General features: G+C 53.8%; 4 protein-coding genes across 7 annotated transcripts; 2 read left to right on the forward strand and 2 right to left on the reverse strand.

Moving 5' to 3' along the window:
* Positions 1-12649: 12649 nt before the first annotated feature.
* Positions 12650-26851, reverse strand: SLC9A5 (solute carrier family 9 member A5). Of its 3 annotated transcripts, none has more exons than XM_054269396.1 (16): positions 26718-26851; positions 21536-21838; positions 20716-20879; positions 20364-20442; positions 19482-19659; positions 19140-19360; positions 18752-18954; positions 18145-18234; positions 17946-18016; positions 17146-17275; positions 16593-16681; positions 16329-16455; positions 16048-16218; positions 15415-15484; positions 15128-15259; positions 12650-14756 (listed from the first exon to the last, which is right to left on the reverse strand). In XM_054269396.1, exons 1-16 carry the CDS (start codon positions 26848-26850, stop codon positions 14290-14292), a joined length of 2628 nt encoding a protein of 875 aa, XP_054125371.1. In that variant the 5' UTR covers position 26851; the 3' UTR covers positions 12650-14289. The 3 variants fall into 3 exon arrangements, with proteins under 3 accessions (XP_054125371.1, XP_054125370.1, XP_054125372.1); XM_054269395.1 differs by having other exon boundaries at positions 15128-15262; XM_054269397.1 differs by lacking the exon at positions 26718-26851 and having other exon boundaries at positions 15128-15262; positions 21667-21800.
* Positions 26852-28502: 1651 nt separating this feature from the next.
* On the forward strand, positions 28503-44587 carry FHOD1 (formin homology 2 domain containing 1). 2 transcript variants are annotated; one of them, XM_054296246.1, is made up of 22 exons: positions 28503-28688; positions 34635-34741; positions 34862-34926; positions 36242-36309; positions 36396-36501; positions 36870-36964; positions 37384-37495; positions 37587-37681; positions 37770-37913; positions 38021-38235; positions 38389-38499; positions 39957-40123; positions 40374-41227; positions 41484-41636; positions 41775-41957; positions 42223-42342; positions 42495-42656; positions 42757-42947; positions 43020-43212; positions 43292-43445; positions 43531-43707; positions 44203-44587. In XM_054296246.1, the coding sequence occupies exons 1-22, from the start codon at positions 28503-28505 to the stop codon at positions 44283-44285; spliced, it is 3741 nt and encodes a 1246-aa protein (XP_054152221.1). In that variant the 3' UTR covers positions 44286-44587. The 2 variants fall into 2 exon arrangements, with proteins under 2 accessions (XP_054152221.1, XP_054152222.1); XM_054296247.1 differs by lacking the exon at positions 28503-28688 and adding an exon at positions 34434-34497.
* Positions 44588-52668: 8081 nt separating this feature from the next.
* HSD11B2 (hydroxysteroid 11-beta dehydrogenase 2) lies at positions 52669-70029 on the forward strand. Its single transcript, XM_054269601.1, has 5 exons — positions 52669-52963; positions 66931-67143; positions 67404-67589; positions 68190-68327; positions 68802-70029. The coding sequence occupies exons 1-5, from the start codon at positions 52669-52671 to the stop codon at positions 69161-69163; spliced, it is 1194 nt and encodes a 397-aa protein (XP_054125576.1). The 3' UTR covers positions 69164-70029.
* Positions 70030-70247: 218 nt separating this feature from the next.
* On the reverse strand, positions 70248-103947 carry ATP6V0D1 (ATPase H+ transporting V0 subunit d1). Its single transcript, XM_054269357.1, has 8 exons — positions 103769-103947; positions 94534-94705; positions 80579-80757; positions 77591-77670; positions 73707-73784; positions 72945-73121; positions 72131-72208; positions 70248-71603 (listed from the first exon to the last, which is right to left on the reverse strand). Exons 1-8 carry the CDS (start codon positions 103896-103898, stop codon positions 71442-71444), a joined length of 1056 nt encoding a protein of 351 aa, XP_054125332.1. The 5' UTR covers positions 103899-103947; the 3' UTR covers positions 70248-71441.
* Between the last annotated feature and the right edge of the window lie 621 nt (positions 103948-104568).

Consider the following 104568-nt stretch of genomic DNA (forward strand, 5'->3'; position numbering starts at 1 on the left):
CTCATGTTTCCAGACCCAACCAGCAATGGGGAGTTTGAGCAGCCAACCAAAGCCAGCCATTCAATCCACCAGCTGCCTGCTGTGCTCCTGCATTCCCTTAAGCCAAAGAGATGTCCTGCTAAAAGGGGCTGTGACACTGACAGTGACCAGAGCTGAGCAGCTGCCTCACTGTTCAGCACTTGGCTCTCAAAAAGCCCAGGCTTTCAGAGGCTCCCCCATGGAACAGCCTGTCACCTTCACCCCACAGCAGTACTGCATCTGTAGGCAGTGCTCATGTCAGGTGACAGCAGTTGCTAATGCCAAACTGGCTGAAGGAGAGCATCCCTGCCACCTCGAGTATTAACAACCCAGCACAGGCACAACCTGATTGTTGTCATCTGCAACAACTAATTTGAGATCTTAGATCTTGTCTGTGCATGCAAGAGAACCTCTTTCCCCCTCATACCCCTATCAGGAGGATGAGGAGCCTGGCATACCTCCCCAGCAGAGCCTCTGACCACAGCTTCAGGGTCTGTACAAGGCTGCTTTTGCAGAGTAGCTTTGTCCTTCATCTGTTCCTCCAGCACCTCTCCCACGCAGTGAGCCTGGCTGCATTTGGCTGACCTTTGCAATATCCTCTTGCAGGTGCTTGCTGGAATCTCCCCAGGGACTGGCCCACTCCCAGAGAGGAGGGAGCACCAGGAGTGATGTCTCTGCAGCGTGCACATGACAAGCCCTGTGCTGTCAGAAGTACCAGGCTCTTTCTGTTGGAGGCATATCCCCATCATGGAATAAAAGGAGGTAGAAGAGATCCAACATGCCTCTCACAGCCAGGTGTTTTATGGAAAACTGTAGGAACAGTTTTATGTACTGTTTCTACAACTGCAGCATTACATGTGTGTTTCCTTTCAGGAGGCCATGGCTGCCCAGGGCAGCACAAATTGCAGAATCATAGAGAAATCCTGAGCTGGGAGGGACCCACAAGGATCAGATGCTATTCATTGTTCTGCACAGGACAACTCCAAAAATTATACCATGTGTGATTGCACCAGCCTTGCACACAACTACTTTTATCCAGCAAACAGGTCACTGCAATTACCCTGGGTTCTGCAGAGGAACAAGTCTCCAAATAGAGACCTGGAGTCTCAAAAAAGTCTGGTAATCAGCAGCCTGGGTAACAAGCCTGGGAACTTCAGGGCTATTCCAGTTGCAGGCCAAAGCTCCTGCTCCTTCAGGGGGGCTACTACAAGCCAGGAGCTACCTCAGCTTTGAAAGAGAGACGTGCTCCCCAAGCAGCACAAAGGGCAATGCAGAGCCATGGGACATCCCCACAGCCCATGGGGATGAAGGGGGTGGAGCAGAGAACCTGTTCCCATGCTGTTACTGAACTGGTCAGGTCTCCTACACTCAGACCTTTGGCAGCAGATCCAGGGTGAGGAGCAGCTTTTGGCTTTCCTGTCTCCTTCAGGTGGCTTGCACAGGGCTGGAAGCACAAGGTTGTCATCTCCTTTAGTTCTGAATTACTTGCTAAGATACTGTTAAGCCACCTAATTTCAGCTCTCTGATGGCCAGAAAGAGAAAAGTGATAATTTTCTCATAGAAAGACAAAAGTGGTATAGGAGCTTGCAGCATCCCCATAAACAGAGAAGGAAAGCAACACAGAGGTACTCAGAGCCTTGTTCCTACCCCATTTCCCATGACAAAAGAAAGTTCTCCACCAGCTCTCAAGTCAACACCACTCAGAAGGATGCAGGGAAGTTGGCAGGTGCCATTTATAGAGGCTGCCAAACACAAGAGCAGCTTAGAGCCCAATCTCACACCTCCTCCCTTTCCTACACCGCACTTAAAGCTCAGGAGCACCTTCCCCCATATGGATTTCCAGGCTGAGGAACCTGAGTGCAGCTCACCCCACCCCAGCCAAGGCAGTGACGTGATTTCCGCTGCCATGGCTGGGTGCTGAGGGGAACATCTCACTGCTGTGCACTCATGGCTGGTTCCTAATATAGTTTCCTTTTTTTTTTTTAATTGCAAAGTGGCCTTTCCCTCTGCTGCCTTGTAGACCCATTTCCCGCTCAAGCACATGGGAGACAGCTGTAGCCAGCACTTCAGTGGGTGTTAAAAAGCCCCTCTTGAAGGAGGCTGCCAACAATGCCAGGCTTGTTCCCAGCACAGTCTCACTCTGTCTCCTGGCAGGAGCAGCTCCTCACGCCTTCCTCAGGGCTGCTTCAATTGCTGCAGTCACTGCAAAAGGCTGCTGTCATCCATGCTGGCAGGGATCTGAGTGCCCCAGCTTCACATCCAGCAGATCCAGCTGCTTTGCATGGACTGAGGGGCAATTTTACTCCAAAGGGATTGCTTTGGTACCCACCTTGAGCAGCAGCTGACCATTGCTAAGCACAGCTTGTCCTAGAGGTGAATTACAGCAAAAGGCAGCAAACGCTGACATTAGGAGTTTGACACTGAAGTCTGTGGGGCCTCCCCAGATTTGAAAGAAAAAGTAGTTGAAGAGGGATCAGTACAAGTGTTCTGAAAATTTCAGAGGTTCTAATTTCAGACTCTCATCTCTTTCTTTTCTCTTCCTTTCTCCTTTCCTGGAGTTGCAGTATTTCTCAAGGGCCTAAAGCAGTACCACAACCTAGAGCTGGGAGAGAGCACAGACAGAGGTAGGAGGCAGGGAAAGGACCTCTGCCTTTGGGTCAACACTTAGCAGAGTTCTGCTTATTTTCGGTTGTGCAAATCAGGAAATGCTCAATTCTTTTATGAATAGAATTCAGCTGTGCTAGAAACAACACAAGACAGATGTTTTAGATGCCAGATAAGGACATCTCCTGACCTAGGGGAAGTTGTGCAATATGGATGTTAGCAGGATGATTACATTACTGTGGCCAAGAGCTCTTAGGAAAATACCCCCATGAGCTCCATGTTAGCTTAGAGTGGTCACTGGTGCAGTCCTCAGCACAGCACAGGGAACCTCCTGTGGCCCCAGAGACTTGTGTGGGAATGGAGATCCTGGGAATGGGCTGTGGTAGAGCACTACTCCAGGGTATATGGCTCCTGCTAACCCATTCATAAGTGGACGTCTCTGAATCCACTTCCAGGCATCTCATCACCAGACTGGGGTTCTCCACCAGCTCCCATGCCCACAGACATGGCAATGCAGATATCCCATGGATTAAGCTGTACCCTGAAAGGAAAGGTATGTTACCATCCCACCAACCTATCCACAATAGAACATCCTAACTTAGAAGGGATCCACAAGGATCATTGAAGTCCAGTTCCAAGCCTATATCCCTTCAACCTGGCAGTTGTGCTGCCACAAAATCAGAGGAAGCCTCCAAGAAGAAGCATTAAAGTCCACTCAGAACAAGCCTTAAAACCAGGGATAGATATTGCTCAAAAGAGGGTTTGTGAAAGAAAGGCAACAAGTGATGCAGCAAGTAGAAGTGCAAGCAGCCCTTTGTACCAGCTACACTTCAGGAAAGAACCAGCTCTCTCCCCCCATTAGGGAGACAAGAACAGGTTGTATGCAGTTTAATAACATTTAAACCTTTATTTCAGATCACAAGCAAAGCATGTCTTGGCTTCACAAAAGCACATCTTGGTTTAACTAATTAATTTGATAATCCGCTATTTGCAATCCTCAGGAGACATTCAGCTTCTAAAGCAAGTAATTACCACTAAGTGGCAACCTCTTTGTGAGGCCCAGTCTGATTAGGGAAAAAATTTCTTAAGCCAGAAATATAATCACAGTGTGATTTCCCAGAAGGACTGAAGGAGAGACTACATAACAACAGCTGGTCACGCTCCCCATCTGAAGGGACACAAGCAACTCAATTACCAGGCCTCCAGCTACAATTCAAGATGTTGTTCAGTGCCATGTGCAGCCATGGCCTGCAGTTAACCATCAGGAAGTCTTACAAGAGGTATTTTGTAGGGATAGAAATCAGGAAGGTGCCACCTGGGGGGCTCAAATACCCATGTGTGCCACAAGGGAAAGAAGGGAAAGGAATAAAATGTTTTGGTTTTTTTTTTTTTTTTTAAATTCACACAGCAGGCTGGCTGCAGCACATATTGAGAGAGGTGATTCTCCCCCTCTGCCCTCATGAGACCTGCCTTGGAGTGCTGCATCCAGGTCTGGGGTCCTCAGCACAGGAATGACATGGACCTGTCAGAGCAGGTCCAGAGGAGGCCACAGAGCTGATCCTGGGGCTGGAGCACCTCTTCTGTGTGGACAGTCTGAGAGAAAACTGTTCAGCCTGCAGCAGAGAAAGCTTTGGAGAGATCTTAGAGCCCCTTCCAGTACTTAAAGGAAGCTTACAAAAAAGAGAGAAATATTTATGCAGGCAGAGAGTGATAGGATAAGAGGGAGTGGTTTTAAGCTAAAAGAGGAGAAATTTAGATTTGGTGTTAGGAAGAAATTCTTTACTCAAAGGACGGTGAGGCACTGGCTCAGGTTGCCCAGAAAAACTGCCAATGGCCCATCCCTAGAAGTGTTCAAGGCACAATTGGACAGGGCTTTGAGCAGCCTGGTTCAGTGGGTGGCATTCCTGCCTGTGGCAGGGGGGTTGGAACTCTGAGGTCCCTTACAAACCAAACCATTCTATGATTCTAAGTGAAAGCTCATAGTGTGCAGTGCCAGAGAGAAGCAGTGCAAGCAGGGCAATATCAGCCTGACAGCCTCTGCCCAGATATGAAGGCACACCTTGATGACACAGTGTTTTCCCAGGCAAGCCAGCTGGACTCAGTACATGCAGAGTACTTGCTGGTTAGACCAGCTCCAGGCATCCCCAAGTGCCCAAGGTTTTGGCTCTGCTGGCATCCACCACTGCCAGGGTCCACAGGACAAAGTCCTGCTTCTGCACTCATCCAAGACACCCCTCTCAGTCTGAGCAGCTCTGGGCTCCTTTGGGCCAGGGAGGGGACACACAGAGGTGTCCCCAGGCCTTGTGAAGTGGCTGTGCTAAACACCACTCTTGGGTTACTGCTGCACACCAGTCTCCAGAGATTTCTCCTTGCAGTCATGAACGCAGCCAGCACAGGCAGGAGGAGGGCTTGGATGGAAACCTCCTGCCCAGTCAGACACCACCCCAGTGCCCCCACACCCTGAGCGTGTTTCCCCACTGCACTGGACTCCCCTCTTGGGTCTCAGCATTCTGGTGCTCTGGTTGGCAAGATGTGACTGTACTGGAGAAAATATCCCAACCCCTCACAAGAGCCTGTAGGACACAGAGCCAGGCAGGGACACACCTCTGTGAATGTGGAGTCAAGACCGCTTAAACAGTTTAAGAGGAGCTACTTTTCTGTCTCCCGAGAGTTTAGGCATTACCTCCCTTTCCTGAGAACAAAGTGCTCTTGGCTTAGAAATCCATCTGTGGTTTCAGGACTGCTGCTTCAAAACTCACCACAGTCTCTGAACAGAAGAATAGGTCAGCTTTTTCTGCAGAGCAGCCTAAAAGTGACCCATCTCTCTCCAGATCCCACATATTTAATGGCACAGAAGACTCATCTGTTTACCTTCCCTGCTGGCATGCCATTTAGCCCCACAGCACATGTTTACTGTGCTCTCTGAGACAGCAGGCTCACCTCTGAGCCAGACATGCCAGCGGGCACCCACACCCTTCCTGCCCCAGCCCCTGTCCTGCAGACAAGGGACTCGTGGGACACAGGGGCACACACTAAATTCCATCCTCAGTCACAGCTGCCAGGCCTGCTCCCCTTCCCAGGTCTGCTTGGCAGAGTTAGCATTGTGGTGACAGACAGACAGACACCTCCCACCATGGCTCCACGCCACCAGTAGCCCCCCACTTGTGTCCCTGCTCTGTGCCCAGCTCATGCCTGGGCAGCCAGCACCCATGAGACCCTGCCCAGCCCACACCAAGAGAAATGGGTACATGCCTTGGATATACCTTGGATGGGTACGTCCCTTGGAGGATGCCACTGAGCACCAGCCATTGCCAGACAAGGGCTGGGACACACTTCTGATCTGGAGATCCATCCCTTCTCTTCCCAAAGCCAACCTAAATCCAACTGTGCCCTGCTAGGAGGCAGGGCTGGCAGCTCTAACCAGGGAAGCAAGGACCCCCTCTCCAACCACTGACTCCACAGTTTGCAGAGCCAGGACCAGCTCCCAGGTCCTACCTGGGGTGACAGTCAGGGACTGATCCAGGAGCTTTGATCCCCAGAACTGCTATTCCCCTGGGTGCACACTCTGCCAAGCTCCCATCCAGCCCCTCCAACCCTCCCAAACCCCACACTTACAGCCAGCTTTTGCAGAGCTTCTACCCAGCAGATCCCGACAGACCTTGCAAACCATTCTCCCATGGCAGAATGTCTCCAGAGAGAAGGAAAGCTCTCACCTGCCTACAGCTTGCTTCTCCAGAGCAGGCAGGGAGGCAGGCAAGCAGCTGAGTTAGCTCAGCACTCCCTAGGGCAGAGCAATAGCCCCAAGATGCAGCTCCAGGTCCAGTCAGTGCCTTATAGAGCTGCATGGGCGTTCCCTGGCACCAGCTGTCATGGTCCCTGTCACAGCTGGGCTGTGTTGCCCACTGAACTCAAGCAGTCCCACTGTGAGTCCTCCAGGTGCTTCTCAAAGTACCCTTAATCCAGCTGGTATTTCCAACAGGGGAATGACAACCTGCTCAGGTCTGACAGTTTCCCCAGATACAGAAGAGATCTGCTCTGTCCCCCTCTAGCCTTGCCCAGCCGGCAGCAAAGGGGAAAGATCTCAGTCCTCCAGCAGCTCTGCAAGGCTTCAGGCTGATGTTGAAGTCACTCTGCAGTGGGCAAAGAGCAGTTTGGGGTCAGGGTCTTCTCCCCAGGGGAGTCTAGAGCCAGCTCTGCTGACTGCAGATCCAGAGCACTGGGAAGGTTCCTCGTATGCCACTGGGAAGGGCTGGTTTGGCAGGGATAGGAGCAGTCTGCCATGGAGCATCCACAGCTTGCAATTAAGAGGAGTGAACCTCAGGGAATGCCTACAGCAAGGATGCCAGGCTGGAACACAGAGCAGGTGGGACACGGAGCACAGCGAGGAGGTGGCGTGATGTGGATCATAGCGGCTGTGCCAGGCACCCTTTGTTCCCAGTTGGGCTGGAGGCAGAGGAAGCACCAGGAAGCAGCACATGACTGACATGCTGTGTTCCTGCGGGGGTGGGCACTCCCCTCCCTGGCACCAGGGCTGGAGAGCACCGGCAGGAAACCTGATTCGGTGCCATCAACAGCAATAACAATGTGCCTCCTGAAGGAGAGGAGCAGCTTCCCCTTCAGACGGGCAGGGCACAGGGCTCTTGCCTCCTGTCAGCAATCTGTCCTCTCTCCCTCTCACTTGCCCTTCTTCCATCATGTTGCTGCTCTCTTCCTCCTCCTCTCTGCTCCTAAATCGAGACAGGGTAGGATCAGCTACAGAGCAGCCCCGGGAAGGTTCGAGGAGGCTGAGACCCCTCTGGGGCTCATACAGGACTCTCAGACTGGGGCCATGAGCCTTTGGAGGAGCTTGGTGAGAGGAGGGACAAGTGGGCCAAGAGCTTCCTCCCCAACACAGAAACACTCAGGTCCAAGTCTGTGTACTTTGCTGCTTTTTTTCCTTTATAGAACCATATAATGTTAAGAATTTGGAATGGACCTTAAAGATCATTCTGTCCCAAGGCCTCTTGCCATGTGCAGGGACACCTCCCACTAGACCAGACTGCTCAAGGCTTTATCCAACCTGGCTTTAAACACTTCCAGGGCTGGGACAACTCCAACCTCCCTAGGCAACACGTTCCAGTGTCTCACCACCCTCACAGTACAAGAAGGCTTTGGGGTTGGGTCATATTTTGCAGCCCCTGCCTGTGTTTGCTGCCGGGTGAGATGAAGGTGTCTGAGAAAGAGAGTGCGTAATTGAACCTGGACATCACACCCGCCATCAGGAGAGCGGGAGGAGCTGGGCAGCCGAGGCTGGCACACCACAGGAGGCCTGAACCGCCACTCGTGTATTGTCTTTTCCCTTAAGACTGCCCCGTCACGGCATCCCCGGGGCCTTTGAGCCGCACCCGCCCCGCCGGGGGCTCCCTGAGGGGGCGCGGCGCCATCTTGGCGGGCGGGCCGGGGCGAGGCCTCGGCGCGGGGCGACATCTGCCGGCGGCGCGGGGCAGCGCGGCCCTCCCGCCGTGCCCGCGCTCCGCGCACCGAGCTCTGCGTCAGCCGAGCCCCGCGTACCGAGCGCCGAGCTCCGCATCAGCCGAGTTCCGCTTACTGAGCTCCGCCTACCGCGCTCCGCTCTAGCCGAGTTCCGCGCGCCGAACCTCGAGCTCCGCGCACCGAGCTCGGTACTCAGCCAGCGCCGGCCCCTCTTCCGACCCTCGGTGCGGCCCCCTGGCCGAGGGGAGATGCTCCCCTACACCCCCGATCCCCACCAGCCTGGGGGCGGTTTGGTTGCCTTTGGGCAAGCGACGCCCCACGTGGAGCTGTATTTATAGACAAATCCTTAGGTAGCTGCCTGACTTTTCCCCCTCTTCATTGCACTCCTCAGTCTGTAATTTCCTGTTTGCCTTTAAAGCTATTTTTACTAAGGAAAAAAAATTTAACAGTTTTATCTGTTCGCTAGAATGAAGCAAAGATCGGAGTGAACCTAGCAGGGATCATGGATTAACTCCCCGGCAGCAACCTGTCCCACCTGTTTGCTCCACAGCCCTTCCACCCCAGCACATGTGGCTGATGCTCCTTCACTGGCCAGCTCCCATCAGCCAGCCCCATACACGTGGGAAAGCTTCAAGTTGTTTCTTTTTTATTTCTTTCTCTTTATGGGTACCCTTCTGAAGCTTTTGCCAGCTTTCTCCATAAATAGAAGAGAGTAGGGATGTCTACTGAAAATAGGTGTATCTACATCACCTATGTGGTAGAGAAGAGAATATCCTGGTCCTTGAGAGACTGGGATTTCTGAGAGAGCAGGAAGGACCCAGATGTCCAGGAGAAATCTAGAGGAGAAAACTCCTGCACAAGTGATACTCCATGGTCCCAGCCATGCCTACAGGGGGGCTCTTAGGGCTCTGAGCCCACAGCTCATCCAGCTGTCTGTGAGAGCCTCAGAGACCCTAAACTGCCAGGCAGCCACACATGGTGAGGCCTCAGGTGGCTGCACAGCCAGAAGCCAACTTCACCCCAACCAGCCAAGGAGCCAAAGCAAGGCTTTAAGTGGCTCTCCAACAGCGTGGGCTTAGCTGGGCTTCAGGAGGCAAAGCCTGTGTGCAGGCAGGGATTGTCCTGCATTGCTGTGACAGAGGAAAGCACAGGTACAGCACAGCTGCTGCAGAGTTTGGTCACTACCAGTACCCTGTAGCCTTTCCAGGCCCTTCTTCCTGGGCCACCCACAAGCTCAGGATAACCCGTGGTCTGATGTAGACCAGACCAACTGGGCTGGTGGTCACGTCCCCAAAGTGTCCTCAGCACCGTCCCTGCCTCTCCAGGTAACCCACCAACACATTCCATTTACCTTCAGGACAGCCTGGATGTGTGGCCACACATGCCAGGAGATGAGGTGAGAGGAGCCCAGGTGGCTTCTTCAGGAATTCTTGCCTTCCAAGAGTCTATGAGGAGCAGCTGTGCCTGGCTGCAGGGGAGATCACAGCTCTTGGATCTGGAGTACTCATAAAATCAAAGCCCACCACGCTGGCTTCCACTCTGGCTGCTCTGCAGAAATCCCCGGGAGTAGAAACTTCATTGCACAGTCCTCAGGGATTCCTGCAGTTTTGTTTGCTCCTCCAAGGAAAAGCAAGGAAGTGTGAGCCGCGAAGGAAGGTGCGGATCACCCCGCCCAGCTCCTGCTGACCCGGGGATCGCTCTGCTCTTGCCTGTGCTCAGCCGGTCCGCGCTGCAGCGCGTTCCCTTGCCCAGCGGGGCCGTGGGGCAGGGACCCTGCAGCCCGGCGTGGCACAGCGCTGGGGACGGTGCCCAGCCCCGCGGGGCCGCTCAGGGCCGGCAGCCGGCGGGGACAGCCCGGGGAGCAGAGGGGCTGGCTCCTCTCGAGCCGGAGGGGCGCAGCGCGGAGCACGGAGGCTCTCCCATCCTGGCCGGGCTGCCCTGGAACGCAGCATGGGAACCGCTGCCCAGCGCGGGTCTGTTCCTCATTATCCGCCCCGGCTGATCCCGGCTCCGTCACCGCTCGCGGCACGGCCCCGCTCGCAGCCCGTCAGCCGAGCAACTTCTGCACACCTGGGACAGAGCAGGGTCAGGGCTGGCAGCCCCCTCCGGAGGTGATGCCAGAGGGAAAACGAATTGTTCCCTTCGCCAACAGGCAGAGGAGGCTTCCAGTGGAAGCAGGGATGGCTGCTTCAGGTGTGAAGAGCAGGAAAGCAAACACAGAATTCAGGGGAGGTGTTCAGTCTGATTGCTGGTGGGATGGATGCCTGGACAGATGGACACGAGAAGGCAGGAGCAAGGAAAAGACTGATGTGTCTCCAAAATATTTGTACCAGATACAATCAGACTGAACAGCTCTCCTGAATTCTGCATTTGCCTTCCTGCTGTTCTCCACGCAAACATGAGCATGGCCAAAGCCTCTGCCATGCTTTGTGTGAGTGAGAGGTGAGGAGCTGGCTCCTATTCACTCCCTTCCCCCTGCTCTGCCTGTGTGGAGCAGTGTGAAAACCTCCCAAGAGGGTGTCAGAAGTGCTCCAGAAACAGAGCAGGATCAGCAACTACACGTATGAGTCAACAGCACCCTTGCTGCAGCGGAGAATACAAAACTGGCAGGTTCCAGAAAATTATTATTGCTTGGACTTGGTACCTGTGAGACACAACTGGGTGCTAGTTCCTATGTGGGCCCTCCCAAAAGAAAAAATATATATATATGAATCAGCTTTAAGAAGATGAGCCAGAGGTAAGCTACCAACAAGGTGGCACACAGAAACCACAGCCCAACTCTACCCACAGAAGCACTTGGAAGAACAAGAGGTAACAGGGACCACTGGCCCAGGGGAAATAGTCACTGAGCATAAGGAGAAATTCATTCTGTGCAAGACTGGTGTAGCTGTGGTGTGGTTCTGGGACAGGGACAGTTGACACCTCCATCCTCAGGGACATTCCAAATCCAGGGGGACAGGGTCTAGCTTTGCTACCAGCCCTGCACAGAGCTGGGATTGGACCATGGGCTTCCCAAGCCCCTTCCAGTCTGAAATTTACCTGATGCTAAAATGTGCATTGTGCAAAAAAGCAATGTGGTGATTTTAAGACTCACTTGTAAGATGGCCAACACCAATCCATTGCCCACAGCTCTTCCCGCAGATGATGTCAGATCTGCCTTACATCCCCTGCTGACTTCACAAGTTTTGCTACCACAGAGGAACTGGAGGAGCTGAGTATTGGAGAAAGTAAATGTCTGTGGAAAAAATGTGTGGGTTTAATGGCAGGCTCTTAACAGAAGCTTGGGTACAAAATGATAGGTCTGTGATAGTCTGCCCTGGGATGGGGTTGCTTACAGTCACAGTTGGAGGGCTGGATGTTCTGGGTTAGAGTCTGACAAGCAGCTCCTGTGGCTGTGCCTTACTCTGTCCTGGAGAAGCAGAAGTTTGGGCACATGCATTCGTGTTTTGGCCCACTTCTCATGTTTTTCCACTGAAGTACTTTAGTATTTTTAGGCTGAAAGAGACGACTCTGCTATGCTGGAAGGATCAGGGCAGTCCTGTGCAGGCAGGACACTTGAAGGTGAAATGCAGAGAGTGAAGTACAAGACTGAAAACCAGTCAGGAGCCACCATCCCTGCTCACAACAAGGGTGGGGTTGAGGGTGGGAAGAAGGGGCTACAAGGGGCTGGCTGGTGGCATGGAGAGCCTGCACACACACGAGCTGCTAGGCTCAGATGTCTGGATGAGAGAGCAGCAACCAGCCCCAGCATTTTCTGAAGCTCAGATGTCAGCTTTCCTTCCTCTGAGGACCTGAAGGATGCAGACTCACCTCTTCCAGGAAACCACCTGGCCCACACAGCCTGCTGCACTGCCAAGGCAATTGTGGCTGCAGGCTGTGCTGGCACTGAGGTCCAGCATGCAGAGCACAGCTCAGCCAGCAGCATTGTTGGTGGGATTCAAGGCAGATGGGGAATTTCACAAGGACCAGGAGCTTCCACGGGGGCCAGTGCAAAGCTAACAGGGCTAGAAGTTACATTGACCCTGCTAAAAAGGACCAGGGGTTGATGGAAGATGCCCGGTTCAATACAAGCCAAACATCTGCCTTGTGAATCAAGTAAACCACATTTACTTTCCTTCAGGAAAAGCGGAGACCAGGAGATCAAGGGGAAGAGCAAAACCAGCACACACCAATGCAAGGAAGCTCCTGTGGCCCAGAATACCCCAAAACAGACCCCTTTAAAACATATTTTTGGCAAGGAGAGAGGACATGGGAAGACATGGGCTCCCAGCACGCTGGTGGCTGTGCAGCCACAGCTCTGGGCAGGAGGACCTGGTCTCTTGCTGGCTGCTCCCTCTGCACAGCCTAACAACGGCTGCAGGCATGCAGCGCTTTGGAAAGAATTTCACATTTTCCACAAACTTTATGGAAACCAGGAAATCCAGTCAGGCACATCAAGAGAGGGGGGCTGGGGCCTCGGGTGGAGAAGAATGGAGAGGCACAAGGACATGGTGCCTGCAAAGGAGAACCGAACCAGGATGGGCAGAGGTTCCCAGACAGACCAGACCACAACATCTGCTCCAACTCCAGTTTATTGAACATTACAAAATACTCTGCATATATTTTCACATTATAACAATATCCTTGCAAATAATATATTAAGTATTGAGTCATTTGTGGTGCCCATGGCTACAGAAAACACTGACCCAACTAGAGATTTAGTATGGCCCAATATCAGAAATCAAAACTAGAATAAGTCATACCAGAAATGCAAAACTATATAAAAACCTTTTAAAAACCTCATGCTCATCTAGTGGAACAGGTACAGAGCTGAAGGGCCTCTGCTGAGCCCTGCTGACAGGGCTGGGAGTCCCACCAGCTCACCTGCTCCACACTGGACTCACCCACCCAGTGCATCCAAGTGTCCCCTTGGCACCTGCTGTCTCAGCACACCCACAGAGCTGGAAAAGGCAGCCTTTTATCTGCTTTGGAGCATTAACAGCCCAGTCCAAGTCCCATTTTTCCCAAAGAGGAGTGACTCCCAACCCTCCTGCTCTACCAGTGCCCAGCCATTGTGCTCTTTTGTGTGCTGAGCAGTTCTTGGGGTGCAATTCTTGGCCCTTGGGGTCACACCAGCAATAAGTCATCGTGTGGGCCACCAGCTCCCACGACCCTCTGAGGAGGGAACAGGGGTGGCTGGGATGCAGCTGTTGGGGACAGACTTTTGAAGATGCACACTGGTCACACCCATCACCCCTGTTCCTGATGTACATTCATACCTGCTGCTCGCTCCACTCCTTGCACCATGACCAGTCCTCCCAGCTGATGCACCCCAGGCAACTGGGAGACTCAGACGTGGGCAGAACGAACACCAAGGATGCTGTGCAGGGCAGCTGCCTCCCAGTGAAGCCAGAAAGCTGAGCACTGCAGCTGCTGGGAACACATCCAGGTGAGAGGTGCGAGGCTGGCACAGCAGGTTGGCTGCTGGAGGAGTCCCTGTGCGTACAGGTTTGCTGGCCCAGCTCCTGCTGGAGCCAAACCCCAGGAGCACTGCTCCCAGTCCTGAGAAAGCCATGGCTTTGCCTCTGTGGTGCCTCCCAAATCCAGGGAACAAGGGGCTGTCGTGGCAAGGAGCCCATCTCTGAGCTCCACGCATGCTGTGAGGAACCAGCACTGTGGCCACCTTGCAGTCAATGGCTCGGTCACTGGGTGTGGGTGGGCTCTTGTGCACCAGCACTGCTCCCAGCCCTTTTCCCAGAGACCTCCTGCTCACAGACAGGCTGGAGACCAGCTCACACTCTTACACCTGTGAGCAGCCACAGCCCATCTTCCAGCAGCCACCACCTCAGGGCAGCACAGCCATGACAGGATCAAGTCTGTTTGGGATCCCAGCCCTGGGAGAAATATCTCCAACCTCCCAGCTGCAGAGATGTGTAGGGACCAGAGAGGACAAATGAGGTTTGGGATCTGTGCCTTCCTAGGTGGACAGGGGCTGGTACCTGCTGTCGCAGCACAAAGACCAACTATTGACCAGGTTTGCATCAGCAGGTGCATGGGCAAAGCACACCCTGGAGAACAGCTCCAGGAGGAGTACTGGGCTCTCCTGCCACTCCTGGAGTTTATGGAGACACACACAAGCTTTGCAGTGCAAGACAGAGCAGTCACCAGGTCATCACCTGTCTGCAGCTCTCAGCCCCTTCCCAATGCACAGGTGCCTCAGAGGTGGCCTGCTCTGTTGAACATCAGCCACCTGGGCTCTGCAGAGGGTGGCACCCTGCCCTGCTCCTCTGTGGCCATCAAAGGCTGCAGCTCCTGCTGCTCGGGACCGTCCGGGCTGCTGTCACTCTGTGACCGGCCGCTCTTGGAGAGGTGGCTGGGGAACTGGAAGCAGGAGCTCTGCTCTGGCATCGCCTGGCTTGCAGACTGGGGCTGCTCCTCCAGCACAGGGCAGGCAAACCTCCTGTGCTGAGGTCCGCTCTCGATGCCTGGGGGGGAGGCGATGCTCTCCAGGGAGGAGATGCTTTGGTTCCACGCCTTCTGCATATCCACTGGCACGATCTTGGTGGTCTCCGAGGAGACATAAACTGCCAGGTCAGCCTGGTCTCCTTTCCATGGCAGCTCCTTCTCTGCCAGGGTTGGCGATGGAGGGATGATGCAGGGGCTGGGGCAGACATCCAGGCTGCCTGGAGATGCAGATGGAGGGACAGTGAGAGGGAGCTTGCACAGCTCTCAGTCTCTCCTTGGACCCTGCAAACATTGCAGAACCAACCACTACCAAATGGCCAGAGAACCCTAGAATATCCTGAGTTGGAAAGGACCCACAAGGATTATGGGTTATAATCCTATGTCCTATGCAGGACAACCCCAATAATCACACCATGTGCTGGCCTGGGGATGCAGGACACAGACAGGCTCTGCCATGCCTCCAGAGGACAGTGATTCTCCCATTCATGCTCTGTGGACTTTTCCCAGGCCATGGCAGCTTTGCTCCACAGGCAGAGGAAGGATAAGCTACCCAATGTCAGCTGCCCTCTCATGGAGCACTGGTGCCTACCAGGAGTTGTCTTTCCCTGCAGGACCTCATCAGTGGCTCGAGCAACGAACACAATCCCCTCATCGTCTTCCTTCTCCGTCTCCGAGCTATCACTCTCCTCCTCCTCTGAGCTGACCATCACCAGGACAGGAGCTGCAGGCAGATGGAGGGGCTTGGTTTGGTGCTAGCACAACCCTGGTGCTGTCATCCCACCGAGCTGGCAGCGGGCAGGCACAGCAAGTGCTCCCATCCCACACCACCAGGTCCCCTTGCCAGGACCTGCCATCCTCACCTGCCACTGGCCTTACCTGCATCCTGCCAGGGGACACTTCTGTGAGTCTTCCCGTTGGCTGTCTCTTTGGTCAGAGAGATGTTCTTCTGTGAAAGAAGAGGAACTGGCTGGGACCTGCCCTGTGCAAAGCCCTAAACCCAAGAGGTGGTCCTGCAATCCAGCCAACACTGGGCATGCAGATTCCCACCCTGGCTGCATGGCAGATGGCTTCTAGTCCTTAGGCTTTGCATCTTCATGGCCCCACAAGGAACTGTTCAGCTGCAATGGCTTCAAAAGGCTCCCAAAAAAAGAAGATATCTAAGACTCAATTTGAGGAGCAGTTCCACACTTCTGAGCCTGGATCTGCACCAGCACTGAGGCTGCTTTATGCTGAGTGCTCTTCAAAACAAACCTGGGGCTCCTCCAGGCTCAGTGAAGAGCCACCTCACAGCACTGATGGCATGCTGCGGACACATGGACACACAACACCTGCACGCTCACATGCAGCATCAACAGGGCTGAGAAGAGATGAGCTGCTTTCCCCTCTGGCTGTGGAGCTGCTGATGCCCTGCAACACTTCACCCACACCCCAAAAGGACCTCTCTTACTGCATCCCGGGGTGGCCAAATCCCAGAGCTAGGAAAAGAACAGGAGCTTGGGGAGGACTTGCCTTTTTCCTGCCTTTTTCCTTCAGCCTGGCCTTGCTCTTGGAGGAGCAGACATTGTGCTTTGTGGACTTGAAGGTCTCCAGCCGCCTCTTCATGTTCTGCCGGAAGATTTCTTTATCTTGGCGCTCTTGTTTATCTGGAGAGATGAAGTGACGGCTGTAGCTGGCCTTGTACTGGCCGAGGGAGAGGCAAAGAGACACAGGGTGAGCAGCTGGCCCCGCGGAGGAGCACGGTCCATCCCTGCTCCCCTCGGGGCCAGCCCCGCCGTGCCCGGAGCGCTCACCCGCCGCCGGGGCTTGTAGAGGCTCCCCCGCAGCACGTGGTGCATGGCAGCGTCCTCCTTGTCGCGGCGGCTCCGCACCGTGTCGATCACCTGCAGGTCCAGGCACGCCCCGCTCCCGCTCTCCCTCCTGCGGGACACGGGCATGGACGGGCTGGGGTCCGGGCCAGCCCCCTGCCAGCCCTGGGGCAACCCATCCCAGGGAAAAGGGCGGCTGGGAGGTCACACGGGGTCCGTCCAGGAGCTCAGAGGGATGGCTGTACTCACAGGAGGTTTGTGACTGATGACTCTGACATGGACGTGCGGCTGGGCATGGAGGGCAGCGCCAGCTTGGCAGCCGAGTGCACGTGGCCACCCTGGGACGTGGGAGGACAAGGCAGGCATCAGGACTGTCGCTCTGATTTTTAAAGATTTTCTAAGCCTTCTGATGTTTACATTTTTGTAGCAAACTTTCTCACACGCTTTCTGTAAATAACTTATTATTTTGCATTCTTTTATGGAGGAGGAAGAATTTGATGGACTGTTGGCTTGTCCAGTGTCATTGGAGAGAGGTGGCACTGTCACCCTCCAATCCACTGTCTCTTTTGGAAAACTATAAATGTTGGAGTCAGAAAATAAACTTCCCTTTTCTTCACCTTGAGAGAAGGGGAAGAAACTTCCCTTTTCTTCACCATGAGTGGTGTGTGTGCTCGTGTTGTTTCGTGTCCTATAGTGACACAGGACAGCAAGGACCCAGCTGGGATGGACAGGTCCCCACTGCCTGGCCAGAGGCTGCACATGAGGGGAACCTCTCCTGCCAGGGCCATCCTGCTGCCTGTACCTGATCTACAAAGCTGATGGCATCGCGGATGTTCAGCTTGTAGTAAACATCCCAGATCTCATCCCGCAGCCTGTAGGCAGATTTCCGCATCAGGAGCTGGCTCAGGTATTTCTTGTCAAACTGCTCCCACCTGCCATGAGATGAAGACACAGGCAGTTCAGCTCCCATGGCGTACCAGGGATATCTACCCACACAAGGCTGAGTGTCCCAGGTACAGCAAAGGGAGGCTGGGCACGCAGGACCTGGCTGTGCACAGGGACACGCTGCCAGGGAGAGCAGGAGGGGAGGGGACATGGGGACCCTTCAGCCTGCCCAAGGGGAAGCCAGATACTGTTGGGTCTGTGAGGCAGTGGGAGTAGGACTGGGGCCACCCTGCTGGAGCACTTCCGCTGCAGGAAACAGGCTTTTTGCATCCTTTTCCTGTCACTGTGCTGCAGATAAACACTGCCCAGGCAGGAACAGGGCTGTTCCCTCCTCAGTGCCCAGAGCAGTTCCATCCATGAGGGGGCAGAGGGCCATTGCCACCAACATGGACACCCCAAGTTATGATTTTGGATAGCAATGTCAGCTCCACAGCATCCCCAGCCTGACCTCTCTCTGGGATGCTTTTGTGATCCTGGTCTGCTGCACAACAGCATCTGATGGTACCTATCCAGACTGATGGACAGACATACAGGTTTCCTGGTCCTGCTGCCCTGTCCACAGCAGAGGCGTCCCCTTGTGAGAGCCCCAAGATGTCCCTGTGGCTGGCATGCATCTCCCATTCATTAACAGCAGAGGATCCTGTCTAAGACACTCACTTGTCCCGCCAGTAGTGGTAGCCATGGTGCCCCACGATGTCCTCCACCGCTGCCAAGATGTGGTCAAAGGCCTTGAGTGAGGGGAAGAGGGTGAGTGGTGGCAAGGCTGTGGGTGCCCTGGGGATGCCAAGGTCATACATGGTCCTTGCCCAGCCCCACATGTGAGGGGAGCTGGGGAGCCTCTGGCACTGTCACTTACATGCTCATGCAGCTCCTCGTTGAGCGTGGGTTTGTGGTGGTCACTACGCTTCACCTTCAGCCACGTCACCAGGGGTTTGATGGTGAGGCCCTAGAATGGCAGGAGAAGGCAAGGGGAAGACTGGGAGGGTGAGAGGGTGCATGGCTGGGGCATGGGGAGCAGAAGCAGCACAAAGTGACTGGGGACAGTGGCTGTGCCAGCCACGCATGCCCCTATCAACCCAACCCCTGTGCCGTGGTGTGCACTCCCAATCATCCTTCCCCTAGACTCATTTTCATCCTCCCTGTGGCTTCCCTTCCCAGGGCACCGAACACCAGAGCTGGGGCCCATCAGCAGCTTTGTAAAGAGAGCAGACTGGACAGGCATGCACTCGTGGAGCTCCTGGAGCCAATCCCAGAACAAAATGCAGTGGGAAAAGAAGATGGGCATGGCCCCACCATCACAACAGTCCCCATAGTGGTCCTGCCCACCTGCTGATGGATGGGGTGCCAGAAAGCACTGAGGACCAAATGTCACTTGAAAAAAGATAATTTCCCAAAACACATGTCCCTGAGCCAGTTCTGGGCAAGAAAGCAGCACTGGAGGAGGGCACAGTGCCCATCCTCACCTGCACAATGACAGTGAAGAACACCACCACGATGGTCGTTGCCACAAAGTAGTCCTTGGCTTTCACCTTTTCCCTGTCCAGCAGGATGACCAGGGCGAAGGCCACGGCCCCACGGAGGCCACCATATGACATGACCACCTGGTCGATCCTGTCCAGGGGGATGAGGCGGAAGCGGTTGAGCACGTACGTTTGGAGAACAACACCTGGGGAAGAAGGAGGAGGAGAGCCTGGAATGCTGGGAGAACCCTGCCTGCTCCAGCAGCACAGCACAAAATCCCAGCCAGGATCCATGGCTGGCCTTGTGCCCCAACCTTTCCTGGGCAAGATCCCTTTCTGGCATGGAAAGGGCTGTGTGCTACCAGCCATATGCACAGCAGGACAGACTGACCCACGGCTCTGAAGAGCAGGATAAAGAACAGAGTGCCCAGCACCAGTGCTGTGTCCCACGTCCACTTGGAGGTGTCCACGGCCGAGATGCCCAGAAACATGAAGATGATGGTCTCTGAGCTGCTGGCCAGTGTCTTCATGGTGTACTTGACTGTGGTGCGGGATTTCTGGGAGATGTTGGCTTCCACGTACTTCTTGCAGCAGATCCCACAGAAGGTGACTCTGCAGAGGGGCAGGAGGAGATGGCATGGCCCTATGGCAGGAGGAGGAGTGGGTCTGCTCACTGCCTCTTGCTGCTCAGCACGGCAGCCCCAATTCCTGGGCTCCCCTGGGCAGTACTCACGCCAGGATGGCGGAGAGCGAGACCATCTCGGCAGCCAGGTACGCCACGTAGGCCAGCAGGAAGACGAAGAGCGGCTCGATGATGCGCACACGCTTGGTGAACCGCGTGATCAGGGCCAGCAGGAAGGCAAAGAGCAGCCCCACGGCTGTGCCCCCCAGGCTCACCAGAAAGAAGGAGGCTGGAGGGAGGAGAAGTCTTATGAGAACCATAAGGAAATGGACCCAGCTCCTGTGCCCCACAGCTGTGCCATGCTGTGCTGACCAAGCGCCATGTTCCCACCCAGGTCCCCTCCAAAGCATCCTATGGAGCACAAAGCCATGGATGATCCCAAAGCATCTCCTGGAGCACCTCTGCTGTGGGGTCAGGCTGATAGAGTTGGGGCTGTTCAGCCAGGAGAAGATCCTGGGAAGACCTCAGAAGCCCTTCTAGTAGCTGAAGAGTACTCCAAAAGAGCTGGAGAGGGACTTTTGACATGGATATGAAATAACAGGACAAGGGGGAATGGCTTCAAACTGAGAGAGGGTAGGATTAGAATTGGGTATTAGGAAGAAATTCTTCCCTGTGAGGGTGGTGAGGCCCTGGCACAGACTGGCTGTCCCATCCCTGGAAGTGTTCAAGGCCAGGCTGGGGAGCTCTGAGCAACCTGGTCTACTGGAAGGTGTCCCTGCTCATGGCAGGGGGGGCTGGAACAAGATGGTCTTTAAGGTTCCTTCCAGCCCACACAGTTCTGCAGTTCTATGCTGATGGCCAGCATGTGACACATGGAGGTGACAGAGCTGTGATGCTGAGTGCCCACGCCACAGGACAACAGGTCCTGTGCTTGTTCCCCTCCACTTCCACAACAGAGGAGGAGGTGGAGGGGCTGGTGTGGCCATTACTCACCTACCCCCTTCACGTAGTCTGTGGCGTGGATGTGCGCTGGGCCCAGCTCCACAAAAGAGTTGAAGACCTTGTACAGCACCTGCAGGCAAGGCAAATCCCTTGAGAAACACAGGGCATTGCCCTGCCTTGAGGGGGCAGGAAGGATCCTGTGGAAGAGGCATTTTCCACCCCAAACCTGTCAGGTAACAGCTCATTTCAGCAAAGCCTCCCAGGGCCAGGAGAGAGGAAAGGCCAAGAGAGCACGGCATGGGTCTGCCCCCAGCTCAGGGATGTCACCTCTGCCCATCTTGGGGAATTCCAGCACCTTGGGCATGTTTGGCTCAACCTTAGAGTCCCCCAGGCTGCAACTCACCACGGTGACAGCATCATTCAGAAGAGACTCGCCAAACACAATGATGAAGAGGGTCTCATTAACATGGACCTCCTCAAAGACAGCCAGGACTGCCACAGGGTCCACAGCTGAAATCAGGCTGCCAAAGAGCAGGAAATCCATCAGCCCAGCTTCAACACCTGGATCTGTTAGGACAGAAGGACCAAGGTCAGGCAAACCAGCCACCCCAGAGCCCCTCTCACCAGATGGAAACAAGCCTGTCCCTCATCTGATCCCAGTGACTTGGCTGCAGCATCTCAACTGGGAGTGCAATGGGATGAGCCCAAAAGTGTTCCCAGACCTCCAGGATGCCCCGGGAAAGTGGGACTCGGTGCCTTTTTGCTGCAACATGAGAGGAGCATGAGGGATGTCCCTGTTGGCACCCAGGTGCATCACTGCTCCTCCAGCAGGCACCAAAGGAGGCTCAGCACCCACACCTCGGCCCAGGCATCAAGGGGCTCCTCAGGGCTCAGGACAGCTCAAAACACTGCCCAGGCCAGGCAGGGCCAGTAGCTCCAGCCAAGGACAGGGAACATGGCAGCAAGCCAGCAACGCTAGCCAAGGTCAGCAGACAAAAATAGCAAAGACATGAGTCAGCCCAGTGCCAAGCAGGGCCCGTCTGCCCTGCACGCTTGACCGTCCTGCCAGAGCACCATGCCCAGGGTGTCAGGACCCTGCTCGTGCTGCAATTCCTAGGAATCCACAGCAGGGAGAGGCAGTGGCCTATGAAATTGGGGTTGCTGTGCACTGCCACCCTATTTTTTGGGGACGTGGTCCGAGCTGGGCGGCCCTGCAGACCCACCCATGAGCCCGGCGCGGTGCAGCCCCCAGAGTGCGGTGCCGGTGGCAAAGGAGTTCCAGAGCGTGCCCACCACTGCGTAGGTGAGGATGGCGCCAATGTTGTCAAAGAACAGCCGGCTGGGCATGAAGTACCCCGAGTCCAGGACGATGGGGGGCAGAAGGAAGAGGAAGAACATGTTGGGCTCCAGCTGGTACTCGGCTTTCTTTGCCACGGCCAACACGATGCCCCCCAGGCCCAGCCCCAGCAGGATGAGAAGGCAGCTCTCTGGGACCACGGATGTCACCTTCCTTGACAGGTGGAAAACTAGAAGAAAAAGAAGAATGAGAGCATCAGCCAAACAGGCACATGGTCAGAGCATCCCAAATCCACAGGCTTCACAGAAGGGTTGGGTGATGCAGGATGGATGGGAGGAGAACAGGGGAGCACCTATGGAAAGGCTGCTTCATGGCCACACGTGCACAAAAGACCTTCCAGCTACCTCCCAGGTCAGGATTTCAGGTCCCTGACTCTTTAGGATTTCCCTCTCCCTCTCAGCCAATAAGCCAATCAGCCAGGCATCTTACTTTTCTTGGCTTCTGGTGTCTGCACTTAAAGGTTTAAAGCAGGCAGCGAGCACGTTCACAGTGTCACGAGCACTGCTGGCTGCTGTTCAAGTGAAGAAATCCTGGTACACCGGGACATGTCACCCCACTCAGAGACAAGGATGCTCAGCCCTGGTGACAGGGTGACCTTGTTTGCATCCGTCTGAGCAAGCAGCCAGAGCAGCATGCAAACCACTGCAGCACAAGCCATGCCTGAGCACAACCTCCCCCAGCACCAGCTAACCTACCTGCATGCAAAAGCACAGGCACTTGGGAGCTGCAGATTTAGAGATGCTTGGAATAATCAGTTTATTCCATGCAAGGTTTGGGCCAAATCTTAAGCTGCCGTGGAACAGGATGTATTTTCTAAAGCAAACAGAGGATGCCCTGGTGTTCATCCAGCAGTAATGTGGCAGTGAGCCTGTGCTCAGGCACCAGCCACCAAGGTGCCATGCCAGCCAGCACAGGGAATTCATTCCTCCAGGCACCCTTGGCCCCCACATCAGTCCCCCTGTGTAATCCCAAATCAGTCCAGCTTCCAGGCAGGCAAACCCAGCCCTGGGGGTTTCTCTTTCCTTGCACAAGGTGCCCCTCTAAAAGGGCATTGCTTGGGGAAAGGCTATTGAGGGTCACAGTCATTTTGTCCCCCTGTCACCAGGTTCTGCCGTCAGTTGTGACATCCAGCCCAGCTCTGTTGCATGACTTCACCATCAGATGAAGAAATCCCCTGGGGAGTGGGTTCCTCTGGGCACTTTGAGAGCCACCTCTGTCCTTGTGCACCAGCAGGTACAAGGGGCATCAGGGTAGGCTCTGAGCCATCACTTGGCTGCAAGCCCAGCCCTGCTGCCAACCCCAAAACCCAGTCCCTAAAGCCCTTTAGCTGGACTAAAGCTGCGCATTGCTTGTGCCAAGCTGCCCCTCCAGAAGGAGAGTTGTGCTATGGTCATGCACCAACCCGGGTCACTCAGCTGCTTCCCTCCTTGGGAACCGCAATGGACAGACCATAAGGTCTGCCTAGCCCAGGGTGCTGTCTCCAGTGGCATAGACCTGGAGAGGAGCCCAGGAACAGGCAGTACTTCATCAGCAGGTTTCCATGTGTCTATGTCCTTGTCATTCTCCTCTGAACCTGTCCTGGTCCTGCTCTATCCTTCTGGGACAGGTCCCAGTGTCCCTGAGATGTGGACAGCCAGAGAACTGAGGCTGTGGCCTCCTCATGTTCTTCCTTTCTCCCTTCTCAGCACCTCTTAGGTGATTTACTTTCCTTCACCACAGCTGAGCTCTGAATTAGAGGAGATAATTGAATGACAAAGATGTGATTCACAACCAGAGACATCTTTGAACCCACCACCCAATGTGCAAGCTAAGGACCACTTTTCCTTTAGTTGAGGACCTCAAGAGGTTGCTGCTTGGCACAGCAAGCTCCATCCATGCCCCAGCACTGGCTCCCTGCCATAATACAGCAGGAGCACTGCTGCAGCCAGCAGGGGCAGAGCAGTGAGCACAGGGGCAGCGTGATCTGCAGCTCCACCTCAAGCACCTCAATAGGAAAGAGCATCCAGACCAAGCCTCTGCCACAGCTCTGCCACTGAACACCCCAGAGCCTGGGGCACCCCCTCAGCCCCAGCCACCTCTGCTCCCTGCTGTGGGCTGCAATACAGCCCCGGAGATGTGGTGACACGGACACCACAGCCCTCCAAGCAGACCCACAGCCTGAGGAAAAGCTGGCTGGGCTTCATCCAGGCCAAATTCCTGCTAAATGACCACACAAGTGACTGCAGAGCCCCGCTCACCCCGCACAAGCTGCCGGCACCGTGGATGGATGGCGCTCGCTCAGCGCCTGCCGCAGGCTGTGAAGCCGCTTCCCACCCACGGGAACAAAGCTCTGAAGTTTTCAAGAAGGGAACGAGGCGTCCAGCCCCTTTCTGCATTCTCAGGAACATTGCCAAGATCCCTGCTCTCTGCTTCGGCAACCCAGCTGCATTCCTCGTGCTGGGGAGCTGTCCTGGCTGGCTGGGGCACCCAGGAGAGCGTGCAGGGATGCTGTGGGGACATGAGTCCTGGCTGCCACCCATCCTGGAAGTGTTCAAGGCCAGGCTGGATGGGGCTTTGAGCAACTTGGTCTAACAGAAGGTGTCTCTGCCCATGGAAGAGCAGTTGGAAAAAGATAATCTCTAAAGTCCCTTCCAACTCAAGCTATTCTATGATTGATTTCACCAAGCCAGAAACTTGGTCAAATAAAGGAGAAGCATCAATGGGAAAGATCATGCTTGTCCAAAAATCTGCTGGCTGATGGGGAGAGCTGCCAGCCTCCCCAGGAAATGGCAGCACATGAGCTCCCATGTGTCACAGAGAGCAGCCAGTGGGGACAGACTGAACAAGCTCTAATTTTATACACACTAGTCAAGGATTTCAGCACTAAAGGTTCCCACAGCAACAGTAACTTAGCCACATGTGAATTAACTTCAGAGACATAATCCATACTCGGGCATAATGAAGCATTTGCCATTAAGACAACTCAGGGCCAAAACCTCCTCTGCTCCTCCAGAGCTTGGGAAATGGCAGAACACCTAAACCAAGACATGAGCAGCTGGGGGCACAGGTGATGGTGTGAGGAGAGATGGTTGCAATGGTGCTGAATAGAAAAACAACTCTCTGCTGGCAAACTCCTGCCTGTGGGGCAGCTATGTGTAAGGAGAATGTCTGGGGCAATGCTCATCACCTCTGTGCTCCCCATCCTGTGCTCTGACTGTGCATGGAAAAGGCAGCAAAGCCCAGATGATGCCTCGCTGTGCAGGAAGGCAACATCCAAGCCAGTTTTTCCCTGCCCCGGGTGTTTGCTGGCTTGGGTCACCCCAGCATCGTGACTGCCTCTGAGAACAGAGCCCACAGTGTCATTTCCCCATCACCCGGGCGTGGGGCCGCTTCCTCCCCTCCAGTCACAGGGCTGTGAGCTGGCAGCCCAGAACCGCAACCGCAGCAGATCCTCTGCACCAGCCTGCGCCCAGCGTGCACAGCTGGCACAGCTGGCACTGCCCTCTCTGCTCCCCAAAATCCTCCACCCCTGCTTCATCTCCTCTGGACTCCTGTGCACCCTGGGGACGGCAGGTGCCATCTCTGGGGACACCCATGGCAGGGTGCTGCCCCAGGTCTGGGTGTCGCTATTGGCTCCAGGCTCCGAGGATCCATTGGACCCACTGGGTACACGAAACCTGGCAGCTCAGAGCCATCAGGGCTGTGTCTCACAGACAGAGAAGGAGAGTGGCCATCAGCCTCAGGCCTGGAAGAAAGTGGGGATTTGGGAATGATCCCAACTCAGGCCCCCCTGCACAAAATCAGGGTGGCTGAGGGGAGCACATCAATGGAAAGCTGCACAGGGAGCAGCTCTGGGGAGAGGCTGGAGAGAAGAAAATAACAGCCAGGGAAAGGAATATTCTCTCTGATCTTCTGCAGGTAGGAGGGACGCACTCGGCAGCTGGAGGTGGCACAGCTACAGCAGAGTGCTGTATTTTTAAACTCATGATACCTTTCAATTCATTCCTCGCGAGGCTTTAGGTCTCTCTTGCAAGAAGGCAAGGAAGGAGAGGAACGGAAGATCCACAGTGATGCTGGGACAGGAAGAGGCCAGCTGGTGGTCACAGCTGTAGCTGTCTCCTGTGTAACGAGTGCTGCTGCACATCCCTGGCTCATCAGAGATTCCCCTGCAAACTCTGAACCCACATTTCTTGATCCAACTCAAAACTCAGAGGATGTCTGCACCCTCACCACAGGGTCTGTGCCCACAATGGGGTCTCTAAGGAGAGAACCTGGCTCAAGGTCACGATCTCATCCCCAGGGCACAGCACAGCAGGCAGGGCCACTGTGGGGGACCAGCCCTCTGGGTACCCCTGCCTGGCACCCACGCACGGGTGTCCCCTCCCCAGCACCCCGGATGCTGGTGGGGAGCCCAGCCCTGCACAGCTCACACAGATCCTCATTGTGCCTTCCCACACAGCCTTTCACAGCACAGCCTCCCCCAGCTCCGTGGTTCTGTGCTGGGGAGCACAAGGGTCCGAGGCCAGCCCAATCCGGAGTGACCCACTGGAGGAGGCTGCAGGCACCTGCCATCCCCAGGCCCACGGGGCACATCCTGCCCGCACCGGCCCCACCGAGCCTCTCCCGGGGCTGTGCGAGAACAATGGCTTCCAGACCTGCCGGCGGCAGGTGCTGTGCCAGCCCTTGGGAACACGGGACATCCTTTGGGGCTTCTCTTCTCATGAACCCTCCATCCTCTGTGCCCACCCATTTATCCATCCATCCCTCCCTCGCAGGAAAAAACAGCCCGGGCCCCCACCCTTTCCTTCGGGTGGTGCCTTAACCCCGCCGCCGCGCATCATCCCACGGCAGGGCACGGAGGATGTGGCGTGGTCCGCGACCTCCGCAATCCAGCCGGGAGCGGCGACCAGCCGGGTTTGTCCCCATGACCCGTGTCCCGGCGTGCGGTGACACCGCTCGTCCCGGGTGCCCCCGCGCCCGCCGGGGATGCCGCATCCCCCCTGCCCGCCCGGGGGTGGGCACGTCTGCTCCCGGGGGACCGGAGCTGGTGGGGACGCGGGGACACTCACCGATCTTGGCCAGGCTGGCTACCAGGATCCAGGCGGCTACCAGGCAGGGCGCCTGCACCTCCCGCCACTGCCAGCGCAGCAGCTCGGCTCCCGCCGGGGCGGCGGGGCCGGGGGAGGCCGCCGGGGGCTGCATGGCCCCGCCGCTCCCGCCGCTCCGCTCCGCCGCGGCCCCGGTCCCGGCCCCCGCCCGCGTCACGCGCACGTGGGGATGCGCCGGGACGGCCCCCGGGCCCCACGCCACGGGCCCCGCCCCGAGCGGCACCGGCCCGCCCCGCACCTCGGCGCCCCGGTACGGCCCCGGGCCTTAGCGCCCGCCCCGGAGCCCAGCACACGTCTACTCACCCCTTGCATCCCTCCCCCTCCATCCCAGCTCATCTGCACACTCCCGCAGCCCCGTGCCCCATGCGAGTCCCCTGTCAGTTCTCTCTGCAGCTGTCCCGGTGCCACCTGCACCGCCCTATCCCCCGTGCCCTCCCCCCGTGCCTCTGCTTTGTCCGAGTCTCCCCAGCCTGGCTTAGTCCTCACGCACCCACCAAATCCCCCTCCCTCCTCCCAGCCGGCCCCTTCCCAGCTGAAACCATCCACCCCTGCCCCAGGTGCTGCCTGAGCACCAGCCCGGGAACACACATGGGAGGCCCCGAAAATTTCTGTCTCCCCTTTCCCTCCTCAGCCCCTCTCAGATACTCCTAAAATCTCCTAGATGCTGATTAGGCCATCCACCTTGCCCTGGGAGGGGCCCCATCTCCCACCCCCCATCCCTGAGGCTCCCGATCCAGGAGATTCACACTCCATGTCCTGGGTGGGCAGTGAGCTGTGCCCAAGCAGCCCAGAGAGGTGGGATGCTGGGCAGGGGGCAAGAAGGGACGCTGGCAGAGTGCTCCATGGAGAGCCAGCTCTGAGCTGTGTCCCTGCAGGACAGGACAGGACACCTCAGCCAGAGTGAGACCTCTGGCTGGTAGTGCCTGTGGCATGGGCACTCTCAGGTGCTGAGTGCCAGCCTGAGCCCTCTGGCCAGGTAGGAATGGGCCACAGGACACTCCCCTGAGAGCCTCGGTGGCATCACCTTCTCTCGTCTCTCTGCCTGGGTACAAATGTGCTGCAAATGTTTGCCAGGAGAAGCCGACGGCTGGGGAACCTGGGGAACGCAGGCTGGAGGCAGGAGCAAGGGGAAAGCTCTCTGCCCACCACTCCATCACATCTGGTAATTGTCCAGGTAATCTGTCAAAAAGAAAATAAAATGGGTTTTACACAAGCTTTGCTTGGCAGTTTGAGCTCAGTATGCCCCACTTCCAGAGTGGCACCACAACACCCCTGGATCCAGGAAGCTCGTCCTGTGCTGCTTCCCCCCTACCCCAGGACGGGGAGATGGAGCCCAGCTGCCCATCTGTGCTCCTGTTCACCTGGGGTGACCCGACCCACCTGGTCCCCTGGAGCAGCCTGGAGCCTCATGGGGCCTGGAGCACCCTGGAGCATCCCAGCGGTGCTCCACAGGGCCTGGAGCACCCCTAACGCCAGAGCAACCTGGGGTCTGGAGATCCTGGATACCGGGGCCCTGACGGAGCCCCCCAGAGCCTGGAGCATCCATCCTGGAAACCTCTGGTGCCAGAGCGTTCCAGTGGAGCCCCCCAGAGCCCGGAGCATCCTTCCCGGATGGCCCGCGGGAGGGCGCGCCGAGCGCCGAGTGCCGAGCACGGAGCGGCCGCTCCCGGGACGGGGAGGGCGGAGGGGCCGGGCCGAGCCCGTGTCCGCCCCGGGTGCGCACGGGGCCGCGGCGGCGGCGGGGCCATGGCGCTGGTGGAGGCGGCGGAGGCGACGGTGCCATGCCGGGTGCAGTACCTGGAGGACGGGGATCCCTTCGCCTTCGGCAGCTTCCCGGAGCCCCGACGAGCCCCGGTTTACGCCGTGGAGGAGGCGCTGGCCCTGGGGGCGCAGCTGCCCGCGCTGCACCGCCTGGTCGGGGCCCCGCTGCCGGTGAGCGGGGACGGGGACGGCGGGGAAGGCACCGTGGGGGGCTCGGGGTGGGGATGGCTGGCTAGGGGGGACCGGGGGGCGAGGGATCGGACGGGGTGTCCCCGGCAGCGCTGCCGGTGTGAGTCACGGCGGGGTTTATGAGCTCCTGCGGGAGATGCCAGCCTCGGCCGGCCCCAATGAGTCGGCGGGAGGAAGAGGATGTGCTGCTCAGAGCATGCAGGAACCCTGGCAGGGGGAAGCAGGATGAGGGCAGGCGTCCATCCCCATGTGGGCTGAGGCAGGCAGCGTGTTCCCCGCCGGCTTCGCACTTCCACGCCGGGAAGCGGGAGCGGAGCGCACCGGCTCCGCCTGGGACCCTCCCCGTGCTGCTTCTCGCTGCGGCACCTGGAGCGTGGGGCGGTGATGGTGGGGGCAGAGAGCCGCCAGCCCCTCATTCACCGCTCCGGCGGCAGCTTTGTCAGCGGAGAGCAGTACGGAAATGCACGCTGAGCAATTTCCTTCAGCTGGGAGGAAGGCAGGAGGCCGAATGTAAAGCGAGGCACCGTGTCTTGTTTGGGTGTCCTCGAGTCTGGCTCGGGCTGGGAAGTGGAGGAGACACGGGAGACAGGGCACCCTCCCTGCCTGTCTCCTGTGGACGTGATGCTCTCGGAGCATCCTTCTCAGGATGGGGACAGGCTTGTTTTCTTCCTCAGGGACGTGGGACCCAGCAGAGTTCGACAATAGCTGAGCATCTCCGTCTTGCAGCACCACAGGAGTGCAGGGAAGGGAGGCAGGAACCCCGGCTGGCTGGGGAGAGCTCTGCTCAGAACTAGAGCGGAGAGATGGAGCAGCAGGAGAGGGAAATTCAGCTCGCTGTGCCCGACACTGAGCTTGCTGGCCTTCCAGGGGAGAGGGGATCACTTTGACACCTTTGCCTGCACCACAAAAAAACCTCCCGTTTATTCCTTTTTTCATTTTTCTTGGAGCAAAGAAGCAGCGTCTCGTGTCGCCGTCATGGGATTTTTAGGCGGTGACTAAAGGGAGTTTGTTTGGGAACAAACAGCTTGGAGACATGACGAATGGAGCAAACTCAAATTTCATGCGTGTGCTGTGCTCCCCGGGCAGGAGCTGGCTGTAACGGGATCGCCAGCCCGGAGCGCTGCCATGGTGGCAGGGGCAGTGGCAGGGGGAGGGGACACTGGACACTGCGTTCCCGAGGGCGGCAGCGCTGCAAGGTCCTGTGCCCAGCAGAAGGGTGTTGATCCTGCGATTTCAGGCTCTGCTCTCTATCTAAGCTCTGGATATTTTTTCCTGTAGTTTCCCTGTATCATCCCACGACCCTTGGTGAAATCGCAGGTAAACTGCCTGGATCTTGCTCTGGGCTTATAAACCAGATTTCTGGATTATATAGGTTATAAACCATGCTGCCTTTACCACACAGCGCTCTCTGAGGCAGCAAGGGCTGCAGAGTGTCCCACCTGACAAGCTGGGATGCTGGCTGGGGTTTGCACGAGCAAATGTGCTCATTGGGAGCCTCCTGCACCGGGATTTACAGCCTGTGGAGTGAGGTCAGTCTCCCAAGGCACCCAGCTCAGTTGAAATTCAGAGCTGGCACCCTTGGAGCCATGCAGATGTCGTTCCCCTGGCATGACCAGCCAAAGCCTCCCCTGGTGCCTTTTGTGCCAGGTAGCACTCAGCTCCATTAGTCACCACCCTAAAATTAGTAAATGAACACTCGGATTTTTCCCAAGGAATTGGCTGTAAAAAAGTTCCACTGGGAATGCCTGGTGCCAGGTTTGGGCAGCATGCCTGGACCTGCAGAGCACTGGAAGAGGGTGCAGCAGCCAGGAGGGAGCTGGGCTATGGTACCCTCATAGTTGGAGGAAGATTGAACCACAGGCACCCAGGGGATGAGCTGCCTTGGGAGAGCAGCTGAGCCCGGCTAAGCAGCTCCCTGTGCTGGGAACAGCTTAGAGATGATGAGCAAGAGGTTTCTGGTGCAAGCATCACTGCCTTGAATAGCCTGTCCTGCCCCATGACACCCTTGGTGCTTCCTCTCCCTGAACAGGACCTGTCACTGATCGCTTTTTCATGCTCTCCGGGAAGTGTGTTTGTGCTTGGAAATACCTTCCTGCTTTGTTTGCTGCTGCTGCATTGTTTGCCTCCAGGCTGATACTATCTTCTCCGATTTCCAGCATTTTTTTAGTACCCTTGGGTGATGCTTGGGCAGGGCGTGGCCATTCTCTGAACCTCTGCAGGCAGGTTTTGACAGGGCAGGTTTTTTTGGCTGTCCTTTAAGTCCCCAAATGCCCCTGCGGCTCCCTAGAGCACTATCTCACCTCTGAATCTGGGGATTTTTCCAAACAATTGCAAAACCCATCAGGCTAGAGCTTTGCATTCTCCTTCCTCCCCCGGAAATCTGGGAAGAGCAAACAGTTCGCTGGCCTCGGTGCCATAAACTTGCTGAGAGCTCTTGTACTCAATAGAGGTGCCGGTGGGGCAATCTCTGTGTGTGAAGTGAGCAATCCCCATCCCACAGCCCTGCTGCCCTCTGTTTCCTAACAGGCTGGAGGAGGGCTTTGGTGAGGGTCTGTGCCCCACTTCACCCCCGGATGGTAGGAGAGCAGTGAGGAGGGGCCAGCAGCAGCACTGAGTGTTGGGGCTCAGCAGCCCCCAGCACTCCCCAGCTCCCAACACCATCCCTGCACGGATCCCAGGAAGGGAACTGCAGCCAGGCAATCATGCCGTGGCTTTTCCAGGACACCAACTGCTGCCTGGCACTGGGCTCCTCCCACTGCCACAGGTCTGTTGGTAAGCAGCAGGAGATCTGTTAATGAGCAATGATTCCAGCTGGAGGAGCTTCCAGAGGGAAGCAAGTTGGCACTTCTGGGCCAGCTCTGGGTGACCTCCAGAGATCCCTCCTGCCCCCATGACAAGGCAGTGGCAGTGTTCTCATCCACTTGCTGCCATCCATCATGCAGGAGTGGACAAGCACCTGAGTGCCCTGGTAAAGGACACCCCTCCTAACCCTGCAGCTAAACTGTGGTGAATGTGCTTGGCTGGGGTTGGGCTTGGGCTTGAGGTTAGGGTTAGGGTTGGGGTGAGTTGGTGGCTGGTGTAACTCTATAAACCATCAGCCCCTGTGTGTTTTGGAAGGAAGAGCAGCAGCTGGTGATGCCAGTGCTTTCTGAACTGTCAGTGCCTTGTGTTTAACTGCTACTATATTTAAATAATTTATTTTTCCTGTAGTTTCCCTACAGCCTTTCTAGAAGAGCTGCAGCGATGCTGAGAAATTGTGGTTACTGCAAAAAAAAAAGTGTTAGAAAGGGGGTAAAAGTGGTAAAAGTGTTTCCTTTGCTGACAGATAAAGAGGATATTTGTTGCCTGGCCTTGGAGCGTGTGGGGATGCTGTGATAGGGGTGAGCAGGAAAATGTTATGCTGTGGTGGAGAGTGTGAGTTCGTCTGTGCATGGATGATGTCTCTGTATTGGAGGTGAGGAAGTTTCCATCACACCCCCATTGAATCCTGGAATGATTTGGATTTGAAGGGACCTTAAAGGGATCATCTTGTTCCACCCCACTGCCATGGGCAGGAACACCTTCCATCAGACCTCTTGTTCCAAGTCCTGTCCAGCCTGGCCTCGAACACTTCCAGGGATGGGGCATTCAACACAGACAGAATCTTTTTCCAGGTTGTGGGTCCTCGTTCCACATCAGGGCTGGCACGAGCATCGTGTCCTCAGCAAGACCCCAGAGCCTCCCTGCGAATGGGTGAAGGACATCCATCCTGCTGCAGGGTGGCTGGGACTCCCAGGAGTCACGGTCTGGATGTGTGAGCGTGGCACACTCTCCTCTCCCAGCTCTGCTTTGCCATCAATCCCCATTGCCCTCAAAGTCTGGCTCATTTTGTAATGGTTTACCAGGCAGGAGACAGATGAATCAGAGCCACCCTGCACTGGGAGCTGTCAGTAACCTGTGACCCCAACTTGCTGTCCCCAGCACCATGACACTGAGACCTCAGCTTGATCCTACAGGGTATAAACCCCCTGTCTGAATAACCCCTGGCCCTGGGGCAGCTGCTGCTCCCTGGTGTGGAAGTGCTGCCCAGGATTTTTGGCAGGGCTGCAGAAGCCTGGGATGGCCTCTCCCCATCCCCAGGGAGGCCCAGGGCTTGGAGCATCCCTAGTGGGAAACGTTCCCAAGCTCACACGGGAAATACACGGGGTCAGGTCCCAGGGGCTCCCCCCACAGCTGGGACATGTCAGCAGCCCCAGAGGAGCTGGGGATGTTAACTCTGGCTTGCTGGGGCTGTGGCAGCCCAGAGAAGGCAAGGCCTTTGTACTGGGGTGGTTTGCTCTTTGCTGACTTAGAGTGCCTGGGTGGATGCAGGGATGTCCAGGAGGATACAGAAATGTCTGGGAGGATGCCCGGGAGTATGCAGGAATTGGCTGGGTGGGTGCAGGGATGTCCAGGTCGATGCAGGGATGCAGGACAGCCTGTCCCAGGGGAGGAATTGAAGCATTCCCCAATGAGCAAACCCTTTGTGGGGTCAGTGTGAGGGACTCACGCTGTCAAGGCAGAGCTGGCAGCCAGGAGTGCCTGCCCAGTGCCAGGTGCTGTGTTGCCAAGCCTGTGTTTGCTGCACATTGCCATGGCTGGCTGGCGTGGCCAGCAATGTCCAACCCAACAACAGTGCCCTGCCAAATTGCCCAGTGAATGACTTCAATTCATGTGTCATTTGACTTTACCCTATGGTATTAAAGTCACACCCACCGTGAATTCATATGTGTGAGCTTGTGCCCAATGCTGGGATTGGGCACAATCAATGCAAGAAGATGGGAATGTCATGGAAAGGAATCCCAGTGAGACACAGGAGCCATACCCAGTATTGCAGTGGGATCTCCAGGGCCACAGTGGGGAAAGGCATTGATGGGAAAGGCAGAGAAGCTGTGACTGTTCCCATCTGAGCTCCTCAGCCACAGCACAGTGCTTGGAGCTTTTGCAATTTGGGGTTGAAATTGAGGTGGGGTTTTAGATGGCTGATGGATCCCCACCTCTCTCCTATTGCTGCTTGCTCTTGTTTGCACAAGAGCAGCTTTAATAATGGGGTTTTATCCCCAGTCCTCAGTTCCTGCCCTGCAGATGTGTTCCTTGGAGATGGGTTGAGCAGGGAGAGGGTGGGGCAAGGGAGTTGCAAGTGCTTTAGGAACAGATCCAGATGTGCAGGGTGCTGGCACTGCCCTCCCTTGCTTCTGTTCATGCCCTGAGGGTGAATTGCCATGTCCCAGAAGACCTGGCTGGGTGCTGTGGGGTGCTGCTGGCTCCAGGGTACCTCAAGGACTTTGTGGGTGCTGTGCACCATGGGTGCTGTGCATGGATTTTCTGGGAAGGTGCCCCTTGCCCCAGCCTTGTCTCAGGGCTGCGCTGATCCAAATTCCGATGGAAGACGCCACGTGGCTCTGGGCTGAGTCAGAGGGTGTGTCAGCCATGGCACATCCCAGGGATTTGCACTGCTTTGGGGGGTCCCTGCCTGGGCTGGGTGCCCAACAGTTCCCTCAGACCCAGTCCCTGCAGGCAGGGGCCGTTTGCCAGCCCTGGGAGGAGATGGATCCTGCCCCAGCTGAGCCCCTGCTGACTACGGGGAGCCCCAGGGAGCCAATCAGCCTCTTGCCATGGTTCCCACCCAGGGATTGCCAAGGAGCTCAGTGCTGGCAGGACCGCCCTCACTCAGCCTTTTCCTGCCTGGGGCTCCATGTTTCTCCACAATCAGCACCCGGCTGAGGCAGAAGGTGCTGGGACATCTCCCTGCAGAGCCAGTGGCTGGGGACAGGTGGGACATGCCACCCCACTGCAGGATGTGTCTGCCAACTGAGTTTGGTGTGAGTGGGAGGGTGACCTGGGAATGCTCTGGGAGCCTGTAGGGCTGTGTTGGGCGTGGGCACTCAGCCTCGCTGTCTGCATCCCCAGCTGGAGGACTGCACGCTGCAGATCTCACCCTCTGGACACTACCTGGACCTTGACTTATCCCTGCTGGAACAGAAAGATGATCTGGAGGGTTTCTATGAGGAGGTCAGGTAGGGCACATGGGGTACCTGAGCCCTGTGGTGACACAGGGACCCACAGGTGTGTGTACACCATGGGCAAGGAGCCAGGGGCTGGGGTGGTCCCTCACAGCACATTTTCCCTCACCTCAGGAAGGGGCGCCGGCCGACGCTGATCCTGCGCACGCAGCTCTCCGTCCGAGTCCACGCCATCATCGGTGAGTCGGGGCTGCTCCCTCCTCCAGCCTGCTCCAGCAGCTCCACTGCCCTGCATGGGGGAGGTCTGGCCCCTGCAGTGAGTTCTGGCCAGGGTTTTGTGATGGAGAGGGCTGCTTCCACCCCATAGCCCCTCCCAGAGATCAGGGGATGTGGTCCTCATGGGGTACCTGCTGGGTTAATCCCCTCCATCCTCAGAGATCAGGACTTTGGCCTCTTGGGCTGGGAGCCCACCACCCACTGCAGTTATTCTGGGTCACTCAGGCAAGCTCTAAATATAGCTGTGAAGACATAAACAAAGGGCTCTTGCGCAGCAGAAAGTGCTGCCATGGTTCAGGCAGCCAGCTCTGAGGTCCTGCAAAATATTCGAGAGTCTCAAGCCTTTTTTTTTGTCTTTGGCAGGAGGAAAACAAGCACTGAGCAGAGTGATGCCAGATGGGCATCAGCTGACTGTGCAGGGCTGCAGCTGAACCATGCAGGAAGGGGCAGGAAGCCCAGGGTCAGGGTCATGGTCGTGCTCTTTGCCCGCAGTTCCCAGGCTCTGTCTAAGCTCTGAGCTCTTCTGCTTTTCCTCCCAGCAGCTCTGCCTTCCCTCCCAGCTCTGACAAGCTGATAAGCAAGTGGAGGAGGCTGCCAGGACACTGTGTTTTACAGGGCATATCTGGAGGACTACTTGGACATCTTGTTTTTGGCTTGTTGCAGCTCTAAGCCTGACCCAAATAAATTGGGATGTGTGGCTAACTCAGTTTTTGCATGTGGGAAGTGCTGGCTCCCAATGGCCTTGGTGTCTTCATGGGGCTTTCCAGCTTCCCAATGCCCTGGCTGCTCCACGCTGGCTCCTGCCTGCAGGCACACCCCCATAAGCACATAGTCTCCACCCCAGTGACAGTCCTGTCCCTGAGCAACCTGTGTCACACTACTGGCTTTCCTAGCCCCATCCTGTGTTTTTTTCCAAAGCCCTGGGGCTGCTGGGAACTCTGGAACCATGGTATGGCTGTGCCCAGGGAGGGATGGCTAAAAGTAGCTCAACCTCTTGCCTGTGTTCCTGTTTAGGTTCTGCAAAGGAAACCAGAGGGGATATTTGTGTTGTTGCTGGTCAGAAAAAGAGGGCAAAAAAAAAGGAAATAGGAAAGTGGGAGGGCTGAAATATGTAGTTGTGGTAGAGCAGCTGCTCCCAGCCACTCTGTCCCACAGCCAGGGCAGTGCTGGGGTGATGGCACGGAGATCAGGATCAGGGTAAGTCAGGATGAGGGGCTTTGCCAGGAAGCCTCAGTTGAGCAGTGAGCCACTCACACCACATCTCTCCTTTCCTCCCAGAGAAGCTGTACAACTCACGGGGGCCCGAGCTGCGGAGGTCACTCTTCTCCCTGAAGCAGCTCTTCCAGGTGAGGGGATGCTGGTGTGGTGGGGGACAGGGGCTCCCCCAGGGCTGGCTGCCACACTGCAGTAACACTTGGCCTTCTCCCCACAGGAGGACAAGGACCTGGTGCCAGAGTTTGTGAACCTGGAGGGGTTGACGTGCCTGATCAAAGTGGGGACAGAGGCTGACCAGAACTACCAGAATTACATCCTCCGGGGTTGGTATTTGGGCACCTCTGGAGCAGGTTCCCTAAAGAAGCAGTGGATGCCCCATCCCTGGAAGTGTTCAAGGCCAGGTTGGATGGGTCTTTTATGCAACCTGGTCTAATGGAAGGTGTCCCTGCCTGTGGCAGGGGAGTTGGAATGGGTCTTTAAGGTCCCTTCCAACCCAAAGCATTCCAGGATTCCGTGCTTGTCCCCAGGGAGGAAGGCTGGCACTCAGGGCGGGTGAGCCACAAAGTCTGCCAGGGCTGCTCTGCCTTCCCAGCAGCCAGACATTGCCCTTGCTGCAGTGATGCTGTGCAGGGGTGGGAATTCCCAACCCCTGCCTGCTGCACCATCAGCCTGCCCACTCTCTGCCTTGCAGCCTTGAGCCAGATCATGCTCTTCGTGGATGGGATGCTGGGTGTCATCAACCACAACGAGACTGTCCAGTGGCTGTACACGCTCTCAGGATGCCCAGTGAGTGCCTGTTGCTCTTGGGGGGCTGTCTGTGCCCTCCACTGCATCCCCTTCCCTGCTTGTGGCTGTCCCCTTGAACCATCCCTCAGAGGATGTGCTTCACTCTCTGCCTCTGGGCCTGGTACCCTGGTACCTTTGCTTGTGTTGGGTCCTGCTCCCAGCCTTCTGGAAGTCACCCAGGATCTGCAGACCTCCCTATCCTGATGTGACCACATTCCCAGGCACAGAGCTGGAGTAAGACACTCCTGCTCCAGGTCCCTTCCCAGTGCCTCTCAGCCATCAGCCTCACAGCTGCAGGTCCCTGGCCCCACGCAAAGCTCCCAGTCCTGGGGCATGGGCACAGCCCCCCACAGTGCCCCAGCAGCACGCTGGCAGGCCCCTGTCACTGCTGCTGTCCCAGCTGCCATCCCTTGTCCCAGTTTCGCCTGGTGGTGAAGATGGCCCTGAAGCTGCTCCTGGTGTTTGTGGAGTACACAGAGCCCAACGCCTTGCTGCTCATCCGTGCCGTCAATGCCGTGGACCAGGCGAGAGGTGAGCGCAGCTCCAGCCTCCTGCGAGGTCCCTGCTGGGGATAGTGTCCCCTCCCAGCCTGCATGTCACCTGTTCATGCCTCTTTTCCCAGGTGCCTGTCCGTGGTCCAACTTAATGGCCATCCTGGACCAGCGCAACGGGGCTGACACGGAGCTGCTGGTGTTCACCATGACACTGATCAACAAGGTCTGTGGGGGTGTCCCCGTGGTGCCACCCTGCTGGGGCTCAGTGTGGGTCACCCCAGTGCCAGCAGCATCCCTCTGATTCTGCCCAGACACTGGCAGCCCTCCCAGACCAGGACACCTTCTATGATGTGACCGACTGCCTGGAGCAGCAGGGCATGGAGCAGGTGGTGCAGCAGTACCTGGGCAGCAAGGGCACCGACCTTGACTTGAAGCAGCAGTTCACAATCTATGAGGTGAGCAGGGCTCCAGCAGGATATGGCTGCCTCCAGCAGGGAGGGTGAGTGCATGGGGTGGCAGGGATGCTGCTGTGCCTGGTGCCATGCCCCTGGTCCCTCCACAGAGTGCTCTCAAGCTGGAGGATGATGTGGAAGAGCCGCCCTCAGGGGGACGCAAAGAGCGGAGGAGGACAGATGAGGGCCGGCGTGGGTGGCGATCCCAGGGCGGCTCCCAGGATCCCAGTGCTGATGCCCAGCCACTGCTGGGGTCTCCTGACACTCCAAAGGAGCCTCCAGCTGAGGACACCCCGCCTATCCCTGCACCAAGCAGCCCAGCAGAGTAAGTGCAGCTGGAGGTGGTCTGTGGTGGGGATGCTTCTGGGATGGTGAAGACACCGAGATACTGCATAAACAGCACTTGGACCCATTGCTGGTGCCAGGGTGGAGAGCAGTGCTGTGGGACCTGCTCTCAGTCCCTGTCAACTCCTTCCAGACCCTGTCCCACCAGCATCTACAACAGCACATCCAGCGTGCGGCTGGCCCTGGCCTCCCCCCCGGCTGAGACGGAGCAGCCCCCGGGCCCAGGAGAGCGCAGCGTCTACAAGTAAGGAGCCAGGAGGGGCTGGGGGCATGGAGGTGCCCAGGGCAGCAGGGTGGGCTCCCAGGAGCGTGAGGTGTGTCCATCCCAGGGCACACTCTGCCTTTCCCTGGGGGGAAACAGTCTGGGAGGGCACTGGAGCTGGAGAGATGTATGAGGGGGCAGCAGGTATCAAAGGGTCCAGCCAGGGGCTCCAAGGCATCCTTTGGGCATGCACAGCTCTGCTCCAGCTCCCCATTCTCCTCTCTGCCCAAGCTTGCCCTCTCCTCTGCCCACTCTTTCTGTCTTTCCTTTTGCAGGCTGCACCAAACTGCCCCTGTCTGGTAAGTGCCTGGCTCTGCACGTGCATGCTCCCTCCCAGCATGATCATAGAATCATAACATCCTGGAATAGTTTGGGTTGAAAGGGACCTTAAAAATCATCTAGTTCCAATGCTTCCACTAGATTGCTCAAAGCCTGATCTTACAGGGATGGGGCATCCACAGCTTCTCTGGGCAACCTATGCCAGTGTCTCACCACCATTTCAGGGAAGAATTTCCTCCTAAAATCCAATTTAAACCTACTCTCTTTCAGCTTAATGTCCTATTAATTCTCCCTTGCCCTATCCTCTGATGCTCTGGGGGAGCAGTCACTTGCACTCACCTTGCTGCCCCCATCCCTTGCCTCTCCCGTTCAAGTCCTACCTGTGAGACCCCAACCCCCTCCCTCATCACCTCACAGGATGTGGCACGCTCTGATCCCTGCTTTGGGGTGAGGTGTCCTTGCTGGGGGTGGCACAGCCCGCTCCAGGTGATGGACAATGTCCCATCTCTCCAGCACCCGATGCCACGTGGTGCCTGGGCCAGAGGGGATTGCCAGGGCTCTCCTGGCCCCCTGTGAACCCTGGGGCCATGGGGCAAGGGTTCCATGCTGGAGGGCTGCCAGGTGGGTGTGTGCAGGATGCACGAGCCCCAGGGGACTGCCAGCAGTGGGGGCTAACCCCTGTTTTCCCTCAGGCGGGAGGAGGCCCCCTCCTTGCATGAGGACAAGCCTATTTTGAAGAAGTTTGAGTAAGTAGAGGCATGCGTGTGTCTCCAGGCATGCGCTTCCTTGGAGTGGTACCTGGCTGGAGGTATCTGGGCTCTGGCCACACAGGGCATGAGGAGCAGGACCATGCCCTCAAGTTTCTGCCTTGGTGCCCTCCTGGGTTTTGCAGCTTTTGGATGAGGGTTGCAGTGAGCACCAGGTCTGTTGGGACCAACTGGTGACAGCAGCACCCTGTTGGCACAGCCGTGGGGCCATCACCTCTCTCTGCAGGGCTCAGAGGAGGGTGAATCCTTGGTGTCCCTAATGTGGTGTGGCCAGCACAGGGGGTTTCTGTGCTGTGGGACTGGCTGTGCAGTGTGGCATGGCGTGGTTTGCTGGTTGTCCCTATTGTCCCCATCCCTGCTTTGCTTTTGGCCAACATCCACCCCATCTTGCAGAGCTCGTTTTTTGGAGAACCTGGCTGCAGCCCAGAAGGAGAAGATCTCTTCCATGGCCAAGGGACGGCTCGATATCCTCAGTGATACTACACTGGAGCATCCTACTGCTCTTGCATGGGAAAGAGACCACGGCACCTCTGACCCCAGGGTGGAGCCACCCAGCATAAGTAGGTGCTGCCAGGGTGTGTGTTCCCAGCTCATCTGGGTCCCTGGGTGGGGATTAGTGGCCCCTCAGTCCCCATCCCATCCCTGCATCTGTGATACACAGAGCCTTGGAGGAGATGGTTGTACCTCCTTGCTCAAAAAGCTGGCATCTGAGCACACCTCACTGCAGAGCAGGACTCCAACTCTGCATTGAGCCAGCACTACCTGCCCCCTCCAAGCAGATTATTCCAGCTTCTTCCTCTCTCCCTGCAGGGTCTCATTTGCCTCGATCTGACATCACTGACTCCTGCAGCACCATCTCCTCTGACACCAAGTTTATGCTGGACATGCTCTATGCCAAGGGCTCCTCAGAGTCGGGGAGGGAGAAGGTGCTCCATGAAATGCCTTTATCCCCCCAGATCCAGGGTGAGGTGGAGATGGACACCAAGGGAAGCAGCAGCCAGGAGCAGGAGAGTGCCCGGCCCTGTGGCAGGGCTCCAGACGGGCCAGTAGCCAGTGCCCATGCCAAGCTGGTACGTGCCATGTCCAGCATAGATGATGAGACCCACACACAGAAGCTGGAGAACACTGGAATGATGCCCATCAAAAAGGACACAGAGCTGACATGGGAGCGCCTGGAGACCGTCCCCGTGCAGCTGAAGATCAAGGACATGGACTTCACTGACTTGGGGGATGAAGAAGATTTTGACATCCTGGACACGGGGCCAATGACCAACGGATCTTTCCTCCATCCTGGCATTGAAGCAATGAGTGCTGGAACATTCATGGCTCCCCCTCCACCTCCTGCCCTCCCTGGTTGCCCACCACCTCCACCTCCTGCCCTCCCTGGCTGCCCACCACCTCCGCCACCTCCACCTCCTGCCATCCCTGGCTGCCCACCCCCACCGGGGCTGCCAGGTCCCTCAACAACAGATGGCCCCTCCGAGGCCAAGAAGAAGAGGACAGTGAAGCTCTTCTGGAAGGAGCTGAAGCAGCTGGATGGGACTGTGGGAAGTGGCAGGTTTGGCCAGGGGACACTTTGGGCATCCCTGCAGAATGTCGAGGTCAATACTGCGAAACTGGAGCATCTCTTTGAGTCACGGTCAAAGGAAGCGCCAACCTCAAAGGTACCAGTGGGCACCCATTGGCCGAGGGGCACTGAGGGGTGGGAGGAAGGCTGTGAGTTCCTGTGGGGATCCTGTTACCCCTATCCTATCTCAAGGATGGGCACCAGAAGCCTGGAGGCTCAGTGGGAATGATTATCGGCAATGCACAGATTTGGTTTGGCTCACTGCCTGGTCTGTGCTTGGTTCCCTGTGTTCATAAGTTCATGAAGGTGAGGCCTTTGCCTGGCTGTCCCCACCCATCCTGTCCTCTTTGCAGAAAGCCATTGATGGGAAGAAGGTGGTGGTGGTGTTGGACCCCAAGAGGAGCAACGCCATCAACATTGGCCTCACTGTGCTGCCACCCGTCCATATAATCAAGACAGCCGTGCTCAACTTTGACGAGTTTGCAGTCAGTAAGGAAGGGATTGAGGTGAGCACAAGAGAAGCAGGCTCAGCTCCTCTGAGGTCTCAGCAGATCATTTCCCCAGGCTAGGAGACATCCATGCCATGATGCCTGGGGTGACACACCCTATGTATGTCGTCTGACATATCCCTCTCCCTGCTCCAGAAAATCCTAACCATGGTCCCAACTGAGGAGGAAAAACAGAAGATCCAGGAGGCCCAGTTGGCCAATCCTGATGTGCCTTTGGGCTCTGCAGAGCAGTTCCTGCTCTCCCTGTCTTCCATCAGTGACCTCACGGCCAGGCTCCAGCTCTGGGCCTTCAAGCTGGACTACGAGAGCCTGGAGCAGGTAGGGAGCCATGTACCCCATCTCCCCTCTGCCCTCCCACTGCTGACACCCCAGCAGTGCTAAGCACTGAGCCAAGCATGTTTCTGGTGAGGACCAGTCATATCCAAACATGGGAGGTGCCCCAGCATGGCTGGGGATGGGCTGCAGACCTCCAAGGCAAGCAAGGGCTTGGATTGATCAGGAGGTGCTTGTCCTCGTGGGTGAATGCTGAAGCTCCCAAGGGAGAGGGTGGCCAAGGGATCTCACCTGCTTCTCCCTCACCCAGGAGATCGCAGAGCCGCTCTTTGATCTGAAGGTAGGCATGGAGCAGCTGGCCAGAAATCACACATTCAAGTGCGTCTTGGCCACGCTGCTGGCGATGGGCAACTTCTTGAATGGTTCCCAGGTGAGGAGCAGGGTGAGGACCAGCCATGGTTTGTGGGCACCTAGAAGGGTCTGTGGGGAGCTGGGAGGTGCTGGTGGGGATGCAGTAGATCTGCAGACTGGAGGTCTGCTGGATTAGAGACGAGAGTCCCTGCTGAGTCCATTGGGTTTCAGAGCAGAGGCTTTGAGCTCGGCTACCTGGCAAAGGTCTCAGAAGTGAAGGACACAGTGCACCGGCAGTCCCTGCTCTACCATCTCTGCCAGATGGTGGTAGAGAAGTTCCCAGAAACCACTGACCTCTACTCAGAAATCGCCTCCATCACCCGCTCCGCCAAGGTGAGGCAAGGCAGGTGACACCCGGGCAGACGGAGGGTGTGGGTCCTGTGGCTGCCCGGCTACACCAGCATGGCCAAGGACTGACGCCTCACTCTTCCAGATTGACTTTGAAGAGCTGGCCAACAGCCTGGTGCAGCTGGAACGGAGGTGCAGGGCCTCCTGGCACAACCTGAAGGTGATTGCCAAGCATGAGACCAAGCCAGTGCTGAAGACCAAGCTGACAGAGTTCCTCAAGGACAGCACCCAGCGCATCATCGTCCTGAAGGTGGTGCACAGGCGTGTCCTCAACAGGTTGGTGGCTTGGAGACACGGCAGGAACCTTGCAGTCCTGTTGGTGGCCCTCCGTGACTGATGTTCCCGTAGGTTTCACTCCTTCCTGCTGTACCTGGGCTACCCAGCGAGCGCGGTGCGGGATGTGAAGGTGACATCCATCTGCAAACTGCTGCAGGAGTTCGCCCTGGAGTACCGCACCTGCTGGGAGCGCGTGCTGCTGCAGCAGAAGAAACGCGCCGCCCACCGCGAGCGCAACAAAACCCGGGGCCGGCTCATCACCGAGGTACGGGGACACTCGCCTGGGTGCCACCAGGAGGTGATGCCCCCCGTGTCCCCAACACCAACCTCTCCTCCCATTGCAGACTGAGAAATTCTCCGGCATTGCCGAGGCCGTTCTGCCGCCTGCCGTGGTGTCCAGCAGCCCCAGGGAGCAGATGGAAGCGGGTCACGAGTGCATGAAGATTGTGCTGACCTCCCCCACAGATATCCCTGCCCGCCGCAGCCGAGCCAGCCAGGGTAGGAGCGGGATGGCAGAGGAACTCGAGACATGCCCAGCTGGCTGGGAGCAACTGGTGCCAGCATCCTCATTGTCCCCATGCAGGAACAGGGCATGGCACCCCGACCCACGGCTCTCCAGCCCAGGAGGATGTTCCCAGCTCACCTGATGATGCTTCAGATGAAATCATGGACCAGCTGGTGAAATCAGTGACACACAATCCCAACCCCCGACCCTGCCCCAACAAGGAGCGCAGGAGGTCCCGAGGCAATAGGAAGTCTTGTAAGTCCCATCCCTGTGTCCTTATGCCCTGTTCCATCTCTGTTCCATGTTTTGTTCCTGTACACTGTCCCATCTCCATGGCCCTGTCCCATGTCTGTGTCCCTGCTCAGATGCTTTTTCCCAGCTCTGTATCCCTGTCCCCTTACCCTTTCCCATCTCTTTGTTGCCATGCCCTGTCCCATCTCTCTTCCCAGGCTCTGCCCAATCCCCATACTCCTTTTCCTCTCTGTCCCCGTCACTGTCTTGTTCCATCTCCATGTCTCTGTGCTCTGTCCCCTGTCCTTTGTGTCCTTGTTCCTATGCCCTGTCTGGCTCCTTCCCCATGGGCCACCCATGACCTGCCATGCTGAGCCCACCAGACAGGATGTACCCTGAGACCAGTCCATGCCAGTGCACCCCATTACCCTGTCCCTGCCTGAGCAGGCCCCCATGTGTGGGGACTCTGGCAGCCAGTGCTGCTCGCGCTGGCAGTGCCACACTCTGCTCTTCCCGCAGTGCGGCGGACGCTGAAGAGCGGCCTCACCGAAGAGCTGGTGCAGGCCCTGGGCCTGGGGCGGGTGCCTGGCATGGAGATTTGAGGGGGCTCTGGCTGCTCCCCACTGCCAGCAGCCCCGGGGCAGGACATGGTGGCAGCCCCTGTGGTCCTAGGAAAGGCACACTCTGCACCTTTGGCCTCGCCTCACTTTTCCCTGCTGGCCTCCAGCTCCCAGAGGCGCAGGGAGCAGAATGGCAGTGATGCCCAGAGCTGCTCCATGGCGACCGGGATGGAGGATGCTCAGCACTTGTGCTTGGAGGCTCGAGGTTCACCTTCTCCACAGTATTAGAGTGGTCAAGGGGCTGGACTCAGACCCCCTCTGGGAACTGGGTCTGGCCCACAGCTGCTGTGGTAATAAAATGATCTGATATGCTGCCAGCATCCCTTATTCCTGTACCTGAGAGGCCAGAATGATGTGGTACTCCCTCCCTGGCCAAGCCAGTATCCCTTCTCCTGCAACCCCAGCCTTGCTGCCTGGGGCAAGCACTCAGCCAGCCCTGTGGCTTGTAGGCACCACTGTCCCTCTGGGAACAGCATGATCCCCTCTGTACTGGGACAGCTGGGGGACTTTTCCAGAAGGAGCAAGGACTGCTGCCAGTCTCAAGGCTGCACGCTCAAGGACAGGAGCAGTGGCTCGAGCACAAGGCCACAGCACAGTAAAATTGTCTCACACTTTACCTCTCCTTTACAAACCTCTCCTGGGGGGTTTAGCCAGACCCACACCTGAGTCAGAGGCAGGGTGGTTGTTCCCCTCTAGGAGCAGGTCCAGAGCACAGCAGCCATGTGTCCCCCAGCTGCAAGCCTCGGAAATACCGGTGCTTGGCAAAGACAGGCTGCCTGTTCCTGTAAATGCACCAAGGACAGCATCTTCCTGTCCCCATGGGAGCCTGGGAGATGTTCCTGCCACCTCCTGTCCCAGTGTGGCTCATGCCATGCCAGACACAGATTAAACCCCACACTGGGTGTGATGCTCCTCGCAGTGGGTACTATTTCTCAGCATCCCCCTTTGCCAGTGCTCTGGGCACTCTCACCTGTGGTAGAGGCATTTGGGAATGGTGTCACATCATCCATCATGACAGCTCCACCTCGGCGCTGCCCTGGCGCTGCCTCCAGCCCTGAATCCCGCACAGCAGGTCCCTGTGGCCTTCAAGGAATGAAGAAAAACTCCACGGGGCAGGGCAGCTTTTTCCTCCTGGCTATCTCTGCCCAGGGTTGTTCCTCTCCCACGAGGCTGGACATGCCAGCCTGCCCCGGTTTGCAGTGTCTGAGATCTTCCTAAGTGGCCCTGAAAGCATCAAGATGCCACACTGAGGAGCTGCAAGTGTCCCAGAAGTGCCTCAAGATATGTTCTGGCTTTCCTGGCCTCTGGGTGCTTGACTTGGGGCTGCAAAGAGAGGACAAAGAGGTTATGTCAGGTAACAATGAGCCACAGGAGGAAGGAGAAGGGGCTGAGAAAGCATCTTCCTGACCCCCTGCACCTACTCCAGGTACCTAAAATGACATTGCATGTGTCACATCCCCAGGATTGTTACTCCTGAGGGCTTGCTGGGGAAAACTGAGGCAGGGTGCAGGGGACTGTGTTTGGGTTTTTCCACCTTTTTTTTCTTTTCAGCCTTGGTGTTATTTCCAGGATTCCCAGCCTGGCCCTGGACACACGCTGCCCTTGAGCGGCGCCTGAAGTGCTTGGCTTGGCCTCAGCACAAGTCATTTATGACAAAAATATGACCAGCAGGGGTGACCCCTGAGAAGGAGAGGGGGTGGCAGGATGCTGGAGGCACCTTTGCGAGATGAGGGGGTTTGGGGCAGTCAGACGAGGCTTGGTGAGGACCTGGGACACACGTGGCCTCAGGCAGCATCAACAGCGATGGGCTTGGGGTGCTGCACCCCCAGTGGACTTCTCGCGGTGGGATGAAGTGACCCTGCCAGGGCACCCCATGGCACCCAGCATCTCCATTCCTTCCTCCATCCCCATCCGTGCCTCCATCCCTTCGTGGCTCCTGCCCAGCCGGCCCGGGACCACGAGCTGTGCCTTGCTGCCACGAGGGGGCACGGTGGCCACACGCAGGCGAGGCCACCCTAAGGGACGCTTCCCGTCCCGAAAGGATGCCCCGTGTCCCGCCGCTCTTCAGCGGCTCGCCAACAGCAATGGGCTTCATGTCGTTGTTCTCCCCCGGCTGGCAGCCGGCGGGGCTGCACCCTGCTCCCCCGCCCAGAGACACAGCCTGCCGCTTTCATGTCTCCTGTTCAATGACAGCCGCGTCCTTGGTCCGGGCTGTTTGTCTGGCCGGCGGGGACAGGCTCCTGTCCCCTGTGATCAGCTGTGTCTCCAGGCTTGTCCCTGGCCCTCATCCTGCCCTGGCCCCGTTCCAGGCAGCGGGGAGAAGCAGGGGACAGCAGGAATGAGCCTGGCTCCCCTTTATGTTGCATTTCTGCTCTTCTGTAGCTTCCATCCTCACTGTGATAGATATTCCCTGCCTTCTCCATTCCAGCTTTTCCATGGGACTGTCCCAGCACAGGATCCTGTTTGCTGCCACACTCTGAGGTCGGCTCCAGCTTCATGCTCCATGGGCATGTCCCCAGTGCCACCCCCAAGCTCAGGGTGGGGGATTGCCCGTGGTCCTGGCCTCGTGGTTGCCATGAAGCCCCACCACCTTGTGTGGGAAGCACAATCCCCATCAGTGACAGCACAACCTTTCTCTTCCCAGGTCAGAGCCATCTCAAACACTTCTTGCAAATACTGGTGCACTCTGGCCACCTCCCAGAAGCATTGTGATCATCTACCCCCCTCACCAAAATTCCTCCACCTGCCTCAGCTGGAGGACACCTACTCCACTTCCTGGCCTCAGCCCTCTTAAGCAACTTCAGGCTGACAACATGCTCCATTCTGCAACCACCTTCCCCAGCAGGATGGAGGCGTGGAATGGGAACCAGGTCACAGCTGCTGTGACCTACTGCCACCTTCCCTAGGAGCAGAGGGAGCAGAATGTCACCTGGCCCAGTCAGCTTCCCCTGGCATCTGTCCTGTGACCAAGGGGGAGACACATTTCCCCTGTCCCCATCACTCCAGTGTTGAGATACAGACACTGAGATGGGCAGAAATGGGAGATGGGAGGCTGGTGTTGTGCTGGCAAAGGAAGCCTGGCATGGTACCACACAAGACCCAGGAGAACACTAAATAATAGAGGAGATGGAATCCCTGTTCCACAGCCACACTGAAGGAGTGAGGTCCCTGCAGCCCAAAATCAGCTCTGTTTTGGGGAACTGTGGTGCAGAAAGCCTGGCTGCCAAAGGCTGTGCAGGCACAGTGACACAAGGTCCTGGCCAGGGCAGAAGGTGGAACCACCCAAAGCCATGAATGTGTCTGGAAACTGAGCTGTGTTTTGTAAATACCTGGGGATCATGTGCAACCTGAAAAAACAAGTCAGAGGCAGGAATGTTCCAAAGACAAGGGGGTCTGGAAAGAGCCAGACCCAGGGGCAGTGCTTGGCTGGATGCTCCGTGCTGCCAGCAAGGCTCTCCTGGGGAGCAGCCCTGGTACTCTGCAAAGGAGCTGCTCCAGCCACAGCACCCCAGGAGCAAGGAGGTCCTGCCCAGCTGCTGGGGAAAGCTTTGACCTGTGCCCACCATCCAGCTCAGGTGTGTGGAAACACCCTACAGATGGAGGATCAAAGCCTGGGTCTCAGGCTGATTCCATCAACATGGCACCAAATGCAGCAGACAATGAGCACCAGTGGTCACCTGTGATTTACAGCTTCAAAATATAAGGAAAGATCAAAAAAAGTCCTTTGTCAATTAAGCTGGAAGCAAGGAATGGAAAATGCTGGGGAAGAAGAGGAAGAAGATCCCAGAACAAAGAGCTAAGGTGGCTCCATGGAGGCTGTGGCTGAGGTTGGCTGTGCCATGACAAGTGCCTCCAGGCTGGGATTTTTTAGACTCGGTTTCCCCTGCCTTAGGTTTGGGAAAGGATCACAGGGATGCTGGGTGCAGGAAAGGCTTTCCTGGAGGTGAACCTGGCTTAGCTGAATCACAGCCACCTGAGGATCTGTGCTCCCCACAGAAGAATGCCACAATAGCGAGTTAATGTGAGTATAACACAATAAGAGTTCCCACTAGAGCAGCAAAGTTCAACCACAACCAAGACAACTGCACAAAGTTCAGTAGTGGGACACAAATATTTGGTGCCAGGAGTAATTAATCACTGTTCTTTGCAAGATGCTTTGGGGCAAAATGAGAGTTAAATTCCAGGTGGTGCAACAGCCTTTGTCACCCCTGAACTGTCTCCAGCCCCAGATGCCAATGGGCTCCAGTGTCTCACGTCCTCACCATGAAGGATGAACCCCTGTCCATTCAAGGGCACTTTGAGGACATTGTGTGGGAGACAAGGAGCCCCCCTGTGCTTTAGTGCAGCATCCCCTTTCCTGTAGGCTTGACAGTCCATGGTGGGTACCCAGCCCTCAAGTGACATTGAAGGAGGCTTCAGTCCCATGGTCCCCTCTCCTGAGACAGCTGCTCCCAGGCAAGGACTGTACCTCATGGCATTTGTGAGGAAGCAAGAGCTGGCACAAATATCCATCAGCACTGAACAGGCAAAAGTGGTCTGTTAGACGCTTGCCTGGGTGGCGTTTCCTGAGGAGATAATAGCCCTGGAAGAAGGACTTGCTGTTTTGGAGAAGATTAAGTACCTGTGGCAGCAGCATGCGGATGAATCACAACCCTCATGGGCTTAGAGACCCTGGAAATGGCTTATGGCACTTTGAAAACAATGTCATGAATCTTCTGCAGATCAGATTAGGGAGTGGAACAATTATCTCAAAACCTGTTAGTCATGGGAGGCTCCAGGAGCTGGAGGAACAGCCTAGGGCAAGGGGAGCACTAGGAAGATGTGGTTTGTGTGTCCTCCCTCCCAGGGACCTGCTTGAGCAGCCCCAGGAAAGGTGTGGGAGGTGGCTGTGGTTGAACCAGCCCTGCTTCCCCTGTGAAAGGTGAGCTGTAATTAGCAGAACGGGTACGGAAGAGCTCAAGTAGGTCAAAAGGTAATGGGGCTATCACGGCATTTCCCAACAGCACGGCGCGGCTGGGAGGCACCCTCGGGGTTGGGCAATGGGCAGATGAACAAGGCCAGGCACTGTCTTCAAGGGAAGAGCCACCAGTCCCCCTGACTGCACACCAGCCTTCTGGGGGAAAGCTGAGGAGCAGCCAGAGACAGCAAATGGTGCTGCTGGTTCAGCCCCACCACATGGGGCCTGAGGTGAGAAAAACCACAGAAAGGCCTGACTGGTGTGACAAAGAGCAGCACAGTTATCTACAAACCCATCTGAGGTGTCCCACAAGATGGGCATCCTGAGACCATGTGTGAGGAGATCTGGAAGGGATGGATGGATGGATGGATGGATGGATGGATGGATGGATGGACGGACGGATGGACGGACGGATGGACATCCAATTCAGCTCTCAAGGGGTTGTGGAAATTCATGTTGCAATTTGGGAATGGCCACGTCTACCCTCTGTGAAATACAGACATGAGTACAAACTCTACATTCTGTCTGTCCCTGCAAAGCACCATATCCCTGATTTCACTCCTTTGCATGCCCCAGCACTTCCAGCTTGGCCAGCACAGTGAGGGATGGCCTCTCATGGAAAATAGCCTTTCTCCCACAGCATTTTTCAAGCCCTGGTGAAGTGATGTGTGGTGAGGTTTAACCAGGTCCTCTTCAGAGCCCAAGTTCCCTGAGGCTCTACTTTGTGGTCACCTCTTATTGTTTTCACCAGGTTCAGTAGCCCAGGGCTGCAAGCAAGCAGATTCCTGTGGGAGAGCCCGCGGCCATGCTGTTGGGAGCATCCCTCCTCCTCCTCTACCTTGCCGGCTTCCCAACATTCCCTTGAGCACTTCAAACTCAGCTGGGTGACACCACCACACCCCAGCCAAACCACCCCAGCCTGTTCCACGCTGTACTTCTGCAGCTGTTGCCATCCCCGCTGATGAAATGTGGTTTTCTGCCAGTACCAGGGAGGCTGTTTCCAATAAGGATGGCACAGGCATCCCTGGCACGTGCTGCCACCACCACAGGGCTCGGGGGTCTGGTGGGGTGGCCAGCACAGCTGGCAGGGCCTGGCTCCACCAGGGAGGGAGAGGTGTTGGTGATGGCACGCGAGAGCCCAGAGAGTGCCGAGAGTCAGGCCCACGGCAGGGACGCACGAAGGATCACCGCGTACGGAGACTTGGTGAAATATTAAAGCAGGTGCTTAATAAAGCGAGCCCAGCGGCAGCAATTACCCTGTGTAATTAACCTGGGAAGGAGAGGACTTTGTCCCCCAGCCAGGTGGTGCAGGGAGCTCCTGCCAGCAGCTGCTGGAGGTGGCACGGACCTGGCACCCAGCACTGCATGGCAGGGCTTCCCCAGGCTTTGCTGGGGCAAGCCAGGACCTGAGCTCCCAGCATGGCTCACCCTGCTGCAGCCCCAGAATCACACCAGGTACGTGAGTGGCAGAGCACTGCCTGCTTTGGGTGTGAGAAATGGTTTGGGATCCCCCTGGAGTCATTGTCCCCAAGTCACAGGGAGCAGCTGGGAGAGATTCACACCTCACCTGCCTGCTCTGGGCACTGAGGAACTGCGCATGGCTGGCCAAGGCAGCAGGAGCTGGGCAGCCACTGCTCCTCTGGTGCTCCCCAGCAGGGCCTGAGGGCACTGCCCTGTGCAGGGGGACCCGATCGAGGGCTGGCCCTGATGGTGGCCATGCCCTGTGCTCCCCTGTCCCACGGGGCGTGGGTGCTGGTGGCACTGGTTCTGGCTCGGGCAGCCCCCCTCCTGCCAAGCCTCCCTGGATGCCATGGCACTTCCTGCCAGGAAGCTCTGCCTGAGCCAAGCTGTGCCAGGCCAAACCAAGCCGAGCTGAGCTAAGTTGAACCAAGCTGAGCTGAACTGTGCTTACCTAGGTGGCAAGATGTGCTGAGCTGTGCCAAACCAAGCTGAGCTGAGCTGTGCTGTAAGTGCTGCATAACCAACCGAGTTGAACAATGCTGGACTGAGATGAGATGAGATGAGATGAGATGAGATGAGATGAGATGAGATGAGTTGAGCTGAGCTGCACTGAGCCAATCTGTGCCAAATCAAGCTGAACTATGCCTACCTAGGTACCATGATGTCCTAAGCCGTGCTGAGCTGAGTCATGCTGAGCCATGTCAAGCTCTGCTGAGTTAAGCTGTGCCTATTTAGGCAGCATGATGTCTCAAGACGTGCTGAGCCAAGCCAAGCTAAGCTGTGTCAAGCTGAGCTGTGCCTGCCTAGGTGGTGCCTTGTCCTGAGTTGTGCCAAGATGAGCTGAGCTGTCCTGTACATGGTATGACATCCCAAGCTGTGCTAAGCCAGGCTGAACTGAGCTGAGTCTACCTGAGTGTCCTGACTGTCCTGAGCTGAGATGAATTGCACCTATCTAGGTGGCAGAATGTTCTGAGTCGAACCGAGCTGTGCCAAGCTGAACCATGCCTACTGAGGTGCCACAATGTACAGGGCAGGGCTCAGCTGAGCTGAGCTGGGCCAAGCCAAGCTGCGCCAAGCTGAATTGTGCCTTAAATGGGTGGCATCACATCCCAAGCAGGACTGAGCTATGCCAAGCTGAGCTGAATTGTGCCTACTGAGGTGGCGCAATGTCATGTGCTCAGCTGGGCCAAGCCAAGCCAAGTCAAGCCAAACTGTGACTATCTGGCACATCATCATCTCCTGGTCTATGCTGAGCTGAGCTGTGCAAATTGAGGTGGCATGGTGTCCTGAGCTGTTCTGAGCTGAGCTGTGCCAAGCTGGACCAAGCTGAATTGTGCCTACTTAGGTGGCAAAATGTCCTGAGCAGGACTGAGCTGAGCTGAGCTGTGCTGACCGAGATGAGCCATGTCTACTGAGCTGGCAAAATGCCCCAAGCTGTGCTGAACTGAATCTACTTGAGTGGCATCATGGACCCTAGCTGAGCTGAGCTGAGCTGAGCCATGCCAGACTAAGCAACACTGAACACACCTACCTAGGCAGCAGAATATCCTGAGCAGCACTGAGCCAAGCCAAACCGTGCCGAGCCGAGCCGCGCCTACCCAGGCAGCACGATGTCCCAAGCCGTGCCTCGCAGTACCGCGCCGCGCCGCGCCGAGCCGCGCCGAGCCGAGCCGAGCCGAGCCGAGCCGAGCCGAGCCGAGCCGAGCCGAGCCGAGGGTACCAAAGTGCTCCGCCTTCCCCCCTCCCCGGCCGCCGCTGCCGGTGCCGGTGCCCGCGGCTGCCGGTGCCCGGCGCTCCCGGTGCCCGGCGCTCCCGTCCCGCCCGTCTCCCATTGGCGGCGGCCGGTCCCGCCCCGCCCCGCTCCCCCGCCGGGCGGCTATAAACGGGCGCGGCGGGGCGGGCGAGCGGCAGCGGCGGGGCCGTGCCGGGCCCGGGATCGGGACCGGGATGGAGCCGGGGCTGGAGCGCTGGGCGCACGGCGCGCTGTGGGCGGCTCTGGCCGGCAGCCTGGCGCTGCGGGCGGCGCGGCGGGCGCCGGGGCCGGGCCGGGGGCTGGGGCCGCCGCTGGGCCGGGGGCTGGTGCTGCCGCTGGCGCTGCTGGCCGCGCTGCAGAGCCTGTGCCGCGCCTGGCTGCCGCTGCCCCTGGGGCTGGCCCTGGCCGCCGCCGCCGCCGGGCTGCTGCTGTGGCGGGCGGCGCCCCGCGGGCTGCTGCCGGTGGCGGGCAGAGCCGTCCTTGTCACAGGTGAGTGCGGGGACACGGCCTCGACGCCCCGACGGCACCGCCTGGGCTCGGCGGGGAGCGGAGTGGGGTGTCCCGCAGGCAGCAGGACGCTGCTGTCTGTGGGGTCCCGCTGGGGACCAGCCACCGCTGCCAGCGCATCCCTCATCCTCTTCCACGTCCAAGCAGAACCGGCCAGGCTGTATCTGCCCCGCGAAGCAGGGAGTTGCAATGGCCCCTCGAGTGTTGACCACTAGTTGCAGCATGATGCTGAGAGCTGCTTCCTCTGGAAGCCCTGAGATTAGATGGGACAGAGCTGGCTTTGGACCCTGTCGGCTGGTCCAAGGGCTTCCCTCTCCTCTTCTCCCCTTCCCTTCCTCCCCTCTGCAGTTGTACTTGTTCTTGGAAAGGTTCTCATAGTATCTCTAGAGACTTCAACAGGGCTGGCTACCTAGTGCTGAGCATCACTGCTTCATCCAGAGCTCCATCCAGGGAGCTGCTGGCGACAAGGTCCTCCACTGTGTGGGTATCCTTGGGAAATGCTGCCCAGCTGCTGCCTGCCTCCTCTTTGGGCTGCCTGGTCCAAAGCTCTCTGTGGTCCTGAGCTCCTTAGAGAATGTGCTATGCTCCCAGGTTTTGCACAGCTCTGTCTTGCTGGCTGAAGCTCTTTAGGATATCTTGGTATATACATGGTTTCTCACTCCTTCCTCCTGGCAGTGGAACTGCAGGATGAGAGCCAGGGTCAGCAGTGCACTGCTGTGAGGCAATGGTAGTGGAGAGATGAGGAGGAAGTGCTGGAGCTGGGGTGGTTTTTGCTCCAGGTGTGCCTGGAAGGTGCTGCTGGCTCCTCGTGGATGCAGAGGGGAGGGAAACTTCTGGGTATGACCTTGGCAGTGCTCCCAAGGACAGGAGCCTGCATCCTGGTGGGGATGTCTGTGCGGGGTTGCAGGTGCTGAAGCTGGAGAAAGGAGTTTGCTTGTTTCCTAGAAAATTAAGGCAAGACCTGGGTCCCCCTTCCAGCTTGAAGGGTTCTGTGGCAGCAGTAGGAAGTGCAGGGAATCCTCTCTGGAGGAGGAAGATCAGAGGAGCAAGGCAGTGGATGAATGAATGATTCAACTGAGTGAAGGTCAAAGCTGCAGCAGGGTAGGGCTGCCTGGGGAGGATGTCTGACAGCCATGCGCTCCCAGGTGCCCTGTGGCACACCAGCTCTGGCAGCCCTGGCTCCCTGGCATTGCCTATATAATTAGTGAGTCAGTGACTGGAACAAGGTGTTCTTGCCCCAGTGCATTGAGGTGGCACCTCTGCAGCTCTGATGTGTTTGCTCTTGGCTGTAAATACTTTGTGGTTTTACAGGTTCGAGGCGCAGCCCGCGGTGCGGGATTGGCGTTTCCGTGCTGCTGCTCTGGCAAGTGCCTGCCAAGGGGCAGATGTGAGGGCTGTTTTGCTGGGGATGGCATCCCTCACTTGAGCATTTGCATAGTAATTAGCCTGATTCTTTTATGGATTAATTCCAGCCAACTAGATATTGAGTAGCTGCTCGTGTCTCCTGTGGGAGCAGCCTGGAAGGATCAGCTCGGGCAGAAAGGCAGCCTGACCTTCCTCCTCTTGCCAATGGGAAGCAAAGCCTGGCAGAGAGAGCAGCAAAAGCATGATGCTGGCAATGCTGGGCCTCATTGAAGGTGTGTGAGGTCAGGGACAGAACTTCTGCCATGCTGTGTGTTGTGCTGGACCTTGCAGATCAACTGAGAAATGGCTCAAAGTCCCCTCCTGATGGAGCAGTGCAGGTTTCAGCCTGAAAATCTTTGGGCATCATTTCCTTGTATACACATCTTGGCCGCTGTCTTAATCCTGCAGCAGGTTCAGTGATGCTTATCTAGGGCAAGTTAAGGTGGCTGCAGTGCTGCTCTATCTCCCAGGTGATGAGTTTCAGCTCTTCCAGCTGCCCACTCTCTCCAGGAACAACCCTAAGTTGAGCTCTGCGTGCGATGCTCCAGCCCCACATGCTGTTCGGACATCACTGGCTAAATAAAACTTAATTGTGGCAGGGATTGAAGGAAAACTAACTGTGCAGCTCAGTGGGAAAATAGCAGAGCAGCTGTAGAGCTGCTGCAGAGCAAAGCTGCTGACCCTGTGGTAGCAGCAGGGGCTGGAAAGTTGTGGCGTTTCCCATCTGCTGCAGGTTTGCATTTTGACTGTTGCACGTGGGACTGGGGTTTGGCTGGAGCAGGGATGGGCAGCCACCTGCTGCTAGAGGGGAGCAAGGGATGCTGTGCTTTCCCATGAGGCATCCCCTGGGCTAGCAAAGTGAGTGGTCACTAGTCCCTGCAGTGCTGTGTTTGTCTGGGGCTGTGACCTTGGGGCTTTTGTTCTGCATCCCTATGGTCCAGCTTCTCCAGGAGCGTGGCTCTGGTGGATGCAGCCTGGCTGGGGGCAGAGGGTGAGGAAAGTGTTAATCCTGTATTTCTAGGAGATGTAACAGCTGTTTTCAGGGAGGAGGAGAATGCCCTCCTGTGCAGCCAGGGGCTGGGAGAGGTCAGCCCCAGGAGGATGGTGGGGATGAGGAGGGGAGAGGAAATCAGCTGCTTGGCCTGGGCTGGGAGGGAGACAGCAGCTACCTCCATGCCTCCCTTGGTTTGCTGTCCTGAGCCTGCCCTTGCCTTAAAGATGAGCCCACACCTGGCACAGGCTTTAGCCAAACTCAGAAAACCACAAGGTACAAACATACCTGCAGTGTGGGCAGGGTTGGCATGGGCAGCTGCCTGCCCAGAGCCTGACCCAGCACGGGGAAGCTGCAAGGCAGCCAATACCTGGCATCCCTCACCAAGGGTGTGACAGGGCACTCCAGGGTGCTGTGCTGCTGGCTGGCACCTGTGGGCCAGTGGGGGCAGTGGCTCACTGAGAGCTGCTGGCTCCAAACACCAAACAGCTGGTCTGTGTGTGCATCCCCCTTCCCAAATGTGAAATGGCACTGCTGGGTGTTCTTAGGGCCACTGGACCTCTCAGAGCTGTGTGAACAAAGAGGAGGAGTGCTACATCCCATACTGCTTCCCACTGGGAATTGATACAAAAAGCAGTCCAGCCTCTGGAGCAGGGCAGGGCTGATGGTCTGCAAGAACAGTCTTGGAGGGAGGTGACGAGCTGCCATTTCTTGGCCTCTCCAGGTTCAGGCTGGCAGTGCTTTGTGCAAGGCTGGGCTTTGGCTGGGTCAGTTTAGACATGAACCTACAACATCCTTTGGTTCCTGTGATCTTAGCAGATGCCTGTGGAATTCAGTGCATCTGTTGAAACCATCCAACACAACTGGGTGCCTGGAGGTGGTGGAGGGATGGCCAGGAGCATCCCAGGGCTGCACTGAGCAGCTGGAGAAGCCTCTTGCTGTTGTGTAGCTCTGCCTTGTGTGACTGTGTGGGGTGGTTCTTTGGACAGTAGCCAACTGCCCGATTTACTGCAGATCCTTGAAAAGCACCAAATGCAAATCAGCCCAGAGAGTCTGCCTGCCTGCAGGGCTTTGCCAGAGCAGAGGAGGACAGGAGTTATGATATTGGTTCATATGCTTCAGCTTGGATGGAAAGTTGAAAACAGTGAATTGTTGTTCTGTCTATAATGGTGGTACCTGAATTAGCTCTCCAATAATATCAAACATCAGGATTGCTGCTTGACAGAAGTAGTCTGGGTCTCTTGTATCCTTGCTCTTCCTTGGTGCAGCTTGTGAAGGAAGCTAGGAGCACCTGCAGATTGGTCTGTCTTCCAACAAATCATCTCTGTGAGCAAAACTTGTTGTTGGTCAGGCTGCCCAGACCCAAACCTGCCCTGTCCACCTCTCTCCTCCTTCCTGGCTGCAGGGAAAGTGTGGCTTTCCTGGTGAAGTGTTCTTGTTACAATTGCATGGCCCATTAACAACTTGAAATGGGTCAGAGCTTCAGATCATGTTCAAGGTTAACAGAGGCTTTGCAACTTGCAGTGCTGCAGTGTTTCCCATGGACTCCACAGATGCTGAAGCATCTGCTGGCTGCAGCAGGACTGAGTGATTCAATCCAGATGTTGGGACTCTTGCTTTCTGCCATGAAGGTAAATCCCTTTCTGTGGTTAAAAAAAGCAGTCTGGACTTTGATGTTGTCTTAGATCTATTTTCCAGCTAAACAAGGTGACTGAGAAATGCCGGGGTCAAGGATTCAGGGCTGGCTCTGGGATGGGCACCTCTGCACCACAGCATGGCCAGAGCACCTGCAGAGCACAGTCACAGCCTGTGCTTGGGGCTGAGCCTGCCTGCAGCCTTGCTGTGAGAAATGCTTTGTGCAAAGTTGCTGCAGCTCTCCATAGGTGACTTTCACTCTGCATCTGGAGCCAGTGATCCAGCTCAGAGGTACCTGGGATCTTTCCCCAGCCTAAGTGCAGGGGGTTGGAACCAGGTGATCTTTCAGATCCCTGCCAAACCAAACCATTCTGTGATTCTATAAGTGAAAGCTGAAAATCAGCCTATTCCCTGAAATTGCTCTGATTTTTCCAGAATCTATTAAAAATTAACAACAGAGGCAGCTGCTGCCTCCAAGCTGAGGGGTGGGACAGGACCAAAATCAAACACCCGAACTCCAGCCCTGGTATACAAGCAATTCCTGGTATGCTTGAAGTTAAAAAAAAAAAAAAAAAAAAAAAGGCAACATTTAACTCTAGTTATAGGGTTTGCTGCTGGCTTTTGGGAACAGAGCAGGAAAGCTGTTTTTTCTGCCTCTATCTGCAGGGCTGAAGCTCTCCCCCCGCTTTGTCAGCAGCCCTCCATGGATTTAGGATTCTTCTTTCCCACGTGAGGTTTCTTCAGAAATAGATACCTACCCCTGCTCACCACAGGCATGTGGATAGATATGCTCGGCTTTTTCTCACTTATCTATAAAATAAGCACTTTTGAAGCCTACTAATGACACAGACCTGTTGAGGTGGGAGTTTTTAGCACCGTTAACCAAAAATGATGAGCACAGCTAATTAGGAGGAAAAACGCACTGAGGTTTCATACTGTGGGAGACTGGAGTTGGTAGAGAAACCCAAGCTGGCTTGATTAACCTCAGGGTTATGTGGGGACATGAGAGCAACAAAGCAAAGACTTCCCTGCTGAAATGAGATTGTCAGATGGGAACGGATGCTTTCGGGAGGAGAGAAGTGTAGGCAGTTGCTGCCCTCTAGTCCAATGAGCAGCACATTTTTAATGAGGTCTGGGATTGGGTTACCCACTGTTGAGTCTAGCTCCCCTCAAGCCAGGATCTGGTTACAGAAGAGCCAGTTGCTGCTTTTACTGCTGGGAGCACAGCACAGGATTGGTGGACTTTCCCAGCCAGGGTTTTGTTTGAGGGGGCACTTCAAGGTGTTTCCACCAAATCCTTGCCTTCTCCCCATAGTCTTCTTTCAGTGCTGGTCTAAAACTCCAGCTGGAGGGGATTTTTTTTTTTCTGAGGAGGAAAGGCTGCAGGGCTTTTGTACCTCTTCACCTCCTGATGTCCCTCCTGTCACCTCAGATCGGAGGTACTGCTGTGGAGCCTCCAAGGCCAGGATGGATGGGGCTTGGAGCAACCTGTGCTAGTGGAAGGTGGCCCTGCCCATGGCAGGGGTGCTGGAATTGGATGACCCTATAAGGTCCTTTCTGACCTAACTGTTCTATATTAAGGTGGAAAGTGCTCAATTTTCTATGATAAGGTGGAAAAACTGCCCTCATGCTGTCAGTATGTTGCTACAGGTACAGTTTAGGAGCTTTTCTTCTTAACAGCATGTGCCTGTTACCTCCTTTCCTGCTCCCCTCAGTGGCTGTGGTATATCCACCATCTCCCATTCTTCTGTCTCAGCCTGTATGTGCAACGTATCACTTCTGCTTCCTTTTCCCCTGGAGAGCTGCCAGCCCCTGAGCTTTATCAGCTTCCCCCTCGGGAGCTGGCTTCCCTGTCACACATGGCGCTGTCCTGGGATTTGCTGGCTCTGAGGCTGTAATCTTGAAAAGCAGTTTTTGGCTTTACAGGCTTTGCGGCAGCACTTCCTCTTGTTGGGTGGCTGACCCTGTGGAGCCAGATGGCAAGTGACTCCCAGGCAGGCTGGGAACAGAGAGAAGGGATGGGTTGGAAAGCTCAGGTACCTGCCCTGATGTCTTCTGTGGCAGCTCTGAAAGTCTGGCCTCTCAGAATCATAGAAGCTCTGAATGGTTTGGATTGGAATAAACTTTAAAGACCATCTTGTTCCAACCCCCCTGCCATGGGCAGGAACACCTACTAGACCAGGTTGCTCCAAGCCACATCCCACCTTGCCTTGAACATTTTCAGGGATGGGGCAGCTGCAGCTTCTCTGGGTTACAAGGGCCTCATCCTGTCATGAGTAACCCACTGTGACCAATGTTTGTTCCTCTCTAGGGTCCAGGTGGGGATAAGCTCCAACCCGGGGTATGCAGCCATCCCAGGATGAATTCTGTCTCCCTCTTTCAGCTGTTGTGCTGGGCTCTGCCTAAGCTGAAGGGCACGTGTGGGTGCTGCCCTGGCATTGCCTGGGTCAGAACAACTATGTCCAAGCACATCAGCCTGGAGGGCCACCTTGATGTATTTTGGGGAAAATGCACCAAAGTAGCCTTATGACACTCAAACTCTTAGTCTGAAGAGCTGGTGAGAGAGGTGAAGTGTAAGGAGGGGACAACTTGAGCTGTGTATGGAAAGGGCAGGTGGGTTGAGGATGTCATGAGGCACAGCTCTGAGCCTGGGGGCTTGAACAGCTCAGTGTATTTCAAAAGCTGTTTGGCAGAAGCTCAGTTGGTGTTTGCTCAAGTGTTTTGCTCTGTTTCTAAAAAAAAAAAAAAAAAAAAGTCCCCCGCTTCACATGGATCTGGAAGCTGCAAAAGAAAATAGTTGGTGCAGCTGTAGAGACCATCATGATGTGGGAATGGGCAGGGCTTGCACCACTTCTGCTTGCTTGGGATTGTGGCATGAGGTGGGAGTTTACTCTTGTGACAAGGAGAGTGATGAGCTGGCACCCTACAAGCAAAGAAATATCTCATCACCAAAATACCCCTAAATATCACCCCTAGTGCTCCATTAAAACTGCTGTAGCCTTATTGGGGTGCTGCAAACTCTGAGATGCTTAACATGGTGATCCCCTGGGCTTGCTCTGACAGTGCTTTGGTCAGCACTGTCCCAGCATGGCTTTGTCCCTGCTGGCATCACTTGTGACTTGCCCACAGTGCTGTGTGGGTGGCACTTCAAAGCTCTCCCACAGCTGACTTGTCCCACCGTGTGGTTAGAGGTTCTCCTGGTCATGCCATGGCTGTGGTGCTTTGCTGTCCTGGCTAAAAACACCTTCCCTGGGACGTCCCTGGGTGGTGATGGCTCATGGTGGTCCATGTAGAAGAGCTGTTCTTCCCTTCAGCTGCCTGTGGATGGATTAGCCCTGCCTGTAGCAGACCTTAGGCATGACCTAATGCCTCTCTTTGCTTGTTAGCACACAAGAGGGATGGATATGGGGCTTGGCTGCTGGTTCTCTGGCCTGCTGGGAGTCCCTGGAGAGCCCTTTTGCAGACTAGAGGTGCCCTCCAGCAGGTGCCCCAGCCATGGCTTTATTGCCACCACCTTATTCCCCAGGAGCATCTCCAGATATTACAGAGAGCCAGTGGAGCTTTCTGGCTTCCCAGCCTGTTTCCTACCCAGTCTCTCTCTCCAAGAGCCCAGGTGGATGTGTCACCAGTGCCAGCTTGCCATTGGCACTGATCTTGAGTGGCACTTGATCCTGAGTGATCTGGTCAAGTTGTCTCTGGGCCATGGGTGTCCTTCCCAGCGACAGCTTTTCCTGATGGATGGCTTTCGAGGCTTTGTCAGCTCCATGTTCCCAGTTCACCATGTTCCCTTTGAGGGTGATTATTAACCCAGCTATCACCATAGCTCTTCACAACTTCCCCTTGGAGGGCCATCCATCCATCCCAGATTAGCTCTCACGTACAGCCTGTGCAGGGTGATGGCTGTGCTGCTGACTTCTCTCGTGTATCCCTGCCTGCTGCAAGATGAAATTCTTGGCTGTGAGAGTCTCACTGCTCCCTTTGGGGAGAGGATCTCCCCTCGCTGGAGACAGCAGCTGCCGGAAGATGCCATCCAGCCCCGGTGTGCGGTGAGCGGCTGCTTCTAGGAAATTCCTGTGCTCTCTTTCTGCGAAGTGTCACAGCGGGGCTGGGGGTGGCACTTCCTCCCCCCACCTGTGCCGGCTTGTGAGCCCAGGGTCACTGCTCACCGCAGCAGCGCCACTGCCACGCCAGGGCTGGGTTCATTCCTGGGTCCCAGCCTCTCTGAGCATCCCCCCAGGCACTAGCCTTGCATTGCAGGGGGTGGCTGGGCTCGTTCCTGTCCTGCTGTCCCAGGGCATTAACAAGCTCCTGTGTTCATTAGCCCCACTGGTGGCAAGCAGCATCTGCTGCTCACAGCTTTGGTGGGGGAGAAGGCGTCTGGGTGGCTTTTAGTGACAGTGATGGGGAGGGCTGTGGCCCCTGACACTTTTCTTATTGCCCAGCTGCTTTTGTGCAATCAGTCCCCAATATGGATGCACCAGGAAAGCTCCTGAGAAATGGCTTTTAATCCAGAAGCTGTGGGTGCATTCACACTGGCCTGGGGGCTCCACGTCATCTCTGTCTGGTTGTGTTGGTTGTCTAGGCAGAAAATCACATTTCCCCCCTTCTCTTTGTTAAGTGGGAGATAACTTCCCGGGTGGAGGTGATGACTGTGAGGCCCCAGGAACACTTGGCTAATCCATTGTAATTCACACCATCTGGCTCTGTCCCCGGCACACACGGAGGGGTGGGTCACCCATGTACCCCCTGCCATGGGCATTCTGAGCTCTGCCTTCTGTCACGAGTCTCCCTGTGGGGCTGAGGGTTTGTCTGACCCCTGCTCTGACCCACAGGACCTGTTGGAGGGACGTGTCTATCCTGCCATCAGCAATGCCTGTGCCGACTGTGTCACACAGGGGGGTGGTCCCAGGGGAGCAGGGGCAGTGTGAGCCCCCCTTGGCTCAGGTCCTGCTCAGGAAGGAGGCTGAGGCTTTGCAGGGATGCACAGCCAGGCTGCTTGGGTGGGGGGCTCCTGCATTATCCACTCACTAGGGATTTGGGGATGGGATTTGGGTCATCCCTAAAGGTATCTTCTGGCTTTAATTTAATTTAATTAGGCTTGTGGCTTCCTGAACCCCAGTGCTGAGGACCAGCAGTAACATCACCGGGCCTGCTGCTACCCCAGCCCTGTCTGCCTGTGCTTGGGCACGAGGGCTGCTCCCACAGGGAATGGGGACATGGCATGCCATGCAAGCCAGTGGCTGGGGTGGTGTTTCCTGTGAACAGTGATGACTCTGCATGGGTTGGGGGCTGTGGGTGCCCCTTCCCAGCCCCACTCCCACAGAATTACCTTGGGTGTGGGCAGATGGTGGCTCATGCCTGGCTGGGGAGCCAGGGCTAGTGCGTGGCTGTGGTGGCCCAGCTGCTGTGGGGACAGGTGCTCCTGCCTTCCCCTCCCTATCCTGTGCCCTGCCAAGAATTTGTTCCCTCTTGCCCAGGGCTGACATCACCCCTTTATCACTCCTTGCTCCAAATGTGTGAGCATCCGGAAGGTGTTGGCCACTGGGCCTTGTCCTGCCCACACAAGATTTTGCTGGGCATTTTATCATGCCTGGACCTGCACTGTGCAAAGATCTCCTCCTTGGGTTCCTCTGGGGGACTGCCATCCCCTCTGATGGCACCATCCCCAGCTGGTGCCACCTTGTCCTGTGCTTCTGCACCCATGAGGTGGTCACACTCCCAGGATGGAGCTGAGACAAACAGCTGAGTTGGGATCAGTGCCTGCTCAGGCACCCAGCTGAGCCTCCCTCAGTGCTGCTAAATCCCACACTGTGCCCAGAGAATCCATGGATCCATGATGGCAGTGAATCCTGTCAGAGCCAGAAGGACACACTTAGCTTGGCATCCCAGGCAGAGTCTGAGCTTGAGCCCATGGAAACAAGTGGCTCAGCATGTTAATCATTTGGCCTTGGTGCCCCACTGATGGTGTCCTTGAGCCTGGTGACAGCTCCACCTTGGCAAGGCCTCTTGGACAGGGTGCTGGGACACACAGCTCTAAAGCTCTTTGGGGAGGGGGGACTGATGTCCTGGGATTTGAGGAGCAGCAGGGAGCACCCAGGCAAGGGGCTGCAGAGCTGATGGGGGTGGAGGGGATGATGTCCTTCTGAATGCCCAACTCAGCTGGCAAGCTCCCAGTCGGTGGAAGATGGAGCATCCTCACGGGGTGCCTGAGCTGCCTTGCTGCCAGGTGCCTGGGGCACAGCCCTAGGGCTGCTGACTGACCACACTGCTAGGATGACCATGGGGGAGCTGGTCCATCACAAGGGTGCTCAGCCCTGGGGCAACCCCTCTTCAGCTTCCACACCAGGGTCCTCAGCTGGGGTGGCTGTGGAGGCACCAGATCCAGGGAGCTGCCACTGTACCCAACGGGCTCTGGGCAGTTTTGCAGGCACATGGGAATTCTTTAGCCAAGCTGATGATTCTCACTGCTTAAGTTTTCGTTGGTCCTCACATGTTGTGCATGGTTCAGGATACAGAGGTCATAAGGATGCACAACTTCTGGTTCAGAGATGAGGGTGCTCAGTTTATGGCTCAGGGATGAGGCTGAGGATGTACACAGTTCATGGCTTGGGGATGAAGAAGGCTTGTAACTCGGCTTAAGATGCCCAGCTTGCAATTCCAAAGCTCCAGAATGAGCCTGCACAGCTCATGGCTCATGGATGGGGACTCAGCTCACAGTTGGGGAAGGAAAGTCACTCCTAGGTTGTGCTGGGGTGAGCACTGCAGACCTGTGCTGCCAGCCCTCCATCACGTACCGTGCCAGCAGTGGGGGCAGGGGCAGGCAGGTGGTTGTGGTTCATCAGCTCCCGGGTCACAGCCGTGTTACTGACCCTCTCTGCTCCAATCAGAAAACTGTAGCACTAATTTTGAGCATGTCTGTGTATGGTGGCCTTGGTGCTGGTGCAGGAGAGCAGGGTGAATACCTGAGACAGCAAAATGTCAGAGCGTGCCATGCCTGACTCACCTGAAAGAAATGTGTCCGCACCAAACCGGGACTGCAGCTCCGGCCGGCTCCTGGAGTGAGGAAGGCGAGCGGTGCAGGCTGGCTGGGAGCTGCCCAGCTGGCACAGCTCAGCCCCGGCGGTGGCTCTGCTGTCACCGTGAGGAGCAGCTCTGGACAATGATGCAAGATGCTGTGGTGTCAGTCCTCTTTCCCTCCCCGAGTGGGTGGGAGGGCACCCCTTATGATGATGCTGGAGGCCAAACCTTTTTGCTTGCTCAAGATAAGTAAAATCAGGGCTTGTCATGCCAAAATTCTAGTGGAGGCTTGCATCTCTCACTCTTTGGGGAGCCGCTGAAGTGGCTGGAGCTTTTGTAAAGTTCTCAGGAATTGCTGCTGACCTGCTGCTCTGGGAAATGTCCGGCCGGCCCCTGGTGCAGGAGTTTGTCCCGGCTTGCTGAGCCTGTGCAAGGTTGCTGGATTTTTCAACCTGGACTCGGGTTTTGCTCTGCTCCTGCTGCAGCAAAAGCCTCTGTCTGCTGGCCCAGGGTCCATGGGGATGCGATGCAGGGGGCTTCAAGGTACCTGCTCTCCTCTGCTGCGCTCCCAGTGCTGGGCTCCTGTGCTTGATCTGACCACGTCCCTCCCTCCAGCAGGACTGTGAAACCAGCTGGCAAGCTGGGAGCTGGGGCGGGGGGAACTGGCGCCGGCATCTCCTCGTGATGCAGCGTCCTGGGAGGGCAGCGAGCCCAGCGCCAGCCTTGCTGGGGCTGCACAGACTGCACGGCTCCAGCGCTCCCGGCGGGGCCGGGCCAGCGGCAATGGCTCCCGTGCCAGCTCCGGCGTGGCCAGCAGCTCATGTGCTGGTGGCCATGGGGAGTGAACATGGCCCTGGGAAAGCTGCCATGCTTTGGGGCCACGTGTTATGGGCCCAGGGGGTTCATTGTCCCTCCCTGCACTCTTGGCCATGCCTGAGCACAGCGGATGGGAAGCTGAGCAGCAGCGGAGACCTTAAATAACACCAGAGCATCCTCACCCTCCTGGCCTTGGGCCTCCGGCCAGCCTCCCAGGAGTTTTTTTATTTGGTATGTGTGTGAATAAATTAGAACTTCCGAAACAAACCCTCTGACTTCCCTGCTCCTCTAAGGCAAAACAAACCCTGCCTGACTTGGACAGCATGTGGCTGTGTTTGCTACCTCCTTGCCAGACTTGCCCATAAGAAGCCAGCAAACCTGGCTCTCAGTTTTTTGGGATGTTTCCCGGGGTTTTGAGAGTTACGTGGTGATAGGAAGCTTCATGTTTGGACTGGAAGCTTTTCTTGCCAGCTGCATGGGAGCACTGCAGGTAACCCTCCTGTCAGCTGCGTCATGGTGAGGCTGCGGCCACGAGCACTTTTATTTTTAAACCTTATCTTTATTGCAGTTTTCTCCTGCACTGCTTGGAAAGGTGAAATGCACCTTATCTGTTTGTCTGCTGGCAGTATGCACTGCTCCTAGGGAGGGGAGAGGTGGATGTGCTGTTCCTTCAGCATGCCCTGCGGACCAGGGTTCTGGGGGTGATGCTGGGGCAATGCCAGGGACAATGCTGGGGTGATGCTGAGCCAACCAGGCACACATCCATGATGAGTGTGGGGTGTTGTGTGGGAAAGGGAGGCCCCTGCAGCCCCTTCCTGCCAACTGAGCACCTCTGGGCTGTGTTATCACTCTGGCCTCTGGCCAGAGGTTTAATTACAGGTTTCTGACGCAGCAAGGGAGTAAAATTGAGCTGGGAACTGGGACAGAGACACTGAACTGATGCTTAGCTGGCACCCCAAGAGCTGTGCCTGATCCCAGCCTGGGGGTGTGGAAGAGTGAGGCAGCCAGTCCCTATGCCCACCTCTCACCCCCAAAGGCTGGTGGAGGGTTGCTGAATCTCGTGAGGTAACAGTCCCCAGGGCCACTGTTGTGTCCACTCGGGGTGGCTCCAGGTGCCACACAGGGCCGGTTTTCAGGATGTCCCCACGAGCACCCAAAGGTGCAGGGCAGGAGGGTACAGGGCCATGGGGCTGCCCCTGCAGCGCTCTCCTGTTAATGGTTAATGTGACTGGGCAGCGGTTGTGGCACAGACTCCCCGAGCTATCAGTGCTGCCATCGGCCCCGGGAACAGCCTGTACCTTGCTGCTGCTGTTTGTTTGCATCCTGGCCGCTCCACCCTGGCCACTGGCCTTGTCACCGCTCTGCAACAGCCAGCTCCAGCCCGGGCTGTCTCCCAGCCACCCCGATGGTGGCTTTGCAGGTGCCAGTGTCACCTGTGGCGCCTCTGTTTGAGCAGGGATGGAGGAAATGAGGCTGGGACCGGGCATGGAGCACCAGTACTCTCCCGAGGGGTCCATCCCATTTGGATGCTCCCTTGAAGGATGAAAGGTAACAGGAGTAGACCAGAATCCTTTTATTTTCCCTCACCCTTTTTAATTCCCTCATGCCTCAGCCAGGCGAAGAGGTCCTCTGCCTCTTGATCACTTTCTGGGAGGCGAAAGGCATTCGGCAAAAGTCTCCCACGGAGCCTTATGCCAGCTATGAATGGTGCTTGATGGAGCTTTTAGAGGCTATTTTGAGGGCTGATGGCCCCGCTTCGCTGCAGGGCTCTGCGCTGTTCTGTGGGTTTGCCTGCAGCTCTGGGGAAGATGGGGCTGCAGATAAAGGGAGCGTTTTCTTCCTCCTGCAAGGGAGAGAAAACAGAGCAGCTCCATGACCTCCAAATGCCCCAGGGCAAGGTCACATCCTAGTGAGTCAGGAGCCACAGCAGGGTGTGGAGCCGAGGTGGTGCTCAGGCAAGGAAAACTGATGCTGGGGTGGATGTTTGGTTCCTGCGGTTGGAGAGGCAGAGCTAGGGGATCTTTGGAGGCTGGAGACAGACAGAGGCTGTCACTGGCCACTGCAAGGCTCTTCCCATCTCTTTCAGGATGTGACTCGGGCTTTGGGCAGGCAACAGCCAGGCACTTGGACATCATGGGCTTTCGGGTGTTTGCCAGCGTGCTGGACCTGCAGAGTCCTGGTGCCCAGGAGCTGCGCCAGAGCTGCTCATCGAGGCTGACGCTGCTGCAGATGGACCTGACCAAGACAGAGGACATCCAGCGCGTCCTGCAGCATATCCAGGCCCACACCAACAGCACAGGTAGGAGCTGCCTTTGGCAACCTCACAGAAGCCCACAGAACTCCCTGGGACCTCAGCCTGCAGCCAGCCTGGCAGTGGCAAACCTCCATGTGTCTCCACGGGGGGCTGCGTCCCTGCGCCAACAGCCTTTGCCAAGCTCTCTTGTCCTGGGGCACCCTACAATTCCCTTGCAGGACCCCCATCAGCCTGGGGAGCAGCTGGAAATCCTGGGGTGGGGCTTCCCCATTCAGGTCACCTCTTCAAGCATCCCATTCCCACAGGACTCTGGGGCCTGGTGAACAACGCTGGGTTCAATGACACCATCGCCGACGCTGAGCTCTCGCCGCTGGGCAAGTTCCGCACCTGCATGGAGGTGAACTTCTTTGGCTCCCTGGAGCTCACCAAGGGGCTGCTGCCCCTGCTCCGCTCTGCTGGCGGCCGCATTGTCACCGTGAGCAGCCCTGCAGGTGAGCAGCCTCCCTCCAGTGTAGCACCCCCAGCACCCTCAGCCCAGGCACGGCTTGAGCATCCCCATGGTGTGGTGCAATTCCCACCCCCAGGCGCTCCTTCCTTCCAGCCAACTGGCACCAGGAATATCCAGGATGAGCTGGCAGCACTGCTGAACCCCACAGCAGCCACCAACACATGAGGAGCCAGGGGGATTGGGGACAGTCAGCCTGGTCACAGGCAGCACGGGCAACCCAAGCCCAGCTGGCATGTGCCTCCATTGGCGATGACAGCCCCAGCCAGGGTGGGAAAATCAACTTCCTTTCCCCTGCCCTATTTTTTGCCCATTAAAACACACTAATCCTCCATTGGGGATGACATTCCCAAGCTTTAGCTGGACAGGGAGCAAAATCAATTTCCTCTTCCCTCACCACTTTTTTTTCCCCCCATTAAAACATTAATTTGAAGCTATTTTCAGTTGTTTTGTCAGCAAAACAAACCCTAAGCCATTTCCTTAAGCAGGGGCCAGGAACACAGCCCCACACAAGCCCTGCCCTTTCCCCCCACTTCCCTCTGTCCCTGCTGGAGCACTGGTTCACTCATTCTTTCACTCCTGCCAGGTGACATGCCCTTCCCCTGCCTGGCAGCCTATGGGGCCTCAAAGGCAGCCCTCAGCCTGGTCATGGACACCTTCCGCAGCGAGCTCCAGCCCTGGGGCATCAAAGTCAGCCTCATCCTGCCTGGATACTACAAAACAGGTAAGAGGGTCAGTGCCTGCTCCTGCCTGTGCCTGTGGGCAAAGGACAAGTAGCCCAGGGAGGCAGAAAATGGAGCAATGGGATGAGCAGTTGGTAGTGCAAGCATGCAGCTTCTGAGTATCTCCAGCCATACAGGGACAGTGGCTATCCTGTGGCCGTTGGGCTCTTGATGGATTGAAACAGCATCAGGATCAAGTCCTTGACCAGTCCATAGCACTAGGACTGGTCAAAGCAGCTCAGTCACGTTTATGACAGTGGCATCCCCACTGCAGGCAGGGTCCAAGACCCCTGGTCCAGTCTCAAGCTAGCAAGAGCCACTATGGTGCTACTACTGTACTTCCCTCGTGGCAGTCTTTGCCAGGGTCTCAGCTAGACCTTTCTGTGAGGCTGGAGGGTGACTGGGGCTGCTGGCACCCATGGCAAGGGGGTTGAAGTGGGGGGCCCACACAGCTCACAGGGACTGTTTCCTTGTAGGGACAACGTGTGACCCTGCCTTCTGGAACCTGCACAAGCAGCAGCTGTTGGCCAGCCTGCCCCAGGAGCTGCTGCAGGCCTATGGTGAGGAGTATGTGGAGGAGATCAACCAGCAGTTCATCCAGTTCATGAAGGTGGCAGTGGAGGACCTCAGCGCGGTGGTGAACAGCATCACAGAGGGGCTTCTGGCTGCCAACCCAGCCGTGCGCTACTACCCAGGGCAGGGCCTTGGGATCATGTATTTCATACACCGCTACCTGCCCTACTTTGTCCGAGACTTGTTCTTGAAAGGATTCTTCATCAACCCCAAGCTGCCCCGAGCCCTGCGGCGAGAGCACCACAAGGATGTGAAGAAGGCCTGACCTGGGCCTGCCCAGGGCCTTCTCCAGGGCTCTGCAGGCCCCTGAGCGCGTGCAGAGCCAAAGGCACCGCCCTCCTGCACCCTGGGGGAACAATCAGCACTAGACGTTTAAAACCAAATTTCTTTCCAAAATCAGGTAGATCTATTTTCTATTGTGCAAGAATCAACATTTTCTAGAGACCTTGGTTTTGTATTTTTTCTAACCATGTACCGTCCAAGAGGCCCATCCCCGCCTGACGCAGCAGCTCTGCACCACAGGCTGGGATGTACCTCCTCAGCTACCACCACCTTCCTTACTGCTCTCAGAGCTGTTTGTCTCCATCCCCTCTTGGCTGGGTCAGGGCTGGGACCCTGTGGCCGCTGCCTCCCTGCCACTCATTACACACTCCACACGCTCCTGACGAGTGCAGGGGCCAAGAACAGGCTGCCAGTGCTGCAGAGCTCTTCATGAGATGAACTATGTGATTGTCACTTTTTAAATAAATCCATTCTTGATATTCCAGCAGGCTCTGGCTGTCTCCTTCCACAGTGCAGTGCTGCAGTGCTGCTCAGGGATGCCCAGCCTGTGGGCAGAGCTAAGCTGGTCATGGCTGGCACCGCGCTGAGCACTGTGGCAGGAGCCTCACATGCAGCAGCAGGTGCCACAGGTACTCCCAGAAAAGGGCTCAGCCTGCCAGGAGGGATTTGTGCCTGTTCCCTGCTCCTCCCCAGCCCTGTGCCAAAAGCTTTCTTTTGCTTTGCTCCGACTCTGTGGCCCTGCTGGGGCAAGGATGGCAGCGGTGACAGTGGCCCATGTGGACAGCCCCAGGCACCAGGGACAAACCATGCAGCTCCCTCACCTTATGGACCATTCCCATAAGGCTGCACCCCTTAGCTCAGCAGCCAGGCACTGTCCTGGCTTGGGCTGGAGGGAGTACTCTGGGCCTCATGGGGTGGTACCATGATTCCTGTGGTACAAACAAGTGTCCCAACTCACACAGGAACCACACGAGGCTCCACCACCACAACTACCAGATTCCCTGTGACTGATGGAGGCTCCATCTGGGGCTGTGGGAGCAGGTGCCCAAGTAAGCAGGAGAGCACAGTGCAGTAGGCAGATATTTATTGGTGTAGAGAGGAGGGGATCACAGGAAAACAAGCTGCAGAGGTGACCACAGCACAAGCTGGGACAGAGCCACTCTCCATTGATCCTTCCTCCCAGCAGCATCCAGCGTGTTTCCCTCCAGCAAGGTTTGTCTGCTGCCATTGCACATCTCCCAGAACTCAAGTGCAAGTAGGAGCTAGCCAGAACACAGTAGCAAAGAGCAGGGCTGCCACACCATGCCCAGGGTTTGGCTCCCACCCTAGACCACAGATAGGCAGGGCCTGGGACATCCCTGCCCCCACCAGGGTGACTAAGGCTGCTCTGTCCCCTGGCCAGCTGTGCCGTACAGCTCCATGGTAGTGCCAATCCACCCTCTGCAGGGGAGAAGCCTGGATGTCTACCCTGGAGGGGTGCAGGGGTCCACCACCGCCTGCAGAGCCCAGAGGAACCCCAGCTCTTGCATGGTTGTGTCAGTAAACTGCAAGCTGTGGGTCTGCACAGCTCTGAGGAAGGAGCTCAGGCAGCTTATGGAGCCCTGTCCAGGGCAGGGAGACCGATGAGAGCTGAATCTGCAGACACAGTGAGGCTGCATGAGTGCAAACACTGCCAGAGTGGGAGGACTGTGCTCCACAAGCACTCCGGCTCTGCCCTCACATTCCCACAGGCTCCATTCCAGTCCTGGCCAGGGTTGCTTGGTCTCTCCCAGGTCAGGGTTCACTACAAGGGGATGCAGGGATTGCACAGCAGCATGGGGTACGCTACAAACCACAGTCTAACTACATCTCACAGGAACAACACTGAGTAGGAGACGTGCAGAGCACTGACAGAGGGCCCCCCAGCCATGGCAGACCTGACCCGTTCCTCTGCAGCAGTGGGACTCTCTCAGAGGCAGCCCCCACAGCTCTATGAGCATAAGCACACACAGCAATTAGTACAGGAACACTGTGACTACTGCATACACAACAGGAGACCCTCCTGCTGCACAGGGCTAAGCCTGGACCACTGGTCCCTCTGGACATCTCACAGCACACACAACTCCAGCTTTTGAATAATTTAACTAGCAACTGTACAGTTTCCTCATTTGATCCAGTTCCACAGATTGGACATCCCTGGAGTCTGGGCATGGGGTAATTCAGGGAGTTAGGGGTCTGTCCAGACTCCAGGGGTGGGAGGGTTGGACAGGAGCAGAGCAGAGTTAGAAGATGGGAATGTAGTTGTCAATCTTGGTCCTGTGCCGCTGGGCGATGCACTCTGCGATCCACACGATGTTGCGGCACTCCTGCTCCTTCAGCTTCACAAAGGCGTAGAAGACTCCAAAGTGGAATTGGTTGAGGAAGGCCAGCTTGTTCAGCTTTACCTGGGGAAAGCCCAGAGGAGGACATGTCATTTGTTCACTTCAGACAGGAGGAGTTGGTCAAGGCAAGCATGCAGCTGCTTGGAAGGACCCATGACTTCCCAGCAGGCTGGAAGGCTCTGCACAGGTATCCTGCTCTGCATCTCTCTAGGTCCCTGGGACAGCTCTAACCTATAGCACATGGCTCAGGACAGAGTCTGACATCTGAAGGGGGAAATATTTATAACTCAGGTACCACAAAAAGTCCTTATTTTCCATGTAATTACACTCTGGTTTTGCTATTGATGGACCAAATATCCATTAGAAGCCCCAAACATGCCTCCTCACACTGCTGGAATCTGTCTGGGTTAGACAACAGGCCAAGCACTATGCCAGCCCCCGTTCTCATGCAGGAGCAGAGGGCAAGCATGCTTCTCCTTCCCCCAAATCCTGTTCATCCACAGCACTGCTGACAGGGCAGTAGACCAGCTTCCTGACACCTGGAGCTTTGCAAATGGCACATGTCAAGAAGCATCTCAGGGCTCACTCACCTCATGCTCAAAGAACCTGTCTTCAAGGGTTTTGTCTCCAGGGTTGCTGCCAGCCCCTTCAAATAGCAGCTTGTACTCCTGCAGGAAAACATTACATGAGGATATACCCTGTACCCAAGCTCAGCAGCACTTGTGTCACAGATACTCCAGACACCCTGTCAAGTCAGAGGACAGAGAAACCAAGAGTCCTGCCCCTTCTCCAAAATGTGCAGTTCTCATTGCTTCAAGCCACAGGAAAAGGGGCATTGGGTACAGACCCCCTCCACATACAGACTGGAGTGTTTGGGCCAGATCCCTGTGCCCACACACACAGGCTGCTCAGTAAAGGGACACTGAGCTCTCTGACTCCAAACAGGTCCACAGCCATGCACAAAGTGGCTTGAACATAGACAAATCCAAACGTGTCCTCCCAGGTCAGCAGCTCACCTTCAACTGAGCCAGAGCTCAAGGCTGGAAGTGGGACAACATCACTTCTCACTGAAGATACATTTCCATTCCAAATCAGGCAAGGAGAGCCTGTCACTGCTGCCACATCAGCACTTCAAGGGTTTGGTGGTAAAGGCAGTCCCCACACCCTTGGACAGGGAACATTGTCTCCCAGTCACCCCTAAAATGACAGCCATGACTAAGAAGCCAATGACATCTCAGGCAAGCCAAGTCCTGCCCAAGGAGAGCACAGGACCAACAGCATCAGAGAAGACTGGCACCTCTCTCCCCAGGCTGTCAAGTCACAGGTTTCCCCAGATCCTCAAGAAGCTCTGATGCAGAGCAGGTTCTTGTACCAATCCCCGTGCCCTCACCCCACAGCACTCACAGGGTAGTAGTCAGCAACATTTTTGACTTGCTCGTAGTCATCTGCCCTGGCCAGCTGAGCCAGGCCCTCGGGGTAGAGCTTGCCACAGTGTGGGAACAGCTTGGCTCGGTCCTCCTTGGACAGCTCAGTACCAAATGAGTTGATGGTGATAATGAAGGCCCTCCGGTCAGCTTCAAACTGCGGGAAGAGAGTGGCTCATGCTGGGATGCAGTATCTTTAGCAGAGGCTGGCAGCTATCAGTGCTGCTCTGCACACAGCCACATCAGGAGGGCAGCAGGAGGAGGCTCCTGGGATGTGTACAGGTCTCCAGTGCTCAGCTAGGGCAGTCTACAAGTGCAGGCTCTCCCAGTATGCCCAGTACCTGGGGAGCATTCAGGTGAGGAAATCCCCATCCCAGGAACAAGCCAAATCCTGTCCAAATCAAGGGGTGACTCTCCCCTACTCCTAAGTCCTGCACATCTCACAGTAAGCTTTGGCATGGAGACAGGCTGTGACTCCAACAGCTCTGGTAGCTCTCCTGCATGTCACCCACATGAGAGGATGAAGATGTTGCCACAGAGGCAACTAATGTATCAGTACTTGGGGAACCAAAGTCATGCTCAGGCAGTGTTCCCCAGGGATCCCAGTGAGCAGGTGAAGCAGGCATGGGGATGCTGAGCAAGAACTGCAGAATGTTTAACAACTGGCAGACAAGCTGGGCCTGAGCAGGGAGTGATGAGCATCACAGTAATACCATCCAGCTATGGAAGTTTCCAGACCTACCTCCAGGATTGGGCACATGGCATCTGCTGTGGTACCTCCCAGTGTCTTGCAGAACTTGTAGAAGGACTCCAGGTAAGCCTGGAAGAGAGAAGGGAGATGAGCATTCTTCTACACAGCTTCATCTACTCCCCCACAGGGCCCTTCAGCAGAGGACAGACAGCAGGCAGACTTTGCTCTCTTGCTCCCAGACACTCTGTAACACAGCACAGGCACTCTGGCCCCATGTGAACTTGCCCACACAAGGACTGTGCTTTCCCCAGGAGCCAGAGACATGAAGGGTTGTGGTTGGGTTTGTTCAAGTGACTGCATGAGCTTACTGTGGGCAAGATCCCCAGGCAGCAAGGTTAAAGCCTATTTTTCTCCTTTGAGTCGCCTAACTCATTTTACTGAAGTCTCACGTGGTTTCCTGACCCTGCTCTGGCCTCCACAAACGTGCCAAGCCACACAACCATAGCTGCAAGACCTACACTCAGAAAGTAGCGCTGTGTAAGCAGAGTCCAGAGATGAGACAGGACATCTGTGAAAGAAACCAGCCATTCTCTCCAATTCTCTTTTCACACTGCGGCCACTTGGTCTCTATCCCAAGTGAAGCACTGCAGAAATCATACAGCCAGGCACAGCTACGCTGCCTCCAGGAAATCCTTAGTGGAGATGTTCTGTAATCCATCTGGAAGATGACTCTGTCTCCCAGGGGGAGCCTAAGAAGGCTGTGGATGGCTAAAAGTATCGTTCAGCAAAAATGTTCTCAGAAGAAGTATTAAAACACCTCCCCGAGCAGAGTGCTGCAAGCAGAATCTGCAAAGGGATGGAATAAAAGGATGCTGAGACACCACAAATCTCTGCTTTATCACAACAACTCTAGGACTTAAGATGGACCAAGAATGTACAAGTTGGCTACCCTCAGCCTCTGCACCAGGAAAGCACCTGGATTACTGTGTTGTGTAAATATTTGTTACCACACAGTGCAAGAGGACAATGTTGGGTGAGCATCACTCAAAGAAAGTCTCTCCAGCACTTGCCACTGTTCAGGTGGAGGAGAGCACAGAGCAACAGTTGCAGAGTTACCACAGGAACAAGGACATAGATAATGGATGCCCTTTGAGGCTGACAGGAAAGGGAACATGGTAAAGAGATTCAGTCACAATCTCTGCCCTTATCAGAGCTCATGCACAAACCTAAGGCTTTAGAAGCAAATACAGGTGAACCCCAATATCCAGCAGTGTATGGAAATCCAACATCACATGCAACACAGAAACAGTCTGTAAACAGCTGCACTGGGTGCCCTTCCAGTGACAGCAACTGGAAGAAAAACTCCAACATCCTAAAGCCCTCACCCCAGGAACAGAGGTGTCTTTGCCTTTAATAATCTTTAATGGGTCTTCCCTTTCATGAACCCACCCTCTCTGCCTCCTGCCAGCCTCACCTGTCCTCAAATCTAGTCTGAAGACAGGCCTGTGGCCTGTCCATCCACAATGACTTTTCCAACGTCATCTGTGGATACCACCCTCCTCTGCCAGGTGAGGAACCCTAGGCTTTTCCTGCAGTTTTCTGTACAGAAGTCATCATACCCAAGCCTCTAAATGTGTCTGCCTTAGCATCATCTCCTGTTTTGCTGTTCATACTCTGAGATGAGTGGAATGAGATAGTGTCCAGGTCAAGCATACTTTACAGATGGATTCAGTAACACAGTGATACTCATACAGTTCTTTTCTACTGTTAGGAATATGTTACCTTGTATAGAGACAATTGCTTAGGTCAATCATTAGCCAAGATTCCAATTAGTAGTAGGAAGGAACAAGGAGACCCTCACTATACAAGCAGAGTTAGGGTTCCCTCCTGGCCTCTCCCATACACCACTCCACATTTACCCACACTGATTTGCCTGCTTTATTTTATTGTCCAGTTGCAAAGCTCCTTCAACTGGTTCCTACAAGAAAGTCACCAGCAAAGGCCAACAGTCAGCTGGCTTCACTTCAACAAGAGATAGAACAAAGGGAGTAAGCACTGAAGATAACACGGCCAGCAATAAAGATAACAATGCCAGCACACTTCCATTGCAAGACTTGGCTGCTGACTGCACTCTACACTAAGCACTGACCATTTTTAACCTCTGTTCCCCATTTTAATCATATTTCCATTTGAGAACCTTCATTGCTAACAAGAAGCCTTTGTAATAGCCTTCCTCCTATGAATCCTGCTCAAACCTTCTGTCAACACACTCACAGATTTCTTAAAAGCCTCCAGTATGTCTGGGAGATAGCACTTCCCCTTCCCATGCCAACTCCACACGAATGCAGGCATCTGTCCCAGGCCTGTTGTGCTTTTCAGAGCAACACTCTGCAGATTTCAGACCTGATTTTAGTTCCCTCATTTACATTGTATTATACATTTTCCAGTCCCTGGGGAGAGAGGTAGCTTCAAGTAGTCTGTAGGCAGCAATTACCTTTTCCACTCCATCTCTGTGATTTGTTACGGACAGAGCCCCTGAATTCCCCAGGGGCTGCTCTTTAGCAAGAACCAGTGCCAGCACACACTGAGGCATTACGGGCACCTGCATTTCCATTTGTGGGTAGGAAGAGCAGACTACAAAGCAGTATTGAGCCTCAAAAAGGATATGGGAAAGGACATGGCAGCTGGGATCTAAAGGGATACATCCCACCTCCCTCCCAGCCATTTTTCCCTGTGCCCACTCTGCTGCCTGCCTTCCCCCTCCTGCTTCACATTGAGACCTGTGCCCTGCAAGGCTCTGGTGTTTATGCACACAGGTGTCCCTCCCTGTTACAGCAAAGACCAGTACATGCCAGAGGCCACAGGCAGCTGGGCATGACTGCTGACGCGCCGCTCCTTTTCCCTCCCTTTGCCTCCTTCCCTTCACGCCTGACCTGCTCTCTGCCTCTCCAAACAGGCCATAGCTTTCTTGGCAAGAAGAGGTCACACTGACTGCAGGCTGGATGTGACCAGCCAAAACAAGATTGACAGATAAAATCTACATCCCACCCCTGATCCAGAGAGCAGAGATGGAGCGATAGCCACAGCCTGCACATAAACACACGCTTCAACACTGCCAGCTAAAACCAGACAGAGCCTGCAGAGGAGATGACAGACAGGACAAGGAGATCCTTAGCCCCCTCCACATCTCTCTGCCAATACTCTCCCCAGCTTGCATCTTTCACACTGCTTTACCAAGAACATCTAACCCTAACCACAGCCACAGAAGGCTTGAGCAGACAGTTGGAAGGTCTTTGGGAAGGGCTCAAGAGAAGGTGCAAAGCTGATGGGAGTCCTTCAACCAAGTTTAAGTTTAGTCACTGTGAATGCAGTTAACTGCACCTCTGAACCCATGTGGTAAGGGAGCAGACTTCTCCTGCCTGCCTGGGGCATGAGTAAATTCAAAGACACAACCTCTGCAAAATCTCTTGTACAGACTCCTGAGAAAATCCCCTCTGCCTAGCTCTGGTGCCCTGACTCAGCAGAGCTGTGTGATCAGATGTCAGGCCCCTCCAGGAGTGTTATCTTTACTTTCCAATGGATGCAAGGAGGTTTTGGCCATGTTTAATCACCACACCAGGAATAAATAGGGAAGTTTACATTTCCTTCCTGTCTCAGGAAGGAGAGGGCACTAGGACAAGAGGCAATAGGCAGAAACTGATGCACAGAACTTCCACCTGAATATGAGGAAGAATCTTTTTACTGTGTGGATGACCATGCACTGGAACTGTTTGCCCAGCAAGGGTGTGAAGCCTCCCTCACCAGAGATATTCCAGAACCATCTGGACACAATCCTGTGCTCTGGGATAGCCCTACTTGAGCAGGGATGTTGAACCAGATGACCCACTGTGGCCCTTTCCAATCAAACCCATTCTGCAGCTCTGTGACTTATTTACCTTATACAGCGTGTTTCGAATTATTTCAATATTCATTTCATCCAGGTCCTGTTCAGATATGCAGTCTTGGAAGAAAGCAGCTGAAACAGAGCCAGAGACAGAGTTAGCATTCCCCTAACCAGAGCCATGCTCAGCATTTTCCAGACTCCTCAACAATACCAGGCAGAAGCACATCCTGTGTTGAGCTTGTCCCTCCTAGGCCTGGCCCTTATCTTCAGCAGCCAAATTGTCATGACTCAAAACCTCAGGCTCCACCATGGTTCCTTAGGCCATAATAATTTTTGGGGTTCTCATATGAAAATCTTTCTTTACCTCTTAGTTCCATGGTTTTATTCCCAGTAGAAATTCTCAGCTCTAGCCCCCAGCATCAGTGATAGAGAAGCCTGTATTTAAACATAAGCAGTTCCCAAACTGATCCCAGATGCAGGCACCTGGAGGTGACAGGGCAGCTTTGAACTGCCTGCTACAGCACTGCAGGAGTGCTTAAGCACCTGTGAGACAGCAGCCAGTGAAACACAAGGAGCTGATGCTTCTCCCTCCTACAATATCTTAGTGGGGATTAAGGTATGATGATGCCAAAGCTCATATAGCCCATGACACTGGTCATGGTTGGAGTCAGGAGTTGTTTCTCCTGGTCAAGTCTATCAGTCTCATTTTCCACTTCTTCCAAGGGCTTTTATTTCTCTAGCTGAAAGTTAGTAACAGGAGACAGAATAAATTACTAGGACTTGGTAGGATGCTCAGCCCTACATACTTTGCCAGAGTATCCCTGGGAGGGAGTTGGAGAAGTTGTTGCCACCTAAAGAACACAGATTTCAGATCAAACAGGTGCTGCAAGCTGCAGCTCTAGAGTCTTGTACATCTGCAGTGTAAATGCAAACGAGTGGTACAATAAAACCCATTGACAGGACTTCCTGACTTCAACTCTCACTCAGTAACCAACTTTGCTGAATTTGCTACAAAGAGAAATCTGATCTGTCTCAGCTTACACAGTGCAGCTGTGGGTAACAGACACCACAGCCATGCTGAGAACTGACCAGTGCTCTGCTCTGTGCAACAAGCCAGCTGCAATGCAGGCTCACACCTCTGGCCTGCACCGCTTTTATAGCATGAGCTGCTTGGAAGGACAGCAGCCACAGTGTGGGTCTGGAGGGTCCTGAACAGAGGTTAACCTCTGCAGAAGTTTCTCTGCAGCACCAGAGCACAGTGCCACGTGTCCGGGGGAACGCCGCTCCCGATGGTTGGCAAAAATGCAAACAGAGTGTGCCAGGACTGGTTTTTACTGCAGGATGTGCTGGCCAGCCTGGAGAGCTAAGCAGTGGCTACTTCAGAGTAGCTGAGGAATGAGTACACAGTTATTTCAGTTCTTGGCCCTCCAATATCCCAAATTAAGCTTACAGCCCTGTTAACCTATGAAAGCCATTTGGGGTTAGGCATTCCCACCAAGCCACGTAGCTACTCAAGTCCTTTTAGGAGATAGAGCCGCTGTTTCTTTGCGTGTGGTCACTGGAAAGAGTGCAAGTTAAACAACTGAAGCCTGCATGCCTGCTTGTTTAGGCAACACAGCTACTCCCCATGTTCCCCTGCTGAAGAAATGCCACACTGGTTGGTACACAGCCCCAAGGGCACGGCCAGGGCAAAGGTCTGGAGAAGCTAGCCCAGGCAGGGCTGGAGCAGGCAAAACCAACTCATGGACAAGTACATGAAAGCAAGAGGCAAAGACCCTCCATTGCCAGCCATGCTGTCCAGAAGCACCTCAACACTGACATGGGGCATTTTCACTCCATATTCTGCTGGAAGCTTTAAGGTCTCAGAGATAATATCTCTGAAATACTCTGTTCTATCTTCTTACCAAAATGGGAAGGTTCCCACTTACTTGTGAGGAGGATTTTCTTCCCACACATCATCCCCACAGTGGGCTCAACTCAGCTGCATGCAGAGCCTCAGTTCTCCTGCTCTGTTGTTGCCCTACCTTGCAACCCAGATCTCCTGAGGCAGGTTCTCCCTTCTTTACTGGGCACAAGTCATTTTTCCATGATGACTGCTTCATTTGTCTCATTATAACAGAGCATTTACAAAAGCACTTTCAGTTCCAAAGCCAACTATTTCTATCAAAGACAGCATGATGACTTAGAGTGTTTTCTTCTTTCTAGCAACCCCAAAAGAATGACTAATCACTGACTCAGGCATATCTCATTACGTTTTTGCCCACAGATGCTAAACTAGAAAGTCACCTGTGACTACCTCCCCTACTACTGCAAAGACTTCCATATTTTCTCCAGAACCACTTCCTACACCTTTTATCTTTAAAGAGCAGATCTATCTGACTAGCTCTTCATGAGATACTTGGTTTTAGCATTATGTGCCTCCTAAACAAGCCTGTAGACCTGAGACAATGTACCTCAGTCCAGGATGCTGGTATACAACGAGTTTTAAATAGCTTTTGGAGACTTTTTGTTTTGCTGTCGTTGTTTGGGTTTGTTTTTTATTTATATAAAGGGCTTTTATTCAACTAGTACTAATTTTAGTAGTCCCAGAACAAGACTGGGCATGCGTAGATCTCTGTAATTATCTATAAAAACTGCATACAAGAAATTACCCAGTGGTCCAACTAAAAGTGCTAGAAATCAAGTGATTCATTCCAGCAGAAGACCCAAAAGCCTCTCACTAAGGAGACTTAAGGCCTGGCTCACAAAAACCAAACTGTCCAGCACCTTGCCCTACCACTGTGATGGCCTGGACACTGATTGAAGGGCACAGAGAGGTAGCTGTCCTCCAGAGGAAAAGATAGCATAGGACAGACATAAACCTGAACTCAAGCCCAGCCACCAAAGCAGTACAGCCACAGCTGTGCATTACCCACCACTTTGTCCACTTTGTCTTCCTGGAGCACAACTTAGGCTTAGCTGGAGATAGTCAGACTGGGGGAGAAAGGGACATCTGTTCCACCATGGACAGCTGGGAGGTATTTTGAACAGCTCCACTCACCCAGGGGAGTGTCCACCAAGATTGCATTGTAAAGCTCTGCAGGTGTCTGAGCAATGTTCACAGCTTCCATCTGCTCAAAACTTCCCAGAGGATGGCATTTGGGCACCAGCTCGGAGATGGAACGCTGGTGCAGAGTCCCGGTGATCAGCAGAATGACATTGTCAATCATGTAGCTGTACCTGGAGGAATGAAAGAGGGAGACTGAAACAATACATACAATATGAAACCCAGCAACAGGCACACATCATCTCCTCGTGAACGTCTCCAGAAAGATGCACACTTCCCACAAAGAAGTACTAAGGCACCTCCTTAGCATCTGTTTGTCATGCCAGCCTAGGAGAAGGCAGTCAGGCATAATCCCAGGCTGTGATTTATGCCACAGCTGAACCACACCATCTGGGTACCACCTACCACTGAAGAGCATTAGACTGGAACTCACTTCTGGAGGACTCTGGCCTCATACCCTGCTATGAGCACGGCCAGCTCTAACTGCTCAGGCAAAAAGACTTTTGAGTGTTCATATGAACTTTGAATTACTTGCAAGGATGTGTTTATCACAGCCTCCCTGGGGCTCTGCTTCAACATCCAGACACTTGCAATGAAAAGGCTTTCCCTAATGTTCCCCCATGGTCATTTGTCTACTGTCTCTCATTCTAACCCCACAAACCTCCAAGAGGAGCCTGGCTCCAGTTTCAGTGCCAGCAACACTGCTCCATCTTGCCAAGTGAAAGGAGGAAGGGTCACATTTCTGCCGCCTCACTCCATTCCAACAACAACAGGACTGGCAGCTTTGGCACAACCTTCTCTCACACCCTCAAGAAACTACACACAAGGTTTTTCACACCTTACACCAAAAGCTACAAACTTCTTCGCATTAGCCCAAGTTATGACACCCCAAACCAAGTTCTTCACTTATGTTGTTCAGGATTAGCAGATTCAGTCTTTGGCACGGCAGCAATGGGACATTCAATCTGGAATCACAGTACCTGGCATAAGTTCCACCAACACAAGCCCTCTGTAGCCCTCCTCTCCAATATGTCTATTTTCCTCCTGCACTGAGGAGCTGAGAGCTGGGCACAGTATGCCAGGTGAGGCCTCCCCTGAGCAGAAGAGAAAGAACACCTCCCAGTCCAGCCAGAGAAGAGAGACACAGCCAGCCTGAAGACTGGGAACACATGAAAGGCTGGTAGCCTTCTCCAAGTAGAAGGTCCAAGCAAGGGATCAAGGCATCACATAAACAGCAAGTGTCCCCAGCAAGAACAGCAGTGATAGTCTAGGCATCTCCACCACCAGCTAAGCCCAAGCCAACCAAGCTGAGAACTTGATAAACATCAAGTGAGATGAGGGGGTTTTTTTAGTCAGCAGAAGTTGTTTTTGCAGCTATCCCTGAGTAGCACAGGGATGCTCAAGAGCAGGGTGGCATTTTACACTCCCTTGATCTCACTCCTAGAACTCTAAAAAATCAGATGATGGAAAAGACCTGAAGAAGCTCCTTGGCAGGAGCTGCTTCAAAACAAATGAGATCAGGCCTGAACTAGAATGGGAAAAGGAGCTATGCACATCTGGAGTTGTAGAGAGTCAGGCTTCCCACAGGTACTCAAGTACTGAAGAAAGGGAATTTAAGGCCAGCATCCTGGGACAGAGGTGAAGACAGGCACGGCAAGGCTCTGGTGATGTTTGACAGACACACACTGGGATGCTGCTGGGCTTTGCATTTCCAAGCTAACAAAGAGCACAGTGCAGACTTGCTTCCCTTTAACCACATCAAAGGCAGGTAAGAGCCAGTTAAAGGCAGATTTTGCTAGTTTTTATTAGATGGGCTGATTGCCTCTCAAATGTGCTCAAAGGGCACGTCCGTGAAAACATCAAATCCACACCTTAGTTCCTCAAACAGGCAATGCTTTTTTCTCTCCACACTGCAAGGCTGAGTAATGCACCTCCTGGCCCTGTGATTTTTGCAGAGAGCCCTTCTGTTTTCACAGCCTGCCTTTCCTGGTTCAATCTAGAACCAGGGCAATCAGCACAAGCTTCATGTACTAGGAAACCTCCTTTTGCCCTTTAATCTGCAAGGTCATTATCTTCCCTCCTGTTTGTACAGCTCTCACCATGGAGATGACTGCAATCTCCAGGACAGCAAGAAGGGCCTGTTTATGAGAACTGAGGTAAGTCTCCTGCAGTAAGCAGCTGGTTCCTGGTAAATAAAAGCATCTGCACCCTAACACAGATGCTTCTCCATGAGGTGCACCAGAACGAGGATACAGAAGATCATTTCCCAGCTCCACCATCTGCCCTCAACATGCAAGTTTCCTTAGTGCAACACAGCAGCTTTAAGGAAAGACCATGGCCAGCACTTCTCTCAACAAAGCAAGGCAACAATGTACAACCAGACCAAATTTGTTATTTTAACTCAGCCTGCAGCGAAGGAATAGGTAAGGAAATACAGACATGTATGGCAGCACACCTTCCTATGCCCAGTTTACTACAGTTACCACTCTCCACAAGATATTTGCAAGGAGCCTGGCCAATGTCAACTTTACACAAAAGGAACTGAGGAGAAGCGTCTGGAGCCCTACTGCTCTCAGGTGTTCAGAGCAGCTCACTGGAGTCCCACCAAGCTCATTCATGCCTTCCCAGTCTAGCTCAGCACAAAAGCCACAGCCAGGTTTTGGGAGAGTTGCCAAAATCTGAGTCTCTTCACACATGGAAGCTCCTTCTTTTGGACTGATGGTCTCAGGAAAGACAATCCAGCTGGCTTCCAGTGCCAGACAGCAAAGCATGGCCATCCCTGTTTAATTTATACCCCTTAACTTGACTGTTTCCTCATCCTTCAGGGAGGTCTGGGAAATGCACAGTCCATAGCCCAAGTGCCAAGGAAGCACCAACTGTTTTAAAGATTACTTCACCTCCTTAAATCTTGCTGTCAAAGGATTCATCCCTGTAGGAAGAGTCAATATGTGTGAGACAGAAGGGGAATTCTCATTCAAATTTCCCTCCTGAAAGCATTTCAAACCTTCACAACAACAAGGCAAATATGGCAGGACAAAGGTCTTCTTGTACCTGTTAAGGCCAGGCAGACACCAGCAGCACTACCTAATCCTTCACAATATCTCCATTTACTTCAAGCAAGGCCAAACCATCCTCATTCACATTCAGTCCCTACTTCATGACAATAAAACCATTCACAGCTTAGCCACTCATGGCTACAGGACAAGTCTTCCAGTGCCAGGGCAGCTGGAAAAGCCTCTTCTCATCTGTGGAAGGGGCAACAGTCACACTGCTGGGTCAGGTTTCAACAAGGCCCCATCTGCCTCCATCACCAAAGCTGTCCCAAGACCACAGGAGAGGTCCTGGCTATGCTGGCATTTCCTCCCAGGCCCAAAGAAGTAGATTAAGTACAGCAGCAGCAGCAGTGTTTCTAAGAACCTTCAACTACTTGTGTAATAGAGCAACTTTTGTTGTCATCTTCCTCATCTCCTATAAAGTTCTAACCAGTTACAAATGTTTCAGCTTTCATGGTTAATGCCTGCTCAGAGCCCTCCAAGAGCATTTTAACCTTCTCTAGCTCTCAGTGCAGCTAATAAGAGGACCATGTTCTGGACACATAAGAAAATGGAAGTAGTTTGTCACTTGCAACAGCATGAAGCCTCACTTCAGCCCACTTGGATGGCCTCTGCACAGCAAAACTCTCTTGCACACAAAGGTGTTTTACCTGCTTTGAGCTGCCTTCTGCTCACCTGGGGACATGGGCGCAAAACCAGCCAGAGTTTGACATGCACAGTTACACCAGGCATAACTCTTCCTGTCACTCACTGAGCAGAGGTGTCACAAATTCTAGAAACTCACATTCACAGAAATACAATTTTAGTCAATACTGAGAAGTGTTAGCAACATCTCACAGGAGAGTATAATTTCTTATTAAGGGACCAAAAAGAGTCAGCAACCATAGAAATATCCTCAGCATCACCCACAACAGGGTAGAGACAATGATTTACAGCTTCCTGAAGTCTGAGACAACTGGAGCCACTATCTTAGCTCCTCCAGCAATTCCCACTGCAGAACAATATACATTGGGTGACACTCAGATAACAAGAACAAAGTCAGGCTAGGATATGCCTAGAGAAGCCAAAAGAGAGGCACTGGTGGGGGAAACCTTCCTTCCAGCAGCAGCAGGCCAGAGTCCATTCTCACAGCTGGTTTTGGGAGCTATGGTCTCAGGCAGACACAGCAGAGAACCCTCACAGAGAAGAGGGGAGAGCCAACCCCCAGGAGCTAAATCCTGACAGAGTCACCCATGGGTAGCTATGGAGCAGAATCAAGCAGGAGTAGAACACAAGTACTTTGACAATGTATGTTTTCTCCTTCTGGCATTACTTAAGTACAGACACTGATAAATGAGACATGCAAGAAAGACTTCAGTGGCCCACTGAATATTTGGAAAAGTTGTTTTAGCATGGGAGCACATGAAATGCATGAGCACTCATCATATGGGGCATTTACAATTTGGCCTCAAGGCACTCAGGCAGAGCCCTGCAAGGCAGTGACCCCAAAACAGTTACAGCTTCTCCCTCCTCCACATACTTATCTAATCTAATCATAAAGAATCATTGTCCTACAGCAGATAGGTTGGTCTTTTATTGCCTTCTGTTCCAGGACACTAAAAAAACCGTTAACAATACTGCAAGTAGTCACAAAGCATGACTAATGATGGAATATTGCATGAGCTGAGATTCTCAGGGATCCTCCAAAAGTAAAGCCAAAACTGTAGCTCCAGCAGCTGCTCTGCAAGGGATCATGAGGACAGCCCTCCATGTCACAGCCAACAGACAGCAGTGGGCCAATGCAGAGGTGCATAGCAGGGGTTTTGTCGGGATGGGTTAAGATATTGTCTTGGTCAGGCAGCTTCAGTGCTTTCCAAAACCAGCATTAGACATTAACTCAGACTACTGTGAGCAAGGCCAAAGTTCCTATGTGACTGCATTGGGCAGTTACTCAGATTACTATAGAAGCATGAATTTATTTTGGGATGAAAAAGGAAAATTTCCAGTGGGATCAGAGTAGTGCTCTGAACTCGGCATGAATTCCAGAGACAGCTTTAAAAGATAATGAAGTTGTTTTGACTATAGTCACTTTAGCATCTACTGCTTCCTCTTGCAGCTCATTCAGTTCACACACTCAAGGGGTGTTGGGAGAAGTAACTTAGGGAAAAACTTTCAGGCTGTTTTGCTGCTGCTTCCTTGGGTTTGTGCATAAATACACAGATCCATCCATATCCCACTGGATACTGTGCTGGTACACAGAGCCACTTGTCACACCTCTCTCAAGCTCCAAATGTTAAGCAGCCACGGGGGAAAGCAACACACAGACTTCAAAGCCCAAAAGAGCAGTGGCTGACACTAAGAATAGTGCCAACAGCTGAGATGTTTGTATCTGTGGGGTCAGCTTAAGATCATTAGTAAATAACTGCACAGATGTCCTGATCTGGAAAGGAGAGGAATGTTGCACATCAGGAAGATCTCAGTGTCTCATTGAGACTTGTTTGAGTAACAGACAATGGATGTGAACAGAGTCAAATCCTTTAATCAGTTTTTCAGCTCATATTAGAACAGGTCAGATCAGCAGCAGTTCAACCTCTCCTTTGCAGCTGAAGCTCAGACAGTCCAGGGAACAGCAAGAGCAGATGCAGTGTGTGATGATCTCTGCTCAGTGTCCTTGCTGGTCTCTTCCTACCTTTGCACACTGTCCTTCCTAGAGTCACACCAATACAAACCATACCTAAGTGCTACACTCATGAACCTGCCAGAGAGAAAGCTGAGAATTTAATGGTTGCCACCACAAACCAAGGGCCCTCAGCCAGGAAGTGGGTGCTCTGCTAAACTTAGATCAACAAGACCATTTGAGAGCAAAGAGTTATAACTTCACAGTGCTACAGAGCCTGTGGCAGCCTTTCAAAACCAAGTATCCAGGAATGTTCTCAGCATTAATCTAAATTTAGCTGTATCTCCACATGATTTTCACCATCCTCTAGTCTAGGTCTCTAGGGATACTGACCTCAGTTTTCCACTGGTATCATCTGTTAACTTACATGCAGGGATACAGTTTTGGCTGCATTAAAGACTAACGAGAAAAAAGCTGCTAGAAATACTTTTAATTTTAAGGCTTTGTGAATTTGACTCAGTGTTCCTGATGTGTAAATACCTCTTGAAACATCAGGGAATGTTTTGAGCACCTTGCAGCCTGGTGCAAGAATCTCTGGTTACCTAAACTTGATGTCTCAAAGTTTGAGAAACACAAGGCTGATATGCAAAGCTGAGCCCTGGCACTCTGTGCCATGTTGAACAGACTTGAGCCCTAATTAAATTTTAAATATTGACCAAAACCATGTAATCATGCTGCTTTCCCAGGGACCAGCTGCAGAAGTCAAACTTGCATAAAGTTTTTCTTATCTTACCTGTAAAACACAAACCCCACAACATTTCATGGATATAAAATAAGAGGAAAGGCTGCACTGTTCACATTATGCCCCAAACTGTCTCTAGTAGCTAAGAAACCTGAATGAGTTTAGAGGGCTAAAAGCCTTTACCTGCTCCTCAGTAAATGTGTGGTCTGACCAATGTGCAGAAGAACATCTCTGTGCATACAGACCTGCTGCCAGCAGAAGCCAAGAAAATTCATCATCCCACCTGACATGCAGTAAACCACAGGAGGCAGACACAAGATTTAGCTCAGCCTCTAAATATCATGGTACTTATTCAAAGCTCCACACAAGTGTTTGCTAGACTTCAAACCAGCTTACAGAATGGACCTGGGAGAGAGGACTAGGACCCAGGAAGCCTTCAAAAATAGTGCTCTTGGCCTTCAGACCTTTTCTGGCTGAACTTGCCAGTCTAGAGTACTGAGTGAGGCAAATCAATGGAAAGGTAAAAGGAAAACAAAAGCCGCTAAGGTCAAGCATGAAAGACCTTGGGAATGGTTTCAGTAGAGGAATGAAGCATGTTACATGTAAACAGAATTGCTTAGTGAGTGCACACTCAGCTGAAGGCACTGCACATGGGTTTTCTTCTGGAATAGCTGCAGTCACACAAATTGATTTGAGCAGCTTTGATAACCTCCTCATACACACTCCCTTCCCTTCTTGTTTTATGCCTCTAACAGACATTCTCCTCAGCCTGCTGAGGAAATGACTGCAAGAAGGAGCATGAGGGAAGTACAAGGACTGTTCCTGCAAACTGCAGACTCACCAGAGAAACTCAGCTTTAAACAAAGCCCAAGAAGATACAGAAGTCCACACATTGCCTGTGGATGACACCACATGAGCTTGGACAGGGATGATATCCAGGGGCAATAAATTCTCACCTAATTACCCAGAGCCTGCATGCTACAGCCCTTTCTCAGACCCTGCAGAGTTTCACTGAAGTCTTCCCTTAGTGACACACAGGCTGAAATCTGGAGCTCATCACTCACTTTTTGAGCATCTTTACTGCCACCAGTAACATTTTGTTAGCTTTTCTGATCACTACCACTGCTCACTGTTTGCCAGGCACAGTGGTAACACACTGTGAAGAATAGTGCTGCTCCATAGCAGAACAGTTAGGTTGTTCCCATTCAAATCCACTGGCCAAATGAAAAGTTTTTCAGACATCAGGGAAAAAAAAGGCAGCATTTTAATGTAATATACAGTGAAACACACCTTTCAAAGATTCCCTTTCTAATGAGGGCACCTGAAGTCACACCATGACCCCACAGTCACCACCATGCAACCCAGTCCATCATCACAGACATTGGTTCTGGGAAACCAGCATGAGATCAGCATCCTTTGGGAATGCAGGTGAGCAGATGCAGCTCTGATGCCACCATACAATCTCTGATCATTTCCAGACCATTAGCTATGCCCTCTAATTTTGAAAATTGCATAATCCCTCCAAGAACTTGGCTTATCAGTTCAACTTTGCACTCCCTGCAAACACGGAAGCTGTTTGTCAGAAACCTGTGCTGCTTTGCCAAAACAATCTCTGCCAGAAAAGGCTCTTAAACCTTTTATTGCAGAATCCCCAGCCACTACAGTAATTTTTGCTTCCTAACCTCACTGCCACCAAGGAACCTGACTGAAATAGTATAATGTCATTTTAAACGCAGCAGCATTAGGAAAGATCCTTCAGATTGTTGGACTTGTCACAATGAACTACACCTAAAGCATTTGAAGGGTTTTTTCCTTCTGCAGGAAAGGATTTCAAAAGGATGCAGTCATATTTTGTAACCTCCACAGTTATGCCAGGATGCAAACTCCAGTACATTTAGAATGAAGACAGACAACTTCCTACTCCAGAGAAGATTAGTGCTCTTCAGCTTAAGTAGCAATTGAAAAATTTGGCTCCAGAAAAACCACTGCTGCAAAATTCAAATTGAATTCAAAGTTGTGCAGCAGCAACTAGATCTACCCAGTGCAGGGGGGAGGCAGAGCAGGACTGGGTCAGGGAGAAGGTAACAGAGGGAAGTGTCAGTGAAGAAAAGGCACACACAAGGGGAAAAGGTACATGCAGCCTCATCAAAAACACATCTTGTGACCACAAAAACATACTGAAAGCCAAGGTCCCAGCTGCATCCTCGGGGCAAAAAAGAACCTGGTTCCCAGCCCTTGCAAGCTGGTAAGATAAAGATAAAAGGTGACCTAGTCTGTCCTCTAGATGACAGGCCTGATCACAGATTTGGAAGATGTATTTACACCCAGCTTGCCCCTAGCCCTCACTCCCACGGCACACTCAGTGCCCACAGCTGCCAGCAGCTCCCCCACTGAAGACAGGACCAAACTCTTCCCTGCCCATCAGTTTGCTGAGGGCTCAAGGGGCCCAACAGCTGCCAGGGCCTTGACAGTGGTCTGCTGCAAAGCCAGACTTCCCAGAGCAGGGAGGAGACTGCTGAAGAAATGGGGAGGGGAAAAAACCCAAAACAAACCCCAAACAAAAAACCCACACACGACAAAAACCAAACAAACCAACCCAAAAAACCCACTAAACCCTTTTCCCTGCCACTGGGAAAACACTAAAGCTGACAATCTGATCAGGCTACATCAGGCTGGAGTCAGGATTCTTTATCATTATGTTGCTCATATCTAAACCATATTCAGGAACACTGGAAGGAAGGAGAGACAGGCCATGGCACCGTGTCAGGCTAACACAAAGAACAAAGCCTGTACAGAAAGGCAAGGCAGCACACCACTAAGAAGAACCTAAAACCCACTTCCATCCCACAAGTCAATATGTGCTTGTTGAATTCAGGAAGTGGCTTTTGCTGCTTCAAGAACACTTAATACCTGTTTGTTGCTGCCCTACAGAACATCATTGCATTCCCCCAGCTGAACAGTCCATTGTTTGTGTTGGAGCAGAGATGTTAACAGACAATTTGTGCCTATCACTCAGAACCTACTGTGGCTGGCTGAAAGACATGGGGAAGCACCAGCAGACTTCCAGCAGGGAGCTGTGTGGCAAGATGCAGAGCTAGCAGGTGTGTTATGGAGACTGCAGCAGCCCAGCAAGCTGAGCTTTCTGCTTGCAGTGGCAGAGACTGCCAGCTACAGCCACCACTTGAAAAAACAAATTGAGGAAGTTGGCTGATTTCCCTTATTTTGGTACTAAGAACACAACACTTGCCACAGAAGAGTTCCTGGAGAGAACCAGAGCCAGGAAAGAGTCAGTGTGGTGCCAGGAGAGGAGCACAACAGGACAAAAAAAAAAAAAAAAAAAATCAGTGTCAGCAAGTGACTTGGGGAACAAAGACCTTACTTTGGGGTTGCTGCCTAGCCGTGTTCTGGGGTCAGTTTTGTTCCTGTGCTTTTAAACACTGTCCTTTCTCCTGTGCTCGGACAGAGGTTAACTCCTGCCCACCTCCGCAGGTGAACACGCTCACCCAGGCTGGCTGCGCACCTGGGGACAGGAAGGACAGGGCTGGAGTGCCACCTTCCGGCGAGCACCCGGCAGCGCGGCCTCCCCTCCCCGAGCCGGGCACGGAGCGCGCACCCTCTGCCCCAGAGCCCCTGCACTGCCCCCACTGCTGCTTCCTTCCCTGGCCTCCTTATGGCAGGGGCTGCTTCAAAGAGACGAGTGAAATGACACGGTACCATTCCACCTGGGACAAACGGCATGGCTCCTGGCAGGTTGGTGCTGGGGCCAGAGGAGACAAGGACACAGCAGCTCCCACAGTCAGACAAGTCCCCAGAACTCAGCAATGTGTCCTGAATCAGGTCAGAGCATCCTCAGAAAATAAACACAACAGTCACCTGATGATCCACTCAAAACCACCTCAAAGGTTCAGCAGGACATTCAGGAAGGAGAAAGCTTGACTGTTTTTTAAGTGCTTGATCCAGCTCCTGGCATCAGCCACGCACAGCATGGCCACTACCAATGAGTGTTAAGAGGCCCCAGTGGGCCCATCCTGTGTGAGGTTATCCAGGAGTCCTGAGAAGGCCAAAAAGGTAAGTACATACAAAGGCATCCAAGCAGCAATGAGCTTCAAAGCTGAACTGGACATGCTACAAAACATTTCCTTCCAATTTGAGCCAGACACACCTCCTACAATCCCACTCAATTTAAAAAATCTCTGTTTACAACTCAGAAGAGGTCTCAGTGAACTCAAGCTTTCCAGCCCTGCTCAAACTTTCCACATCTTTCTGCTATTTTTTATTTCACTTCAGCCTGGATACTATTAGCACACAGATACATCCAGTTGAGTACAATTTCTTCTTCTCACCACCTGGTGCCTCAATTGCCTTGAGCTGTCTACCAGGAGCAGTTCTTATCATTTCCTGCTCAAGTCTCATTAACTACCCTGAAAGAATGGAGTGGGAAACAGTCATGTTCAAAAGGCAAAGATAAATCATCCCCTACCTATGTGTGTGCACCCAGAATGGAAAATCAAGAGGCAAAGGCTGGTCCCAGTGTCCCCCAGGCAGGCAGGATGACACAGTACCTCTGGGTGCACAAGCACAAAACCCCCAGCACTGCCAGCATCCTTTGGCTGAACATTTTTACAGTGCTGCCTCCATACATGCCTGAGCTAGATGAAAACCACTGGCACAAGTATGTGCTACCAGCTCCAAAGAGAGCTGTTCTCCACTCCAGCTATTTGGGACACACATGGGAAGTTTTACACTGTCAGCAGACAAAACCTCTGGAATTTCTGTCCCCTGCCCCAAACCAAGGGACAGTTTCAGGGAACACAGTGTGAAAGGCAGCCTGAAGAGTCACAGCCTAAGAAGCCTCTTTTCTACTAGGCCAGTCACCAAAATACTAGGTTTATCAAGAGAAGATACTAAGACCCACTGGGCAAAAGCAGCACCCTCTCCAAACTCCTTGTGGTTCACTGTATCTTGTTTTAACCTGTCTGCAGAGTGATTACAGTTACTAGAGTTTCTAATACCCTGATAGTGACTCCCATCTTGGACCAGTCAAAGCTGGTAACACCTTCTCTACTTCAACTGGTGTGCTGAGTGCAGACCCAGAGGAGACCCCTCCATCAGTGGTGCAGCAGAACCACAACAAAACCCAACTGAACACTTGACCTCCTTGCACAAAAGGCTCTACAAGAGTGCAGACATTCCATATGGAAAAACAACCTTCTCCTGCTTCACCTTTTGCCTTCCTCTAGGCAGCACTGCAGACAATGGCATTAAAGCAAATCTTGTGGGTAAAAAGGAAAATAAGAGATAAGAGTGAAGACAACTTGAGGAAGGAACATTCTGTGCTGAACAGAAACAATATATTCAAAAAGAGATTATGCAGCAGCAAGAGACAGAGGTATCTGCACAGAATCATGTTTTGCTGTAGAGAACTCATCAAAATCAGAATGACAGGAGCAGAACAAGATCAAAGTTAAATCTAGTTGAGGGCAGAACACCAGTTTTAAAAAGTGATTCCAAAAGCTGGTAAGAACCAGCCTTCCTGATTATACAAGATGTCTGAAGTCTTCTGCAAAACACAAGGTGGATGTAGACACTGGATAAAGATCAACAGGACTGAAGCTAAGAGGAACTGGATTTCCATGGCCATCCACAGCCTTCCTACCAAGTCAGGCAGTGTGCAACCAAGGCAAGCATGGTCTGAGACCATTCAGCTCATGTTTGCCCCACACTGGCACTGGTTATTAAAGTGAGACTTTAAAACATTGCTGTTGCCTAAAAATCTGCAAGATACTGCTGTGCTGCCCAAACCATTGCCATTAAACAGATATGACAGAAGCATTAGTGATTTTTATGATAATTCCATGGAGACATTTTCATAATCCTGTAACATAGCAAAGGAAAAGCAACAGTAAAGGACCACCCACCTAATACTGCCAAGCTCAAACAGCACTGATATCTTGACAGAAAATTCAAGATGGGCAAAGAGGTGTTTTAAGAGTTAACTTAAGTTTGAGAGAATAGAAGAGATTGCTTCATACAGCTAAGATGATGAATTAGAAATTGCTTCATACATTGGAAACACTGCTGCAAAATGGGAGCTAAGTAATGTTTTGCTCCATGTTTAGGTCCAAACATGAAAACTCCAGAAATTTTACTGACAAGCTTTTAAGTAAAAACTATTTCTTAGAAAACAGGAAAGGCTTAGGAGACAGCTTTAACACACTGACACAGAAAATAATAGATATGAGCCACTGGGTTAGAAAGTGAGATAGCAGTAGCACCCAGACAGAAAGGAGTGAACACAAAGGCAGGTGGCAGAGAGACAGGTGTTTACTCAATATTTGCAAATGCAGGAGATGCTACAGATAGATGAAAATTTAAAATTTTTCCATTAACCACAAAGATCTTCTACATCAGCCTGCACCATTCAAAAACTTGTAGCTGGTAAGCAGGATAACAGACAACTGCCAAAATGCATGATTAAATATCACTTGCCAGAGCACTTGTGATGAGCCCAGGCTCACTGTACCAGAGGTGATACATTAACTATCACACTTGAGAACAGAGTATGATCTCCTTCTCACAAATGCAAGTTAAAGTCACATTCTACTGAACCAGAAACTCACTTTTGTCCTTGAGGCATCTCCTTGGTGGTTAGAGGAGACCATTGGCTGTGTAGTGTGCAAGCTAAACTAGAGCTTACAGGAATATAGACTGAGGAAGGAAAAAAGTCAATTTTACTTCCATGATTCAGATGCAAGCTAGAACAACTAGCATCCCTCTGCCACAATTCCATTTTGTTACTGAACAAACCAGAGCAGCACACTGGGAAGCAGAGGGTTGTACAAAACCTCTGGGAGAAGATACCTCGAGACTGCTGGGCTATTTCAAGCTTTTCACATCAGCTGAACCTGCCCCATGTGTTTCCACCAACTGTCAGAGACGTGCTGAGGCTGCTGCAGCCCTCTGTTTCCCTGCTGCTCATTTCAGGTCCTGCCTTCCCCTAGTGCTGGCATTTGCTGGATCCCACTGAGCTGTCCAAGAAAAACAAACCAGTCAAAGGTCAACCCCAAAAGGGAAAAGTTGTTCAATTTCTGGCCAGCTCAACTCCCTGAACCAGTTTGTGTGGGGTGGGACAGCAGAATCACATCAGCCCTGATGAAGGCTGTCAGTGGCTCAGAGCTAGCATCACTCCTGTAATGCACACACACGGCATACCTATGTTTTGCAGCAAGACCACAGTTTTAAAAAACCAAGAACATTGAACAACAGGGACAAAGATAAATGGTACCTCTAAGAGACTGAATCAGTGCTGCAATGGAAGGCAGCCAAGCAGCTGTACCAATGGAGCACAGGCTCCCTGGGAACAGAAGCCTTTAATAACAGAGATACAATGCTACAATGCTGCTGCTTTGAGATCTCCTGATACAATCACACCCATTTCATTCAAGAAGCTGCACAAAACACAGCAGGCACAGGGCTGAGAGTAGAAAGGTGGTCAGAGCTCTCAAGTCTGGAAGAACAGCAGCATTTCAAATGCTGCTTATGAGCAGCTGGTACTCACGTGATGAAGTCCAGAAAACTTGCCAGGGGCTCGTAGGCGTGGTTCCTCATGTGACGGAACTCCACCACCATCTTCTCCTTCAGCTTGTCGTCAATGACGGACACGGTGAGCGGGGACGCCTCGTTGGCCAGGAAGTTCCCATAGTCTGTGCTCTGGAGGTGCAGCTTCAAGTCTGAAAATAAAAGAAAAATTACACCCTAGAGGGTTTTGGACTGGATTTGGTTGGTTTTTTTTGGTTTTTTTTAGCATAGCCAAGAATGCTGGTCAGCACTTCTCAGGCACTCTCTTCTCTGAAAGATCACCTAGACAAATCCCATGTGTTAGGTCATATTTGCTCTCAGTTTTATCATGGACAATCCAAATGCAGGAAAAGATCAGTGTTTCACCACATCAGCCTTGCCTCATCTTAAAGAGAAATCTGTGACACCATCTGTGTAACTGAGCACACACACTGGTGCCAGCAGCTCACTCTGCTAGGTCAAGGTGGAAGCTTACTGATTTTCTAGGAGGTACTAGCTAGAAATCCAGGGGGAGAAAAAAACCAAATAACTTAAGCACTCCATCTAGCCAAAAGGGCTCTGGGTGCAGGCTCCTCACAGCAAGTCTCCCCAGATACTAGTGATGTGCAAACATTTGTAAAGCTTTCAAAACAAAAAGGACAGAAACAGCAACTTAGAAATTATAAACCATCTTGGTCTTACATTATCAAAGCAGCCCAGCTAACTGTGCTGGTAAATAGAATTCAGGCATTAATAGGTAGAGAGGGGCTAGTGAAGATGAAGACCATTTAAATCCACCTCCCAGGGCAGGCAATCCCTGCCCAGGATGGAAGAACATGCTCAGAAGTCTTCCCTTTCTCCAGTTCCAAGCAGAGGAAACCTTTGTTTCCTCTCTTACCCCTGCTTGCAGGTCAGGTGCCCAACCAAGCTGCAGTCCTGGCCAACAAGCAACCACAACATGCTGAGTTCTGTCAAGATAAAAGCACTGTTTGAGCCAAAAGCATTTAAGTGTCTCTGTGGAAAAACTGAATCCAGAAGTAAGGAACGTCACACAATACTACTCCTCAAAGCTCTGCTAGCTGCATTGGTACACAATGTTCATCTCCCTTCAGCTTCACCTCAGAGGGCCAGTGAGGCAAGCAAGCATCCTCCCAGGGATTCAAGACCTTTGTGGGGTAAGGAGAGGAGCTGGAAGAGTTGAGTCAAACCAGATGTGAACTCACCATCCAGAGAAAACAAAAGAAGACATTTCTCCCCGGTTTTTCTGAAGCAGCATTACTGAGGCTGCCTTTCACTTCCACTGAGCCACACAAGTCCTCAGCATTATGGCACAAGCATGCACAGCACTGAGGTCAGAGCAAGCACTCAGCCTGCTTTGAGGAGTTTGACCTTTTGACATTACATCCAGCCATGGAGAGCTGGAGAGCTCCTCCTCAGGCTCAACCTGAGCTTGTACAGCTTGATACTGTTCTCAGCCCAAGGGATCAGGGGTCAAACGGCTTCCAAGCCAACTGACTCTTCTGGGTATTTCCAAGGAGTTCTAGTAAAAATGGTTTTGACCCAGCACTCCATAGTTACAAAGATGTTCCTACTGCTCAGTGTTACAGAAAACAGCTGGAGTTTATAGGGAAGGAAAATAAAGGCCAGAGACTTAAATACCACTCAGTTTGTCAGGTGCTCAAGGCCAGGTTGGATGGGGCTTGGAGCAATCTGGTATAGTGGAAGGTGTCCCTGCCTGTGGAAGAAGGTTTGGAACAAGATGGTCTTTAAGGTCCCTTCAACCCAAACCATTCAATAATTCTATGAATCTTGAACTACTTCTAATGAGTTTTTGTCCCACTTTTTAAAGCTCTTGAATGATGAACATTGGAGTCTGAGTGGAAAATAAGTTCGTGACAGATCAGGACTTTACTAGTTTGCTTTTAGTAGAAACTGGAGAAAACATGGAACAAAATTGATCAGTTAATATGTTCAATGAATATGAGAGAAAAGGTCCTGGTAAGAGTATTATACCCATAAGGTCAGATTACAAGGGAAGGCACAGGGAACTGCAGTAGTTGCATTCATATACCTCCTACTTGCAGTTCCCAGTAGTTGTGCAGAGCTCTAATGGAAGCTAAGTCTGCCCAAAAAGGCATGTGATGTTGTTTTGCAGCATCCAGGACTTTGGAGAGGAAGCAGCTATGGCATATCCTCCCAGATCTGCCTTGGGTAGGGAAGCTGCCAAAGCTTGTTTCCTCAAGTCCAGCACCATTGGTTTGTTTTGTTGTCATCACAACCTGAAACTCTGCTTTTGAGGTTGCAAGCAGCTCCTCTGCTATCATGTCACTAGATGCTACAGACTCAGTGACACAAGAAGGAGTTTGCTGTACTTCCAGGAAGTCAGAGCTGCACTGTATCTAGACCAGAGGCACACAGGCTGCACGTTGTGCCTTGCAGGCTCTCCAACAGCTCTGAACAAGCTCCCATGAGCTGCTTGGCCGGAACATTTTGCCCTGCTCCATGAAGGGGTTGTGCCCCCAACTCCACAGCACAAGAGCCAGCACATTATGTTGCAACTGGAATAAGGGCCATGTTTATATAACACTTGGAATTCATTTTTACAAGGAAGGCCAGCCACAAACTGCAGAACTAAACTTTTCTGAATCCTTTAGCATCCAAGCAGACAAAACGGAACATATTTTCTAAAAATTGGACCGGATTGATGAACCCTGACTCAGTGCATCCCACAGTGCATCAGTGCTTTACACTAGCCTGTCCTCCTCCAGCTGCTGGGCTAGTCACCAAGCTTCAGCCAAGAGGGTTTGGGAGCTTTTAATAGGACTATTCACATGTCAAGCTTCTCAGATGAGAGCAAACGAATCCCGTGGTTTCACAAACCTGCTGCCAGAAGAGCTGTCCCAGTAGCACGGTGACTAATAAATGGCCTCACTGCTGAGCAAGCCCCGAGCTCTCCAAAAGCTCAGGTTCCTCACACAAGCTTGGACTCAGCTGGAGTTGGCCTCTGGCAGCAGGAGCAGCACCGTGGCAGGGGCAGCTGCCAGAGATCCCACACGCTGCAGGTCGATAAGGCTGCAAGGCTCTGCAGGGCCTCTTCCCCAGCTGCTGCTGAAAAGGAGGGAGAGCTGCAGCTGCAGCCCAGCCCCTCCCGATGAGCTCCTCCAGATCCCCACAAACTACAGCACACGGCCTCAACCCAGGGATTGATTTTAAGAGATACATTTGCCTGTTCTGGCATATTTCCAAGAGGTTCACACACTTTATGTAACAGACTGAGCCAGCCTATGGCAAGGGAGCACTTGAATGACCACAAAACTTTTGTTCTCTCTCCTCCACCGCAAAATCTAGGAAATTATGGCCAGGTCACTGCTCCCATAAAGTTGCCTCGTGCAAGAACACAACTGTTTGTCAGAATGACAGTCTTTTTCAGCTGGGTAGGGTAGTGCTTGGGATTGCCATGACATGTACTTACAGCCACCTCCTATCAACTCTCAGATCAGGCCCTCTGGTTTTTATGCAGCTGCCTGTACATGAGCCACAAACACAACCAGAGCTTAATCAACACACTGCTATGCCAACACCTGGATATTTCACATGACATCTTCAGAAGAGACTTAATATCCACACTAATGCAACGATCCTCTCCTACAAGTTTGCTTTGACACAACAAGGAACCAAGCCATTAGTCTGTCAGACATCTGTCAGTCAAGGCCTCTCCTGTGAGCCCTGCTCAGAGTGATCCATGGCCCCATCAGCTCAGACTTCCAACCCTTCCTTCTTTCCTGCTGTAACTGCATTGCAGAGCTCTGAATCAAGTAAAGGGCTCAAACACTTCCAGGCAAGGACTGATCTGTCTTCTCACACACAGGAGCAGAAACAGCTCCCGCAACTTCTGAGCTGAACTGATGTTTTCACAAAAATTATCTGCTGTGACCTCGACATCTTCCTCCAAAACACCTGGGGCCACCACCGCCTATATAAAAATTCAAATATCATTTGCCATCTCCCAGGCTGGAGGCAGTAAGGCAGCTGAGGGATTACACAGCAGTCTGCAGATGAGCTACATCGCCCACGTCCCCCTTCAGGAGACTGCAGTCATTACCATTTGCCTTGTTGCTGTTTGTTTGGTCTGTTTATAGCCACCTCAGACACTCCTGAAGCTGATTCTCTGAAAATCTCGTTCAAGAAGAACTCAGAGACCCTTTGTTCCCTGCAGAATTTAAGACCTTTCCTGTGGTTGCACACCACCAGCAGTGACGTGCTACCGCTTCTTTGTTGTCAGGGAGCAAATTCATCTGAGCCACAGTGAGACACAGAGAAGCATCATCTTTGGCTCTTTCCTCCACCAGCAGCTCACCTCTGACTTTTCACCCGTTTGAGATGCCCTCAGCACCAAAGAGCAGCCTGTGTTTCTAGCTCATCCCTTCCTGGGACTGAACTCATTCCACTCAGAGCTTCAAACCCAGCACAGCCAGGTTGTGTTCCATGAGGAGCCACTCAACTTGGCAGCCCCTTCCTAACCTGTCCAAAAGGCAAGGTAACCCCTCCTCATCTGCCTGCATCCCCAGTAAGCTTTTTTCCCCCTCCAAAAGCAGACTGCTCTAAGTCACTCTGTAACCTCAGAAGCCCAGTCAGGACATCAGCCCAGCAACTAGTGCAGGGGATAAGGGAGAGACAACAAATCACTGAGAAACTAAAACAAACAGGGCAGAAAACAGTCTCATGCTGTGGGAGCTGACAGCTGAGGAAAAACAAGATGAAAGCACTGAGTGGCTGCCGAGCAGCAATACCTGCCAGGAAACCCAGACAGCATCATCATCTCACAAGGGGCAGGACCCAAACAAGGGCTGAAGCTACACCACTACTGAGAAGCTGACCTCAGCTGCTGCTTGAAGTTTAGCTAGGAGAAGCCATGAAGCAGGTCTCTGCCTGGTAAAGGAGGCCAGAACAAACAGCAAAGAGCCTCTGCTGAACCCTGCAGGAAGCCAGTGACCACAGTGTTTGTTTGCCACCATGATCTAGCAGGCTATGGAAGTGCCATCATTTTTCCAATAAATGATGTTTTCCTGAAGCTTGATTTAACAGGAGAGTTGATGAAACAGCCACAGCCAGTGGTTACACCCATACAGGATGCAGGACAAAGCACCAAAATTAGCAGGACAGCATTTTGGACACTGCTTTGTTGCTACACAAGAAGTGAGCATTCAGAGGACAGGAATGGTCTGTACTTTCTCAGATCTCACCTTGCCTGTAGGCTCTGCCTCCTTTGGCAGGAGAAATCCCCTGGGGCCAGGGGTCAGTCCTGCTGCACAGTGCCAGCACACAGGAGTCAGCTTTTCACACAGGGCTCCAAGATGTCAGGAGAGTGACAAATCATCCTTGTGTGAATGTCAATGAAAGGTCCCCAGCACACTAAGGCCTGGCTTCTACAGCCCCCGAGTTGAGACTGAACCACTCTTGGAGCTCAGGATGGATCTAAGCATGGCCACACCTTGGGACCATCAAGTGGCCTCTCTCTGCTTGGTAGCACAGTAAAGGATCTGTGCTGTTCCCCCTTCACACAGGGGAATATCATGAGCTCCACCAAAAGCACTCTTGGAGTCAGTCTGGAGCTCTGCAACACCCTCACACAAGAGAGGACACACTGCCCATGTGGTGAGGCTGAAAGAGAAGCCTCACTCCAGCCTTCCTGGGGCCTAAACTCTAGGGCCACAGTGATAAAAAAAAAAAGAGACAGGTAGCACAGCCTCCCTTGCTCTTCTCTCATGAAAGGAGATGTGCTGAACACCTCAAAGCAATGCAGCCTGCAGGGGAGAAAAAAGATCCTTGAGACAATGAAAACAAAAGCCCACACTGCACACAGCCTGGTGTACAGAAGACAAACTCCATGGACAGATCCCACTCCTCCAAGTGCACACCACTGTTTACAGGGTATCCCAGCTGTGCCAGCTGCATGGACAGAGGCACAGACACCCACAGAGCGGTGGTGCTGAGATGCAGTTTCCAGAAGGCCTCTCCCAAAAGAGGCCCACAAGCTTGAGCCAACTCCTTGCCACTCCTCAGCCTCATCACCTAGCTAGAAGGTGACACATCCTGCTGCTGGATTTCACCCACCAATCACCTCTACAACACAAGTCAGAAAGAAAGCAGCTCTCTACACTGCTGCGGTGGAAGCAAGAAGTAGTAGTAGCAATAGGATGCTCATGAACACTGACCTAAGGGTAAAGACACTCCTGGTTCAGGGTGCTTTTGTGCACTTCTTGGGCTCTGCATGCTCTTTGCAGACCAACAGTAAAGCCAGTTATAACCAACATTCCAGTCCCAGACTGAACTCTGCTGCTTAAAAGCATCCCCACTGCTCAACTGCATCAACAGCTTTTCATTCTCCTGACAGAACATCAGACCCCTGACAGGCCACCACAGCTTGAAGAGCTGTAGATGTCTCACCAATCTTCTGACAGTAGAAATCTGGGTGACTCCTAAGTTTGGTTGCCCCAGACAGATTCCAGTTAAGCACAGATCCACGCTCACAGCACGGGAGCAGGGGAAAGCAGCTCCAGGTCCTTCACTGACACCTTGTGTCAGAAGCAGGAACTGGATACAGCAGCGACCACCAGGGAGGTTCCAAACGCTCCCAGCCCATGACTGCTGCTGCACAGGGCCTCGGCTGAGGAACAACCAGAGCACCAGGACTTTTGGAGCTAAGAGAAGGCATTAAACATGTTATTGCTACAGGATTTAAGAGAAAGCTTAAATCAAATCAGCTCTCACACACACACCCTCAATCCATGCTTTTCTGCACTTCTTAGGGCCAGCTCAGGAGCCTGCCTGACCACAGACAGCCCATTTGGCTCTCTGTTCCTAGCTCAACAATGGAGAGCTTGGACCAGATTACCTTGTGATCAGACAAGCAGAGACAACAGGGGATCATGCAGAAAAGCATGATTTCCTCCCTGCCAGCAGCACTAAACTGCCAGCCTAAGTCCTGAAGCAGACAAGTCAATCCCTTTATGCTTCCACACTGATCTGGGCACACCAGAGGGAGCAGCATTTCAGACCTGGAAGCACAACATCCTCCAAGCAGCCAGATACCCAATTCTCAGGGCCAGACCCAGAACAGCCTCGGTCCTTCAGGCTTTCTATATGGCCAGGGCAAACACTTGCTCCAGGACTGGGACCAACTGTAGAGCCAGACATCTGAGAGGCAGCAGCAAAGACTAAACAGAGAGAAGAGGAGAATGTATCAGTAATTTATGGCCCAGTACTTATTTTGGCTGCTAATACATCAGCCACTGCCTGGATTTAGGGCAGATGTGCATCTGTTAACAGTCAGTAGAACACAGAAAACAAATACTGAAATGTGAAAATCAGCACTAAAAGGACAGAGGAAAGAAATTGTTTGACCAGAGACCTATGTAAGTAATAAAGAACAATGCTCCTTTGAAGAAAAATCCCTCTCCAAAAGGGCATGGTGAGCCAAGGGAAGGAGTAACAAGACAGGCAGTGAATTTGGAAGAGCCTCCAGGTCCTGAGTGAAGCGTGACCAAGAGCACAGCAGCTGCCACCACACAGAGCTGCTGGGGACAGAACAGCAACAATGCCATGGCAAACATATGGGAACGTGACTCATTCCAAACACAGCCAGCTCCACTCCAAGGGAGAACCACACAGCTTGGTTCAGAAACTGAGAAACAGAGAGAAAAGAGAAGCTCCAAGTACAGAAGAACTCCAAAGAGGAAGTTATCTGCAGGAAAGGTGAAAAAGTTACAGTTCAGAGCATGCTGAGACTTGTGACTACCAGGAGAGCAGAAGTCACTCCCACTGCTCTATTCCAGGCCCTGGGCTCCACACCAGGAACGACAGTGACTGCTGCAAGCAAAGAGCTGGAAAAAAAAAGAAAAGTGGAAAAAGAGATTCTGTCCTAAGTAAAAATATACTGGGGATTTTTAAGGTAGAGACTGGGCCAAACACTGTTCCATTCTATTATTACCTGGAGCTGCTCACTCCAGGTAACCTACATCCAGGGTTCAGCAGGCCAGGGATTCATCTAAAGTGTCAATGCCAATTAACCACTCAGCAATGATTGTCTACATAAAACTGACACTTAATTTTTTTTTAAAGAAAGAATGAGCCAATAATTATAGTTCCACTGATCAAAACAACCATCATATTTTGATATGTGTGTTTCTAGTTTATATCAAGACAGGCCTGGTTTTAATCTTTGTGATTTGTGGTCCAGGTTCTGTACACCAAAGAGTGAAAACTGCCAAGCAGGTCACTGATCAGAGGAACAGTTTAGCACCAACTAATTAAGATGATGAGCTGACCACAGGTGATGATAGAACTGCAGAATAGTTTGGGTTGGAAGGGACCTTCAAAGGCCATGCAGTCCAAGTGCCTGCAATGAGCAGGGATATCTTCAGCTAGACCAGGTTGTTTAGAGCTCCATTCAACCTGGCCTTGAATGCTTTCAATAATGGGGCATCCACCACCTCTCTGAGCAACCTGTGCCAGTGTTTCATCACCTCCATAGTTAAAAAAGAAACCCTCACAGTTCTGCAAGTTTGTGCACAGTGATCTAGAAAAAAAGATGATGGCTGGAAATCAGAATTAGCCTCAAAAGAGAATACCAAATCAGAGGCAACAGATAATTCACTGGTGAATTTACTCAGATGTGCACTAGATTTTTTCCCACTAGTGATCTTTCAATAACAGCAGGTACTTTCCTAGCTGACCTGATGTCCTTAAACACTAATCATGGATATCAGGGATCTTAGGTAATACCAACAACCTTGTTTCAGGCCTTAAAAGGCTTCCTGCCCTTTAAGGAGCGAAGGCACAAACGTCTCACCAGCAAGGCCTGTCAAAACCCACCAGGCTCCCAAAACCCGCAGGGTGCAGCTACACGGCCACCTCAAGGAAGCAGCAGGAGCCCAAGTTCCCTCCCAGCACTGCAGCAGCTGTGCAATCACACGGCCGGGCTGACCGGGAAACTGAGTCAGCTGAGCGGGGTGAGGGGCCAGGACGGAGCACCGACCAGCCATGGGGTAAAGAGGGAACAGCTCCTTATAAACGCCGCTATCGGATCTCTTCCCCACTGCCAGACAGCTCCTTCCCTCCCCTCGTCCCCCCACAGCCCCCCACCATCTCCCCTCAGCCCGAACATTCCCCTCAGGATAGCGGGGAGGGGGGGAGGGGGCTGTCTCCGCTTGCCTCAGGCCTCCACCGCTACTCACCCTCCAGGCTCTCACACTGCACCAGGTTCACGTAGTCGCCTTGCCGGAGTATCCCCGCCTTAAAGCCGCGCACCAGCCCCTCCAGGTAGCCGTTATCCACGTTGAAATAGAGCTCCGGGAAACACGACATGGCGGCAGCGGCGGCACAGGCAGCGCTACCGCCCGCCGCCTCACGTGACCGGCCGCCTCACGTGGCCGCGGCCCCTTCCCGGCAGCCATCGCGGGGCGGGAGCGGCCTGAGGGGATGGCGGCCGCCATGAGCCCCTGCCCGCCGTGAGCCCCTGCTCCGGCTGCACCGCGCCCGGTGTGAGCCTCCCCTTCGCTCCGCCTAAGCCGCCGTGAGCGCTATAGGCACAAGGGAAATACGCAAGTAAAGTTGGCAGTGTCGCCTGCTGCCGAGACACCGCTTCTACTAGTCGGGAAATACCTAGCCAGTTAAAGGGCTTTTCCAGGAGCTGCTCTGGAAAAAATAAAATAGTTTTGTTTGATGTAAAGGCGTTGCAAAATGTGGGATATGTCAACGTTATATTAAGGCAAGATGGTTTTTGATACAAGACCTCTGTGTACTTTCAACCCTAATCAGGAAGGAGACTTAATCAGTAGAACAGGCAGCAGCCAGCACCCGTCACTCAAGAATATCCCAGAGCAAGCTTTAAGGATGCAATAAGTCAAGATGGTGATGTATGGCTACAGGTACATTGTAAACCTAGTGAAATACTCGAGGTCCATGTATCCTAGAGCTGAACTATCTGCATTGTAACACCAAAAATCACACCTGCAGGGTCAAAAATATCCAGAGC

This window comes from Melozone crissalis, unplaced genomic scaffold (assembly GCF_028551555.1).
Source record: "Melozone crissalis strain CALT ecotype California unplaced genomic scaffold, PUWL_Pcris_2 ptg000007l_1, whole genome shotgun sequence".
Classification (NCBI taxonomy): Eukaryota; Metazoa; Chordata; class Aves; order Passeriformes; family Passerellidae; genus Melozone; species Melozone crissalis.

Coding starts and splice junctions, on each gene's coding strand:
- HSD11B2 (XM_054269601.1), top strand. CDS start 52,669: ATGGAGCCGGGGCTGGAGCGCTGGGCGCACGGCGCGCTGTGGGCGGCT. Junction 52,964..66,930: donor CAGAGCCGTCCTTGTCACAG/GTGAGTGCGGGG, acceptor CATCTCTTTCAG/GATGTGACTCGGGCTTTGGG. Junction 67,590..68,189: donor CACCGTGAGCAGCCCTGCAG/GTGAGCAGCCTC, acceptor CACTCCTGCCAG/GTGACATGCCCTTCCCCTGC.
- ATP6V0D1 (XM_054269357.1), bottom strand. CDS start 103,898: ATGTCGTGTTTCCCGGAGCTCTATTTCAACGTGGATAACGGCTACCTG. Junction 94,706..103,768: donor GCAGTGTGAGAGCCTGGAGG/GTGAGTAGCGGT, acceptor TTTTATTTTCAG/ACTTGAAGCTGCACCTCCAG. Junction 71,604..72,130: donor ACAGGTTCTTTGAGCATGAG/GTGAGTGAGCCC, acceptor GGCTTTCCCCAG/GTAAAGCTGAACAAGCTGGC.
- FHOD1 (XM_054296246.1), top strand. CDS start 28,503: ATGGCGCTGGTGGAGGCGGCGGAGGCGACGGTGCCATGCCGGGTGCAG. Junction 28,689..34,634: donor TGGTCGGGGCCCCGCTGCCG/GTGAGCGGGGAC, acceptor CTGCATCCCCAG/CTGGAGGACTGCACGCTGCA. Junction 34,742..34,861: donor GGTTTCTATGAGGAGGTCAG/GTAGGGCACATG, acceptor CCCTCACCTCAG/GAAGGGGCGCCGGCCGACGC.
- SLC9A5 (XM_054269395.1), bottom strand. CDS start 26,850: ATGCAGCCCCCGGCGGCCTCCCCCGGCCCCGCCGCCCCGGCGGGAGCC. Junction 20,880..21,535: donor GCACCGCGCCGGGCTCATGG/GTGGGTCTGCAG, acceptor CTGTCCTAACAG/ATCCAGGTGTTGAAGCTGGG. Junction 19,361..19,481: donor TCGCTCTCCGCCATCCTGGC/GTGAGTACTGCC, acceptor GCCCCTCTGCAG/AGTCACCTTCTGTGGGATCT.